Genomic DNA, 144,179 nt, shown 5'->3' on the forward strand with positions numbered 1-144,179 from the left:
AATATACTTCAGTAGATATATACTGCTTACAAAATTAAAAAAAAAATTAACTGTGAAACAGACACAAACCTAAACATATCTATATAAGATTATCTTGTTAAATTGCTATTTATTCTGTAGGAACGAGAATGTAAAGTTAATTTCTTCAGGGAATGCTTAATTAGTATCTAGTTAAAATAAAAAAGAAATAGTTACATGGGGTGCCTGGTTGCCTCAGTCGTTAAACGGCTGCCTTCGGCTCAGGTCATGATCCCAGAGTCCTGGGATTAAGCCCTGCATGGGGCTCCCAGCTTGGCTGGAAGCCCGATTCTCCCCCTCTCACCACTTATGTTCCTGCTCTCACTCTCTCTCTGTCAAATAAATAAATAAAATCTTAAAAAAAAAAGACAAGAAATAGTTACAAAAGAAAAGAGAGAAACAGGATGGTAGGTATGGTGAATTCAGCTCCAGGAAAGTGTTTTTTTTTTTTTTTTTTAAATTTGACCTATTTTTCCATAAATTGGGGTCAATTTCAATATATTTAGTAGTTGTGGTAGGAGATTCAATAAAGAGAGGAATTTAATACATTTATTTAATAAAGTAAAATATTTAGTTAATACATTTTAAAAAGCCTGGTGTCCCAAACACAATGGCTAAGATTATCCTCAGAGAGGAGAGGGACACATCTTCTCTGACACAGAAAGGATGGAAGACAGGATTAGTATAAGTTCTGATCTGCTTGGGTTGGCAGAAAGGAAAGTTCTGGTGCTCTCAAGTGATAAACTCTATTTTTCAGTAAAATATGGGCCAAGGTCATATATTGAGAGTAAGAAAGGAATAGTGGCCAACAAGGTTTGAAAGATGAAATGGGTGTTTGGACTAATTGTTGTGGTCCAAAGAGATAGATATATAGCTAAGAACACAGAGGCCTTCAACATCTACATGGAGTTGAAAGGTATATATATTTTTCTTTTAAAAAATAAAACTGACTTTTTCAGAGTAGTTTTAGATTCACAGCAAAATCAAAAGCCCAGAAAGTTCCTATATACCCTGCTCCCCCAGATTCAGACTCCACAAAGAACATCCTCCGCAGAGTGGTACTGCCTTTGAAAATAATGACCTTCGCTGACACATCATTATCACCCAAAGTCCAGTTTACCTTAGGGCTCATTCTTCCTGTCCTGCATTCTATGGGTTTTGACAAATGTATGATTTCTACATTTATACAATGTAGAAATTATAGTATACAGAATAGGTCCACTGTCATAAAATTCTCTGTGCTCTGCCTACCCACCCAACCTTCTCCCTTAACTAGCAGTTACTGATCTTTTGCTCTCTCCAGTTGCGCCTTCTCCAGAATGTCCTATAGTTGAGAGTCATACGTATGCAGCTTTTTCACATTGGTTCCTTTTACTTAGTAATATACCTTTAAGTTTCCTCCATGTCTTTTCATGGCTTGATAGCTTTTTCTTCTTCGTACTAGATAATATTCTGTTGTCTTGATGTATCACGTTTATTTATCTATTCGCCCACTGAAGGACATCTTGGTTACTTCCAGGTTTGGCAATGATGAATAAAGCTTCTAGAAACATTTGTGTGCAGGTTTTTGTATGGACTTAATTTTCCAACTCATTTGGATAAATCACCAAGCAGTGCAATCATTGGATTGTACAGCAAGAGTAAATTTAGTTTTGTAAGACTCTGTCAAACTGTCTTCCAAAGTAGCTGTATCATTTTGCATGCCCATGAGCAGTAGATGAGAATTTCTTTTACCTATTCTTACCAGCATTTGGTATTTTTCAGTGTTTTGAGTTTGTGTCATTCTAATAGGTGTGTAGCAGTATTTTATTGTTTTAATTTACATTTCTCTAATAACATATGATGTGGAGCATGTTTTCGTATGTTTATTTGCTATCTATATATCTTCTTTGGTGAGGTATAGGTTTGGATTTTGACCATTTTTTAATGAAGTTGTTTGTTTTCTTATTAGTGAGTTTTAAGAGTTTTAAAAAATATTTTGGATAACAATGCTTTATCAGACATGTCTTTTATACATATTTTCTCCCACTCCTTGTCTTGTCTTCTCATTCTATTGACAGCGTCTTTTACAGAGCAGATTTTTAATTTTAATGAAGTCCAGCTTATCAATTGTTTCTTTCATAGATAGTGTCTCCGCTGTGTATCTAAAGTCACCAACCATACCGAAGGTTACCCAGATTTTCTCCTATGTTATCTTCTTTACATGTAGTTTTGTGCTTTACATGTAGGTCTATGATATGCCCTCAGTTAATTTTTGTGGTGAGTATAAATTCTGTGTCTAGATCCTTTCCTTTCTATCCTCCCCTTCTCTTAATCTCCTTCCCTGCCCTCAGACCCAGACCCACCCACCCTTTCTTCATTCCTTCCCTCCTTCCTTCCTTTTTCTTTCTTCTCTTCCCTTCCTTTCTTTCTTCTCCTTCTCCTCCTTCTTTTTCTCCTTCTCCTTCTTCTTCCTTCCTTCCCTTTCTTTTCTTTCCCTCCCTTCCTCCCTTCCTTCTTTCTTCCTTTTCTTTCCTTCTTTCTTCACCATTGGTTGAAAAGGCAATAGTCTTTTCTACCTTTTTTTTTTTTTAAAGATTTCATTTATTTATTTGACAGAGATCACAAGTAGGCAGAGAGGCAGGCAGAGAGAGAGAGGGAGGAGGAAGCAGGCTCCCCGCTGAGCAGAGAGCCCGATGAAGGCTTGATCCCAGGACCTCCGGATCATGACCTTAGCCAAAGGCAGAGGCTTTAACCCACTGAGCCACCCAGGCGCCCCTGCCTTTTCTACTTTATCAAAGATCATGTGGGTCATTTTCTGGGCTCTCTATTCTGTTCCATTGATCTATTTGTCTTTTCTTTCAACAATACCATACTATCTTAATTATAAAGGCTCAAAGTCGGGTAGTGGGTATCCTCCAAATTTTTTCTTTTCCTTAAATATTGTACTGGGTGCTTTGCCTCCTTATATAAACTTTTGAATTAATTTGTTGGTAACCACAAAATAGCTTGCTAGAACTTGATTGGGATTGCATTAAGTGTGTAGGTCAAGTTGGAAAGACTGACAGCTTGACAATATTGAGTCTTACTATTCATGAACATGGAGTATCTCCCCATTTATTTAGTATTTTGATTTCTTTCATCAGAGTTTTATAGTTTTCCTCATCTGGGTTTTATATATATTTTGTTAGATATAAACTTAAGTATTTCACTTTACCGGGGGGTGCTAATATAAATGGTATTATGTTTTTAATTTCAAATTCCACTTCTTCATTGCTGATTATAAGAAAGCAATTGACTTTTTTATATTAACCTTATGTACTGTGACCTTGCTATAATCATTTATTAGTTCTAGGAGGGGTTTTTTTTGGTTGTTGTTGCTGATTCTTTCAGACATCTGCACAAGAAATCATGTTCTCTTTGAACAAAGAAAGTTTTATTTTCTTCTTTCCCACTCCATATAACTTTTATTTCCTTTTTCCCCCTTATTGAATTAGCTAGGACTTTCAGGATGATATTGGGAAGGAGTGGTGAGAGGGGATATCCTTCCCTTTCTTCTGATCTTAGTGGAAAAGCTCAGTGTGATGTTAGCTCTAAGCTTTTAGTAAATATTTTTTTATGAAATTGAGGAAATTCCCCTCCATTCCTAATTTGCTGAGTTTTTAACATGATTGTGTTTTGGATTTTTTCAAATGCTTTTTCTGCATCTATTGATTTGACCATATGACTTTTCTCCTTTAGCCTGTTCATATGATGAATAATTGATTTTCAAATATTGAATTGGCCTTGTGTACCTGGGATTAATCCCATTTGGTCATTGTGTATAATTCTTTCATACAATGTTGAACTTAATTTAGTAATATTTTGTTGAGGATTTTTACACCCATGCTTATGAGACATTATTGATCTGTAGTTTTCCTATAATGTTTTTGTCTTGTTTTGGTATTAAATGAATACTGGCTCATAATGAATTAGGAAGTATTTCTCCTGCTTCTATCTTCTAGAGGAAATTATAGAGAATTAGTATGATTCCTTCCTTAAATATTTGGTAGAATTCACTAGTCAACCTGTCTGGGCCTGGTGGTTTCTGTTTTGGAAGATTAATTATTGATTCAATTTCTTTAATAGATACAGACCTATGCAAATTGTCTGTTTCTTCTTTTGTGAGTTTTTTGTGGAAGTGTCTTTTGAGGAATTGGTTTCATCTGGATTATTAAATTTACAGGCATAGACTTGTCCATAGTATCCTTTATTATCCTTCTGATGTTCATGAGGTCTCTAGTATGTCTCTGTTTTCATTTCTGATATTAGTAATTTGAGTCATCTATTTTTGTTTCTTAATTAGTCTCAAGAGGATTATTAATTTTATTGATCTTTTCAAAGAAGAAGCTTTTGGTTTCATTGGTTTTCTCTATTGATTTCCTCTTTTCAGTTTCACTGATTTCTGCTCTAATTGTTAACTTTTTTTCTAATAATCACTTTGGATTAATTTGTTTTCTTTTTCTAATTTCTTAAGATGGAAGCTTAGGTTATTGATTTTAAGTGTTTCTTTCTTTTTTTAAAATTTTCATTTATTTATTTGACACAGAGAGAGAGATCACAAGTAGGCAGAGAGGCAGGCAGACAGAGAGGAGGAAGCAGGCTCCCTGCTGAGCAGAGAGCCCCAGGTGGGGCTTGATCCCAGGACCCTGAGATCATGACCTGAGCTGAAGGCAGAGGCTTTAACCCACTGAGCCACCCAGGCGCCCTGTTTACTTCTTTCTAATATATGCATTCAATACAATGAATTTCCCTCCAAGCACTGTTTTTGCTGCACCCCAGAAATTTTGATAAGTTGTATTTTTATTAGCATTTCATAATATCAGTTCATCATATTTTAAAATTTTCTTGAGATTTCTTCTTTGACTCATGTGTTATTTAGAAATATGTTCTTAGATCTCCAAGTATTTTATTTCCAAGATATCTTTTTATTACTGATTTCTTGTTTAATTCTATTGTGGTCTTTGAGCAAATATTGAATGACTTCCATTCTTTTAAATTTGTTAAGATGCATTTTATGGCCCAGAATGTGGTCTGTTTTGATGAATATTTCATGTGAGCTTGAGAAGAATGTGTGTTCTGCTGGTTTTGGATCAAGTAGTCTATAGATGTCAGTTATAGCCAGCTGTCAGATGGTGCTGATTTTCTGCCTGCTGTAACTCCATTTCTGATAGAGGATTGTTAACCTTTTCAACTGCTGTAGAGCCTGAATAGCCAAAGCAATCTGGAGCAAGAAGAACAAAGCAGAAGGCATCACACTTTCTGATTTCAAACTGTATTACAGGGCTATAGCAACCAAAGAAGTATAGTACTGGTATAAAAACAGACACTTAGGCCAATGGAACAAAAGAGAAGGCCCAGAAATAAACCCATATGTTTATAGTAAATTTCAACAAGGGGGGGACAAGAATCACAATGGGGAATGAATAGTCTCTTCAATAAATGTTTTTGGGGAAACAGGATAGCTACATACAAAAGAAATTGTGCCCTTATCTTACACCATACATTAAAATCAACTCAACATGCATTAAGACTTAAGCATAAAACTGTAAAACCCCTAGAAGAAAACATAGAGAGCAAATGACTTGGCAATGCTTTCTTGTATAAGACACTAAATGCATAGGCAACAAAAGCAAAAATAGACAAATGGACTATATCAAACTAAAATGCTTTTTCACAGCAAAGGAAATCATTAGCAAAGTGAAAAGGTAACCTACAGAATGAAAGAGAATAATTTCTCAAATCATGTATCTGATAAAAGGTTAATATCCAAAATATATAAGGATCTCACATGACTCAATAGCAACCCCCCCCAAAAACCCTCCCCCACCAAAACCCCCAAACTACACCAAAAATAATGATTAAAAAAAGGACAAAAGACCATTTCTCCAAATAGATATTTCTCTAGAGAAGGTGTACAAATGACCTATTGGTATATGAAATGGTGTTCAACATCAGTAATCATCAGGGAAAGGCAAATAAAGCCATAATGAGATAGCACCTCCCAAGTGTTAGGATAACCATTATCAAAAAGTCAAAAGATAACAAGTATTTAGAAACATGTGGATCAGAGGTACTCCTTGTACATTGTCAGTGGAAATGTAAATTGGTAAAGCCATTATAGGAAACAGTACGGAGGCTCTTCAAACAATTAAAAATAAAAATAGAACTACCTTAGGATACAGCAGTCCCACTTCTGGGTGTTTACCCAAAAGAATTGGAATCAGGATCTCAAAGATATATCTGTACTTTCATGTTTATTGAAATAGTATTTGTAATAACAACGACATGGAAACAACCTAAATATTTATGGATAATATAATAAAGAAAATGTGGTATATACAGGTAATGGATACACTTAGCTTTAAAAAGGAAGGAAATTCCATTATACGTTAATAAAAAAAAAATAGAAATGAAGGAAATTCTGCCATAGCTACTACATGGATGAACTTCGAAGACACTATGCTAAAGGAAATAAATCAGACATAGAAGAACAAAAAATCTATTGTCTTATATCAGAAATCAAAAACAATGGAATTCATAGAGGCAGAGGGTAGAATGGTAATTACCAAGGGCAAGAAGAATCAGGGAGATGTTGGTTAAAGGACATATACATACACCTATACATAGTGACTAAGCTTTAGAAATCTGTATAGCATAGTGTATATAGTTAACAACATTGTATTGTATGCATAAAAGTTTATTTTATTTTCTTTTATTTAAATTCAATAAATTAACACATAGTGTATTATTAGTTTCAGAGGTAGAGTTCAGTGCTTTATCAGTTGCATGTAACACTCAGTGCTCATTACATCATGTGCCCACCTTAATGCCGTTCACTCATTTACCCCATTCCCCCACCAATGTCCTCTTCAGCAACTCTCTGTTTGTTTCCTGTAGTTAAGAGTCTGTTATTGTTTTGTTTCCCTGTCTGATTTCCTCTTATTTTATTTTTCCCTCCCTTCCTCTATGATCCTCTGTTTTGGTTCTTAAATGCCACATATCAGTGAAATCACAAGATAATTGCCTTTCTCTGATTGAATTATTTTTCTTAGCATAATACCCTCTAGTTCCATCCACATCATTGCAAATGCTAAGATTTCATTTTTTTGATGGTTGATTAATATTCCATTGTGTGTGTGTATGTGTGTGTGTGTGTATGTGTGTATGTGTGTGTGTGTGTGTGTGTATCAATCACATCTTCTTGATCCATTCATCTGTTGATGGACATCTGGGCTCTTTCCGTAGTTTGGTTATTGTGGACATTGCTGCTATAAATATTGGTGTGCAGGTACCCTTTGGGATCACTGCATTTGTGTCTTTTGGGTAAATTCCTAGTAGTGCAATTGCTGGGTCATAGAGTAGCTCTATTTTTAATTTTTTGAGGAAACTCCATCTGTCTTCAAGAGTAGCTGCACTAACTTGCATCCCCACCAACAGTGTAGGAGGGTTCCCCTTTCTCTGCATCCTCACCAACACCTGTATTTCCTGACTTGTTAATTGTAGTCATTCTGACTGGTGTGAGATGGTATCTCACTGTGGTTTTGATCTGTATTTCCCTGGTGCCGAGTGATGTTGAGCATTTTTTCATGTGTCTATTGGCCATTTGGATGTCTTCTTTGCAGGAATGTCTGTTCAAGCCTTCTGCCCATTTCTTGATTGGATTATTTGTTCTTCAGTTGTTGAGTTTGATAAATTCTTTATAGATTTTGGATACTTGGCCTTTATCTGATATGTCATTTGCAAATATCTTCTCCCATTCTGTGGGTTGTCTTTTGGTTTTGTCGACTGTTTCTTTTGCTGTGCAAAAGCTTTTTATCTTGACGAAGTCCCAATGATTCATCTTTGCCTTTGTTTCCCTTGCCTTTGGAGACATGTCTAGCAAGAAGTTGTTATGGTGAGGGCCACAAAGGTAGCTGCCTGTGTTCTCTTCTAGGATTTTGATGGACTCCTGTCTCACATTTAGGTCTTTCATCCATTTTGAGTCTATTTTGTGTATGGTGAAAAGAAATGTCCAGTATCATTCTTTTGCATGTGGCTATCCATAAATGTTTCTCAAAAGAGTAGATCTTATGTTAAATGTTCTTATCAAAGAAGAGGGAGGGAAGAAACTGATGATGATTACATTTGTGGCATTGTATATGGTGATGGTTTCATAAGTATATACTTACCTTCAAACTCATCAAGATGTAGACATGATATATGTGTGTCTTTTTTTGTATGTCAATCATACCTCAAGAAAAATAACCACTTAGAAATAAAGGAAGGAAAGAAGTAAGGAAGGAAGATAGGAAGGAAGGAAGGGAGAAAGGGAGGAAGGTAGGAAGAAATTGACTACTTTATGCTACACCCTGAATTAGTCACAGTGGTTTCACAATGATGGTAAAAAGAATAAGAACTTTCAATTTTCAGGTGTAAGGAAATAGAAGCGTTGGCATATTTTTAAGAACATTTATTGCCATAGCAGATATGAATTAGAAACCACAAACTGTGGCATTCAAGAAATATAACATTTCTTTTTTAAAAAAATGCTGAATTAAACCCAATTCTGCTTCCATTTTTCCAAATTGCTGGGTGAGACTTAATCTTAGTTTCTATTAGAGCTTTTTTCACACTGGGATTTGCAAAGGAAAATGAGGAGATTGCTTTAGTGTTTGCTTGAAATGGTACTCCTGATATGACCATGTCATTGTCAAATCCCTGAGACCCCTTTGAAGCCTGGTGTTTCTATGTCAGATTTGGGCGTGAGATTGTTTGCGGAGACTAAGAGCTCTGTAGCTCAGAGTGGGCCTCATTTAACTGAGAGACTCTGTCTTGCCTCTTACGTGCAGTGAGGGAGGGGACCTATCGTGGGTCACACAAAACTCCACCCAACTCCTGGTTTTGGATTCTCCCTGCCAATTGGGTTTCTACTCTTTCCTCCCTGCAAAAAACTTCTTTCTCCTCTTCTTTGGGAGCACCTAGAGTAAGTAATTTGCTCAGTAGGCAGGGCTTTCACAGAGTTATCTTTAAGTAACCTCTGCTTCTAACCTTAAAAATTCTTAAGGCAGGAGAACACAAGGGCCTGGCTACACTTTTGAAATAGGGAAGGGAAAAACAAGGGATTAGGATCAGCACAGATCACATTCTTACCAAATCCTTTTTAGAAGTGAAAACAAAACACCAGTTAATTTTCAGTAAGTTATCCTTCCATGCTATTCAGGGAAGGAAGCTGGGAAACTGAGGAATATTTCACATGTTCTGAAAGAAAAATGAACATGTATAGTTTCAGTTTAGGTATGTGCATAGATATATTTTCTTTTTGGAAAAAGAGAAAGGAAAAGTTAAAGGAAGGGAGAACACTCTAGTTATCATTTTGGTAATTTCCATTTTACATATACAGCTCCATAACCTCACATTATTGGATAAAAACACTTTTTGTTCAAAAGACTTTTTTTTTAATACTATGTTGAACAAGAGGGATGAAAGTGGGCATCCTTGTCTTGTTCCTGATCTCAATGGGAAGGCTGCAAGCTTTTTCCCATTGAGGATGATATTTGCTGTGGGTCTTTCATAGATAGATTTGATGAGGTTCAGGAATGTTCCCTCTATCCCTAGACTTTGAAGCGTTTTAATCAGGAATGGATGTTGGATTGTCAAATGCTTTTTCTTCATCAATTGAGAGGACCATGTGGTTCTTCTCTCTTCTCATATTAATTTGTTGTATCACATTGATTGATTTGCGAATGTTGAACCATCCTTGTAGCCCAGGGATGAATCCTACCTGATCATGGTGGATAATCTTTTTAATGTGCTGTTGGATCCTGTTGGCTAGGATCTTGTTGAGAATCTTAGCATCCATATTCATCAGTGATATTGGTCTGAAATTCTCCTTTTTGGTAGGGTCCTTGCCTGGTTTGGGGATCAGGGTAATGCTGGCTTCATAGAAAGAGTCTGGAAGTTTTCCTTCTGCTTCAATTTTTTGAAACAGCTTCAGGAGAATAGGTGTTATTTCTTCTTTGAAGGTTTGGTAGAATTCCCCAGGGAATCCGTCAGGTCCTGGGCTCTTGTTTTTTGGGAGGTTTTTGATCACTGATTCAATCTCGTTATTAGATATCGGTCTATTCAGGTTGTCGATTTCTTCCTGGTTCAATTTTGGTAGTTTATATTTTTCCAGGAATGCATCCATTTCATCTAGGTTGCTAAGCTTATTGGCATATAACTGTTCGTAATAACTTCTGATGATTGTTTCTACTTCCTTGGCGTTAGTTGTGATCTCTCCCTTCTCATTCATAATTTTATGAATTTGGGATTTCTCTCTTTTCTTTCGGATTAGTGTAGCCAGTGGCTTATCGATCTTATTGATTCTTTCAAAAAACCAGCTTCTAGTTTCATTGATACGTTCTACTGTATCTCTGGTTTCTCCCTCATTGATCTCAGCTCTAATCTTGATGATTTCCCTTCTTATGTGTGGAGTTGGTTTGATTTGTTGTTGATCCTCCGGTTCTTTAAGGTGTAGAGACAGCTGGTGTGTTCTGGATTTTTCATTTTTTTTGAGCAAGGCTTGGATGGCTATATATTTTCCCCTTAGGACCGCCTTTGCTGTATCCCATAGGTTTTGGACTGAAGTGTCTTCATTCTCATTGGTTTCCATGAATTGTTTCAGTTCTTCTTTGATCTCCTGGTTGATCCAAGCATTCTTCAGCAAGGTTGTCTTTAGCTTCCAGGTGTTTGAGTTCCTTCGGAACTTTTCCTTGTGATTGAGCTCCAGTTTCAAAGCATTGTGATCTGAGAATATGCAGGGAATAATCTCAGTCTTTTGGTATCGGTTGAGCCTGATTTGTGACCCAGTATGTGGTCTATTCTGGAGAAGGTTCTGTGTGCACTTGAGAAGAATGAGTATTCTGCTGTTTTAGGGTGGAATGTTCTGTATATATCTATGAGGTCCATCTGGTCCAATGTGTCATTCAATGCTCTTGTTTCTTTATTGATTTTCTGCTTCGATGATCTGTCTAATTCTGAAAGAGGCGTGTTAAGATCTCCTACGATTAGTGTATTCATATCAATATGATTCTTTATCTTGATTAACAGTTTTCTTAAGTAATTGGCTGTTCCCATATTGGGAGCATAGATATTTACAATTGTTAAATCATCTTGGTGGATAGTCCCTTTAAGGGTTATGTAGTGTCCTTCTGTATCTCTGACTACAGTTTTTAGTTTGAAGTCTAATTTATCTGATATGAGAATTGCTACCCCAGCCTTCTTTTGAGTCCCATTGGCATGAAAGATGCTTCTCCACCCCTTCACTTTCAGTCTGCATGTATCTTTAGGTTCAAAATGGGTCTCTTGTAGACAGCATATGGATGGGTCCTGTCGTTTTATCCAATCTGCAACCCTGTGCCGTTTTATGGGTGCATTTAGGCCATTCACATTGAGAGTGATTATTGATAGATACGTTTTTATTGACATCGAGTTACCTTTGAAGTCTTTCTTTCTGTAGACTGTCTCTATATTTCTGTTCAATGCTATTCTTGGGATTTTCCTCTTTTATAGAACCCCCCTTAATATTTCCTGCAGTATCGGCTTGGTGGTTGCATAGTCTTTTAAGCCTTGCCGGTCTTGGAAACTCTTTATCTCTCCATCCATTTTGAATGTCAGTCTTGCTGGATAAAGTATTCTTGGCTGCATGTTCTTCTCATTTAGTGCCCTGAATATATCTTGCCAGCCTCTTCTGGCTTGCCAGGTCTCTGTGGACAGGTCTGACGTTATTCTGATGGGCTTCCCTCTGTAAGTAAGGAGCCTCTTTGCCCTGGCGGCTTTCAAGAGATTATACCTACAATTATAATTTCTCAATTTGACTATCAGGTGTCGTGATGTTTTTTTGGAGTGTATAATCTTGGGTGGAGACCGTTCAGCCTCTAGTACATGAACGCTGGTTTCATCCGCGAGATTCGGAAAATTTTCATGAAGGACTTGTTCCACGATATCTTCTAGATTTCTTTCTTTCTCCTCCCCTTCAGGAATTCCAATAATTCTGACGTTGGAACGCTTCATGGCATCATTTATTTCCCTGATTCTGCTTTCGTGGGATTTAAGCTGTTTGTTCCAGGTTTCCTCCTGATCCTTTCTCTCTATCTGTTTGTCTTCCAGATCACTAATTCTATCTTCTGTCTCAGTTACCCTAGCTTTGAGAGAGTTTAGATTAGATTGGAATTCACTGAGAGCATTGTGGACCTCCTCCCTGGTAGCTTTAAGCTCCGCCCTAACATTGTGAACATCCTGTCTGGTCGCTTTCAGTTCGGCCCTAATCAATTCTGTTTGGTCATCCATGGCTTTCTCCAACATAGCTATTGCCTGAATAATTGTTAGCCTGAATTCTCTTTCCGACATATTGTCTATGTTGATAGCCGTTAGCTCTGTTGCAGAAGGTCCATCCTCTGTATTTTCTTCTGTTGGGCATTCCTCCTCCTAGTCATTTTTGTGGGAGAAGACTGAACAGATGTAGCTGGATGTATCAACTCTGGTGCAGTAAGGTGCACCCTGGAACATTTCCTGATCTCCGTCTCAGAGAGAAGCCTCAGTCTGGGTGCAGAAGCTGAATAAATTCCCCCTTGGACGCTGGCAGCGCAGGTTCCAAGTTGCAGACCCTGGGGGCGCAGGATCTTTTGCTCGTCCCCAAAGCCAAGGCAGTGGCGGCTGTCTGGGAGCTCCTGACCGAGAGGTTCCAAGCAGCGATCGCACACTGAGATTTTGCCGCCAGCCCGGGCTGGGAGTGCCCGGCTTGTGCGCACCTCTTTTCAGAGGCGGCTGTGGGTCGGGCGTGCGTCTGGGGCACTGAGAACGGGGCGCTGGTCCGTAAGCCGCAGGCTGGGCTTTTGCGCGCCTCTGTCCCGGGAAAAGTTTCGCGCGCGCGGCTTAGACTTTGAAACAATGGCGCAGGTCAAGAAGCGCCCCCGGGCCTTAGTAACCCAGGAGAGCTCGATGGACGAGCATGCGCATCTCAAGCTTTGTGGTAGGGCTAGCACGCATTCTGCAGACCAGCACAGCTCCCATCCCCTCACAGGAGCCGGAACCCCCGCGCTCTGGGGTGCGCTGGCGGCTTAGGGACCAGGAGCTGGTTTCTCCCCCGCACTCTCTCTGCCTCCATGCCGGGGAGGCCCTCTGGGACCGGGGACTTAAGCCCCTGTCCCTAGCCGCCCCGATTCCCACAATTTCCCCCCGCAATCCTTTGCTCTTTTGGAGTGCTTTCAACCAGTCTCCAAGTTAATGCTGGTCCCCAGACGCAGGGCACTCTCGGTCGGATTGGGGTATTACTTTCCCACCGGTCGCCTCTGGTGGCTCCCTCCCTCTTTTGTTTATCTTCTGATATCAGTCCGCCGTTCCCACTCCGCTTTACCTGCTCACTGGCGTCTTCTGCCCCTGTAGAGATCCAGACGTGTATAAAATTCTGATCTCAGGCTGATTTCATGGGTGATCGGAGTTCTTTGGTAGGTAATCAGCTCACTTTGGGGTACCAGCTGAAAAGACGCCTCTTCCTAGTACCCCGCCATCTTGTCCCCCCTCAGTATTCGATTTCATTTCTTTTGATGGGCTACAGCTGTTTCTTAATGAAATGATAAATCTCTAATGTAAAGTGTTGTTGTTGTTGTTGCTTTTGGCCATGAAACATTTTTTCAGTAAGAAGATTACAAAATGCCATATGTTTCATCATTAACTATTTTGGAGAATATCACTGTCATTCAACCTTATTATGACTTTGCTGTCTTTCTACCTAGACTATGACACTCTGAGCTACTATATCCTTATTGGTTCATGAGCAGTCCCTGGGCTATGGAGGTAAAGGCAAAATGTGAACTCAGCAAGTCCTAATGTTAATCTTGTCCACACTCCTAGGACATAATAACCCCCTCTCTTGGGCTCAGGGTCCTCTTCTGTAAAGTACATATAAAGAAATACTTATTGCTATGTCAAATTTAAGGGAATATTCTAAAGATAAGGGGGAGATAATATGTATGGATGTGCATTGTAACTTGACATACATATCCCTGGGAAACATTATTCTCACTATGATTATGAAGATGAAGTGCAGGCCATAGAGTTGAAAGTCTATTCTTGTTCAATACCTTCAGGCTCAAGTGAAGAAAAAAAAAAAAAGGATTAAAGGGATAAAAGCCCAGGTTTTGGAAGGATAACTGTAGGTTCATTGCTTTGAAGGGTGGGGTTTACACTAAACAATCTTAACACCCTACTTATCATCAAATTACTATAAATCCATTAAATTCTGGAGAACCTTGGAGACCAGCAGAAGAGAAAATGAGGGATAATAAGGAAAGATAATCAGAGGTAAAAAGTGTAAGAAATAAATGAATCAGAGGGATGGAGAGGTCAGGAAAAGGGACTAGGTCTGAAATAATTCATGAGAAAGAGTATTTATGATAAGTTAGCTAAAAAAGTTTACTGTAATAGTTTTAGGGCAGGAAATTCCATTAGTCTTATCAGGTGGATTGTGTGGGTATGGTGTTAATTATTCTTTGTTAGTCCAAGAATATAGTCATGTTGTTTCTCACTGATTTTATTGTTACAGTCTCAGAAAAGTATTGAAGTGGTTCAGACCGACTTACCTCAACCAACAGGGTTGTGACGACTGTGTCTTTTCTCCCAGTTTCAGGGACCTCAGCAATCTCATTTCCACAGAGCTCTGGGGACTGCACTGCCTCTGCATTCACTGAGAAATTCACATTCCTTGAAACAAAGAATGTAGAAAAAAAATGAGCATCCATCTTGATAGCAGTCCGAGCCATCCCTAACAGCTGAAAATGCCTGTGTTCTGTAATCACCTTGAAGGGCTGCCCTTTAAACTTACTACCAGCTGGAATAGGAAATAAAGCTGAAAAAAACTCAAGGCTAATGGACACTGCGTGTTCCTGTACCCAAGTACAGCGCTCGTGGGGCCCAGGTGCAGTGGGAGTACTAGGAGGAAAACACTGTGGGTAGAAATCAAAAGAAGAAAAGACCTAACCTTATGGAATTATATTTGTGGGGAAAAAAAAAAGTGAATGTGATGTCAGTAGTGTTCAGATATCCACCACCCTTGTCCACTGGAGAACCTTTGGAGGAATGTCACTTACCCAGAGTTTTAGGAGTCATCGTCCAAGACAGGGTTTGCCGCTCATTTGCACAGATGCAATAGAATTCTCCTTGCTTCTCATTTTGGGATTGTAGGAAGGTTGGAGAAGTTTTCAGTTCCACACTGACCTATCATTTGCAAGGGAGGCAGAGGGAGAGAAATTACCAGAATATGCACAGAGAGACAATGAATGTGAAGAATTGGGGCCACAAACGAGATGCTGCACTAAATTGGGATTTGGACAAAATGATGTCATGTAAGCTCATGCATTCTTTGAGAAGTATGACGATGGCAATTATGCAAATCAAGGATGATTACTTACTAGGAGGATCTAGCCTTTGCATTAGAGTAGACTGGAGAACTCTGCAGGTGAAGCAGTGGACAGGAGGGAAAAGCATAAATGGTATATTGCCCTTGGGAGCACCACCTACTGGTTTCTGCTTGTTGGTTCTTACCTCTCGTGTCGATTTTTTCCCTGACTTCTTTCTTACCTTTTCCCACTTCCTACAACAGTTACCCCATGTCTATTATGTGCAAGGCATAGCAAATTATGAAGAGTAAGTAAGAAGTTCCTGACTATGAAGATACTGTTTTATGAAGGGGATAATCTATATACAAAACTGTGACAAAATTTACAGGAAAATATGTGCTGTAAGAGAAGTTACAAGCATATTGTGGGAGTTTAGAGATGGGAGACCTTGAAGAATGACTCTCATGGAATTAAGAAAACTGAGTTTTGTGTCAGCATCAAGGATTTTTCTGGCAAAAAGTCTATCCTACAGTAGAGGATGCTCTAAGATTCAGGAAAATTTTTCAAAAATGCATGTGAGGGGGCACCTGGGTGGCTCAGTTGTTAAGCGACTGCCTTCGGTTCACATCATGGCCCCAGGGTCCTGGGATTGGGCCCCACATTTGGTTCCCTCCTCAGCAGGAAGCTTGCTTCTCCCTCTCCCACTGCCCCTGCTTGTGTTCCCTCTCTCGCTGTGTCTCTCTCTGTTTAATAAATAAATAAATGAAATCTTTAAAAAAAAAAAAAAAAGCATGTGGTTTGGAGATCCATAATTTCAACCAGTAGGTCAAATGTCGTCGTGTTATCTTTCTGATTATGTCCTGCTTGCTTAGCACAGACAGTGTTAGTGCATAATTTCCAGAATCATCTACAGTCTTGGGAACAGAATCAGGAGCTGAGGGAAAGAAGTCTTTGATTCTCTTCACCCTCATTTTTCTTACCCAGATGCATTTGGGAAGGTGGTTGAGGACAGTGGCCTTGAGAGTGAAGGCCTTTCCGTTGCTCACAGAGTAGGGCATTGTGAGCTCCCCAAAGAAAGGCTGGAAGGCTAAGAAGGAGGCAGGAAGAGAGAGACCAAGTCCGGTGTCATTGGACAGACAGAGGGCCCCTGCCTTCCACTCTATGATGGTACCAGGGACTGTTACTCCCACTTCTGCCACCCCTGATGAGCTGGGGGAAGATAGAAATGTGAAGAACAGAAAGCGAACAGGTGAAACATCTCTTCTCAAGTGAGAATCAGTATGTGCACATGTGTCCACTAGGTAATGTACTGGCAAACCGAGTTGGGAAAACAAAAGGTACTGAATGCTGCCTCTTTCCCTTATCAACATGTCTCTGTACTTTAAAGAAAAATATTTGAATGTGATTCAGTTTGGTTCTTAAACTTCCCTCACTGTTGTATGATCTCATAAACCAGCATACGTAAGAATCATGATCCAATAAGCAGACCATTACACTTATATAGCTTAGTGTGTTTATGTGCATATTCTAATATTGTTTATGGAAGTCTTCCCCAATGACATTAGGCAATCTAGCATCTGGATACTTTTAGTACCCAAATCTGTTTCCTGGCAGTCTCAGGAATAATTCTTTCAGAATTGCTCATCTCTGAGATAATTTTACTAATGAACCCAAATAATAAAAGCACTTTTTAAGGCCCATCCTGAAAGGATGAGAGGTTAAGACGATTATTTAGAACTTTTCAGAAAGATTACTCTTAGAGTTGAAAATGTGGAAGGACCCACATTCCCTCACCCACAGCAAATGGAGGAGAATGAAGGTATTTACTCCACCACCACCAAATCCCAGATCCAGGTCTCAGGGAAATAAGTCCGTACTGTTTCAGAGATTGGCTCTGGATTTTGCATATTATTTGTGGACATGATATTACATGAGTGAAACTGAGGAATATATGGACCTGCTGCTAAACCTGCTATAAAAATAAGGGAAAATTACAATCTGATTCAAGAAAAAGCATCCATTCATTTCATGGTGCCAGTGTGAGATTTAGAAAAGCAAAAAAAAAAATTTTTTTTTTAGTCTGTTTATTGAAACTGTAATTCAAATGCAAACTTCCATTTTACATACTCTTGCATTAAAATGAATAAATTACTTGCTGTTAGTGAAAAAATAACCTCACAATGCTGTTTGCTTTGTTTCTATGAATATGTGTGTCAACTAACAGAGGGGAGGAATCAGATCTATTTTTCTCTTCTCTTTTTTAAAAATTATTTTTATTAACATATAATGTATTATTTGTCCGAGGAGTACAGGTCTGTGAATCATCAGGCTTACACATTTCACAGCACTCACCATAGCACGTACTCCCTCCCCCCGACAATGTCCATAACCAACCACCCTCTCCCTAGCCCTCCCACCCCCTAGCAACCCTCATTTTTTTTTTTTAAAGATTTTATTTATTTATTTGACAGATAGAGATCACAAGTAGGCAGAGAGGCAGGCAGAGAGAGAGGAGGAAGCAGGCTCCCTGCCGAGCAGAGAGCCCGATGCGGGACTTGATCCCAGGACCCTGAGATCATGACCTGAGCCGAAGGCAGCGGCTTAACCCACTGAGCCACCCAGGCGCCCAACCCTCATTTTTTTTTTATGAGATTAAGAGTCTTTTATGCTTTGTCTCCCTCCCGATCCCATCTTGTTTCATTTTTTCCTTCCCTACTTCCCACACCCCCCACCTTGGCTCTCAAATTCCTCATATCAGAGAGGTCATATGATAATTGTCTTTCTCTGACTGACTTATTTCAGAAGAGCAAATTTTTAGTATTCCTGCTCAGATTGTCTCCCAAGAGTTGTAGAACTTTGGAAATAACTTGTTGAGCCCTTATTCTTTGAGCAGAGAGGAGTCTTTGTTGAAGGTAGAACAGCCATGAGTCCTGGAGATACCATAATTCTATATTGAGTGGAGACTCAGTGGATAACAGGATAATAGGACAAGATAACTTGGAGATGCATTTATGGTTTGTGGGAGAAATAGTGACTTCTCAAGATCACAGAGTATTGTTTCCTCTATGAAAAGAATTGAGCAGAAAATTCCAAACTCTCTTTAGGTAACATATGTCAGTTGTTTGAATTACCAATGGGGTGAACAGAATTTAATAATATCAACTCTTTGCACTATATTGAAACTTGGAAACTCATTGTTCTCTTGACAGTAAGGCTAGAGCATTAGATTTTATTATCTTTATTCTTGGGACGGAGAAATGAAAAATTCAAGATGCTAAAGAGACATTTCCATTTGGTACAGCTCTATAATAGAGACAGAAATTATTTACTGAGAGGGTAGAGAACTAAACACGAAGACTTTCTGGTTCTTTTTTGTTAGAAATAATGCTCAATCGAATTTAAGTGAGGCTCTCCATCCAAGTACTCCATCTGATATTTCAGAATTGCCTTTGTGAAAGAATATTTATAAGGAAAAACATTACCAGATATTTCTCCTCAATATCTCTCAACTGTAAAAAGCATCAATCATAATTTCTTTAAATAAATATCATACATTTTCTTTCCCTCATGTTCTTCTAAGTGGTAGCCATCTCTGTCTCTGCCTTTGGTTTCTCACTGATGTTGCTCTATTATCTCTGTCTTTACTTTTAGGTTGAATAATGGAAACAGATTATTAGTACTCAAGTTTATCTAAATGGATGGTGCATCTAAATAAACTATTTTCTCTTTCCTGCTCCAGATGTCAAAGACCCTTCAACTTCTCCAGCTATTGCAGTTAATGAAGAATGGCTTAATGTGTTATTTTAACTCCATTTATTGGATAAAGACTGTATTTTCCTTATTGTCTCATTTTCAAGGTCAACTTAACTCTCTACTGATCCTTCCACAGTGTTTACATTAAAATTTTATTCTTCTTTTATGTCACAACTCATAAACTCTACTGAAATGCCTTTAGATTAATTTCCCAAGACAAAATATTATTATTATTATTATTATTTTGCTTCCTTTTCCCATCTGATTTCGTCAAAATGTGTTGATCCCTGGACACATTCTCTTATATTTTATTTCACTGCTGATCACAAAATACTTTCTCCTGGACATTCTGTTCATGGCTTTTAAAAGGTCACTCAGTCTAGCTTTGTAATACTTGTATTCATTTTTGACCTTTGCTACTTCCAAGCAAAAAAGTATAAAAACTCAAAACTTAATTTTCTTCTAAATGTATTATTTAGGTGATCTTATAAGGAACATATTAGATCATTTTACCCATCCCTTCTGAAACATCTTTCCATCTTATGCAGAGTAAAAAAGTTAAGTTCTTACAGTGACCTACAAGGCCCTATACAATTTGGCCTCGGTTTTTCCATTGATCTCACTCTCCTCTGATTCACTTCATTCTGACCACAATGGTTCCCTTACTTTTAGAATGTTCCAGACAAGCTCTCACCTTTGAGTCTTTGAGAAACAGAATAGTGTAGAGTTTAAAAAACATGGATCTTGGAGTCAGTCAGATTTGAATCCATCCCCACTCCATATTTAAACTGGCTGTAGCATCTTAATGGCTTGAGTTAGTCTTTCCAGGTTCAGCTTTTCCATTTGAAAAGTGGTGATAACCATAAAAAAGAAAGGGATTGACTCATTTCACTTAGCACTACACTCTCTAACTCCATCCATGTTGTTGCAAATGGCAAGATTCCATTTTTTAAAAATGGATGAATAAAATTCCCAAGGCAGTCAGAGAAAGATAAATACCAGATGATTTCACTCATATGTGGAATTTAAGGAGCAAAATAAACAAGCAAAGGGAAAAAAAATAAGAGACAGACAGACAAACCAAGAAACGGACTCTTAATTCTAGAGAAAAAAACTAATGGGTTACAAGGAAGGCACTTGTGATGAGCACCAGATGATGTATGGAAGTAAAGAAATCACTAAATTCTACATCTGAAACTAAAAAAAACACTGTATGTTAACTAACTGGAATTAAAATAAAAACTTAAAGAAATGGAAATTACAAGGCCATGGAAATTTTAGTTAATGCTGTGGTGATAATAATTTTGCAATATATGTAAGTGCACCATCTGATGTCTAGGTGGCTCAGTGGTTAAGTGTTTGACTCTTGGCTTTGGCTCAGGCCATGATCTCAGGGTCATGAGATTTAGTCTATGTGGAGCTCTATGTACAATGGGCAGTCTGCTTGAGATTCCCTCTCTTCCTCTTCCTCTGCCCCACCCCTCTAAAAAATAAGAGCATTATATTAAACATATATATATATATTTTTTTTTAAAGATTTTATTTATTTATTTGCCAGACAGAGATCACAAGTTGGCACAGAGGCAGGTGGGGAGTGGGGGAAGCAGGCTGCCTGCCGAGCAGAGAGCCTGTTGTGGGGCTCGATCCCAGGACCCTGGGATCATGACCAGAGCTGAAGGCAGAGGCTTTAACCCGCTAAGCCACCCAGGTGTCCCAAAACTTACATATATATATTAAACTCATATATTACATGTCAGTTATGTCTCAATAAAGCCATCTACTATCTCCCTCTCATTGGTCTTCCAAAACAGAGTAAGCCCTCCACGGGTATTTTCTATTATTCATGTTGCTTTCTATGACTGAAATACTCTTCTTCCAGATAGTCTCTTATTTTCTTGTCTTCCTTCAAGTCTTTGCTCAGATTTCACTCTCTTGGTAGGATTCACTGACCATCTTATTGAAACTTGCAACTCCTTTAGTCTTAATATTCCATTCTTTCTTTTAATTCTTCCCATAGCCTTTATCATCTTTTAATAGATTATATAATATACTTGCTAATTTTGTTTACATTCTTTCTGTGTCCATTAGGACATAACCTTCAAAACAGTGAAGATTCTTGTTCTCAATATTTGTTATATGTCCAGAAAGTAGGTCCCTAAGTGTTCAATGACTATTCATGGAACACATACATAAATAATAACTCTAATTTTTATGAATTCTTAATTTGTGTAATTTCAGGCCCTAATAATTTTTATCATTGTCTAACATGATTTTAATCCCATTTTTGGGTGAACAATTTCTCTCTCTCTCATGTTAGGGACATTATTAAAGTTTTATTTTCCATGTATATTGTTCCATGTCATCAAGAACTTTGAGGTTGTATGATGCCTTCCCAGACAGACATGGGAATGGGCTTTATGTTCTTCAAATTATTTTCAAGAACTTTCACAAAATACTCTAACTTTTGTAGCTCTTTTGTTGCATCATATACTTGATTCATTTATATCTTCCTGTTTATCATTCATTATATCTGCCTATTTCAATTCTCAGCTATTTATATCTATATACTTTATAAATTTCTTTTTTTTTTGAGTTATATTATATGGTTACAATTCTATCCTTATTAAATTCCAGAAAATTTCCTTTTCCCTCAAACTTCCATGGTTTAAATTCAAACTTCTTTGTTACTTTCACAATTATTTTCTTTTTCCTTATTCTCCTTCATTTATATAACATGTTAGTTATATCATATTTACCATCACTGAGAAACTCTTTGGAATTTGTGTTATTATTGAGAAAAATAGTCTATGGTCTTTTAAAAGTAAGCTGATAGCATTGTTCTCTTCATTACAGGGTTGGTTTATGGAGTATAATTAACCTTACATATAGGTTCAATGTCTCAGAACAATTTTTAAGCAGTCAGAATTCTTAATTTGTTCTGGTACATCATATTTTGTTATTTTTATTGGGTATTTTGAAAGGCTTTGAAGAGCCTTTAGTCAAGTTCCTTCAATTTATTGATGAAGGATTTGATGCATAGAGAAGAGGCATCACATAAACACCTAACACATAAAACCTCTGATTCGGGGATGCCTGGGTGGCTCAGTTGGTTAAGCAGCTGACTTCGGCCGGGTCATGATCCCAGCGTCCTGGGATCGAGTCCCACATCGGGCTCCTTGCTCAGCAGGGAGCCTGCTTCTTCCTCTGCCTCTGCCTGCCATTCTGTCTGCCTGTGCTCGCTCACTCTCCCTCTCTCTGACAAATAAATAAAATCTTAAAAACAAAACAAAACCAAATAAAACCTCTGATTCGTAACCAAAACTCAAAAGATTTTAATCTTCAAAACTGGTAGACCTCAAGAATATTTTGGACACATGGATAGTCAGAATCATGGGAGAAAGGGAGGAAAAAGGATTGGTTAATGGCTGCCAAGTATATATGTAGACCTGGGGATTAGAACATAAGTTTTAATGGAAAATTGAGGGGTGTAGTAAGAGGTTGCTTCATTTGATATTTTATTTATTTATTGTTTCTTTGGGGGTTTTTTTGGCCTTGGATTAGGAGATTTTTTGGACATCTTCACACTGTTTCTTTTCACCAGTGAGGCCTTTTCTCCTTTTTTTTTCTTCAAAAAGACTTTATTTACTTATTTGAGATATAGAGAGAGCATGAGCAGGTTAAGGGGCAGAGAAAGAAGGAGAAGCAGGCTCCCCACTGAGCAAGGAACCTGATGTGGGACTCAATCCCACAGCCCTGGGATCATGACGTAAATTGAAGGCAGATGCTTAAAAGACTGAGCTATCCACGTGCTCTTTTCTCCTCCTTTCTGTTCTTTAAGATACATAACAGAATGTTTCTTGATTGCCTAATTAAAATTATTCTCTCCTTACACTGTAAATTTTTCCCCTTTCTTATCTTACGGTAAAATCTTGTGTTTCATCTGATTTTGTGCCCTAATGTGCCCTAAAGTATCGGAATCAGCTTTAAAACACTCTGGTCAATTGTGGCTATGCCATTTACCAGCTAAATGATCTCAGCAAGAAACATCTTATCTGAATCTTGGTTTCTCTATGTATAAAATGGTTATACTATCTACCTCATTTTACCTTGTCTTTTCTTTTTAGTATATGTGCTGCTTTTTTTTTGCTAAGTAATGTTGTTGGATGTAATATAAAATTGAAAGCAACTTGTTATTTTACCAGCCATCAGCGGTTGCCCTTCTCTTCCTACAGGTGGGTAGATCATTGAACATGGCCGTGGTTTTTGGATTTTAGAGATGGTAAACACCTTTAATCCTATACCTGTAAAAATTGTGACTCAGTACATTTATAAACTTGGTAAGAATGTATTAAATATTATCGCTGTCCAGCAGCGATAATAACGACCCTCCGACTGGTTGGGTTTCAAAAAAGAGCTTTATTTCCTATGGCCATTGCTTATATAGGGGAGCTAAGCCAATCAGCATAGACAGCGATATGCATCCACCAATCTTAAGCTTGTTACCAAGTACCCACAGCATAGCAATAGTTCAACAGCCAATAGGTAGTACTTCCTGTTTACGATCAGTCACTCTAGACATACCTTCAGGCAAATCCCCAGGCGCCATTTTGCAAAACTCTGTGGTTGACGGATCTCCGGGCCCCTGGAGCATCCGCCCTCGACAGTTCCCCCTTTTTGTTTTATGGTAGAAGGAAAGACTCAGCAGGGGTCGTGCCTGTCTTAGGTTGTCACAAGGCCAAGAATATCCTTACCCGTCATTGGATCATGATGCTTATAGGATCATGTCCTGTCTTAGGTTGGTATATTCCGCCTATGATCTTACCCGTCTTTGACTACCGATCCAGCATACTGAGCCATACCTGGGGTGACTGTCCGGACTCGATGGATAACAGAGCTTGTTTGATGGCAATGGTGTCTCTTACAAATCCTCATCATGGGGCAAATGCACCATAAGCAACACACCACAGCGAATATCAGCAATCCACCCATGGATATGAACCCAAACCATTGCTTCCCCCATCCTACAACATTTTTCATAAAGGCAACAAATTGAGATACTGAAGCTACTTCTACCTTATTGGCATTAACGTTAACAATATTAGCACGAAGCTGTATTGTCAGATTCTCGAATCTGGCACTCCAGTTGCCTGTAAGCATCTTGGATAGTTCCCTGGAATAATTAGCTGCTCGAGTGAAGTTATCATATGCAACTGGAGTAATGCAGAGTCCAGCATCTGAGCGAAGGCATCCTACAGTCAGTAGTTGTATTACAATGTCCATTTGTTCTTGTAACAAGTCAATCCGCTGATTAGCAAAAAGAATACCCGCAGCGAGATGATCATTAATTTCACTCTGGGTCTGTAGAACTTCTGTGGTATTTGTAGACAGTTGATGATTAATCTCCATGGCTGTAGGAATAGCAACGTCAAGTGCAGTAGCAGTGGCAGCGGCGGCAGCAGCGGCGGCGGCAACAGCTGTCACCACGGCAGCGGTGATATCAAAGTCTCTCTTATGTCTCAGCAAAAGTGGAAGGTCTCCCTCTGGGACAGAGACGGGCATAGGCAAAAACACTGCAATACGCATTATCATAGTAAATGAAAAGCCTGTAGCATTCCAACATTGTGTAAGGAAGCAAATGTTCAACGTACAGTTCAACTTATTAGAAATGGCTGTACTGTTACTGACAAGAAACATAAAAGGGGGGCGAATACAAACAGGAGTAGGCAAAAACGTGATATTTTTAGAACAAGTTTGCACTTCAACACTCGTTTCAAACGTTTGGGAAAAGTTGTGCTTTTAAGAGGAGTAAATTAGTAGCTAAGAGTGCGGGGTAAGTAGCAGAGGAAGACGTTAAAGGGAGTGAATAGGGCCAGGCTTTAATAATGGCCCAAAGGGTCTGTCCTGATGTCATGGTCAGGAGTGCATGGATCATCATCATCTGGGTTATCGTCACCATGGCTGCCGTCCTTTTGGGCTTCTGCCTCTTTTGGTGCGGAGTGTAAGACTGGCTTGACTAGCCGTTCAGGGACCCAAATAGGGGATGGAGCATTCTCTGGAAAGACACAAACAGAGCCTCGGCTCCAGATTAACACTTGGTCTGGACCCTTCCATTGACCCGACAGAAGATCCCTCCAAAGAACCTTAGGTTGAGAATTGCCTAGTGTGCACCAATGTCTTTCGGCGGCAGTACACTGGTTTTTATCAACATTCAAGAAATTTAAAATGTAGAGGATAGTGGATAGTTTGTCTTTTGGGGATCGGAATGTATCTCCTATTCCCCCTTTTTGTTTAAATAAGGTATTTTTAATAGTTAGGTGGGCACGTTCCACTATGCTTTGACCCTGGGGATTGTAGGGGATACCAGTGACATGAGTGATTCCAAATGTTGTCTGTTTTTAATTGTTTTGGTATCCCTAGAACAGAGAATGAATGCAAACAATGTGCAATAACATCTTCAGTTTTTTCTACAGAATGCAAGGAGGCCGTAATAAATCCAGAGATAGTATCAATGGAAACATGAACGTATTTTAAGAGTCCGAATTCGGGCATATGTGTTACGTCCATTTGCCATATGTGATTAGGGAGTAACCCCTTTGGATTGACTCCCAAAGAAGGTTGAGGGAGTAAGAAGACACAGCGTTCACAGGATTTAACTATATCGCAAGCTACAGCTTTAGTAAGTTTGAATTTTAATTTTAAGGTAGAAGCGTTCACATGGAATTTCTCATGAAAGGTTTTTGCTGCTTCTATAGAGTTAAATATATGAGGATCTTTAGTAGCAGAATTGACCAGGAAATTTCCCAACGAGAGGGCCCCAGGTAAGTTAGAATGTGCTCTTAAATGCCCTATAAAAAAAAGGATGCTTTCTGTTCCAAATAAGAACTTGTACAGAAGAGCTAGTAGATATAGTTCCTGCTGTTTCTAACAGAGATAGTGCATATACTACATATTTACTATCAGAAAATAAATTGAAGGGACAAAAGGGGAATGCCTTGAAGACCTCAGTGACTGCTAATAATTCCACACGTTGAGCAGAGGTAGTGGGAAACAAAAATGTATTAATTTTCCCATCTGCCATAAAGGCGCCAGTTCCATTATTGGAACCATCAGAAAACACCACAGGGGCATTATCAATAGGTTTTTGGCTGGTTATCCTTGGGAAAATTATGGGATGTTCTTTCCAGGGTGGGAGGGATAATTATTGTCAAATTTAGCAGTAGTACTAGTCATGACATGGCCCCAAAAATTCAAGATGCCGTTCGGATAAGTCTATCTACAAAATCTGCGTATGGTTCATTATTTCCCTGGATAACTTTTGACAATTGACTCTGTAAATCACCTGGTGCCTTGTATGGTTTTCCATGCCCTAGCGGCAGCAATAGCAATTTGCAAATACACTGCAGGTGAAAAATTGATCTGATTTTGATTTCCCGAAAGCTGTCCTGTACCAGTCAGCATTTCTAAATTCCAAGCTCCATTCCCAGCTCCTGCATTACGGCGAGCAGTTTCCATACTTTATCCTGATTTGCTATTTTCCACATAAGATATTGCCCTCCAGACAAGCAAGCTCGTGCTAGATTACTCCAGTCTAAAGGTGTTAGGTTTTGTTCTGTGAGAGTCTCAAGTAAGGTAATAGTATAAGCAGCCTGAGGGCCATAAGACATGACTGCATCTTTTAGCTGTTTTACTTGTTTAATATCTAATGGCTGATACATGCGATTCCCTTGCTGATCTTGAAAGACTGGTAGGGCTAAGCCCAACTGTTGTCCTATTGAATTCCAATCAGTGACGTCATGTCTATCGTGCGAGCAGGCTCCTGGGCAGCTACAATTTATTTCAGGATTATAAGGTGGGGGAGCTGAAGGCTGCAACGGTTCACAAGATAAGCTGCTTAATTTTTTTGCTAATTCATCCCCTGAAAGTTCTTCTTCCTCTTCTGAAGAGGTCCCTATAGTTGAGGCCTTCCATCATTCCTCTTTTACTTCCTCCAAGACCTGTTCCCCTGCTTGTAGGCTTTCTTTTATAATCTCAGGGGGTTTGGGGCTAAGCAAACAGGATCGTATGAGAGCCCATATAGCGAGTGTGCCAGATGGAAGGGGTTTCTCTTTATCAACCTTGTAAGGAAGGCACATGGAGTTCCAGTAGATCCTAGGCCTTGATTACCTCTCTCTTTATTGCTGGCCGGGAAATGTGAATGATGGCTGGGCAGAATTAGCAATTGTGCTATGTGGTCTCCAGGGGTAACAGAAACAATACCCGTGGGGATGAGGCAAGAATTTTAATCTCACCTGTAAAGTCAGGATCAATGACTCCGGGTGTAATCTGTAATCCTTTCAGTGCGCTAGAACTTCTACCCAGTAGTAATCCTACAGTTCCCTCGGGTAGTGGTCCACAGACAGTAGTAGGTATTGGCTGAACTCCCATATCGGGAGTTAATATTGCTCTGGTGGAGGCACAGAGATCCAGTCCTGCGCTTCCTTTTGTTGCTCTACGGAGCTGGAAAGGGGATAGTAGCTCTGAGGGATTGTCTGTATGGCCCCGTATATTTGTGGGCCCCGGGACTGTGGGCCCTGTTTTTCGTTTTTTGGCAGGGGATTCCCTTGGCCTAAGATCCTCCCCTAAATGTTCCCATTGTGGAATGTTTAATAATCCTTCATCTAGGAACCAAGGGTTGACTCCTTCTATGGTGCACAAGAACGCCCGAGCAGTTCTCATTTTCAAAGGAGTTCCATTTGCTTTTAGCAACTCCCGCAGAGGCCCCTCCATACGTATTCTTGAGACCTCTGAACCCATAGTATATCAGGAATAAGTAGTCAAAAAGCAAAGAAAAGACTAGTCTGCTATCGTCACTAAAACAGTGAGCTTTCTCAAGATCGTCACTAACACCAGTGAGCTTACATTGCAATCGTCACTATAATCAGTGAACTTTCCTAAAACTTCTCTGGCCAGAATTTTCTTCTAAATAAATTCGTCACTTACCTCCGTGCACTGTTAGAAATGGAGAAAGGGGGCTTCCGGGCGAACTTGAGCCGCCCCCTCCAGCCGCGGTACCGGCAGCAGCAGCCCGCCGCCCAGATCTGCACAAAGTACTCCACACCGAACACCACGATGGTTATGATTTCCAAGATGTAGAGTGCTCCCTCTGAGCTCTTCTTGTATTCCTTGATGGTGGAGAAGACCGACAGCACGAGGCAGGAAAAGACCAGCAGGAACATGTAGGCGTGGTAGATGAACGCCCAGCCGCGCGGCCGCTCCAGCACGTTGTACAGGAAATTCTGCAGCTTGGTAGAAGGCGTTGCGCTTCCGGGGCTTCCCGGTACCCGCGCCTCCTGCGCGCGACTTGCTCAAGATGCTGCCCCGCTTGGGAGCCTCGGAGCCGGCGATGAGCAGCGCGCCATCCCGGGTGGAGTCCGGTGTGCCGGGGTCCAAGCCCACGAAGCCCATCTTGAGCTTCTAGGGTCCCGGTACGGGCCACCATTTATCGCCGTCCAGCAGCGATAATAACGACCCTCCGACCGGCTGGGTTTCAAAAAACAGCTTTATTACCTATGGCCATCGCTTATATAGGGGAGCTAAGCCAATCAGCATAGACAGCGATATGCATCCACCAATCTTAAGCTTGTTACCAAGTACCCACGGCATAGCAATAGTTCAACAGCCAATAGGTAGTACTTCCTGTTTACGATCAGTCACTCTAGACACACCTTCTGGCAAATCGACAGGTGCCATTTTGCAAAGCCCTGCAGTTGATGGATCTCCGGGCCCCTGGAGCATCTGCCCTTGACAAAATATATTTTCCTTAGAAATGTCACTATGTGGGCACCTGGGTGGCTCCGTTGGTTGAGCGACTGCCTTGGGCTCAGAGGTCATGATCCCAGACTTCAAGGATCGAGTCCCACATTGGGCTCTCAGCTCCTTGGGGAGTCTGCTTCTCCCTCTGACCTTCTCCTCTCTCATGCTCTCTCTCACTCATTCTCTCTCAAATAAATAAATAAAACCTTTAAAAAAAAAAAAGAAATATCCCTATGTTACCCCAATAACCTTAATTTTATATTAATTTCATGGAGATAAACAAACTCAATAAATATAAATAGAGTGGAAAAATTATCAACTTTATGGCTTATTAAGATTTTTATTACATGTGGCCTTATGAAAATAAACTAAATATAGCAAAAATCTTTCAATGAAATGGCAGAGGTTAGGTCTAGCCCTGGCTCTGACTTACCAACTGTTAGGCTAAACAATTTCTAAACTATATATATAGTTTTATCAACATTAAAACTTTCATAAGCTGATACATTAATAAATAATAAGGACTTTATCTTTAGGAAGCTATACATATCATCTTCATCATAACTTGGTAAGGGAATATAGATGGCTCCTTTATGAAGGATGTAAGGATGGCTACAACTTGTTCTTCTTCCTGCTGGTCCAGATTTTCAGAGATATCAGTAAGATCCTTCACAGTTAGCAGATTATACACCTGTAACAGTGGAGAGATCAAAGACAGTGCTTGTACCTGTTTTTATTTTGAAATATCCAGGGAACAGAGAGAAATATGATCATCATCATCAATCCTTTCTTTCTTTCCTTTTATTTTTTTTTAAAGATTTTTTTATTTGAGAGAGAGTTTGCAGGAGAGGCAGAGGGAGAGGCAGAGAGAGTCCCAAGCAGACTCCATGTTAAGGGTAGAGCCCAACGTGGGGCTGGATCTCACAACCCCGAGATCATGACCTGAGGCAAAATCAAGAGTTGGATGCTTAACTTACTGTGCCCTCAGGTGCCCCGATCACTAATCCTTTCTTGAGTACTTTCAAGTTGTTGGTACATTAGAGAGAAGTTAAAATTTTTGTTTGTTTATTTTTAAGTTTTTTTTTTTTTTGTTGTTGTTCTAATGATATTAAACCTACCTGGGAAAATGTTTCCAAGGAATAATAAAACTAAAATTACCAAGGGTTAATGAAAATATCACTCTATAGGTAAAACTAGACCAAATATAGGAAGGAGATCTAAATTGTCTCTGTGTTTGGTGAATACTTAATACCCTGACAAATTTAGGTAGAATTATTGCAATCTATTAACCTTCCATTTCTATATGGCTTTGTTCTTGGATAGAAGAACCACACAGGTACATAAATGACTAAATATAATCTATATTCAATAGAACAATGTTTACACAATTGCAAATAAGGGCCACTTTTTTTTTTTTTTTGAATAGGGATGACTTAAATGAAAGAAGCAAGAATCCACAGAATGGAGCCAAGAGGCCTGGATATTTATTTCCTAAGCTGGAGTTAAGTCAAGTCCTAATCAAAGGACTTTGAACCTTTGACTGGATCTCAGAATTGCCATGGATCAATTATGCCCATGTGACTTTTCTCCCCCCTTTTGAACAGGAGTGTTAGTATGCCAGTTCCACCATTGTATGCTGGATGCGTGGAGGTAAATAACTTAAGTATACTTTAGTTCAAGGTTTTCATATCTGGAGGAATTGCAGTTGAGGAACTACATCCAAGAAACATCATCTGTACCTGGACCCAATTTAAATGATGAAATTCAAACTTTGAGCTATTGCTATTGGGAAATGGGACTTCTAGGAATTTGGGAGGAAAGTGAGTGTATTTTACCTGTGGGAGGATCATAAATCATTGCAGGTCAAAGGGTAGACCATGAAGACAGCCTCCAAAATTGCCCCCAACATCTCTACTTCCTGGTATTCATGCTCTTATGTAGTTTCTCCCGGAATGAATGGGGTTGACATCTATAACTAATAAGATTTTGTGGAAGTGATGGTGTATAAATTCCAAGGCTGGGTCATAAAATATATTACAGCTTTAGCTGTTCTGGAGGAAATCAACTGCCATGTTGTGGGGACACCCAGACAGCCCTGTGGAGGAGCCAATGTGGTGAGGAATTAAGGTCTCCTGGCAATTATATGAATAACATATCTCAGAAGTAGACTTCCAAACTCAGTCAAGCCTTCAGATGATTGAAGCACTAGCTTACCTGTTGACATGTGGACTGACATGAGGGATCACAAGCCTTCAAATAAGTCACTTTGGGATTCTTAATCCACAGAAAGTGCATACAATAATAACTGTTTATTGTTTTAAACCACTAAGTTTGGGAAAGATTGCTCTGCTTCAGTAGAAAACTAACCATAAACACCCTCCAAACTTCTTCATTTTTTACTTTGTTCTTGAGTAGGAGAACTAAATGGTCACATAAATGAGCATGCATCATCTATACTGAGTGAATGAATATTGGGTGAAAGCAAGTGACTTAAAGATTTTCACAACTTTAAGAACCCAATTATCCAGTTATGCTCATAACCCTTTCTTACCTCTATAATGTACAAAGCTGTGTAATGCAACTGAAGCAACTAATAATTTATATAAAGACATAAAATGGGATATACATAAAAATATTGAAAAGTAGACTGAATTCCATCAACATAAGCTAAAAAAAACCACTTAGAACAGGCTACCATAAATACAGAGTATATATATAAAAAAATAAGCCATTCCTTTGGATGCCTGGGTGGCTCTGTTGGTTAAACATCTGACTCTTGATTTCAGCTCAGGTCATGACCTCAGGGTCATGAGATTGAGCCCTCAGTGAGGCTCTGTGCACAGTGTTAAGTCTACTTGAAATTCTCTCCCTCTGCTCCTCCCCCTGCTCTCTCTGTCTCTCTCTTTAAATAAATAATCTTTTTAAAAAAGTAAGCTATTCCTCCAAAGAAGGCACCAAGGAAGAAAATTCTCTACTTTTCAGGTGAACTTCCTCATGCCAGCTTCTAATTCATATAGAGAACTCTAGTCAGAGAAATATGTCTTTTATGTAAAAATTATTATGCTATAGGAAGATATTTTGACCTGTCAATAAAAGACAAGGTTGAGAAAAATTTTGATTATACTCTCCATTCTGAACAATGTTCATTTTGATAATTAGAAACAGGATAGTGATTCTTGATATATTTATCTTACGATTTTAAAATTTAATACATATGGGGCGCCTGGGTGGTGCGGTTGGTTAATCACTCTTCTCTTGTATTTGACTCAGGTCATGATCTCAGGATTGTGAGATGGAGCCCCGTGTTGGGCTCCATGCTCAGAAGGGAGTCCGCTTGAGATTTTTCTCTCTCCTCCCTTTGCCTTTCCTGTTGTGTGTGAGTGTGCTCTCTCTCTCCCAAAATGAATAAACAAATCTTTAAAGAAAATGTAAGACATATAAATGAATTTTGAGAAGTAGAAGCTAGAACAAAACCAGAAGGAACTTCAATATTACTGAATTATCCTCCAATATTGATAAGTAATAATAACTCCCAAATAGGCAAGTTAGTCAGTTGATCTGCTTAAATACTGATGCATAAGCCTATGAAAGCTATAGAATTTGCCAGTGATAACTTTTTGACAATGATCAAATTCTAATAACATACCATTTTTCCTGCATTGTACTGAATATTTTCAAAATATGAGTAATCTGATTTTAAATAGGTTAGAAAAGTTGTTTCTGAGATTTCCTTTCCTTCTGATAGTTTTTTCTACAAAAACCCCATGTTTGAAAATACTCTTTCCTAATTCTAATATTTCATTTTTTATTTTTCTGAGCTACATGTGATCTCTTATTATAGTCCCTCTAAAATGACAGCTCTCTGAGGACAGGGGCTATGATTGTTTACCACTATGTTCCCAGCTCCTAAAACAGACCAGTACATAGTATGCCTGCAAGATGATGATGATGATGTTGATGAAGAAATTAAAGATCAACACAATACACCAAATATTATCACTATGAATTAATATAATTCTAGAAAAAAAAGAAGAGACTGAAAATTTTAGTTAGCTTGTGACTCATAATTGCTGACAAAGCTGTAGTAGGTCATTTTTTTTAAGTTGAAGATAATTTGTGAATCATTTTCAGTTTCATAGACCACAAGAATTTTAGGGATAGAAATAGTTAGATTGGCTGGAAAGTACAGGAATTTTGCCTGTAAATATCAATTTTATAAAAAGCTTACTTACTCCATTGACCAAAAATGATTTTCTTTTAAATATGATCCATATTATGTAATACCTTGGGAACTTATTAATTCTTTTATCTTTTTTATTTATTTCTTTAAGATTTCATTGATTTATTTGACAGAGAGAGAGCAAGAGAGAGCACAAACAGGGGGAGGGTCAGAGGAAGAGGGAGAAGCAGGCTCCCTGCTGAGCAAGGAGCAGGATTTGAGCTCGATTCCAGGATTCTGGGATCATGGTCTGAGCCAAAGGCAGGAGCTTAACTGACTGAGCCCCCTGGATGCCCCATTTTTAATTCTTTTTTATTTTTTAAAAATTTTTAAGAATTAAAAAAAAATTATTTTTATTAACATTTAATGTATTACTTGCCCCAGGGGAACAGGTCAGTGAATCATCAGTCTTACACATTTCACAGCACTCACCATAGCACATACCCTCCCCAATGTCCATCAGCCAGCCACCCTATCCCTACCCCCTCACCCTACCCCCACCCCATAAGAGATCAAGACTCTCTTATGATTTGTCTCCCTCCCAATTCCATCTTGTTTAAATTCTTTTTAAAATAAGGCCATCACCTAAGTGGTTAATTGTAAAAGACATAGTTTTCATTAATATTATTGTAAAGCATGAATAGTTGAGAGTTAGATTTGATTCTCTAGAAAAAAAAGAAGTTCTGTCAGGGAAGAGATCAGAGCTTCTGGGCAGTTTCAGAAGCTCAGCTATGTCATTTACTTCTGGGTAATCTTGCACAAATCTCTCAAACGTTCTTTTTGTTTCTACATCTTAAAATGTGTCTGTTTCTCCCTGGGATCTAGGGAGGATTGCATGAGAAAATGTACGTGAGAAAGCTCAAGAAATTATAAAAAATTAGACAATGGTGACTATTTTAATACTTTACTCCCAAGAAGGGCTTCTCCTGCCTCCTGTCGCCTGCCGCCCTTCCAACCACCCCTCCTGACCGCAAGGCTGCCAGGAACTTACCGAATCCAGGGACAACTCAGCCTCGGGCCATGCCAACAGCACACTTTTGTCCACACCACGGAGGGTGCACAGGGACTGAGGAGAAGCTGAAACTCTCAGGTGGGCGTGTGAGGCCGGGAGACTTTGTGGTGGGCGGAGGCTCAAGTTCACCTGTGAGAATGGAAGGAAAAGTCAGCCAGACCTCTACCTTTGCAATCCTGCAATCACCCACCTGTCCCAAGTCATCTTTACCTTAGCTTTTTAGTACTGCCGATGTGTCAAGCCGGAACCTCCTTTCTCTTCTGCGCTTCAGTGTTGAAAAGGTTTATTCATTAGCTCAGTCTTATCCTCCAGGCACAACTGATACTTGTACTGGTAAGGGGTAAATAGCTTGTTTGACTTTTAGAGCCTGTCTTTACCTCTGATCTGTTACAAGGCTATTCTAGATATTTGTATTTGTCCTTCATGTTTTTGGAACTTCTGAGTCTTAGCATCATACATACATCAAGCAATTGAATTAGTGGAGTAAGGCACCATGGACACAAGATTGAATTATGTTCGATATGGTAGCAATTTGGCATGATTGAAGAAGTACTCTCCTAGGTGCCTGGAGATTTGGCTCTGCCACTAACTTGCTGAGAACCCTTAGGCAACTCATTTAATTTTCTGGACCTTTTTTTTCTGAGGTAAATGGACAACACATATGATACCATTTATTTGTGTTCGGCCTCACCTTGTTGGCTAGGCAATTTTCAATCTCAAAGCTCTGTGAATCTCCCATAACTTTGTCATCTGGAAAAATGGTAAAGATGAACAGTCAAGGCATGTCCAACTCCACAGGGAAGGGTAAGGAAAAACTGCCTTTTGAGGGGATGTGGAGAAAATGAGACAAGATGGTCATGAGTCAGAACGCTGTTGCTAGATCTTAACCCAGTTTAGAACTGTACCTACATATTCAGTGGCATGATCTCTTTAATGTCATTCTAATTATTTGGTGAAATTAATAGGCTAATGTGTTCCTTTACAACTTCACTTGTAGAAAAAGTAAAAGTTCCTTACACTCAAGTCTGTGTCTGATTTTCCACTTAACTAAGACAGTAACCAACTTATGTAAGAATAGCTCAAAGTTATTCTATATATGTATATATGTACAAAATATTTTATAAAGCCTGCTGGAATTAGTTAAAAATTATAGAATAAGGAACTTCTTATATATGTCATATATATAATGATATATAAATATATAAATTTATATATAAATCTGTATGATGAATGGAAACCATCTTATTTAGACTACAGGCCAGAGGTGATTCTCAATTAAATACAGAGCTATAATTTATAACATATAATCATAGAGCTCACTTTTTTTCCCCCAAATATATGTCTTTTCTATTGTGGTAAAAACACACATAAAATAAAACTCACCATCTTAACCATTTTAAAGTGTACAGTTCATAGTGTTAAGTATATTCACATTGTTGTGAAATGGATCTCCAAAGCTTTCTCATGTTGCAGATCTGAAATTATGCTAATTTAACAACAACTCTCCTGTTTCCCCTCCCCCTGCCCTTGGTTAACGACCAAGGCAGTATCATGGCATTCATATTTTTGTCCCATTGGAGGGATCATGTTTTAACTTAGACCCCTAAAGGAAATAAGTTTTTCCTCTAACAGGAGGGTAATTTAAATCCTTGTATTGCCATGTTTGGTGTTAAAAATAACTTAACAATAGTTAAGAATAGTTAAAAATAGTTAGGAATAGATTGAAACATCACAAAAATAGAGAAGTTATGGCAGAATTTTTTTTTTCAGAGAATATTAGAAGGAAAGTAACCTTTTAGTAATGAAATTTGTGAAGGCTTTGTCATTTAAAATCTGAATTCTGAATTTAAAACAGACTCAGAAATAGTTCTGAAATTAGTAATTTGCAACTTGATGTTAAAACTGCGGAATAGTATAAGAAAAAAATATGAATAAGCAATGGAAAAGGTTGAATTTAGACAGACTGTGAACAGACTTGGTTCTTTTAACTAATAGAGTCAAGGATTTTCCGTACATCTTTACGAAGAACAAACTAGTAATTAATAACATAATTATAATGTGTCATTAAAACAGTTTTATTATAAATACTTGTGAATTCATTGAGTATATAAAGAAATTCCCTTCAATTATTAGCTGAGTTACTTGCATTACTTTTTTGTGATGTCTTCATGAAGGAAATAATAAACTCTTCCTCATATTATTATGTAGAGATCCTTTTCTGAACGATGCACAAATTAAAATATCAGGAAAGAAAAATCAGTTAAACATATAATGTTTTAAGACATTCATCTACTTTTAGAAATGTGTTATATATTCCATTATTATAAGAAAATAGAAAAAACAGGCAACATAATGCACTAAAAAGGCACCCAGTGGGGTCCACTCTCTATATCAAACTCTCCCTACGTAAATATTGGGATAATTGATATTCAAAGCTGGCAGCACTCTTTAATGTTTAATTCAGACAAGTGTTAATTTTTAAAAATATATTATTTATTCATTTGAGATATGCACGAGCAGTGGGGAGAAGCAGAGGGAGAAGCAGTCTCCCCACTGAGCTAGAAGCCAGAAGTGGGGCTCAATCCCAGGGCCCTGAGATCATGACCTGAGCTGAAGGCAGACCCTTAACCAACTGAGCCACCCAGGCACCCCCACAATTGCTAAATGTTGAAAGTACTAATTAGTTCCTTATTTTAAATTAAACCTCTGCTGGTATTATTTCAATATGGAAAATAAAAAATATAATTGACATTTTACTTTTCCAGCTTGATAGAGAAAAGAACTATAAAAACAAAACAAAATAAAACAAAACTGTAGGGCACCTGGGGTGACTCAGTCGGTTAAACACCTGCCTTTGGCTCAGGTCATGATCCCAGAGTTCTGGGATCAAGTTCCACAGGGAGTCTGCTTCTCTCTCTGCCTCTCTTCCCACTTATTCTCTCAATCTCTTTCTCTCTCACATAAATATATAAAATCTTAGAAAACACACACACACAGCTATGGAAAAAAATCCCATTGTTAAGTTTAGCTTTGGGTTGAAGCAGAGTTTGGTGAAATATTTCAGAATATTTCAGGCCTTAATTTCAGTTAATTACAAGAATGCTCATGGGTTCTTTTTCTGGTGATTTAAATCCTGACATGATTTAATTGGGATAGAAAATAATCCTGGTTTCCTTTCCCCCAACTTATTCATGGAGTGCACTCAAATTCACATGTGAGTTTCCCAGTTTAATGCCTGCAGCACACACAGTATACGTCTTCATTAAGCATTGAAGGGAGAGAGCCTTTCCAGAAGGAATAAAGCTACCCCAGAGTCTGGCATAGGAAAAAAACGGTCCATCATTTTTTTCCTCCCCATTATCCATGATACTTAATTCTCTTCTCTGTAATACAAATATTAAAGATGACCAATTCAAGTTTATTGTTAGGGTTAAAAAACAGAAGGAAGCTTAGATTTTCAGAAGTTTCTAATTTAAATGTCAGATAGAAGAAACACATTAAAGTGAAAAAAAAAATTGCCTTCGCAGAGTGCCTGACACACAGGAGGCAATCAAATGTATTTGTTGACTGTGTTGAACAAAAATAATGTTAGAGTCATAAGGAGAATGTTTATTTTCTTTTGTGTCCTTATTATAAAGGGATAATGGGAATAATATCCTCATTTGCAAACTGTCACTGAAGTGTGAGGCTAGATGTGTTGGGAAGGACATGGAGGGACATATTTAGGGATACTCATTGTCTCCTAGTTCTATAGTCACAACATCTGTTCCTGATCTGATGATGTTCCCCTTAGCCATGATCTGAAATGAAAATCAACAAAAAAGCAACCTTTTTGAACCCAACACACTTCTCAACATCTTACCACCAACATGACTGGCTTTTGATTCTTGAATCTCTGCTAGAGAGAATGAACTGCATGAAAATGAAAAAAAAAAAAATCACGGGAAACATGGATGAGAAAGGAAGATGGTGATGCACAGGTTAACCACTTTTCCTGGCCCATTAATTTTTTCTTGAAAGATTTTATTTATTTATTTGACTGAGAGCAACAGCGAGAGAGGGGACACAGGCAGGCAGAGTGGGAGAGGGAGAAGTAGGCTTCCTGCTGAGTAGGGAGCCTGATGCAGGGCTCAATTTCAGGACCCTGAGATCATGACCTGAGCCGAAGGCAAATGTTTAACATCTGAGTCACTCAGGCCCATTTCCCACCCCCACCCCCCTTAACTACTTTTGTCTACTGATAAACTTCAAATATATTTCGTGTCCTTATTCTTACCAGATAATAGAAAATGAGCTCCTTTGGTTCCCCAGTGGCTTCCCCATTGAGTATATAGTATGCCTTGATAATCTGAGTTTGGCCACAGGGCAGGTTACCAGCCACAGGTTCCAGGTGGACATAATTCCCATGTAAGGAGAAAACATGCTTTGCAATGTGCTGAGTTGTGTGCTGTTCCTCTCGGAAGCCATACAAAGTTAAAACACAAGTCAGGTCGCATGTGGTAGGCCTGATAGAACAGAAAAACAAAGAATATCGTCTTGAAATTCTTCACTTTAGCTTCCCACCAAAATGAAAAGTTAAAATTTTGTGTCTTCCCTTCTAACATATACCATGCATCGTCCTCAACCCTGTTGACCACCAAAGAAACAAATGAGCACCTTCTCAAATTTCCATGATTAAAAGGAAATAATCTACAAATAAATCTCTTTTGCTCTAATTCTGCTAAATCGTCACGATATATCTCTTCTTCTGTGGCTCAAGGCCAGAGGAACAATGACGTCTCAGTGAGAATGATAAATAAATGTAGCAAGCAGAAAAGAAGATATTTAGATAATAGAAATCCCTTGTAAGTTGCTTTAATTAAAATTATGTATATTATGTATACATAATGTATAGTGTATATAATATACATATACTATGTATATGTATATTATGTATACATAATGTAATGTATATTACATTACGGGTATATTATATTATAGGTTATGTATATTAATGTAATATTTTATAACTGTAAGGGCTTCAAATTGTTTATCAATAATCCCAACAAATTCTCATCTATGCTTCTAATCACTCTTATGACTTTATTTTCAAGATCTTGCAGTTTCTGGACCTTTAAGCCTTGCAAATATTATTTACCAGATAATTCCATTTATTTTCCTTGCAGTGGTTGCTCCTTAGCTATTTTATGGGTACACTTACTTTCTTTTTCTGAATTTACTAGGTATATTTTGTGGATCTTTCTATTTGTTCTCATGATAAAGTTTCCATTTTTTAATTATTGCTCTTAAATATATTATACTAAAAGTTTACAGCTCTGTTACATCTATCACTATAGAGTTTTAAATATAGGGACACTCTACTCACCTTTTCAATCTTAGGGAAGATCAACTATCTAGTACATAAAAAACTTTAAGCATCATCCCATATTTTAAATTGAATTAACATGTGAACTTTGGAAAATGGAAATAATTTCAATGTTATTTATCTAAGCTGGAATCAATAAATCATTGTCTTTCACCACTCCTTTGTTTGAGATTACAAGCACAAAATCTTTTTGGTTGTAGAAATCTTTTGATTATCATCATTTGGCAATATATATTAAGTGTGTGTGTGTGGATTCTGATGAGTCTTAAAATTATCTGAGTGGACATAGAAAAAAAAACATAAAGCAAATTACATACCTATTGAAGAACTGATACGAATCAGGACCAAATCCTATAAGACTTTTTTTGGCATAATACATAAAAGTTTAAAGATAAGGCTAATGAGATGATCAGTCACTTTGATAGTATCTCTTCTACGTTTTTGTTATTTGTAATTAAATTTTTAATTCCTAAGTTTAGTTCTAAGTTGGGTAGCTTCTTATTTCTCTCTCTCAAATACAGTATGTGTGTGCTTCTTCACTTCTGAATAAATGATTGGTATACTAAGGTTTCTCTTCGTCCTCAGGTTTTTTTTTTTTCTTTCATACTTACCATGACAGAAATTTTGTTACCCAAGATAGTAGTAGTATTGATTGAAAACCGTACAAGTTGCATTATAAAGATAATTTGCTTCATTTGCAGAGATAAAGACAAGTTTATTGGGGATGGGCACATATTTCCCAACCACCAGAAGGACATAAAGAAGAAAATAATTTGATAGATTATGTGGATAATATTCAGAGAAGACAGAACTCATGGGACCAAATTCTTTTGCTACCATAGCTGAAAGCAAAAGCAAAAGCACATTCAGAAAATGAAAATGGAAATATTTTCCATATTTAGTACAAAATTTTATTTTTTTTCCCATTTGTAACCTCACGTCTTTCACCTTTTTCTTCTTCTTCTTCTTCTTTTTAGATCCTCAGGTCTTTTTCATCTCCTGAAACAAACCACATAAGCTGCCCACAAAAGGTGTTTTTTTTGAGAAAAATTATATGTATTTTAAAGAAGTAATTATGGAATGGGTAAATAATTATAAATGCTTAAAAAAGGGGTAAAATTATTAGTTAAAATTAACATGTAAACCTTAAGTTTGAAAGTAATTTAATAATAATGGCCACAAAATTTAAACTATTATAGTTCCTATGCCTAAAATTAAAACTACACATATCCAGTCTAGACATATGGGAAGGAAAAGAAAAAAGAGAGATAGAGGGAAGCAAACCATAAGACAAGTCTTAATGATAGAGAACAAACTGTGGGTTGATGGAAGGTGGTGGGTGGTGGGTGGTGGATGGGCTTGATGGGTGATGGGTTTAAGGAGGGCACTTGTGATGAGCACTGGGAGTTATATGAAAGTGATGAATCATAAAATTCTACTCCTGAAACCAATATTACATTATATGTTAACTAAAATTTAAATAAAAAATTGAAAGAGAAAAAAATAAAAGCAAAACCACTTATCTATTACCAAATAGAACAGCAGGTGTAAAGGAGGATATGGGTAGCCATAAACTGAGACTCATTTGTGAGAAATTCTCTTAAAATTTTGATGCTGTCTGGATATCAGTGGATATACATTTAATGTCAGATGGGTGGTAGAAATGTTTGACATAATAATTAACTCACATCATATTAAGCATCTTAAGCATCTTAAGCATATTAAGCTATATGTTCTGAAAAGAAATAATACCTCTGATTCTCAAAATACTATAGTATGTGCTTGCACATTTTGTCAGTGACATTTAAGAAAGAAAATAGTTTTGCTTGGCTTCATGATTTGGGTCATATTAATTAACTGATAGCATTAACTAGTTGTAGGCTACGTCACTGTGCCCCAAAGATAGGTACAATTGGATATTTCATTACTTGTGAATTACCATATACTCTACCTGTCCAAAGAAGGGGATTCTTCATCTAAAGTGTGACTCCACTTTCACAAACTTGAGTCTGGTTACAATCTTTGTGATTTCACTGGTCCCATTTCTAGTAAATATTAGGTCTAAGAATATGTTGAGACAAGTAAGTTCTCTTGGAAGTTATTTTAGTACTCAAATTCATTTCCTTCCACCTTCCTATGACCCTTATTTTGTCATGGAAAACAAACAAATGTTTATTGTTTCACTCCCTATATTAATTCAGAGTTCAAACCTGTTCCCTCTTTTCTGATCTTGGCTTCCACTTTAAGTTGCATTTCATAACCCATATTTTTAATCTGGAGTATGTTTGATTTTACTTCTTGGGTGATGCAGCTATTGCTGTTGAGCTGAGAGAAATAAAAAAAAAATCAATAAATGTCATACTGATTAAGACCAATAGTCAAGTGGCACATACACCCGAATGTTTATAGCAGCAATGTCCACAATAGCCAAACTATGGAAAGAACCTAGATGTCCATCAACAGATGAAAGGATAAAGAAGATGTGGTGTATATATATACAATGGAATACTATGCAGCCATCAAAAGAAATGAAATCTTGTCATTTGCGACAACGTGGATGGAACTAGAGGGTATTATGCTTAGTGAAATAAGTCAATCAGAGAAAGACAACTGTCATATGATCTCCCTGATATGAGGACATCGAGAAGCAACATGGGGGGGTTTAAGGGGTAGAAAAAGAATAAACAAAATAAGATGGGATCAGGAGGGAGACAAACCATCAGAGACTCTTAATCTCACAAAACAAACTGAGGGCTGTTGGGGGTCGGGGGTATGGAGAGGGTGGTTGGATTATGGACATTGGGGGGTTTGTACTATGGTGACTGTTGTGAAGTATGTAAACCTGGCAATTCACAGACGTGTACCCCTGGGGCTAATAATACATTATATGTTAATTAAAAAAAAAGGCCAATAGTCACTAAATCTATTATTTTCTTTCTGTTGCCAAAACAACTTCTTTGGGTTAAACATGTTAATCAGGGGTGCCTGGGTGGCTCAGTGGGTTAAGCCTCTGTCTTCAGCCTGGGTCATGATCTCAGGGTCCTGGGATTGAGCCCCACATCAGGCTCTCTTCTTGGTGGGGAGCCTGCTTCCCCCCTCTCTCTGCCTGCTTCTCTGCCTACTTGTGATCTCTCTCTCTCTCTGTCAAATAAATAAAATCTTAAAAAAAACCCCACATTAACCAACCTTCAGGAATTTAATATTTACATCTACTTTATAATCTCAAAGGGTTAGTCTTCAAAATGAGAATTTTATTGACCAGGAAGAGTAATTATTTTTCCTTTTTGGTGGAAAATATTTTGGGATAAGCTTACTCCAATGTCCTCTTTTTAGTGAGTGAGATGGGGTAGCTCAGTGATTGTCAACAGTGATAGCCCCTAGAGAGAAAACTGTAAAGTAACCTGTTGACTGAATTTCTCACAGAACTCTTGCTTTTGGCAATAAGCAGGATGAAATAATTTTCTGCCAATGATTACAGTTGCAAGTCCTGGGACAGGTTTCTCGTAGGTATATCTGTCACATAAGAAATACATCAGGAACTGCAAAAAGGTATCTATATTTTTCACCACCAACCTACCCCAGATCAAATAATTACTCTCTATAGTTACTTATACTTTTTTATCATTTTGGGCTCATATCAACTGAAATATGCCTGGAAAATTTCTTTATCAAGAGGTACTCCTCATTAAACAATTTGAAATTTTGCTGCAATGTACAATCAATTTTCCTTCAGGATTTAAAAAATTTCTCCTTTTTGCCTATTTAATTTTATCATTCTTTTTTTTAGTTTAAATTGAAATTTAATTTAATTTAATTTATTTTCCAATTTATTTATTTTCAGAAAAACAGTATTCATTATTTTTTCACCACACCCAGTGCTCCATGCAAGCCATGCCCTCTATAATACCCACCACTTGGTACCCCAACCTCCCACCCCCTTATTCTGTCATTGAAAAATCAAAACTTGTTGTTTATAATAAATAATAAATTATTTATTTAATAATAAATAGAACATAAGTAAACAAATAAATAATAGAAATAACAAACCCAACATCATAATAGCATGCACACACACACACACACACACACACGAAGAAAGAGCCCTGATAAAACCTAACAATCATGAGCTATATTAAAAACAAATTGTGGGGGAGGAGTCAAGATGGCAGAGAAGTAGCAGGCTGAGACTACTTCAGCTAGCAGGAGATCAGCTAGACAGCTTATCTAAAGATTGCAAACACCTACAAATCCATCGGCAGATAAAAGAGCAGAAGAACAGCAATTCTAGAAACAGAAAAACAACCACTTTCTGAAAGGTACGACTGGCGGAGAAGTGAATCCAAAGCGACGGGAAGATAGACCCCGGGAGGAGGGGCTGCTCCCAGCAAGCGGCGGAGCAACGGAGCACAAAATCAGGACTTTTAAAAGTCTGTTCCACTGAGGGACATCGCTCCAGAGGCTAAACCGGGGTGAAGCCCACGCGGGGTCAGCATGGCCTCAGGTACCGTAGGGTCACAGAAGGATCGGGGGTGTCTGAGTGTCACAGAGCTCGCAGGTATTAGAATGGGGAACCTGGCTACAAAGACAGAGCCCACAGTGAGCTCACAGCTCGGTGGTACCTTGAACCTGTCGCAGGCTCGGTGAGCTCAGAGCGCAGCTGGAGGTCAGGCTAATGGGAGTTTACTGGGCGCTGTTCTCTGAGGGCGCACTGAGGAGTGGGGCCCTGGGTTCTTGGCTCCTCCGGGCCGGAGACCAGGAGGCTGCCATTAGTATTCCCGTCCTCCGGAACTCTACGGAAGGCGCTCAGGGAACAAAAGCTCCCGAAAGCAAACCCGAACTGATTACTCCGCCCAGCCCCTGGTAAGGGCGGTGCAATTCCGCCTGGGGCAAAGACACTTGAGAATCACTACAACAGGCCCCTCCCCCAGAAGATCAACAATAAATCCAGCCAAGACCAAGTTCACCTACTAAGGAGTGCGGTTTCAATACCAAGGAGAGCAGCAGAATTCCAGAGGAGGAGAAAGCAAAGCACGGAACTCATGGCTTTCTCCCTATGATCCTTTAGTCTTGCAGTTAATTTAATTCTTTTTTCTTTTTCATTTTTTTGTCTTTTTCTGCTAAAATTTTTAAACTTTTACCCTTTTCTTTTTTAACGTTTTTAAACTAGTTTATCTAATATATATATATTTTTTCTTTTTTATACTATTCTTTATTCGTTTTCTTTTTTAAATTCTATTCCTTCTTTCCTTTTTTTTTCTTCCTTTCTTTCTGAACCTCTTTTTATCCCCTTTCTCCCCCCTCACGATTTGGGATCTCTTCTGACTTTTCTGACTTGGTTAAAGCATATTTTCCTGGGGTTGTTGCCACCATTTTAGTATTTTACTTGCTCCTTCATATACACTTATCTGGACACAATGACAAGGTGGAAAAAATTCACCACAAAAAAAAGAACAAGAGGCAGTACTGAAGGCTAGGGACCTAATCAATACAGACATTGGTAATATGTCAGATCTAGAGTTCAGAATGACAATTCTCAAGGTTCTAGCCCGGCTCGAAAAAGGCATGGAAGATATTAGAGAAACCCTCTCAGGAGATATAAAAGCCCTTTCTGGAGAAATAAAAGAACTAAAATCTAACCAAGTTGAAATCAAAAAAGCTATTAATTAGGTGCAATCAAAAATGGAGGCTCTCACTGCTAGGATTAATGAGGCAGAAGAAAGAATTAGTGATATAGAAGACCAAATGACAGAGAATAAAGAAGCTGAGCAAAAGAGGGACAAACAGCTACTGGACCATGAGGGGAGAATTCAAGAGATAAGTGACACCATAAGACGAAACAACATTAGAATAATTGGGATTCCAGAAGAAGAAGAAAGAGAGAGGGGAGCAGAAGGTATGCTGGAGAGAATTATTGGGGAGAATTTCCCCAATATGGCAAAGGGAACAAGCATCAAAATTCAGGAGGTTCAGAGAACGTCCCTCAAAATCAATAAGAATAGGCCCACACCCCATCACCTAATAGTAAAATTTACAAGTCTTAGTGACAAAGAGAAAATCCTGAAAGCAGCCCGGGAAAAGAAGTCTGTAACATACAATGGTAAAAATATTAGATTGGTAGCAGACTTATCCACAGAGACCTGGCAGGCCAGAAAGAGCTGGCATGATATTTTCAGAGCACTAAATGAGAAAAACATGCAGCCAAGAATACTATATCCAGCTAGGCTATCATTGAAAATAGAAGGAGAGATTAAAAGCTTCCAGGACAAACAAAAACTGAAGGAATTTGCAAATACCAAACCAGCTCTACAGGAAATATTGAAAGGGGTCCTCTAAGCAAAGAGAGAGCCTACAAGTGGTAGAACAGAGACAAATACAGTAGCAGTCACCTTAGAGGCAATATGATGGCACTAAATTCATATCTCTCAATAGTTACCCTGAATGTTAATGGGCTAAATGCCCCAATCAAAAGACACAGGGTATCAGAATGGATAAAAAAACAAAACCCATCTATATGTTGCCTCCAAGAAACTCATTTTAAGCCCGAAGACACCTCCAGATTTAAAGTGAGGGGGTGGAAAAGAATTTACCATGCTAATGGACATCAGAAGAAAGCAGGAGTGGCCATCCTTATATCAGATCAATTAGATTTTAAGCCAAAGACTATAATAAGAGATGAAGAAGGACACTATATCATACTCAAAGGGTCTGTCCAACAAGAAGATCTAACAATTTTAAATGTCTATGCCCCCAATGTGGGAGCAGCCAACGATATAAACCAATTAGTAACAAAATCCAAGAAACACACCAACAATAATACAATAATATTAGGAGACTTTAACACTCCCCTCACTGAAATGGATGATTATCCAAGCAAAAGATCAACAAGGAAATAAAGGCCTTAAATGGCACACTGGACCAGATGGACATCACAGATATATTCAGAACGTTTCATCCCAAAGCAACAGAATACACATTCTTCTCTAGTGCACATGGAACATTCTCCAGAATAGATCACATCCTCGGTCCTAAATCAGGACTTAACCAGTATCAAAAGATTGGGATCATTCCCTGCATATTTTCAGACCACAATGCTCTGAAGCTAGAACTCAACCACAAGAGGAAGTTTGGAAAGAACCCAAATACATGGAGACTAAACAGCATCCTTCTAAAGAATGAATGGGTCAACCAGGAAATTAAAAAAGAATTGAAAAAAATCATGGAAACAAATGATAATGAAAACACAACGGTTCAAAATCTGTGGGACACAACAAAGGCAGTCCTGAGAAGAAAATATATAGCGGTACAAGCCTTTCTCAAGAAACAAGAAAGGTATCGGGGTGCCTGGGTGGCTCAGTGGGTTAAAGCCTCTGCCTTTGGCCCAGGTCATGATCCCAGGACCCTGGGATCGATCCCCACATTAGGCTCTCTGCTCAGTGCAGAGCCTGCTTCTCTCTCTCTCTCTCTCTGCCTGCCTCTCTGCCTACTTGTGTTCTCTGTCAAATAAATAAATAAAATCTTAAAAAAACAAACAAACAAACAAGAAAGGTCTCAGGTACACAACCTAACCCTAAACTTAAAGGAGTTGGAGAATGAACAAGAAAGAAACCCTAAACCCAGCAGGAGAAGAGAAATCATAAATATCAGAGCAAAAATCAATGAAATAGAAATCAAAAAAACAATAGAACAATCAACGAAACTAGGAGCTGGTTCTTTGAAAGAATTAATAAGATTGATAAACCCCTGGCCAGACTTATCAATAAGAAAAGAGAAAGGACCAAAATAAGTAAAATCATGAATGAAAGAGGAGAGATCACAACTAATACCAAAGAAATACAGACAATTATAAGAACATACTATGAGCAACTTTACGCCAACAAATTTGACAATCTGGAAGAAATGGATGCATTCCGAGAAACATACAAATTACTACAACTGAATCAGGAAGAAATAGAAAGCCTGAACAGGCCCATAACTAGTAAGGAGATTGAAATAGTCATCAATAATCTCCAAACGAACAAAAGCCCAGGACCAGATGGCTTCCTGGGGGAATTCTACCAAACACATAAAGAAGAAGTAATTCCTAGTCTCCTCAAACTGTTCCAAAAAATAGAAATGGAAGGAAAACTTCCAAACTCATTTTATGAGGCCAGCATCACCTTGATCCCAAAACCAGACAAGGATGCCAACAAAAAAGAGAACTACAGACCAATATCCTTGATGAACACAGATGCGAAAATTCTCACCAAAATACTAGCCAATAGGGTTCAACAGTACATTAAAAGGATTATTCACCACGACCAAGTGAGATTTATTCCAGGGCTGCAAGGTTGGTTCAACATTCACAAATCAATCAATGTGATACAACACATCAATAAAAGAAAGAACAAAAACCATATGATACTCTCAATAGATGCTGAAAAAGCATTTGACAAAGTACAGCATCCCTTCCTGATCAAAACTCTTCAAAGTGTAAGGATAGAGGGCACATACCTCAATATTATCAAAGCCATCTATGAAAAACCCACTGCAAATATCATTCTCAATGGAGAAAAACTGAAAGCTTTTCCACTGAGGTCAGGAACGCAGCAGGGATGTCCATTATCACCACTGCTATTCAACATAGTACTAGAAGTCCTAGCCTCAGCAATCAGACAACAAAAGGAAATTAAAGGCATCCAAATCGGCAAAGAAGAAGTCAAACTATCACTCTTCGCAGATGATATGATACTATATGTGGAAAATCCAAAAGACTCCATTCCAAAACTGCTAGAACTTGTACAGGAATTTAGTAAAGTGTCAGGATATAAAATCAATGCCCAGAAATCAGTTGCATTTCTCTACACCAACAACAGGACAGAAGAAAGAGAAATTAAAGAGTCAATCCCATTTACAATTGCACCCAAAACCATAAGGTACCTAGGAATAAACCTAACCAAAGAGGCTAAGAATCTATCCTCAGAAAACTATAAAGTACTCATGAAAGAAATTGAGGAAGACACAAAGAAATGGAAAAATGTTCCAAGCTCCTGGGTTGGAAGAATAAATATTGTGAAAATGTCTATGCTACCTAAAGCAATCTACACATTTAATGCAATTCCTATCAAAGTACCATCCATCTTTTTCAAAGAAATGGAACAAATAATCCTAAAATTTATATGGAACCAGAAAAGACCTTGAATAGCCAAAGGAATATTGAAAAAGAAAGCCAAAGTTGGTGGCATCACAATTCCAGACTTCAAGCTCTATTACAAAGCTGTCATCAAGACAGCATGGTATGGAGGTATACCTCAGTGGTAGAGCATTTGACAGCAAGACAGCATGGTACTGGCACAAAAACAGACGCATAGATAAATGGAACAGAATAGAGAGCCCAGAAATAGACCCTCAACTATATGGTCAACTAATCTTTGACAATGCAGGAAAGAATGTCCAATGGAAAAAAGACAGCCTCTTCAATAAATGGTGTTGGGATAATTGGACAGCCACATGCAGAAAAATGAAATTGGACCATTTCCTTATACCACACATGGACTAGACTCAAAATGGATGAAGGACCTCAATGTGAGAAAGGACTCCATCAAAATCCTTGAGGAGAACACAGGTAGCAACCTCTTTGACCTCAACCGCAGCAACATCTTCCTAGGAACATCACCAAAGGCAAGGGAAGCAAGGGCAAAAATGAACTACTGGGATTTTATCAAGATCAAAAGCTTTTGCACAGCAAAGGAAACAGTTAACAAAACCAAAAGACAACTGACAGAATTGGAGAAGATATTTGCAAACGACATATCAGATAAAGGGCTAGTGTCCAGAATCTATAAAGAACTTAGGAAACTCAACAACCAAAGAACAAATAATCCAATCAAGAAATGGGCAGAGGACATGAGCAGATATTTCTGCAAAGAAGACATCCAGATGGCCAACAGACACATGAAAAAGTGCTCCATATCCCTCGGCATCAGGGAAATACAAATCAAAACCACAATGAGATATCACCTCACACCAGTCAGAATGGCTAAAATGAACAAGTCAGGAAATGACAGATGCTGGCGAGGATGCGGAGAAAGGGGAACCCACCTACACTGCTGGTGGGAATGCAAGCTGGTGCAACCAGTCTGGAAAACAGCATGAAGGTTCCTCAAAATGTTGAAAATAGAACTGCCCTAAGACCCAGCAATTGCACTACTGGGTATTTACGCTAAAGATACAAATGTAGTGATTCGAAGGGGCACGTGCACCCGAATGTTTATAGCAGCAATGTCCACAATAGCCCAACTATGGAAAGAACCTAGATGTCTATCAACAGATGAATGGATAAAGAAGATGTGGTATATATACACACAATGGAATACTATGCAGCCATCAAAAGAAATGAAATCTTGCCATTTGTGACAACGTGGATGGAACTAGAGCGTATCATGCTTAGCGAAATAAGTCAAGCAGAGAAAGACAACTATCATATGATCTCCCTGATATGAGGAAGTGGTGATGCAACATGGGGACTTAAGGGGGTAGGAGAAGAATAAATGAAACAAGATGGGATTGGGAGGGAGACAAACCATAAGTGACTCTTAATCTCACAAAACAAACTGAGGGTTGCTGGGGGGAGGGGGGTTGGGAGAATGGGAGTGGGATTATGGACATTGGGGAGGGTATGTGCTTTGGTGAGTGCTGTGAAGTGTGTAAACATGGCGATTCACAGACCTGTACCCCTGGAGATAAAAATATATTATATGTTTATAAAAAAATTTAAAAATGAAAAAAACAAAACCAAATTGTGTGTGTGTACTCCATATTTCTATTATTTTTCTCTTTCTTATTAAAAATGGAATGATTAGTAATTGGATTGCTTTGGGCATTAGTTTTCTTTCCTATTTGTAAAAGCCTCAAATATCACTTCAAATTAAAAATGTAGTCAGAGCAACTTATTCTGAAACCCCTTTCTAAGATAACAGATATCATCCTAGGATGCTGTTAAATTACACAATTAATTCCTTGGTTTTGACTCGAAGACAGAATTGAGGCAGAGTTCCAGATGCTTTGATGTTTCCAGTATATAATATTCAGATGGGTATATGTTTATTTATTTCCTTTATTTTCTAGAAGAACCCTGGCTGGTTCTGTACTGATGATTTGTAGGAAATGAGTTTTAATTCTCAAGCTTGAAATCAAATGTAAGAGTTATCTGTAATTGCAAAAAGTTAAAGAAGAAAGGAATCCTACAAGACAAAAAAAATTTCAAAAATAACATTAGTAAGTTTTTCACTATCAATAATTACTTTAAATGTAAATTATCCAACAAAAAACAAAGGGGATGAATAGATTAAGAATACAAGATCCAACTATATGCTATATACAGGAGATGCACTTCAGATTTAAAGACACGTATAGACCAAAAGCAAAGAGATAGAAAAAAGATATTCCATAAAAGTGGTACCCAAAAAAGATCAGCAGTGGTTATACTAATATCACACAAAATTGAATTTAAGTCAAGAACTGTGATAAGAGACAAAGAGGAAATTATATAATGATAAAAAGATCAATTCACGAAGAAGACATAGCAATTATAAATATATATGCACCTAGCATCAAAGCACTTAAATATATGAACAAACACGGATGGAACAGAAAGAAGAAACAGACAATGAAACAATAAAAACAGGATACTATAATAGATAGACTATCCAGACATAAATTCAATAAGGAAACAGACTGAACAACCTTAGAGACTGCATGGACTTAAGAGACATATTTAGAATATTATACCCCATGTCAGCAAAGATGGTGGAGAAAAAGGAATCCTTGTACACTGTTCATAGAAATGTAGATTGGTACAGTCTCTGTGAAAAATTATGGAGGTTTTCCAAAAAATTGAAAATGTAATCACCATATGACCCAAGAATCCTGCTGCTGGATATTTAGAAAATGAAAATACTAATTTGAAAGAAAATAAAAATACTAATTTGGAAAGATATATGCACCACCATGTTTACTGCAACATTTTTTACAATAGTCAAGGTATGGAAGCAACCCAAGTGTCCATCAATAGATGAATGGAGGGGTGCCTGGGTGGCTCAGTGGGTTAAAGCCTCTGCCTTTGGCTCAGCTCATGATCCCAGGGTCCTGGGATTGAGCCCCGCCTCTGGCTCTCTGCTCAGCCTGCTTCCTCCTCTCTCTCTGCCTGCCTCTCTGCCTACTTGTGATCTCTGTCTGTCATATAAATAAATAAACAAAATCTTAAAAAAATTAGATGAATGGATAAAGATGATACGACTCAACCATAAAAAGGATGAGGTCTTGCCATTTACAACAACATGGTTGAAACTGGAGGGTATTATGTTAAATGAAGTAAACAGAGAAGCAGATACTGTATAATTTCATTTATATATGGAATCTGGAAAGCAAAAAATGAATAAACAAACAAAAGGAAGAATCAGGTTTATACATGCAGAGAACAAATTAATGATTGCTAGAGGGGATGGACAAAATGGGTGAAAGGAAATGGGAGACACAGGCTTCCAGTTATGGAATGAATAAGTCATGGGAGTAAAAGGTACAGCAAAAGGAATATATTCAATGACATTGTAATCATGTTATATGGTGACAGATGGTAGCTACACTTGGACTGAGCTCAGCATAACATATAAAATTGTTTCATTTGTTGTACAAATGAAACTAATGTCACATTAAGTGTCACCTATATTCAAATAAAAAAAAAGAAATCATACCAAAAAAATAAGTCATCCAAATCAGAAAAGAAGTAAAACTATCACTATTTGCAGAGGACATAATACAATATATAGAATCCCCTCTAACGCCATCACACACACACACAAACTGTTAGAACTAATAAACCAATCCCATAAAGTTGAAGGATACAAAATCAACATACAAACCCAGCTGTGTTTCTGTACACTAACAATGGATTATATGAGAAAGAAATTAAGAAAGCAATCCTATTTACAATAGCAACAAAAATAACAAAAGATTTAGTAATACACTTACCCAAGAAGGTGAAAGACTTGTACACTGAAAACTACAGAAGAATGTAGTCACAAATAAATGGAAAGGCATCCTATGTTCATGGATTGGAAGACAATATTAAGATAGCCATACTTCCCAAGGCAATCTCCAGATTCAATGCAGTCCCTATCAAAATCATAATGGCATTCTTTACAGGAATAGAAAAAAAATCTTGAAATTCATATAGAACAACAAAGGACCCTAAATACTCAAAGCAGTCTTGAGAAAAAAGGAAAAGCTTTTTCCTTTTTGAATGGATCAAAGTCCAGAAATTAATTCATTTATATATATTCTGTTAGTCTTTGAAAAGTGCCAAAAATACATAGTGAGGATAGTATCATCAACAAAATTGTCAGGAAAACTGGATATCTACATGCAAAAGAATGAAATTAAACCCTTATGTTACACCATACACAAATATTGACTCAAAATAGATTAAAGACTTAACTATAAGACCTGAAATTATAAAATTTCTGTCAAAAATATCGGGAGAAACTTTATGATACTAGTAATTATGCACATTGTTGATGGAAATGTAAAATGGTGCAGTATAAATGAAAAACAGCATGGAGGTTTCTCAAAAAATTAAAAACAGAGATTATTTCAGGTTTTAAAAATCTGTTCTTACACTGCATCAAGAGGATCTATGACCTATCTATGCAAAATACTCCAGGTATCCTCTTGAAACTGACCAGAGGAGAAATCGAAATTAATCAATTCAACATACCATTAGGAAGCAATCAGGCAAATCCAGCAAGTGGGGCTTTTGCAACCCAAATGACCTATGCTTTTCAATAAATTAACATCATGGGGAGAAAAAGAGGTTAAAGATTTTTGTTTTTACTTATTTATTTTTTGACAGAGAAAGAGAGAGAGAGAGAGAGAAAATACAAGTAGGTAGAGCAGCAGACAGAGGGAGAGGGCGAAGCAGGCTCTTTATGAGCAGGAAACCTGATGCAGGGCTCAGTCCAGGGTCCCTGGAATCATAACCTGAGCTGAAGACAGAAGCTTAACGGAGTGAGTCACATAGGCACCCTGAGGTTAAGGACTTTTTTTTTTTTTTTTTTTAAAGATTTTATTTATTTATTTGACAGAGAGAGATCACAAGTAGGCAGAGAGGCAGGCAGAGAGAGAGAGAGGAGGAAGCAGGCTCCCTGCTGAGCAGAGAGCCTGATGCGGGACTCGATCCCAGGACCCTGAGATCATGACCTGAGCTGAAGGCAGCGGCTTAACCCACTGAGCCACCCAGGTGCCCCAGGTTAAGGACTTTTAAGGCTTTAATATATTTACAGATTACCATGGCTTGTTAAAAAACTACTGGAGAAAAAAATTGAAAGGGGGGAGAATAAATGGAACAAAATTGACAAAATTTCATAATTTTGATCATGGTTGATGGGTACATGGATTTTCATTTTACTATTTTGTTAACTTTTGCATTCAGTTGAAAGTTTCCATTGCAGAGAGCTGGAACAAAAGGGTGCACTTGAGTCATAACAACTGAAAGCAATGAGTAAACAGCATTTTCAGAAAGGTTGAGGGAACTTGACTGTAAAATAAGATTTAGTATTGGAAAAGTACTTTTATTGTTGTAAAGTGTCATAATGGCATCATAACTATGTAGGGAAAAATGTCAGAGTACTGCACCTAGGGCACAATGTCATGATCTTTGTAATTTATACTGAAATATTAAAGCCAAAAAACCAATGTAGCAAATATAAAATGATGTCAATTGTTGAAACCATGATTATGGGGGTCCTCTATTCCTTTGTATATTTGAAAAATTTAGCCATAAGCAGTTGAAATAAGTCATTGAAATAATCTTTTAATTTTTTAATTCTGTGGAAAGTTAACTTATAATTATATATACAATGACTCAAAATTGAGGCAAAATATGAAATTTCAGACAAAAGCAATTTAACTCACATCTTACATACTGATATGTTCACTTTTTCATCCAGGATACTGATTTTCTTTGGCACCTGAACTTTGCCCTCAATCTTGGGAAGCACTGTTGATAGAGATAATGGAAATAGGGAGACTGGTGAACATTTAATGGAAATACAAATATTTCATGTCTATAACTTTTCCCAAAATAATACCCTGAAAAGCTAGATCCATTTTTCAAGGGCCAGATTTAAGATGATAAATTTTAACAATTCATGCAAAATTTAAACGACTTTATGATCACAGCAGATCTCAATGACACTATCAAGGGATGTTGACTCCACTGAAATAAGAATTTTGATACTCGGCAAAGTATAACTTGCCACTGAAAATCAAGCTCTTGAGAGTTTCTGGTGCACAGTATTATGATGGCTTTACAAACCACTCAAGTTGATTCTAATCCAAGTTCAACATACCTATGGGACATTCAGAAAGTCTAAGTGAGTGCACGGTATGAACCAAAAAGTTGTATCTTTTTCATTTTTCAGAATGCATACCAAATTCTTCTACAGTGAAGGGGTGCTTTATCCTTTCACCCAATTCCTTCTGTACCACCACCTTGTAAGAACCCTGAATGGGCTCAGAGGAGAGAGGAAAGGCCAGCTGTTGGAGGCCACTCTCCAATCTGAGACTCTGCTGTTAGAACCAATTCGATTTCTTTTTGGGTCCTAGAGATAAACAAGGAGAAAGGGGAATAATTATGTAGCCATAATAGTCCTTGAACCAAACAAATGACAAATGGGGTTGGTAACTCGCCTTGCCTTCAGAAGAGGTAAACACAGAAGAAAAATAAAATAGAATAAACCTGACATTTAGGAGTAGGAAATTTTAGATCTGAAGGGATTTTTTAAAATAGTAATTTATCTGTAAGAAATATCAGAACTTCTAACTTTAAATATGTTGGTTTCTTTATATGAGATTATTTCTGTTGCTTACTTCAAGGTATACCAGTGGAATCTATTTGAAAAAAGGAAAGAAGCAATGTGATTAGAATTTCACCAAAGACTGTGATTTCAGACTCATGATTCAATAGCTTACTTAGGAAAAATAGTATCTGTAGTAAGATATGATAAAGTTTAAGCTGAAACATTAGAGAACTAGAATTACTTAGGGAAACCAGTAAATAGTTCTAAGAAAAGCATAAGTATTTCCACAACAATAATTGTGTTGCCATTTCCTTAAAAAAGTATTATTGGTGAATAAGTTTTATTAATATTTACTAATTTATTAATATTATTTACTAGTACTTAGGTACTGAGATAAAGAATATGACTATACTGTAGAGTTGTATAAATTAGGAAATGGATGTTAATAGAGTCATATGTTATTATAATTAAGACCAAATAGGAATAGAGTTCTCAGAATGATTTGATTAAGAGTTAACCAAGAAGGTGCCTGGGTGGCTCAGTGGGTTAAAGCCTCTGCTTTCGGCTCAGGTCATGATCCCAGGGTCCTGGGATCGAGGCCTGCATCGGGCTCTCTGCTCAGCAGGGAGCATGTTTCCCTTGCTCTCTCTCTCTGCCTGCCTCTCTGCCTACTTGTGATCTCTGTCTGTCAAATAAATAAATAAAATCTTAAAAAAAAAAAGAGTTAACCAAGAGTATTTTTTCTAATTTTTTTTTTAAGATTTTATTTTTATTTATTTGACAGAGAGAGATCACAAGTAGGCAGAGAGGCAGGCAGAGAGAGAGGAGGAAGCAGGCTCCCCGCTGAGCAGAGAGCCTGATGCGGGACTCGATCCCCGGACCCTGAGATCATGACCTGAGCCGAAGGCAGCGGCTTAACCCACTGAGCCACCCAGGCGCCCCTATTTTTTCTAATTTAAAAACTGTTTATTTTATTTTATTTTTTCAGTGTTTTTAAAGTAGCTTTGTTTCTTTGCCTTGTTAAAAACTAGTTAGAAGAAGGGACACCCAATTAGCAAAAATTAAATCTTTGTATATAATATATATTCTATATGATATCTATGCTACATTATGTATTAATACATATTATATAAAAATATATATAAAATACACATATATGTATTTATTACCATATTACAATATTGTCTACTGCAGATATATGGAGAGATATATTCAGAATCAATGAAACTCTTCACCCTTTAATTAATCATAAACTCCTTGAGAGTATGGCTATGGATAGTGCCTAACTTCTTTATTGTGTCTCTTCATTATGTTTAATGTATTGTGTTCACAGCAATAAATCTAGCTATTGTCAAATGATTAATTACTGTATAAGAGAAATATCTTCCTCATCTCTCACTCTTCAGTTAGGCCCTCCATAAGGCTCTAGATCTGTGGCGTGGCTGGAGCCCAGCTTCCAAAAGGAATGTTTTTTGTCTTCTTGCTTTTCCTGGACCTTCCTGCTCCCACTTGGGTGGCTACTCCCACCCAACCCTCCACCAAAACCATAACACTCGAGATAGTTACCAGTTCATTCAGGGGGTGAAAATTCTCATCCACAGAGACAATATTGAATTTTACTGAAAAAGAAATTCCATGGTAAGACTCAGACATGATAAAGCAGTTTACTCTACAAAACCTGCTGAGGGGAGTCCTCTCCTTCTCAGCACTGCCCCCTGACTGAGAGAAATAGAGGAATTTCCTGACATACCTGTAATGTGCTGGTTTATATATGGGTTTGTCAGTCTGGACAAAGACCAGACTTTAAGCATTCTTTACCAGCACTGTGTTCCTCTTCCTAAAGTCTTGTGTTGGTCCCTTTATCTGGACAGTGAGGAATGCCACCTCTGAAGAGGATGAGATCCTTGGGAGCTACGGAACAAAGAACTCTGTTGAGGAGCCACACAATCTTTTCCCTCCCAATCCTTCATCCATGACTGTTTTCTGTCTCTCTTTTAGCCTCACAAAGTGCTAAGTATAAATATTTCTCTAGAAATGCTTGAAGATAATAATATAAGGTAGAGGGGAAATATATCAGTGAGAGCAAACATCAGTGGGACCCAAATCTCCATATAGCTTACCAGGAACTCTCATTCTTAAATCATTCTCCTATTAACAGAGTATATACATTGTGAAGGGATGGAAAGAAGTCTCTCTGTAAAAATGTGGGAGAACATGATAGCTGAGTATCCCAAGCTGGGCAACTTCAAAGAGGTACTGGATGTTTGCTTTGGCTATCTTGCACCATTTATACATTCAGAGGACAGAGATGTCTAACATCTCACCACAGGGCAAACATTCTGCTACATGCTGTCCTACTTTGAGATTTTTGTATAATCTCTTTCTAGGCACTGTCCTACTCTGGCCTTAAAGAGATGGTTATATATCAAAGCTCAAAAATCTCTCTGACCAAGTCATATGTTTTCTATGGCTAATGGGATTCTTTTTTTAGAACTTAAATTGGATTTTAACACATAAAAAATATTTCTTTCCTAAGTTGGTGGAAGATCCATACTTTGTTCCTTAGTAGCTGAAAACCCACACTGTTTAGTACTTTATGAAGTCCTCACTAACATTAAAGTCATTCTTTGGGATTCAGCACCATTTCTCCATCACCATGACTCAATATGCTGTATCAAACAAGGACAGGCAGATAGTACTCAAGTGAAGGAGATGCAGTGATATAAGTCCTTCTCCACCACCAGGTCAACGAAGAGGCTCTGGTTGCCTCCAGTGGACTCCAAGGAAGCATTTACAGACACTGCCTTGTTCAGGTAATCCTTCTCAGGGGTCCCAGTGTGGAGCAGGGAGGGGCCCAGGACCACATACTGCCTGGGTAGAGAAGAGGGCTGATATCAGAGAAAAATGCAGGATAGCAAGCATTTTCAACCATAAATGTGTTGTTCCTAACAATATATATGTCTTACTACATTTGGTTCTATAGCAAATGTCAATGGACTAAAAGCTTTAAGATGGACATTCTATCACTGTCTGGTGTAAGAAGTATATTTTTTACTCCTGAGTAGTGCTTCACCCACCCAGTCTGCTGGAAGTTGCTTCAAGGATGTTACAGTTTTATAGGCATTCTTTGTGTTATAGAGCATTAATATCTGAATTCCTGAATATATAGCCATAAAAGTACACATATATAATGAATTGCAGGTGATTATTCACTGCATAAAAAGATTTACATTAGGGAAGAGCAATATGGCAGAGGAAAAGGAGACCTAAATTTCATCTGGTTCCAGGAATTCAGCTAGTTATCAAAGCTTGAACACCTACAAACTCAACAGGTGATCAAAGAAAAGAATAGTAACAATTCTATGAACAGAAAAGTGACTAGTCTGGAAGGTAGGACATGCAGAGAAGTGAGTCTGAGGTGATATATGGGAAGAGAGACCGCAGGAGGGGAAGGGAGCCTCCATCAGCTGGGTCCAGCAAGTGAGAGAGCAGTGGAGCACAGGGTCAGAACTTTCAGAAGTCTGGTCCACGGAGGGACATCGCTCCAGTACCTAAGTGGGGTGGGGAGGTAGAGTGGAACCCTGGCTGGGACAGTGTGGTCTCAGGACCCGCGAGGTCACAGAAAGACCAGGCAGAGCTCCCAGGAGTCAGAGTGGGGAAGCCGGTTACAGAGACAGAGCCGAGGAGTGAGCTTTCAGCTCGAGGTTACCTTAAACGATGATCCGAGGCACAGTGGAGAAATGTATATACTCCTTTGAGCTGGGGCCTCACAGGAGGCAGATCTGGGGAGACCCCCTCTTTCCTCCTCTGGAAGGAGTGGTGCAGGAGCATACTACAGGAATCCACTGGGTTTGGAGACTCCAAATGGAGCCATGCGCCAGAGACAGAAACGCTCAGTCACAGGCCTCGTGAGCTCGGGGTGCTGCTGGAGACCAGGGAAATGGGAGGGACTGACTGCTTTTCTCTGAGGGCGTACTGAGGAGTATGGCCCCAATCTCTCGGCTCCTCCAGGCTGGAGACTGGGAGGCTGCCGTCTTCATTCCCATCCTCCAATGCAGTACGGAAGTGTTCAGGGAACAAAAGCTCCTGGGAGCAAACCCAAGCAGATTACTTAGCCTGGCCCCTGGCAAGGTCATTGCAATTCTGCCTTGGGCAAAGACATTTGAGATTCACAGCAACAGGTCCCTCCCCCAGAAGATTAGCAAGAACATAGAGCTGAGACCAAGTTTACCTATCAATGAGAATTGAGGAACTCCAGAGCTAGGGGATACAGCACATAGAATTCATGGCTTTTTTCCCATGATTCTTTAGTCTTCCAAAGTTAAATTTTAAAAATTTTCTTTATTTTTTCTTATCCTAATTTAAAAAAAATTTTTCCTCTTTCCTATTTTAACCAATGTCTTATCAATACTTTTTTAAATTTTCATTTTTATAGTCATATTCTATCTCTTCATTGTGTTTAACCTCATTTCATATATATATATATATATATATATATGTTTTTATTTCTTTAAAATTTTGGGATACAGTTTCTACTAACAGACTAAAATATGCCCTAAATCTAGTGTATTGTGTAAGACTGATGAATCACAGATCTGTACCTCTGAAACAAATAATACTTTATATGTTTAAAAAAGGATTTACATTAAAATTTGCCTAAATAAACATCACTGATACATGAACACCACGACTGAATTTATATAAATTCAACTGAAAAATTTCAGTAAACATATATCCATTACATAAAATAACTCATATCTATACTATAAAATAATTTTCTTTATAACAGCAAAACTGAAAACACAATATAGTTCCTGTTTCTCTATGGTTCCTCAGATATGCCTTAGCCAAAATCTGTAATTTAAAAAAAATATATTTTATTTATTTATTTGACACAGAGAGATCACAAGTAGGCAGAGAGTTAGGCAGGTAATTCATAGTCAGGGAGTTAATAGAAAGCTTTGAGTTGCTGATTATAGCTAGCTCAACTAGTCCCCTAAAATGTAATTAGCTTTTGGCGTGATTCCAAGTGGCTCCTTTATGCTTAGATTTTCAGAAATTTTCCAGTGCTGTTTCAGTATTTCAAATAGTTTTTAAAGAGTTTAGTAGCAACATTGATCTGAATTCATATGCACCACAAGGTAGGTGATGTCTCTTGAGTTTCTGGAAACAATACATATGTCTTAAAAGGGGTAAATTAGGGGAGCCTGGGTGGTCAGTGGGTTAAGCCTCTGCCTTCAGCTTAGGTCATGATCCCTGGGTCCTGGGATGGAGCCCTGCATCGGGGTCTCTGTTCAGCAAGGAGCCTGCTTCCTCCTATTTCTCTCTCTGCCTGATTCTTTGCCTACTTGTGATCTCTCTGTGTCAAATAAATAAATACATATTTATTTATTTTTAAAAGATTTATTTATTTATTTGACAGACAGAGATCACAAGTAGGCAGAGAGGCAGGCAGAGAGAGAGAGAGGGGAAGCAGGCTCCCTGCCGAGTAGAGAGCCCGATTCAGGACTTGATCTCAGGACCCAAAGATTATGACCTGGGCCAAAGGCAGAGGCTTAACCCACTGAGCCACCCAGGTGCCCCCAAATCAGTAATTTTTTTTATCAACAAATTTTTATTTCTGTCAATAGTGTGTAAGCTTACACAAGTACACAGTGCATTAGATTAACATTCTCCTTCATTCTCACCCTCTTGAGATAATCAATATTAATATATTAATATTAATACTTCTAGATTCAAAAATATATGCTTGTGTCAAACCTATATAGGTAGATAAATTATCTTTACTTACCAAAAAAACAAGTTCATATAAAATGTGTTATATTGCAGTCTTTTTAGTTCTAATTATTGAATATAATTACTCAGAGGTATGGGCAATCTTCTGTTTCTTTTTTCTTTCTTTTCTTTAAATTTTTTTTTTAAGTAATCTCTACACCAAATGTGGGACTTGAATTTATAACCCTAAGATCAAGAGTTGCATGCTCTACCAACTGAGCCAGCCAGATGTTCCTGTGAGTTTACTCTCTTGACTTTGTTGATAAGTTTCCTTTATCTGTTATATTCTCCCATATCCTACTTCCCCCCACCCCCTTGTCCCTGCATATTTCCAGGCACAATTCTACCCATTCTTTGGGAATTATCCCAAGTGACCCTTGACACAAGAATGTGTGTTTCCTACATATTCACTACTTACAAGGAATTGTGTTAAGCAGTCTCTGTATAAATCCTCCTAGCAATCTTGTATGATACATATATCATATTCTTCATGTTCATGACAGCTAAAACATGAGGTCCTTGCCAGTCCCCAAATTTGAATATACAGCAGTAAGATAAAATTCCTGCCTACTCACTAAATCAGTAAATCATACACAAAATGTGGCTCCTCAAAACTTCAATGATTCAATAGCTGCAGGTTTAAATCATTTATGTATAGAATTAATTTACAATTAAGCAAAAGAGAGCTATTATTTTCTTATATTGTTTTACTATCCTTTCCCTTCTACTTCCAACATGGACTCTTAACACTTAACAAACAAAACAAAACCAGACAATCTGACACATGGAAACTATTTTATTACTTTTCAAAGTTAATAGGTATGAGACCAGGAGAAGAGAGGAACAGAGACAGTTTACTTGCAGAATCTGGAAGTCAAGTTTGGTTCTTTCTCCAAGTGGTCTGCTCTAGCCCAATCATCATGTTGTATGTATTTTAAGTTTTTCCTTAGCAAAACTATAAGCCATGTAACTTTAGATCCACTCTTCAGAAATTAAAATCTCAGATTTTTAAATTGCATAAATGTTAAGGTTTTGTTCTAAAGCAGAGAAGCTCAGAGCAGTTAAATAGCCTACAGACAGGGGTGTGTGGGTGGCTCAGTGGATTAAAGCCTCTGCCTTCGGCTCCAGTCATGATCCCAGGGTGGTGGGATCAAGTCCCACATCTGGCTCTCTGCTCAGCAGGGAGCCTTCTCCCTCCCTCTCCCCCACCTGCCTCTCTGTCTACATGTGATCTCTGTCTGTCAAATAAATAAATAAAAATCTTAAAAAAAATAACGAATCCATAATCATTCAGATAGTGCCTCTCATTTAATCCCTTTCTGGCATCTGGATATTTTTTATCTGAATCGTCTACTCTTTCAAAAATAAGGTAAGTGATAAAAATTATCATTTTTTAAAAGCTCCCCATCTATACTTTTTTCCCTTCTATTTCTTTGATCTTCATAGGAAAGAAGGCATTAGTGTATTATAATTTTATTTGATAGACTATTTTTATTCTTATTAGTTATAAGCCTAATTGATGTCATTATTTAAAAATTAATTCCACATATATTAGATATATCAAACAACTATTTCGTAAAGGTTTGGTTAGTATCATTTAATAGATATTGGGATTGGAACCCATCAAGTTGAGTAATTTGCCCAAGGTTTCATCTGTGAGTGAGCAATTAAACTACTAAAATATTACTTAACTATGTTAAGTAATATTTTAACAAATATTTGCATTTTAAATATTTGCCTTTGTAGGAGTGACTAAATTTTGCAAATATTAAACTGGTGATCTTTAGTTTTCTCTTTTTCATGTTCCCCTGCCACCTCTATCTCTCTGAAGGCAAAGGAGTACAGTTACTGGGTCTTCTGGGCAATATTTCTCATTAATTGCATTGAGGGCTAATAATGCTGGAGGTATATGGGATGTTTTCTGCATAGTGAGAAAATACCTCTTCTGTTCATGACAACTAGGCTGTGAAGTTTGTTGGTCATTATCAAATGTTGGATGTGATGTAAAGTAATACGTTTTCAGTAGGCAGAATGGCCTTATGTTGTGTTGGACTGAAAATAGACTGCTTAACATTTCTAGTCTCAATAAATGCCACTTGCTTCATCCATTCAGCCTTTACTAAGAAATCTGAGAGCCCCCACATATTTCCAGATGTGCTATGGGTGGAATGTAGTGGGAGGTGTTACCATCCACAGCTGTACATGAGGTAGAGGAATGATGGCAGAAAAATGTACCCCTACTGATTACTGGGAAATTGTGCACTGAAGAAACTTGAAGAAGGGGGAGAGTGAGTGGTTAGAGTTCTGACTTCTGCTTCCTGCAATCTGGCCTGAAGAGGACCAATTGTATTTAAGTGGATTAAGCTAACACAAAGAGGAAAGGATCCTTTGATCCCTCTGCACGTTTAGGACTCTGGAGGCTGCCGGTATCAATATGGAATGTAGCTCCATTCAAGGCAGGAGTGCACAGTGGGTAGGGGTCTGAACTACAAAGGCGAAAGGTGACTCTGTAATACAGGTTGTATTGGAATAGTCACAGGATTGAAGGCAGGATGCAAGTTGGAGGTTCTATAGGATAAAAAAGAGCTGAGGTGAATCAGAGTCAGTCAGAGAGGTCTTCTGGGACTGTGGGTCAAGGGGCCCAGCTGAGACAAACCAGATGGCTGAGATTCAAATGATGAAGGCTGGTGGGTGAGAAGCCAGATTAACAGTGGTCAAGGAAGACCAAGAACTCTCAGACCAAAGATTCTGAGTTTTTTTCTCCACCAGGAGGGAATGGAAATCACGACCTTCTAGATCCTGTCTTGGGGAGGAACTGGGGAGAGGTAGAAGAGAAGTCTTACTATTATTGGATTTCACGAACTTTACAACTGAATAGTTTTTAGTTACTCCCTGCCTCCCTACCGGACTGGCTGGTTACTGGGGTCTCTTGCTAAAGACTCAGTAGTTATCAAAAAACAAAGGAGTTCTACTTCTACATGTATGATCTACAATGTGAATTAAACTGTACTCCACTATGTACTGTAACTGTTTTTATAGTCAATGCTTTCCATCCTAAAGGACGATTCTGTGAAGGTGGGATCTGAGGTTTCAGTGTCTTCTAGTCAAAGCATGCCTTCTAGGGACCACTTATTCTATTTATGATTATGATGACCCAATGGAAAAAAGTATATAGAAAAATGTGAAAGAAAAAACACTTACTATTCATCTCTTATGATTGCAAGGTATCTTAAGAAATGGAAGGGTAGCATTTAATGGGAAAGTCAAGGCAAAGATACGAAGAGGAGACGGAGATAAGATGCAGACAAGGGAGGAGGGGACTTCAAGTGAGACTTAGGTTCTGCAGGGTCTGAAGCACTGGTGGAAAGCAGGGCAAGGAGAAGTGGCATAAAACATGAATGAGGAACTCTGCCGTTCTCCATAGTGAGGAACAGATCTCAGCCACTGTATTGTGCCCAACTCCCCACCTTCAGCTGGGTCCCTGAGACGTCTTAAATTTATCAGAATTTATGTGGCTGTTTTTTGCAATCAAGCTCCATTCCCAAGGCCTCCAAATGGAGCTCAGAGTTGGGCAGGGCTTCCTGGAAAAAGGTCATTGCTCTCAGTGATTGCCTCATTACCCTCAAGTCTAACCCTCTGACAGGCTCTGAGGCATTTGAGGATAAAATTCACATTTTAATTAGAATGAACTTTCTTTTACTTTGTCAGCAAAGCTCCTGGTGGACAGCTCCTTATAAGAGATTCATCCATGTTGTTTTGGGTATATTGAACCAGTTGGATTTTGTTACAGTATCACACTGCTAGGTCATCATCAACCAAATTTTGTGTCCACTCTCCCAGTGATAGAATCAAGATTACCTCCGTCTTCCTGATACCACAAATAATGCCTTGATAAATATATTTTTAAAATTTTTTCAATTTATTTATTTTCAGAAAAACAGTAATCATTATTTTTTCACCACACCCAGTGCTCCATGCAAGCCGTGCCCTCTATAATACCCACCACCTGGTACCCCAACCTCCCACCCCCCCTCCACCTCAAACCCCTCAGATTGTTTTTCAGAGTCCATAGTCTCGTGATTCACTTCCCCTTCAATTTACCCCAACTCCCTTCTCCTCTCTAACACCCCTTGTCCTCCATGCTATTTGTTATGCTCCACAAATAAGTGAAACGATATGATAATTGACTCTCTCTGCTTGACTTATTTCACTCAGCAGAAATATTTTTTAACATGTTTCATTGGACACTTTGACAAAACTCTTTGGAGGGCATATACACAGAGGTGGGCCTGCTGGATCTGAGGCACGTTACTCTCCCAGGATGGCTGTAACACACTATGATTCCACCAAATAGTGCAGGAGGATTTTCATATCCTCACATTTCTAACAGCAGCTGGTCTTTACATTTTGCCAAACAAAAAGGTGTGAAGTGATATTGTATCATTGTTTCAATTTGTATCTATCTCACTATCAATGACTTCAGGACTTTTTTTTTTGTATGCCTTTAGTTTGTAAATTGCTCATTCATTTCCTTTTCTCATTTTTTAAGATTATAGTTGCTATCTTAGTCTTGTTGATTTCCTGAATATTTTTTTGTATAAACCTAGATACAATTCCTTATCAGTTTTAGACATTATAGAGATTTTCTTTCATTTTCTCATCTATTTTCTCATCTTAATGTTGCACTGATAAACTTCAACTTCTTTTCCTTGTGATTTATGCTTTTGCAGTTTGCTTTAAGATATTTTTTTCCAAGCCCAAATTTGACTCTTTTGTTAATTTTATAGTTTGACCTGTTATAAGTGTATCAGCAAACTGTCTGTATTCTAACTTTGCATGTAGTTTTCTTTACCGATTCAGGTTTTTTGGTTTTTTTCTTAACTTTAATTTTCCTAGCCCCTTCTACTAATAATCTGTTTAAATGCCCTTGATTTGTGGTGCTAACTTAGATGGTCTGTTAAAGTCTCATATATACATCGATCCCTATCTGTACTCTTAGTTTCCTACCAGTGGTCTATTTTGTTTATTCTTGCACTAGTATCCTTCTCCCCTGCATACATGTAATTTGAGCATCTTAATTTCACTGTACAAGTGCGTGATATTCTTGTTTTTTTTCCCTCTGCAATCCCTGTCAGTTAATATTTATTTTGCTTTGCAATTTATTTCCACGTCTGTTTTTATATTTTTAATGACTCTATATTGACAATGGACGTATCTTTCTGCTTTGTATTTCTTTTAAAATATATAATGTTGTATTTCTTTTAAAATATATAATGTCCCTCACAGTCCCTTCTGATTTATTTTTCCTTAAATTTAATTTTGGTAGATATAAGATTGCTACCTGGGGGAGCCTTTCTTTGGTTCATATTTATTGCTTTATCTCATCTCAAGCTATATCTCATTTCAAATGTTCTTTTTACAAACTTTTTCTTTAAGTGTAGACAACACATTGCTAGATTTTTCTCTTTTTTTTAATCAGTAGTTTAATAGTTCTTCTCATTTAATTTTTAAGTTTAATGCATTTATGATTATTGTAATTACTGAAATTTTTATTCATCTTATTTAAAATATACACATTCTGTTTTGTCTTATGATTGTTGCTTTAACCTAAGATATACTCATGTTTATTTATTCCTGTGGTAGCTTAGACTTTCCACATCTTCAATGTAATAAGGCAGATGTTTTAGAAATTTCTTAAATATGTTTAGACTCTCCTACATCTATCCTTTTTCCCATATACTTTTTTTTTAAAAGTAATGAGTTATAGAGTTTTATGCCAGTTACCAATTCAATACCTCTCAAATCTATCCTTCATTGCTAACTTTGCCTGTTGGAGCTGGTGTCTTTGTTATCCTTTGCCAGGATGTTAAGCTTCTCTAATAAGGAGTTCTAGAAGAACACCGGAGAAGGAACAAATTTCTCTTCTTGGTTCTAAGGTACTCCTCTATGTAGTCTTCTTCAGCAGATGTGGTTTCCGCAGTCCTGGCCTCCTCTGGTGCCTGATTCCTGCAGTTTGCATGATCTGTTCGGTACCCAATCTTCAGCAGTGTGTGTGTGGCTTCTGCACCACTAGGCTTCGGTGGTGCTCCATAGCTAGCAGCAATTGGTGACTTCCTGTGGATGATTTTCCCCAACACCTTCTGAGGTGTTTTCCAGCAAGAGTACCACCAGCCCAGCACCTTTCCTTATCACCTGGCTTCAAAGCCTTAGAGAACTTCTCTATCTTCCAGTGAACCAGGGTTGCTCCCTCTCCAACAAAGTTCAGTACTCAGCATTCTTTGTTCTTTCTTTGGATGTACTTCTGATCTGCCTTTTCCTTGGTGCAGTATTTCAGCCCGTGGGTAGTGTCTGCTGCATAGTCCTGTTACTCTTACATTTTTTTTAGAGTTCTTTTTATTCTGTATTAACTAATCTCACTTGGGAGCCTGAATGGCTCAGTGGGTTAAGAGTCTGCCTTTGGCTCAGGTCATGATCCCGGGGTCCTGGGGTGGAGCCCTGCATCAGGCTCCTTGCTCAGTGGGGAGCCTGCTTTTCCCTCTGCCACCCCCACTGCTTCTCCCCCTGCTTGTGCATGGTCTCTCTATCTCAAATAAAAAAATAAAAATTAAAAAAAAGTCTAAAATAAATAAATAAACAATATCTCATTATCCCAATCTCCTGTTTTTGTTTATAATACTTTATATTAAGCTTTCCCTCTTCAAATTATAATGTAGTTTTGATCCCCTGAGTGTACCTTGCCTGACAGAAACTTATGCTTTTTCAGTTTTTTTTATTTTGGACATTGTATTCAAAGAAATCCATAATTAACACTAATGCTTTAAAGCATTCTTGCTTTCACATCTTTTATAGCATACCCTAGTTTATGTCTCTTTTTTGTTTGCAAACTTTCTCTTGAATGGTTTTCAGTTTAGGGCTCTTGCCTAGCAAAACTTCTGAGGTTGTATATACATACAAGTATTTTTTATGTTCTCACATTTGAGTCATGATTATCTTGGACATAAAATTCATTATTTTTTATGTTCTGATTTTTTATTTATTTATTTTTTGTATATAAAATTCTTTTTTTTTTTTTAAGCACTAAACTTTTAATAGTTCAAGGACATCTAAGATGAGTTACTGGTGGGGTTACAGAAGCTTCCATTCATGCCACCACAGCAAGAATCAAGAATTCTGAAAGTTGAAGCAATTACCTCTTTGGATACATAACAATATATTAAGGCATGACAGAAAGCGCAATAAAGGAGGCATTTGGCCGAGCAAGAACAAGCAACAGGCTGATTGTCCTAACAGGAGGGTCTTAACAGAAGCTCTTTTTGGAGCTCAGTCCCAGGAATTACAGCCGCCTCTGCCAGAGAGAGGTCCATACATGGGTTCTGATGGGTTCTTATTACAACTAGTCAAAGGCAAGCCGAAAGAAAAAAAAACAAAAACAAAAACAAATCCCGAGGTTCAGATTTTCCATGACTGTTGTTGGTTCCTGCAACAAAGAGAATGTTTGGTTACTTCTCACATGTAGGCTGAGCAAGAACCCTGTGGCCGGATTTAGCCAGTGATTCTGATCCCAGGCTGACATCTCTGGGGCCAAGCTCTGAGCTCCTCGGGCAGGACAGCCTGGAACTGTTCCTGTGTCAGCATGTCCACAATCTGCTCCTTTGTGTGAATATCGGGTCTCAGCCACTGTCCGGCAAGCTTCAGATGTCTGAAGACCTCCCTGGGCCCAACTCCATTTTCATAGTAGAATTTCCGGAACTTCTGCCTGGAGGCTGCCGCATTGGGACGATTCCTTCGTGGCATGGTCTCAAGGTCTTCAAGAGAGTCTTCATCAAGTCTCTCTTGTGGAAGCCCAGATGGCTCTCGGGGAGCCTGTACCTGGGGAGCCAGTATTAGGACAGCTTCTGGCTCCTCAGCCATCATCTCATTTGATGGTGACCTCATTTTACCATTCTGGACTTCTCTATTTCTTTGTGCCTCTAGGTACCCTTCAGTCTCCATTCTGGAACTCTGGAAAAAGAGGTCAAAGACTCCTTCGCAGGTGCCACCTCGGAGGGTAGGGGGATCGGGGGCGGGAGTTCCTAGAGAGCCAACTCGAAGCCTGAAACCATCTCTGAGAAAACTGTATATAAAATTCTTGATTTGAAATGTTTCCTTAGTGCCTCAAATTATTTCTCCATTGTATTCTTGTATCCAGTGTTGTTGTTGAGAACTTGTATTTAATCTTTGTTTCTGGAATCATTTAGAATTTTTCTTTATCTTACACATTTAAAAAAGTTTAGTATGTGTCCAGGTTTGTGTTTCTTTAATTTCTCTTATGTAGTTATTTATATTTTTTTGATTCTGGGAAACTTATTTCCATTATTTCTTCATATTTTTTTCCTTTTCATTTTTACTTTCATCTCACCTGGGAAATCTAAGATGTAGATGCTCATCTTTTACTTCAGTCTTTCATATTACGTAGCTTTCCTTTTATATTTTCTATGTATTTATTTCAACTTTTCTGCTACTTTTTGCAAAGTTCCTCAACTTCATCTTCAAGCTCATTATTTTGTTCTTCAGTTTATACATCAGAATATTTATCTCATAAGTATCAAATATGAATACATTATTCCCACTTTTTGTGTTATGATTTCTAGTTTTTAATTTATATTTTGTATACCTTTTATTATCTATTTTAAAATATTGGGATTGTTTTATATTATGTTTATTCTGATAATTCTTCTTTAGGTAATATATGTTGAACATATACATTGAACAAACATAGTTTACTGTGTTTCTTTTATAGGACTTGAACAGCTGACATTTGTTTAGTTATTTTGGCCTATGAGCCCATTATTAATGGGACACTTTGTCCACTAATATGCAGGGGAAGAGCCAAAGATCAGATCCTTCCCTGTGATCTTGCTAGTGACTTTAAATTATGGGGAAGTAAAGAGTTCAGGGAGGAAATCCCCAGTCACCAAGGGCCACTAGTGATCACTCTTACTTCCTACATTTTTATATCTTTAGGTGACAGCAGTGAAAAGAAATCGAATCCAGAGCTTGGAGGAGTGAAAGGGGGAGAGAAAGGAAAAATGAAAGCCTCAGGCAGCTGGTTATTCCACATTGGATTTGGTCCACTCTTCATACTTGCAGAGCTTTTTGGTTAATAGAATTTTACTCTAGGCTTTTGCTGCTGATTTCTGTGGTGAAGGAATAGATTGTTCCAAACCAGCTTCAAAGGATACCAGCAGCAGAACTTAAATAATTTTCTTTCAATTTACTAAGTCAGTCATTTCCCAAATTCCTTCCTCTTTGACTGCCAACTCCCCTGCCACTTCTTCATCAGCTCCAGATTGCTGTCATTTCCTCCAATTTTTTTCCCTAATATTTTGTTGGTTCCTAAAACTTCTGTTTCTCTCTTGCTTATATTGTTTCTCAAGGGTTTTCTGAAAGAAGGAAGAAACAGTCTGTGCTGATTTTCCATTTTGTCAGAAATAATTGTTGACTCTATTCTGTGCCTCTTTAAAACTTGCTTTTTTATTTTGTATAACTTTTTAGTTCTCTTTTGCATTATGAGTAATTTCCTCAGATCTTACTACAAATTTTTAAATTTTCATTTTATCTCTGTCGGACCGACTGCTTGAAGCATTAGTTGATTTCTTTCTTTCTTTCCTTCCTTCCTTCCTTCCTTCTTTCTTCTTCTTTCTTTCAGTAGGCTCCATGCTCAGCCCAAAGACCAACATGGGGCTTGAACTCAGAACCCTGAGATTAAGACCTGAGCTGAAAAAATGAGTCAGTTGCTTAACCAACTGAGCCAATCAGGTGCCCCTGATTTCTTTGAATCAATTTATTATTTAATTTATTAAATTAATCAATTCAATTAATTAATTAATCAATTTATTTCAATGAATCAATTTTTAATTCCTTGAATTATTTGTAATTTTTAAAATATTAACCACATTTTCCTTGCCGTATGCTTTCTGTTCCTTGTTTTTATAAGGAAAAGTTGTAAAAGGGACATGGGTGGCTGCAGAAAATTATAGTATGTGTATTCTTGAGAGCTGACACTGCTCAATGATCTCTCTTCCAGTTGTTTTTCTGTATATAGGGCTAAAAGTTGTAATTATGAATAAGGTGAGACTATAGTGGAAATAGAAAAACACAATTGTGCAAAGTAATGAGCTGAATGTTTGTTTCTCCAACGGAAAAAAGAGAGTACTCCTGTTTTAAAATGGCTTTATTAAAATAAAAATAAAATATTATTTCATAATGTGAAATAGAACAGTAAAAGTAAACAGTAAAAGAGAAAACCTGAATGAATGTAGAACAAGGTCTGCAGGAAAGGATATCCCCCCCTTCATTTGTAACACTGAATCTGGAAAAAAGCAATACAACTCTTCCCATAGATGGCACATTTTTAAAATAAATTTTTTATTTAGATATAACTCACATAACGCTAGAGTTCATTTTAAAGTGTCCAGTTAAGTGACTTCAGTATATTCATGGTGTTAGGCAATCATTACCATTGTGTAATTGTTGTAATATTTCTTTATTCCCAAAAGAAATGTACATGCTCCCAATTTTTTCCCTCCGTTTCTTTTAATCTATTTTCTGTCTCTATGGATTTGTCTGGTTAGACAATTCATGTAAATAAATGGAAAAATTCCTTATGTGGCCATTTGCATCTGGCTTCTTTCATTTAGTGCCGTATTTTCAAGGTTCATACCTGCTGTTTTGTATCAGTGCTTTACTTTTTTTTGGTAAAGATTTAATTTCTTTATTTGATAGAGAGAGACAAAGAGCACAGGAGAGAGTGAGGACAAGTGGGGTGGAGGAGGGCAGGCATAGGAAGCCTGATGGGGGCGGGGGGGGGTGTTGGTCCTAGGCCCCCGGGATCATTACTTGAGCCAAAGGCAGATGCTTAACCGACTGATCCACCTGGGCCCCTCAGTCCTTTACTTTTTATATGGATGAAAGATATTCCATTGTAAGGATGTACCATATTTTATTTACTGTTCAGTTGATAAGATATTTGGGTTAGAGGAGTAGGGAATTTGGGTAAATTGGAAGGGGAGGTGAACCATGAGAGACTATGGACTCTGAAAAACAGTCTGAGGGGTTTGAAGTGGTGGGGGGGTGGGAGGTTGGGGTACCAGGTGGTGGGTATTATAGAGGGCACAGCTTGCATGGAGCACTGGGTGTGGTGAAAAAATAATGAATAATGTTTTTCTGAAAATAAATAAATTGGAAAAAAAAAGATATTTGGGTTATTGTCACTGTTTGGCTACTATGAATAATACTGCCATGAACAGTTGTGTAAAAGTTTCTGCGTGAATACATGTTTTCAATTCTCTTTGGTGTGTAAGTTGAATTGCTGAGTCACACTGGAACTCTGTTCAGCATTTTGGGGGAACTGCCAGACTGTTTTCCAAACAGCTGCAGCTTCTCACACTCTCCATAAATGAGTCTTCTCTTTTCCCCACATCCTCACCGACACCTGTCATTCTGTTTTGTTGTTGTTGTTGTTGTTGTTGTTTTATTATCGCCATCCTACTGGGTGTGAAGAGGTGTCTCATTGTGATTTTGATTTGCATTTCCCTAAAAACGATTGATGTTGAGCATATTTTCATGAGTTCATTGATTATTTGCATATTTTCTTTAGACACGTTTCTATTCAATTCCTTTACCACATTTTAATTTGATTGCTTTCTTATGGTTGAGTTGTAAGAGGATTTTATGTGTTCTGGATCCTAGATCAAATTCTGAAAATAGTTTTAAAATAGGGAAATGTGAGTCTTCTTTATTGTTTTTCAATATGGTTTTGGCTCATTTGGGTTCCTTGCATCTCCAAACGAATTTCAGGATTAACTTGTTCATTTTTGAAAGAAAAGTACTTGTAATTTTGGTTGAGATTACACTGAATCTATTGCACTGATCACTTTGGGAGTTATTGCCAACTTAATAATATCAATAGATTAGCATAGTAAAATTTATATATATTTCATTACTCTGTGAATATATTTTATATTAATATATGTCTTTCAATCCGTGAATATTTGGTATTTTGAAGTTCCTTACTCTACCATTTTTGTTGATGTTACTTTTGGCTCAATTTTGATGGGTTTATTAATTTTAAATAACTTCTAAAACTTTTACTGCAAAATTTATATTAATGCAAAACTAAAATTAGACTTTCTCTCTTGATGATAGATATGTCTTAGAAATTAAATTGTGGTTATTTACTTGGAATACAGTAGGTATGATTCTAAATATTGTGTTTTTAAAGAATATAAGAGGGGCACGTGGGTGACTCAGTCCTCAAGCATCTGCCTTCAACTCAGTTCATGATCCCAGGGTCCTGGTGTTGAGCCTTGCATTGGGCTCTCTGCTCAGTGGGAAGCCTCCTTCTCCCTCTTTCACTCCCCCTGCTTGTGTTCCCTCTCTTGCTTTGTCACTCTCTGTCAAATAAATAAATAAAAATCTTTTAAAAAAAGAATATGAGAAGTTCTTTTTATTCCTTTTTGTGCTGTATCTAACGCTCAATTTAGTAGGTATGGCTCTCAACAGTGGTTGAGATTTTTACTTATTTTCTTCTGTAATGTTTCCAGATAGCAAGTATTCACTGTTGCACCAGAATATTTTTCTTGGCTTTGTGTTGACTTTACAATCATGTTATCTTTCTTCTTTTATGTTAGCTTTAAAATATTTTCAGTTTGATTAAGTAATAGGTAACAAAGTATCATTTTCCATTTTTAACCTAGTTACCAGGTACAATTGAACTACTTCCTTTTGCTTTCTTTGGGTGGAATTTTAAATTAAAAAAAAGTATAAAGTCAGGATATTTTTCATTGTATTTATTAATTAGCTTATCAGTGTTGTAAGACCTAGTTGGTTAGAATGATCAAATTGGAAGATAAAGTCAGTCTTCCCTGGGTTAAATCTGCACAGGCAAAATATCAATATAAATATTTCAGAAATTATACCGTTTATGTGAAGACACTGGAGATTTGCCAGTGTCTTCACTGTTCATAGCATATTCTCACTTTTTTAAAAAAAGATTTATTTATTCATTTGAGAGAGAGAAGAAGAGAGAGCACAACAGGAGAGGCAGAAGGAATCTCAAGCAGACTCTCAGCTGAGTGCAGAGCCTGATGCAGGGCTCAGTATCATGACCCTGAGATCACAACCTGAGCTGAAACCAGGAATTGAATGCTTAACTGACTGGACCATCCCGATAGGCCTATTGTCACTTCTATGAAAACATTGATCAAACCATTGTAAAATAGCTATGTGCAGTAAGCCTGTAAAGAAATGTTTCCTCCTTTACTGTGATGTTATTGGTTATTGTTATAAATTAATTAATTTCACTATCATGGAAGTGTCTATTTTTTTTCTTTTTCTTTTAGAATTTGGGGGGGGGTGCAGAGGGAAAGAGAGAGAGACTCTCAAGTAGGCTCCGTGCTCAATGCAAGCCACAGGTGTGGCTGGATCTCACAATCCTGAGATCATGACCTGAGCTGAAATCAAGACTGGGATGCCAACTGACTGAGCCACCGAGGTGTCCCAGGTGTTCACTGCTTGATTTTTCCTGAATGCTTCTGGAAAGTTCTGTATTAGAAACTATGAATATCAATATTTCAAAGAACATACTCTTGAATTCAGATTTCTGAACTGTTCTTCCTTAAACAATTTTCAGGCTGTGCTAATGGATCAGTCAAGGTATCCAGGACTCTTTTTAGTTTAAAAGCAAATAGAGCAAGAATGCTTGATTTAAGATCAAACAGAACAAGAATCACCAGGATTGAATAAAACAAGGAGGGAAATTAAAATGTTGTTATCTATTTAGAATATGGTTAAGTAGTATTTTAAATATTGTGTTTTTAGCAAAAATAGGAAAAAGTACTTTTATTTCTTTTACATTATATTTAATCCCTAATTTAGTAGATTCTGTTTCTGTGGATGAAAACAAAACATTTAAAAATTATCTGATTCCCATGGAGTTCAAATACATACTGTCACTGAATTTTTACACTTTGCATGGCAAATATTGCATGGCTTAATAAGAACCTGTTGTTTGCTTTTAACATGGATATGATTGGACAGGTTGATTGTGTAATCAAGGCCTACAATTATTTGGAGATAATTCTCATTTATCATTGAGTATGTTAAGGTCACTATTGAGAAATATCAATGGAGTCAAGGCCTACCAGTTCTCTTATGAAATTGACCTGGTGCCTGACCTATAGGGCCTTAGTCTCACAAGTTTAAATAAGATCACTTTCGTGCAAGCCAAGGACCCTGGAATTTGGAGGACTTTTAGATAAGAGGCACTCATCTATATTTGTGGTACTAGAGGTGAAATGGTGTCATAGAGGGTCTTAAAAGCCTGAACCAGGATTCAGGCTTATGAAAGCTGCTGGACAGAAGTTAATTATGTTGCTTAATACTGAAGGCTCAAGATTTACAGGCAAAATCACGGAGGCCTACATGGTTAATTAACCCTCCTACCACTTATAAAAACAATTCACACAGACCTCACGAGACTGCCATTTCTCTTTTTTAAAATTAAAAATAATATTTGGAGAGGGGGGACCATCAGAAAAATGACAAGAAACTCAGCAATAAGGCAACAATATGGAGTAACACATTCTTTCAGTACAACTAGGGGGCAAGGGCCACTTAAAGATTATCAAGAGGAATATACTTAGTTTATCATAATTTACTACAACTGTAAGGCTCCAGACTCAGTGAATTACTTGTGGATTTTTGTCAGATAAACATGCAAATAATTTCTGTCCAGTGGGAAAGATAACCCCAATGATTTCACGGCATATTTTACATTATTTAATTTTATACACAATCTATACATTTTTTTTAAAAAAAAAAGATTTTATTTATTTATTTGACAGACAGAGATCACAGGTAGGCAGAGAGGCAGGCAGAGAGAGAGGGGAAGCAGGCTCCCTGCTGAGCAGAGAATCCGACACGGGGCTCGATCCCAAGGTCCTGGGACCATGACCTGAGCTGAAGGCAGAGGCCTTAACCCACTGAGCCACCCAGTTGTCCCCATCCTTCTTATATTAACAGTTTTGTTAATTGTCTGTAAATATCCTAGCTTTTTGGATGTTCTTTGAAGTGGTTATAACACCTTACTGGTTACTTAATCAATGGGTTAAATAAAATCTTTGACATTTGTTTATGTTTTCTTGAGAATATAATTTTTATATATGTGAATACATATTTTCTTTTTGAAAATTATACTTTGATGAATAATTAGTTAAAATAAGAAGATCCCATAGTTAATAGTATTCATCTATGAGTCAGTATAAATTATAAAAAATTTTATAGAAAAGGTGTTTTATTTTACATGAATTGGCAAAGGCATTATTTTTTCTTTTTTCCCGTATATATTTATTTATATAAATTTTTTCAGTGTTCCAATATTCATTGTTTATGCACCACATGCAGTGTTCTTTTATTTTTAATCTTTTCTTTTTTTACTCCTGGTATCAAGAAGCAATTTAATTTTATATTCAGCTGCTTAGAGTCTTTGAGAGAGAATTTTTGGACCAAGTGATATCCAAGTGTATTGAGGATGAAAGTCTTTGAGTGGCTTTTATATTAACAGAGTTTGGGTAATCAAAGATCATTTACTGTATATGACAAGTTTCATTTTGTCAAATTAAGTACACTTTGGATCTTGGCACAGATTTTCTCAGGCCAGACTTTTTTTGACAATAATTTGAATCCTTGCAGACATTTTGCAGTTAGTGGCTTGAGTATTCTTTAGTTTAATATTATCTCATTAATTTTGATTCCTAAATTTTATAAGAAGAGTGCTTGAGAATATCAAGCAAAAGGCATAAAGATCATTTTGTGCACTATTGCCATTTAAATAACAGTGACTCCTTTATATTTTTTAAATCTCTAAGAAGAAGGGTCTGTAACTTATACTCTGTTTTAAGTACTAATCAAATATTCCTTGAGGGAGCATATGAGCACAGATTAAAATTTACAAATCAGCATTTTCACCCAAATGTGCCTTGAAGTCCTGCAATCTTAATGGCTCATTGGTTTATTTATTTGTATTATGAATCATTTTATTTTCTTTATTACCCATGAGAGAAATAAACAAGAAAATCATCCTGGAGAACTTTAACAGCAAGAAGGGATTTATCTTTTTTTTTTTTTTTTTTTAGAGATTTTATTTATTTGACAGAAATAACAAGCAGGCAGAGAGGCAGGCAGAGAGAGATGGGGGGAAGCAGGTCCCCACCAAAGAGAGAGCCCGATGCTGGGATCGATCATGTAGGGCTCAATCCCAAGACCCTGAGATCATTACTGGAGCCGAAGGCAGAGGCTTAACCCACTGAGCCATCCAGGCGCCCCTCATCTTTTTTGAAATAAGCTATAAACATGTTAGAAGGCTAGATGTGCGAGACTAGACCCCAAATCTCATTTTAGTTTTTGTTTGTTTTAAGTTACGGAACAAAATATTTTATTATTAAACTGTGCAGGAATATATAAACAAAAAGAAAATTTCTTGGATTTTTCTTCCACCACTCAATCATTTGGAACATTCTCACTTGTTCTGATTTCTTTTCTTTTCTTTTAACGATTTTTACTGTTCATTTATTTGAGGGAGGGAGAGAGAGCATGAGTCAGGGGAGAGGAAGAGGGAGAGAGAGACTCAAGGAGACTCAGCACTGCTGGTGGAACCTGATACATGGCTCCATCCCAGGACCCTGACATCATGACCTGAACCAAAGTCAGATGCTTAACTGACTGAACCACCCAAGCACTCCATTTGCTCTGATTTAAAAGACAGATAAGAAGGAACCAAGTAAACTGGGCCAGTAATGAAAATATATTATCTTAATTGGATAATACAGTAGTTTCGTATAACTGGGTGGCTTAAAACAATGTAAATTTATTCTCTCCTAGTCTTGAAGGCTGGAAGTCACAAATCAAGGTGTGAACAGGGTCACAGAGCCTGCAAGTGCTCTACAGCACAACCTCTTGCTTGCCTTTCTCTTTGCTTCATTTGTTGCCAGCAGCCCTTGGTGTTTCTGTCTCTGCTTCCATCATCACAGGACCTTTTCTCTGTGTGTCTGACACTGTCTCCCCTGTGTGCATGCTTGTCTTCACAAGCAAAGGTGTATATCTTCACCTTTTCTTATGGAAAAACAGTAATATTGGATAAAGGGTCCATCCTATTCTAGGATGATCTCATCTGAACTTACACCTCAAGTACATCTCCAAAGACCCTATTTCCAGATAAGGTCACATTCACAGGTGACGGGGATTGGGACTTCAATATATTTTTGGGGGGGCACAATTCAACCCACAACAGAGATAATATCTATTTACCCTTTTGATGATGGCTGACAGACAGTTTTGCAACACAGAGGCAATAAACATGTTAGAAGGCTAGATGTGCGAGACTAGACCCCAAATCTCATTTTAGTTTTTGTTTGTATTAAGTTATGGAACAAAATATTTTATTATTTTGTTTTCCTCTTAAAGCTCAGTGAATGTATAAAAGTTAATTTAAAAAAAAAGATTTTATTTATTTATTTGACAGAGAGAGAGAGAGAGAGATCACAAGTAGGCAGAGAGAGAGAGAGAGAGAGAAACAGGCTTCCGGCTGAACAGACAGCCTGACGCAGGACTCTATCCCAGGATCCAGGGATCATGACCTGAGCCAAAGGCAGAGGCTTTAACCCACTGAACCACCCAGGCACCCCTATAAAAGGTACTTTTAAACTGAAATGCTGAAAATGACCTACTTTTCTTTTTACATATAGATATTCATAACATTTTATGGACCCAAAGGAAAAATGCACTATCAATAAAGATTCCCTGCAGTCAACATTGGCCAAATTAGATGCATCCATTATCCAAAGAGAACGAGGGTGCTGAAGCCATGGATTTGATGACATTTCTTTTTTATCTAACTTCTGTCTAACTAGCGATTTGTATTACAGGCTCAGTGCCCTTACTTTTAAGACATTAGCGAGAATGAGGGAATATGTTTACATTGATGAACAAGTTCAAAAAGAAACCTTAATCTGGCTTTCAAGCAAACAGAAAATAAATGGCTGCTTTGAAAGTGATGGCAAGATTTTCAACAAAGCCTGGGAGGTGAGAAATGAACAGAACGAGGTTTCCTCGCCCCTTTGCATGACCTCCCTTTCCTATGTCTGATTTATCTAACCTGGAACAAGAATATTTTCCCTGGGACCATTACCCTTTCTGAGTCTGCTGGAGTCATAGGCCCAGGGCATATTGGTCAATAGCATCATTCCACAGCACGCATGCTAACGCTAACTAGACTTACCTGTTCGTGAATATGTGGTTTGCTTCGCTGTGTTAATTCTCCCGTACAACTAGTCTCCTTTGGGGAAGAAACTGAAAACAGGAGCGAAGGAAGAGAAAAGAAACCTAGGAAGGAAACATTCGTAAATTTGGAACCAGACAACATGTCAAGGGTGGGCATCCTGATTAGGGAATTCATTCCTATTTATGGATGGCAAGCAAGTTCGATACTTAGTAATTTTCAACACTTCAGTGAAACACTCTTTTAGTACCTTCTCAAGTCAAATCATAAAGGCCTCGCTTGCTGTGGGTCAAAATTCAACTGAGATGAACTATGTCCTTGAAGGTACCCACAGCTTCCCTTTCCCTGTCCATATTAAGGTAAATCACTAGGCATTTTCTGTTCTGATTTCCCGTCTTTGCAGATAGCTGTCCACCTCCATTGCACCTTCTGTGTTCTTTATTCTCCTAACTTTAGTATTTGCGTCTGAAAACAATCCCTCTGATATGATACTTTAGCATGCCCTCATATCATCTGAAATATTCTGGGCTTTCCCTCTGGATCCTTCTTAATCACCACTCCTCTATGGGATTTTGGAATGTAAAGCTAATCCTCTTCAAAATATGGTCAAATGGCCACTTTGTGTGGTATTTAATTTAATGCAAATTGTTTTCAAATTGTTTCACTGTTTGTGGTGTAGAAAAACGTCTTTAAATTATTCCCAATCTGTTCTTCACTACAGGAGCTCCCTGGTAGAGAAGAGTTCTTGTTCCCACGTAGAAAATGAGAATTTTTGATGTTCTTTTCTAAAGCCTCTCCACATCTTTCTTTTTACTGGATTCATTACTGATCACTGCTTCAGTTTGTCTGATCTTACCCAATCTTTTTTCCATAACTCTGTGTGTGTGTGTGTGTGTTGAGTTAGGAAGAAGAAGCAAAGGAAAACTAAAAACCTACACTGCAAAGGAATAGCGATAGAATTTGTTATAATGTAAATGGATCCCCACATCTTTTGTTTTTTTTTTCCAATTTATTTATTTTCAGAAAAACAGTATTCATTATTTTTTCACTACACCCAGTGCTCCATGCAATCCGTGCCCTCTATAATACTCACCACCTGGTACCCCAACCTCCAACCCCACCGCCACTTCAAACCCCTCAGATTGTATTTCAGAGTCCATAGTCTCTCGTGTTTCACCTCCCCTTCCAATTTACCCCAACTCCCTTCTCCTCTCTAACACCCCTTGTCCTCCATGATATTTGTTATGCTCCACAAATAAGTGAAACCATATGATAATTGACTCTCTCTGCTTGACTTATTTCACTCAGCATAATCTCTTCCAGTCCCGTCCATGTTGCTACAAAAGATGGGTATTCATCCTTTCTGATGGAGGCATAATGCTCCATAGTGTATATGGACCATATCTTCCTTAATGGATCCTCACATCTTGTTTTAGTGTTTCCTTCTACAGTTATGTGCACCTTGAACTGAGCTCCTTGTATATTCATTTTCTAAAGAAGTAAAAGATCACCTTTTGCTTAAATAAAGAAAATGAGAGGTTTTTACCAGATCAGTGGATCTCCAACGCCCTCTGAATGCTGTTTGCATGAGTATCATTAGAGCACCCATTCATGTCCCAGGGTCTTGTTCCTAATGGAATACGAACCTCTTGAGCAGATGCTGGTTTATTTAAGGCTCATGTTCCCCACTGTGTTTTTGTGCACTGTCAGCTTACAAATTGTGGAGCTTAAAAATGCTTTTACACTGTAAGAATCTGCGAGCCTTTATTATTGCCACTTAGGGTACTTTTCCAGGGAAGTTCAGGCAGCTTCACAGAAATTTTCTGTCCCAAGGCAGCAGAAGTTCTTTGTTTGCTTTTCCAAATTAACAACAAATAGAGTAAAATAGAGCCATATGAATTGTTCAGAATTCATGTCCAAGAGTAGGTCACATCAGTAGATGATGTCATATGTCATTAGCATACTTGATGGTACTTTTTTTTTCAATTTATTTATTTTCAGAAAAACATTATTCATTTTTTTTTATTTCATTATTATAATGAATCCTCATGGATTCTTAGATAGCATTGTTATTTGCCATTTAATTTTAAAATTCCATTTTAGGTGTTTGGCTTTTTTTTTTTTTTTTAAGATATTTCTTCCAGTGTTCCCTTCATACTGCATTTCACTTCAGAAAACTAGCTTTTTTTTTTTTTTTTTTTTTTTTTTGGTGGTCTACTGTCCTGTCTGGTTAATTTTCCCTTAGTGCTTAAAGTGGAGAAGAAGAGGACATTTTATTCACTCCATGTGTTGTTGGAGCCTTCCTTGAAGCTGGACTCAATGTCACTGTATGGCTTTCCATCATTCTTGAATTCCAGTCACTTAAATGCATGTTAAATCAATTATGGATTCAGGGTGATCTTAGATTCTCAGACTGAATGAAACATCAAGAGAGCACTTAATACATGACCACCCCTTAAGTGAATGCTGCTCAACATTTTTTTGATTTGTAGAAACTGGTGATGAGCACTCTTGAGTTTTTCTCTAGGGAGAATACACAACTACACACATACACAAGCTTTTCATACCATTTCCGGTATTGAGCTAGTGCCTGAGGTTCAGCCATGAATTCTAGGTTCAGCCATGAATTCTAGGTTAAGAACTCCTATTCTGTGTGTAGACATAACCAATATTCTGTTTGTCAAAATATTGGGTGTTTACACACCCAATTCAGTGTGTAAACATTTTCAAGTTAAGCATGATTCCTATTGGCTACTCCCCAATCCCAAATTCAGATTATCAGACTCAAAAATCTATTCCTGAACTAAGAGATCAGGAATTTTCACTGTCTTTAGTATATCTTGAAAATCGTCTTTAGAAATATAAGCCTCTATTTCAAGCATTAGAGTAAAATACCTTGGTCTAAAAATAAATTCATTCATATGCTTTGCCACATAGAAGAAATTCATATTACTAATTAAAATATAACTGATGAGATATAAAACTACTGTTTTCATATTACTTACATTTTCTTTCCCAAATACTAATATTGCCATTAAAAATGAATTTCAACAGTATTTTTAAATTGTATAAATAATACATGTGTGTATATGAATAGGTTTCTATGTAAACTATAGCTCAAGGATATATTAAATACATTTTAAAGAATGGTTAGTTTAAATATTCAGCAAGCTTATAAAGCATTCAGGTATTATTTTAAAATATATTTTCCTTCTCTTGATTAGTTTCCTGCTCTACGAAATGGGCTCTATGGCCTAGAGGAGGCCCTGGAAGACGGTGTCACTAGTGGCTACATCCATGCGATTCTAGCTTATGCTTTTGCATTAGCGGAAAGAGAGAAGTAAGTGGAATCCTTACTCCAGATCCTGGATCAATCTGCTACCAAAACAAGTAAGTGTTATTATTAACTTTACTACTGATGGGAATGGCCTTGAGAATCAAGTAATGAAACTTACTTAGCAATCATATGGGAACCCTGTCATCACTGGTATGCTTCCATTTCTCTTACAGAATTTCTCAGTGGCCCCTTTGTCATTAAAGAACATTAAAGAATATTTTCTACCTCCCTCTTTCTCCTTTCTGCTAATTTCTTTTCAGACTAGTGAAGTAAAGGAAACCAAGCATGGTGACCATGCCATAGACCAAAAGTACTGTTTGTAGGACCTCATCACACATGACTTTTAACCTTAAGAAGTTTTACTGGACGCTATATTAGTGTGCTAGGGCCACCATAGCAAAATACCACAGACTAGGTAGCTTGAACAAGAGAAATTTATTTTCTCACAGTTCTGGAAGCTAGAAGTCCAAGACTGAGGTGTCAACAGGCGTCGTTTCTTCTAAAGTCTCTCTCCTCGGCATATAGATGGGTGTCTTCTCCCTTTGTCTTCACATGGGCTTCTGTGGGCCTGCCTACCTTGTGTCCCTTCTGTGAATCCAAATTTCCCCTTCTTATTGAAACTCCAGTCATACCAGATTCGGGTGTACCCTAACAGCTTCATTTTAAGGGAATCACCCCCTTTTGAGAGTGATTCCAAATATTGTGATTCCAAATACAGTCACATTCTGAAGTACTGGATATTAGGACTTGAATATGTGAATTTTGAGGGGACATATCTTAGCCCACAGCAGAGGCCAGGAATGGTATTGTACTCTTCTTATGTGTAATTCATGGTGTTTATTCAGTCTGTGTGAAAATTTTTCCTTTTCCTCAGATCATTTAATATATCGGGAAAGAGCAAAGAAACCCAAGACAGAATCATCCCCAACCTTTATTCCTCATGCACCATCTGCTGAGACTGAGAAGACTTGTTATGTGCTGTTGGCTCTTCTTTCCCAGAAAACTCCCGATCTCACCTATGCGAGTAAGATTGTGCAGTGACTTGCCCAACAGATGAATTCCCACGGGGGCTTCTCTTCCACTCAGGTGACTGATGTGGTCCTGATATTAATAACAATATGTGTATTGCAAAAGATGTTTCTCTTCAGTTATCTAGATAGCAAAGGTAATCATAGAAAATGTCTCCTGAGATGAAGAATATTTGATATTATGTATCCTATTATTTAGTCAACAACTATTAATTGGGCAGTTCTTGTGTAACAGACACTAGTAAGAATTCCTTATATACAAATGAATAAATTAAGGTATCTTTTCAAGGAATTTATGATTAACTTATACCTTCACTTACCCAGTAGAATTAGAAGATAGGACTAGAAGATATTGTTGTCATAGAGTCCTGATGATAAGTTAGATATCCAATGATACTATGATACTACATACCAATCAGCAAAGAAAAAAAGATTTCTCTCTATTTCTGTATTGTATACATTGGGAAACACAAACGAAAGGAAAGAGTAACAGAAGAAAGGGGTATAAAAAGAATAGTGGTTTATGTCTTAATAGAAAAAAAAAATCAAAATTCAGAGAAATGCAGTGTCATTCCCACAAAGGAAATATTCACTTCCCTCCTTACTTTCTTTGGTGTAGTCTTAGTTTCTGAATAAAACCATATGCTAGTGAATCTGCCAACATCATTTTCTGATTCTGACTCCTTTCCTTGAAGATCGATGGGCATAAGCATTACCCAAGGCAGCCAAAATACTTCGCAAATTGACATAATGGAAATATTATTATAAGATAATAATGTTATATAAACAATATTACATTATGTCAATTTTTAGAAGTGGTTTGGCACTATTCTCAACAGCAGAGATTACACTTTGTGAAATCCTTTAGACTACTAAAATCTAAGATTTGTTGAGGGAGATGAAATAACAACATTTGCATGAGCAAATGTATTGTCCTGTTGTTTGGGATTTGATTCTTTGTATTCTGGTGGTTTAGGAATATTTTTATGGATTGACTTAAAGTTCATGGTCAAATGATGACTAATATTGCATTGCAATGAGCTTAAATCTTTGCTTCTACAGTTATTTCAGGATACTGCTGTCTGTCTTCTTACCATAACCCACTACATGAAGTTCACCTTCTCTAATGATCAGAACACTGTCACCTTTAGCAATGAAGAATCCAATGAGATTTTCCAGGTTAACAATGACAATCGCTTACTGTTTCAGCGTTCTGAACTAACAAAAGCTCATGGACAATATACAGTAGATGTAGAAGGACAAGGCTGTGCATTTATCCAGGTAATAGAAATCTACTTGAGGGATGCCTAGGTGGCTCAGTCAGTTAAGCGTCTGCCTTTGGCTTGGATCATGATCCTGGGGTCCAGAGATCTAAATATCTTCTAAGAATAAAAGAGTATTAATGAACAGTAGAGCTCTGTTACTTGCGTTTTGCATTGAAACCTTGTTCCAGCTTATGTTGGACAAAAAAACAAAATCATATCCCTGGCGCACAGTTTTATATAAAATGGGGCATATCGGATAGTCCAGTTTAGGAATGTTGAGTGGGAAATGCCAAGTTTTGATGTGATAGTGTATGTCTATAGGTACATGTATGTATTTATGAAGGGATCGTTGATGAACTAGACCGCCATGGAATATTTCATGGAGGATGTATGGCTCTGATCTTGACGTGGCTCACATTATCAAAGTATCACATGACACTTGCCCCTCTTGCCCCTCTAAACAAAAGTACTTGGACAACAGGAATAATTCATTTCCTCTATCATGTTTTGATGTAGTAATCACACTTTTTTTTTGCATTTTGAAATAAGTTATGTATATATTTAACAAATACATGAAATAGTTGACCCTAAAATCCCCTTTACTGTCTTCAAGAAATTTCATCCTCTTAGACTTACTCCTCATTCTATCAATTTTTTTCTTATTTCTCTTTTCTTAGATCTCAGCCTCCTTCCTGTCATTGTTCTGTTTTTCTTCCATCACTACTTAAAAGTTTAATTCCTTCCTCCCCATAATGTACACATTTCCTTCTTACTGTCTGGAAACTAACTGATCTTCTTTTCTTGGCTCCACTTTCTTTTCCCAAACATCAAATTGTGTTTTTCATCATGATTCTAGCAAGTCCTTTTCTCTTCTCATTATACACACTAAAAATCCTGTGAAACAAAAATTCACATCTGTATTTTTAGGATTTCCAAATATATGCCTGCCCATCTACATTTCAGCCCCATGGATCCCACTGTGTACCATACCTTAGCCAAATGTCCCACAGGCACCTCAGTAATATCCAACATCATTCCCCCAACCAGGTTCTTTTACTGAGTTCCCCATCTCAGTGTACGACAATATCATCACTAAACAATTGCCCGACTATCAACCTTAACCACTTCCCTGCCTCATCTCTCACATTCTACTGGATACTACTGATAATGGACCAGTGCTGAACTACCACATGAATGACTCATTGATCCACTTGATATTATCCACACTGCCATGCTGCCCTAGTTCAGACCACCAGTCTTGAGTGCCTAGATGTGCCGAAAACCTCTTCTAGATGGTCAGGCTCTCTCAGTGATTGAGAATAGGAAGAAACGGCAACCCTTGCGGAGTTCACATTTTAATGGGAGAGATATACAATACATGTGATATAATCCAACATCAGACGTAGGTATAAAATCAGCAACATAGATAGGCAAAATATAAGAAATGGGAAGGTGCTGTGTTATGGAAAATAAAAACTGTAGAGATGGGTGGGAGGATCCGGAATGCCCAGGGAGATGGGAAGAGGAGAAGGACTGAAATATTAGGCAGATTTACATTCAACCTCATTGAGGCAGTGACGTTTGAGAAAAAGTTTGAAGGAGGTGAGGAGGTTAGGTACATAGATGTCTGAGAGAAGAATACTCCAGGCAGTGAGAGCAACTAGAAAAACAGGACCTTGTGTTTTGCTCTGGCCTCAGGGTGCTTTGGAATGAATCATAATTGTTAAGCCAATCACAGTATCTCAGTTCCCTCTGGCAGTGAGTGGTGTCGATGGGGTCAGGTTTCCTAGACTATAGACTCTAAGGTGGAGATCTCCGTGTACGGGGTTTGACTGAGGAGGGCTTTAAAGAAGGACACCAATGGAGGATAAAAGAATCTGGATTGCACAGGGAGAGGAGCTGAGCTTTGAGGGATCCCAATAAAAATTTCAGCCCAAAGAAAGCTTTGCTGCTGGGATGGACTTCTAGAATTCTCCCATCTTAAGGCAAGGGAGCTAGGTCTTTATACCACCACAGCACCCATATAGGAAACCAAGCTGCCTTTCAGGAGAAGAGGTAACTTGGATGAAAAGTTTCTCTGATACTCGGGAAAATCTTCAGAGCCAAATTCATCTAAGAGCCAATAGCCACCAGCATTTCTAGAAGCTGGTGTTAACAGAATTGCAGGATTCTTGTCTCACAAAGTGGATGAATAAATTTCAGGGACATAGAAGAGTGAAGTGACGTGGAAGATTATTAAGTGAAGGGGAGAGCGGAAAGGAAAGAAAAAGCTCTTTAGAGTGAGAGGGGGCCTGAATGGGTTACCACTTAGAGATGTTAGTGAAAGTCTGTTATTGACAGCTTGACCTGGAAACTTGTGGCCCTGAGATTCTTAAGCCGCCTTGGTTTTGAGTAGGACTATTGATAACATCCTTAATGACTTACTTCTTGGAGGTCTGGTCAATTTTCTGTGATTACAATGTAGCCGCCAAAGAAAAATACTCCCTAGCATCCCAGACCAGGCGGTCTGGTATATTCTCTTACCTCTTCCTCAGTCTGGCGTCCACTTCTGCCTGCCAGGAACAGTTTCAGAGCCCAGCTAGGAGCCCCTACCTCTCCCTGCCTATACCTTAACCCTTTCCTTACTCATTGGGATTATGAGTATTTCCGCCATAGAGAAGAATATGTAAAGGACACACTACAGATCACTACTTTGGTCTAACAATGAGATATAAGAACCAAATCTGACTAAGGACCTATACAGGGATGTTTCTTGGGACAGCATCTGGATAATTTTGCTCCTTGGTAGAGGGAGAGGGATGCGGAAGATTCAGAAGAGGAAAACTCTTTTTCTGCTGACTCCTTTGTTTAGGATTTGTTTAAGATTGAGATATTACTGGGAATAAATAAATTTTGGTAATGCAGAAGGTAAGCTGTCACTAAAATGGCAAACAATACTGATTCACCATGTGGTGGAGCAGAAAGAATGAAAGAGACCCCTTGGAGGCATTGGTAAACTACCCACCGCCTATACCACCTTCCTGAGAATTTGTGACAGAAGAGAGAAATGCTGATATTTCCAAGTCTCTTATTAGTTAGGCATTCTATTACTTACAGCTGATAAAGATTTTCTCATCATGTTTTCCCCAGTTCTTTGCCCTTTCTTTTCCTATCATATCTTTATATAGAACTTGTGCTATCTCCTTTTTTAACTTCTTTCTAGATTACTAATCCCAGGGAAATCATTCCGGAGAGGGGCCAGTACAGGTGTTAAATGACTGACAGGAGTCACCCATTGTTCACAGTAATGTTCCTCACAATTAGAACTTTGGGTGTGCAGGTATGCATGTGTGTGTGTGTACACACACGTGTGTGTGTGATACTAGGTCTCAACAGGGACTTATCCAAGGTCTTCTATGTGTCAGGTGCTGTACTAACCACTTTTTTTTTTTTTTAAGTGAAAGAAATTAATTAAGTGAAGAGATGGAAAAAGTTCTCAAGAGTGAGAGGGGTTCCAATAGGGTTGCCCAGGAGGGCCTTTAGGGTTAGGCCTTTTGGACTTTTAGGGCCTTTAGGGTTTTAAAAAAGAAGCTAACCAGGGACCTTAAATCCTTCCTAACATGTCTATTGATAACACCTTCAATGGCTTACTTCCTTTTTAGGGTCTGGTTTTCCTTTGTTGGTCACAGGTGATTATCATAAAGACATCCACCCACACACCTAGGGCATCCCACATGCTTATCTCTGGTTTCCCCACACCTCCACGTTTTGGGGGTTTCTGTGTACTAATCACTTTATATTAATTTATTTAATCCTCACAACAAGCTTATGAAGTATTGTTACTGTCATTCTCATTTATGGACAAAGAAACACAGGGAATATAAGTAACTTAGTCAAGGTTGTTCCACTGGTAAGAACTGAGATCCAAGCTTTGAGGCTCTTGAGCCTTTGCACTGTAACTGCTTTGCAAAGAAGGAAGGAAAATTCTACACACAAATCACAACCTTAACATACTAATATTGAAAACACAAGGTGAGTAAAGGCGGTTTCCTGTGGACTACAACAAAAGTAGGACTTCATTTATGCAAAGGGATTGCCTTTACTGCAAACCTTTCCCAGCACGGTGCATTCATTCCCAGTCACGCGCCGCCTGAGAGACTAAGTCTGACTCCACTGGAAAAAGATCCTGGAAATTTTTATAACTTGCTGGAAAAACCTTGAGGCCAAAACCAAAACAAGTTTACAGACACCTTATTATTTTCAGTAACGGTAACTCAGAAGAGAACACTGTGCGTTTGCTCCCCCTGACAGAGCCCCACCACAGGTACATACTCCGTGGTCCGGAGGGGAGAACACAGATAAGCATTGCTTACCCTCGACTGCTTGAAATATCTGTCTACTGAGGTTGTGGATAGAATTCTCAGCCAGGGCAGGTTCCACAGAGGGAAGGACAAGTTCTCATTTGTTACGTGACTCGTAGTACTTCCCAGAAGACTTCTCTTAGCCCTTTAGCCTCTACCCTAACACCAAATGTTCTGCAAAGTAATGACAGTCAGGGTTGCCAAAATGGTGAGGTTTCTTCCCAGAAGTTTCACATTTTATATTAAAAAGTATAACTACCACCTGTACTTTAAAGAAAGTGAGGCAAGGAAGGTGGGGAGGACAAAGCCGAAGTTATACTTGAAAATTAACTTTGGCACTGAAAATGTGTTTTCACTAAGATGGGAAACATAATTTTGTCTTTTTCTTTCTTGTTTTGACTTTTCATGAATATTTATTACCTATTACTTTTTAATAGTATATATTACTTATATTCTTTTCAATAATTTTTCAATGCAGACAAGAGTAACTGGATATAAAATGTCTCTGTATATTAAATACATAAATATATTGAAATAAAAGCACACAGTGTCTATGAATAACATTGCAATATATTCACAAATATACAGACTTGGACTTATGTCTTCTTAATATTTCATTTTCAAGGGTTTTTTTAAAAGATTTTATTTATTTATTTGACAGAGATCACAAGTAGGCAGAGAGGCAGGGGGAAACAGGCTCTCCGCTGAGCAGAGAGCCCAACGCGGGGCTCGATTCCAGCACCCTGGGATCATGACCTGAGCCGAAGACATAGGCCTTAAGCCACTGAGCCACCCAGATGCCCCTTGATATTTCATTTTGATACTTACTGGACTCATTCTCCTGATTTCATAAAGGAAGTCGCTGTTCTTTTGAAGATATTTTCCATAAAGGGAACCCCAAGATGCATTTTAAACTAGAGCAACGATCTTGAAATTAAGAGAGTTAGTTTAGATTTTGTTTGGACCTCTTTATTAGTAACTATGAGGAGGCCTTATCCCAGCTTTAAACTTTTATACTTCATGATGAAACATATCTCTGCCTTACAAGGGGCAATGGAGGGGCACCTGGGTGGCTCGGTCAGTTGAGCATCTGCCTTCAGCTGGGTCTTGATCCCAGGGTCCTGGGGTGGAGTTCCACCTCTGGCTCTCTGCTCAGCGGGGAGTCTGCTTCTCTCTTTACCTTTCATGCTTGTGTGTGCGCACACGTTTTCTCTCTCTCTGAAATAAATAACTAAAATCTTTTTTAAAAAAATGTACCCTGGACCCTATGTGAATAGGAAAAGGGGGATTTACCATATATTGGAATTGTGACACCAGTTTTGTCTGATGAAAAACCCAACCTGGGAATCGGAAGCAACCATTCAGCATTCCCTATAGGAATAACATTCTTATTCGTTGAATTTATCCTAAAAACCTTGTGTGTGTCTGTGTTTGGGGGTACATACACACTTCTGTCGTTGTTACCATTTAAACAGCTAGATAACTGTTATCAAATTTAGAGGATGTGTTTGAGAGATATACACACACGTGTGCACGCACACACATACACATACATCGGATGCTCCAAAAAATTCACTTTGGAGGTTCCAGGGAATCATCACAAAGTGATAAGCAATCATATTCTCAGTCAAATGCAACTGATTTACAACCAGAGGCAAGTATAAATAAGGTTAGGAGACTCATTCTCTGAGTATTGTAATTGGAAAAAGAAAATAAACCATAACTTCAAACATGAGCCCCAGATAGGAAATTATAAGGGTAGACACTACAAATTCTGGTTGCTAATTTGTAATCTAGAGAATTTTCATATGGGGAAGTCAATTTAGTGAGCTTAAAGGTAAATATATGTTTATCAGAAGAATAGCATTTCAAATATTTAATAATTATGATTATCTCTACCAATCAGGTTAGATTAATGTATATGTGTAAATATAAACTCAACTCCTCTTTTTTTTTTTTTTTTTTTTAAGACAGAGAGATCACAAGTAGGCAGAGAAGCAGACAGAGAGAGGAGGGGGAAGCAGACTCCTCACTGAGCAGAGAGCCTGATGCAGGGCTTGATCCCAGGACCCTGAGATCACGACCTGAGCCGAAGGCAGAGGCTTAATCCACTGAGCTACCCAGGCTCCCCTCAATCCTCTTATTAAAAGGAAGTATTATGCAAGTTTTTCCTCATTCAACAAACTTAAACATTTATAGTAATTACCTTGTTTTCAAAATTCCTCATGTTGAATTTCCTCTAACTGATGTTAAATTTAAGGCATCAAATTACAGTATGTTAATAAAGCCCTAAAAAACATTTGACTTCCAGATATGCCCCATTGCTGGTATGGCTTAAATTCTGCATTTAATAATAAAAATGTTCTGAATGTAATTTAGAATTACAGTGACATTGTAGAATTATATCTTGAAGGGAGTGTTATGACAAGGGGCAAAGAAATGCCAGGGCGGGAGCGGGGATGGGGTGGTGCCTGGATGTCTCAGTTGTTACGCTTCTGCCTTTAGCTCAGGTCTTCATCCCAGAGTCCTGGGATCAACCCCTGCATCGAGCTCCCTGCTCAGCAGCAAGCCTGTTTCTCCCCTGCTTGTGTTCCCTCTCTCACTGTGTGTCTCTGTCAAACAAATAAAATCTTAAAAAAAAAAAAAAAAAGCCAAGGGATCAGTAATGGGAAAACATGTTATTACTTTTCATAAGGGATAACGTACATGATCACCAATCTGAAACTCCTTCCTGTCTGTGAGGTAGAGAAGTCTTAGGTTAAAGGCATAAAGACAGTCTTGGTCTACTAAGTGGGACCAATTTTCTTTAGGTTTGGCCAAAATCTTCATGGTCCCAGGGCCCTGGGGTCGAGCCCCACATTCGAGCCCCACATTGAGCCCCACATCGGGCTCTCTGCTCAGCAGGGAGCCTGCTTCTTCCTCTCTCTCTGCCTGCCTCTCCGTCTACTTGTGATTTCTCTGTCAAATAAATAAATAAAATCTTTAAAAAAAAAAAAGTGAACAATGCAGCCAGCAAAATTGAGATTATTCAAGAATAGCAGAGGAGTTACAACTTGACACAAGCAAATTATGGTGAACATAAGCAAGCCCAGAGAACAAAGGAGAATACCGTCTTTTTATGGAGGAACCGGGAAGCTGGAAGGAGTTGTTTGAACCAAAGTTTATTGAAGGAAAATGAGAGTTTGAAGCTGTGGTAGCTTCTCATTGGCTGCAGACAAGGGCAGCGTTCTGTTGCCGCCAAAAAAAAAAATCTATCCTTCTTCCTGTTGAACTATGAAGCTGTGACAAGTGTCACATGTATAAAAGCCCTCTTCTCGTGGCTTGCCAACTGAAGTTGTTTTTTAAGATTTTATTTATTTTTCAGACAGAGAGTGTCCAAGCAGGGGGAGCAGCAGGCAGAGCAGGCAGAAGGAGAACTAAACTCCCCACTGAACAGGAAGTCCAATGTGTTACTCGATCCCAGGACCCCAGGGATCATGACCTGAGCTGAAGGCAGACACTTAACCAACGGAGCCACATAGGCATCCCACCAACTACAATTTTTTTAAAAAGATATATTTATTTATTTGAGAAGAGAGCAGGGCCAGGTTGGGGGAGGGGGGATGGGCAGAAGGAGAAAGAAAATGAAAGCAGGCTCCACACCTAGCGTAAAGCCTGACAGAGGGCTCCATCTCACAACCCTGAGATCATGACCTGAGCAGAAATCAAGAGTCCAATGCCCAGCTGACTGAGCCACCCAGGTGCCCCCATCAACTGCAATTTTGAGTTAGGTTTTCTTAACATATTTTCACATCTGAACACTGGAAGATGACTGGCTTTGGTCCTTTCTTTTTTTTTTTTTTTTTAAATCTGAAACATGCAATAGTGAGAACCCAGCAAAAGAGGCTATTGGTTGGAAAGATGTATCTTTCTCCATCAAAAAACAGTGTTCAATTCTGGGTTACACTATCTCACCACTGTTAAACCACTGTGTAAGTGGGTTTTTGCCTAAAAAATCTGGGGATCAAGAGTGCCTCATTCATTGTGAGGTGATGGATGGATGGATGGATAGATAGATAGATGATAGTTAAATGATAGATAATGAACAATATTTGACTCTTAAAAAAGAAGGGAATCCCACCATGGGTAGACCCTGTGGGCATCATATCATGCTAAATGAAATAAGTTAGGAAAAGACAAATAGTGTGTGATCTCCTATATGTGGAATCTAAAAATAAAAGAAAAAAAAGTAGAAAAAGAGATTAGATTTGTGGATACCAGAGCTGAGGGATGGGGGAGGGGGATTGGAGGAAGGCAGTCAAAAGGTATAAACTTCCAGTTAGAAGATAAATAAGTCCTAGGAATGAAAATAGTTAACACTGCTGTATAGTGCATAGAGCATTTGAAAGTTGTTAAGAAAGTAAATCCTAAGAGCCCTCAGCATGAGAAAATTTTTTTTCTTCTTTTTCTTTTTTTTTTGTATTTATATGAGATGATGAATGTTGACAAAACTTAATGTGGTAGTCATTTCATAGTGGTTGTATCATTATACTGTACACTTTAAACTTATACAGTGCTATAAGTCAATTATATCCTAATAAAAGTTAAAGAAAAAAAGATGCTTACTTCAAATACATCATAAGGTGGGTTCAGTGAATAAGAAGAAGTTGTCTTTCTTGCTAGCATTAAACTGTCCTACTTTATTTCCTAAGAATATGCTTAGTTTGAACAGAGACAAAATCCGATGCAATCTCTGAAACTGACTAAAAGCCGTAAGTAACTCAAAAGGTGTTCGCATTTATTAAATATTTAAAATAGCACTGGCATCTATTAAGGGCTTGTAATAGTCTCACTATTAGAAAGTTAGCCATGAATTAAGCATACCAATGGTGCCTTTGAAATTCTGACAGCCAGATTGGTGATCATGTACGTTATCCCTTATGAAAAGTAATAACAAAAGTAATAAGATGCAACATAAAAGCAAACATTAATACAGGAACATGATAGTCTGTAATAGAGATATGTACCCGAGTTATGGAGTTTAAAACAGTGCCAACTAATTTCATCTGGACTCATGAAAGTTTGAAGTGCACCAAGAAGGAGGAGATACAGAGCTGACAGAAAACAAGTCATGGAGAGACATTCTAGAAAGAAGATTTTAGACAGACACATATATGCATGGAGAGACAGAGTGTGTGGCTGTTAAGAAACTGTTCATGTTTTCATGGAAATTAGCAAAGCATGTCAGTAGGAAAGTGGACAAGGTAATGAAGAACCTTCTTAAGAAGAAATTTGCTAAAGAGTTTGGGATTCATCCCATGTGAAATTATGGACCGTTAAATAGTTTTTAAAGACATATTATTACTAATTTGCATTTTAGGAGCAAAAAAGTTGTCCTATTGCCTGTGTAAAATGATTTCCCACTGTTTTCAATAAAAGGATAACATTAGAGGCAGAGCTCAGCAGAAGAAATCGTTTGTGATACATGATGAGACCATAGCAATCATGAGATTGTCTTCTAAGAGTTTCTTATTTAGTGAAAACCCTAGAGATAAAGTAACACAAAATACTTGACAATCATCTTGGAAAGGGAAAGAAGCAAATACAATGCAAAAAAGGGGGCAATTCTGCAGTGTCCTGCCAGGATTCCTTTATTTCATGGATCACTGGGGCTCAATATGGCTTACCTCACGCCACTCAGACATATCTTTTACACGGTTCCCTAGTGGTCAATGCTACAGTGATCTCTTCACCTCCCAGAAGTCCTCTTAAGTTTCTAAGGCTAACTGCCCCACTACTTTCCTAAACGCGGCCTACCAAGGAATATAGAGAGATGTACCTCAAAAAAGTAATGGAGTGGGGGACAGGAGGCACATCCAGGTTGCCCACACTTCATATGTGACCTAACTGCCTTTTGATATTGATACAGTCCTCTCTCCCTCTTCTTCTGCGAAATTCCAAAAGACCTAACATCAGTCCACACCGAAAATCTTACAGGCAGTTATTGATGGCAAAATTGTTCAAATTTTGAATCTTAAGTTTTAGGTTTTAAATTCTTTTTTTTTTTTTTTTAAGATTCTATTTATTTATTTGTTAGAGAGAGAGAGAGAGACAGCCCAAGCAGGGGGACCAGCAGGCAGAGGGAGGAGCAGGGAGCCTGATTCGGGGCTTGATCCCAAAAGCTGGATCATGAACTGAGCCTAAGGCAGACGCTTAGCCAACTGAGCCAGCCGGGTGCCACCCCTTCATATTTTTTAACTGACAAAAATAGTTCACTTTTCATAGTTTTAAAGCTGGCAAAAATAATTAAATTAAATTAAATTAAATTAAATTAAATAATAAAATAAAGCTGGCAAACTGAGTGTACTTTAAGCTATTTCTGCTATGGCCACAGGGGAATAGACTTTAAGTAGTCCACAAAAAACACATGTCATCTTTTAACAGGATAAGTCCTGAAGTGAATAAGTTTCACATTGAGATTTTCAGAATATATCTCTTACAAGAAGGGTGCCCTGATATTTAAAAAAAAAAAAAAAGTAATAAAATTAACCTTATTGTGATTGAATATTACATAACTGTCTCAAATAGGGTGTTGACACAATTCAAAAATACCTAATTTACTCTGCGTAAGTGTTAAAAGAAAGGGAAAATGCAGTATTGTTAAGGTGAGTCTACACGGAAAATATACACACAGATGTAAGCATCCAAACCACAAACCATTTTCAGATATTGTTTCTGTAATTGGTTTATAAGGAATTTGTGTTTATCTTATATCTTAGGAGTTTTGTCTTAATTTTCTTTAGTGACTATGTGTTAGGAAACATTAAACTTTTCTAATAAAATTTAAATATCACCTAAACTATTTGACATTATAAGAAACATTGATTCATAATTCCATAGAAATCTGTCCTTCAAATCAACAGTGAGTAATGTCATAGTAAATACCTGGTATTTACTATGAATCTTCATATTTTAATATGTTTGAAACAAATCAACGTAATCAACAAATGTATTGAGCTCTTGTTACATGCTGGGTAATCTGATTTGGGATGGCAACAAAAAGGTGAAGAAGCAATGCAAAATTCATAAGCAGGAAACCAATCAGGGAACCTAAATAAAAATATGTATAATGCACTGTGGTAACTGCTCTATAGTTGCATGGACAAAGACTAATGGGGGAAAAAAGCACAACCAAAAGAATATAAAATGACAAATATTTTCAGGTAATAAAGACATATGTCAATGGGAATATATAGGAGTGAATTCAGAGAGATAAAGGATGAGGTCAATTCCAGTTGTGTTTGGGAGAATTAAAGAAGGGGCTGCCGCATGCTTCCAACAGCAAGGTAAGAGAGAAAGCAATCGCCTGTGCGGAATGAAAAAGTGCAGGTAATGCTAATGAGGGAATAACTGTAGGAAAGACATGGCCTGTGGCTTCAGGTTAGGCAGCATCGTAGGGAGTGACTGGATAGCAGCTTTCAGAAGACAGACCAGGACTTTTTTTAAATTATTTTTAAAGAATTTATTTATTTATTTGGCAAAGAGAGAGAGAGAGAGATCACAAGTAAGCAGACGGGCAGGCAGAGAGAGAGGGAGAAGCAGGTTCCCTGCTGAGCAGAGAGTCCAATGCGGACCTCGATCCCAGGACTCTGGGATCATGACCTGAGCCGAAGGCAGAGGCTTAACCCACTGAGCTCAGGACTTGAACAAAAAGCAGTGTATGACCAGCTACCTCCCAAGATATGAGGGCACTGACATTTACACATTCAGCAGAGAACGCTTTCAGCAGAGAAGAGAGATAAGAGTTCTTTTTTGAGAGGTTAACACTGATAACTATGGAAGAATTATCTAGATTACGGCAGCACCAATGGCAGAGATCCAGTTAGAGACTATTGCAAGAGAACAAACAGAAGATCTTATCTTGAACAAAGACAGTGAGTAAACAGTGTTGGGGTAAAGGAGAAATCAATTCTCTGTCTCAGATTGCAATAAGCTAATACTTTCTGATTTATCTAATTAATTTAGTAGGAAAGCTCTGAAGACACAAAAAATAAACCCTTTCCTTACGTTAGCCTTATATCCTTCTCAGGGATGTTTTGAACTGTGTCTCTGGAAGATTACATGAAGCCTGTTGAAGATATTGTAAGTTATAATTGGACATACATAGTTGTTTACACACATTTTTGTTTCTCCTCTCTCAAAAGTAATCCACAAAAATGAGGCAGGTGGATCTTAATTATTAATTGTGTATTCCTAGTAGCCTTATGACCTATTAGTCAGTGGAGCAGGCAACTCTTGATCTTAGGGTCCTGAGTTCAAGCCTCACATTGGGGGTAGAATTTACTTAAAATAAATAAGAAAAATAAATAAGTAAATAAATTCTTGCCTTTCTTCTCCCCCCCCCCCGCTCTCTTTCTCTCCCCCCACCCCGAGGTGAGCAAAGTTAAATATATTTCCCAGTTCCTCACAAGATTTCTAATTAATTGAACCTCACTACAGACAAAACACTGTGTTGGCTAAGATGAGATCAAAAGAGAACATTCTCTTTTTGCCTTCAAAATTATTTCATTAGAAATGGGTGGAGAAGGGGCGACTGGGTGGCTTGGTCAGCTAAGTATCTGACTGTTGACAGTGGCTCCCGTCATGATGTCAGGGTCGAGAGGTGGAGCTCCTCCTTAACAGGCTCCTTGCTCAGCAGGGAGTCTGCTTCGGATTCTCTCTCGCTCTCTCCCTCTGCGACTTCCCCTGTAAGTGCGCGCACATTCTCTCTCTCTCTTTCTGAAATAAGTATTTTTTTTTAAAGTATGTGGAGAAGAACATAAATAGCCATAATCAATGTGACAAAATACATTTCTGTCTCCTTGATATCTGGAAGAAGAGGACTTGGCACACAGTAGGCTCTTAATGTTAAATAACGAATAAATTATGTAACGAGTAAATATGATATAATGAGTGCATTAAGTGACAAGTAAATGAAAACATGATGGATGCTTCATATTTTCATTATCAACCGAGGTATTATCTTGGGTCAGCCTCCCCAGAAACAGATTCTGAGAAATGAACCAGGGAGTTATTAAGAAAGTGGCCCCCAGAGAAACCAAAAAGAGTATGGGGGAAAGCAAGTCAGGGAAGGAAAGAAGCCAATCAAGGGGACAATTAATTTGGGGCAATGGCTTAACTTCTGCCTGAGCTGGCAGCAAGCTGCAGAGCCTAAGTCACACGTCAGTCCCTCCCATGTTTAAGAAAGCAAGCTAAGTTTCTATACCCTAATGCCAGGCAGTTACTAGTGATGGGCAAACCCCAAGGTAGTGGTAAAACCCCCAGCACTTGCCAAGAGGCCCAGGGACAGGCTTCTGAAAAAGTTCCCAGGCACAAGCTGTTAGAAACAAAGCCCAGGGAAACTGGGAGCGGGGCAAGGGGCTAGTAAAAGGAATCTAGGAGCTATGGGTGGGGAACTGGCCGAGATTGCCACAGGTGGGTCTCCTTAGAGAAGAGAGATGGTAGGAGGATACCATATGCAGGGGAACAATGTTAGTGAAGGCCTAGGGCTGAAGAACCCAGAGAATTTTGGGAACAGTAAAAATCCAGCGCTGTTGAAGCATTCAACAAACAGAAAGTCGCGGTGAAAACAATTTGGAAAGGAGGCTTGGTGCCGTGTTGTGAAGACACTTGGGTTAGAGTTAGTCATGAAGTCGCCCTTGGTGTTTAGAGTGGAGGGATAAAAGGATTGGGGGAGGATTCCAGGGCCTCTTCAGAAGCTACTCATTACTTAGGTGAGGATAGAAAAAGTGAGAAGTGTTTTGACCCATTCAGAAAAGTGACCCCACTCACCTCCCCAGAAATTCAGAGCAATTATTTTAGAGAAACCAATCAGCGGTGAAGGGACTAAATAGCAAGAATATGGCAAGGAAGGTCTAAAACAATGTTTTATCAAGGGGGAGTATGATCCACAAGAGGTGATAACAATGAAAATGATCAAAAGGAGGGTGCCTGGGTGGCTCAGTGGGTTAAGCCTCTGCTTTCAGCTCAGGTCATGGTCTCAGGGTCCTGGAATCAAGTCCTGCATCGGGCTCTCTGCTCAGTGGGGAGCCTGCTTCCTCCTCTCTCTGCCTGCCTCCTCTCTGCCTACTTTTGATCTCTCTCTCTCTGTCTGTCAAATAAATAAATAAAATCTTAAAAAAGAAAGAAAGAAAGAAAGATAGAAAAGAAAGAAAATGATCAAAGGAAATGAATCATGACTTACAAGAGAATAAAGTTGCTATCAGGATCCCTGCCCTGTTTTGTTTTGTGTGTTTTAGAATCCTTGTGTTAGATCTAACTGTGGAACTTCCAGCTCCCACAATAATCTGTCCGCTGAGCATGGTTACATAGAAGCTTGCTAACCTCACAGACAGTATGCAAAATATAGACTTGTAAAAGCTGGCATCTTTAAAATCGAAGAGCTACAATATGTAGCCACGTGAACCCAGAGAGCAATCAATTACCCCTGGAGAATCAGAGGACATCCTCGTGTTTTGAATCAGTAGGTTGGAATCTTAATAACTGGGAAGCTCCTTGCTGACATTTTCTGATAAATAAAAAAATTCAGCATGCGACAAAATACATTTTCTTTTTTCTCAGGATCCACACGTTAATCGAATTCAGTGGGTAAATAAGGAGTCTCTCAGACACAGCTGAGGTGGCACAGCTCTCCTTCCAATCAACCTTACAGCCCAACCTTGGCTGGTATGAAATCACCATGGAGAGGCTCTCTGAAAATGCACCATTGCTTTTTTGCAGGAGTGGGGGGAGATATAGTACATAATAGCTATGAAGATATTATCTACTAATGATAAGAAAAATAATAAAATCTGTCCAGTTTTGGAAGGACCTGATTATTAAATAACACTTTTTTTTAAAAAAAGATTTTATTTTTTTATTGAACAGAGAGAGAGAGGGAGAGAGAGAGAGAGAGAGATCACAAGTAGGCAGAGAGGCAGGCAGAGAGAGAGAGGAGGAAGCAGGCTCCCTGCTGAGCAGAGAGCCTGATGCAGGGTTCGATCCCGGGACCCTGGGATCATGACCTGAGCCGAAGGCACTGGCTTAACCCACTGAGCCACCCAGGTGCCCCAACACTTTTTTTTTTAAAGTAGTCTCCATGCCTAGCTCTGAGATCAAGACCTAAGCTGAGATCAAGTGTGTTCAACTGACTGAGCCACACAGGCACCCCTTAAATAACATGTTTATACGTGTATCTCTTCCTTGCCTCCTTCCTTATCTTCTGTTACTGTCTCTGGATCCTCCACCTATCCGTCTACTCTGTCTTTATCTCCTAGTTCAGCCTGTAATATTCACGTAATTTTCTCCTAACCTAAGATCGCGGTCATAATTTCATTTTGGTATTTGGTACTTGGTATTTGGAATCCAGTTTATATGATGGTTTCTGAAGTAGTGAATCTCTTTTTTTTAAGATTTTATTTATTTATATTATATAGAGAGAGTGCAAGTGGGAAGGAGGGACAGAGGGAAAGAGACAATCTCAAGCAGACTCTGAGCTGAGTGTGCAGCCCAACTTGGGACTCAGTCTCACAACCCTGAGATCAGAACCTGAGCTGAAATCAAGAGTCGGGTGCTCAACCAACTGAGCCAACCATTTATGCTCAAAGCACACTGTGTAAAAGGAATTTACATTAGTTGATAAGAATATACTCCCTTTTTGTTACCTTATAAAACCCTCATAAAAGTTCTATTTTGGTATCGTTATTCCCATTCTACCAGGAAAAATATTGAGACACACTTTCTCATGATCAATACCTCAGAAGTTATGGATTTGGAATTCAAATGTTCATTTTCCTATCCAATTCCAAAATCGAGCTCTTACGACCTGCAGTGCCCTTCTAATACTATTTATTAACAGCAAATATAACAAAAGTTCATGATTTGTCAAGAGCACAACACCTGCTTTTTAGGAATGCGTTTGGTTTTTTTTTTCTTTTTACTGACAGTGTCACCCAAATGACTATGGATGCACGAGAAAATGTGTTAGTTGTGAACCCTGAATTCAAAGTTAATATCTGTGCCTTGTCTGTTTAAATTGTGCACCAAAAAATGATGTATCTATAGAAGGATGTGAGAATAAGATGAAGGCAACTAAAAAGAAGTAATATGGAAACACATAGAAGGCAAGGGGGAAAAGTGTGAAGTAATATTGCTAATTTTATGAATTTGTGCTATATGTCTAATTATTTGAACCTGTGTTATGGCACATGGTTTTAGTTAATAATTTAAGGCTACTATTTTCTTACTTAAATTTTAGTTAGTTAACATGCAATGCAATATTGGTTTCTGGAGTAGAATTCAGTGGTTCACCCCTTACGTACAACACCCAGTGCTCATCACAACAAGTGCCTGCCTACCACCCACCTGCCCATCCTCCCACCGCCTCCATCAACCCTCACTTTGTTCTCTATTGTTACGAGTCTCTTATGGTTTGTTTCTATTTTCCTATTTATATCACAAGATAATACAGTTTTGTACTGATACACGTGGCCATTGAAATTTCAATTAATTAAAATTAAATATAATTTAAAATTCAGTCTCTCACTTATCCCAGCCACATTTCAAATGCTCACCAGCCGTATATAGCTCCCAATAAAGAAAAAATTTGTAGCTCAAAATTCCCAGAGAAAACCACTATGAGAGCTGTGGTGATTCCTGGGTAACTCTGCTGCTCTGTGGGGCATCCGGATATCAAAGGCAGGCTGGGACTTTAGACAAATAACATGGCACTTAATTGGTGTATGTGGAGGACTAGCCAGGTAGTTCGAACTAATTTCTTTCCACCACCTAACTAAATGCAGAAGCATTATCCGAGCTTATGGAACCAGCAAGGACAGCTAGTTTGCAAACATAAAGCTTTGTCTCCTCAGACCTGAGGTGAGGATTAATTTTTTCTCTATGAATCAAATCCCATGCATATTACCTTACCTTTCCTTTGGATAATTAGAAATAAAAAGTACCCTGGTGATTTCTAGTTATAAGGAAAGTCTCATTCTAGTCCTCTAAAACTGCATGCTAAACTTCAAGGTTAAATTTCTGCCTCTTCTCCAGCTTGCCTGCTTTAAACTTGAAGTCTGTAACGGTAAAGAAGGTGCATGGTTGACTTTTTTAATATCTCTCTCTTGGGCTTCATTTCCAGAGTTGGAGCAAGAGGAAGCAAAAGAAGTAGGGGACAGGAAAGTCCCAATAATTGAGGAGGCAGGATATTACCTGCTTAGCTGGAAAAACTCCTGGGCAAAGGAAATCCCCCAAGTCCAGATGAACAAGTTACCATCAGTCATGCTTGCCTGTGTGTCAGCATGTGTGTTGTTTTGTTGGAGAGAGATTATGACTAGCAGACCAGTACTCTGAAACAGGCCAGTTGGGAATCCCCAAACACAAACATGAATCACCCAATGGCTAAAGACTAACAGCTAGAAATCAAGATATTAAACTGAAAAATGAGTAGCTTATAACTGAGAAAACAGTTAAAGATCAACCAGAACAAGAATTTATTGATAAGTAAAATGTATATACTCAGAAATGAGTGCATAACATATCTTTTTTAAAATAATCAATGAAAGGTCTTGGAATTCAGCATATTGATTTTTAAAATAAGAATGTGTAGATGGGGGAAGCCTGGGTGGCTCAGTCGGTTAAGCGCCTGCCTCTGGCTCAGGTCAGGATCCCAGGGTCCTGGGATCCAGTCCCAAACCGGGCTCCTTGCTCAGCAGGGAGCCTGCCTCTCCCTCAGCCTGCTCTTCCCTCTACTTGTGCTCTGTCTGACAAATAAATAAATAAAATCTAAAAAATTTAAAAAAAGAATGTGTAGATGGACTGATTAAGAAAATGGAGAACACTGATAAGAGAGTCACTAAATGAGAGATGAAATTCATACATTGTCATAGAACTTAGCCTTGAGGAATCTCCTGATATTCCTTAAAGACAATTTTGTTCTTCGCCTTTTCTACCTAATGCTTTAATTTTTTAACAGTGAAACCATATATATATATATATATATATATATATATATATATACACATACTCTGTGCAATTAAAAATAAAGATAATTTACATTTTAAAAGTAAAAAATAGTGTATGCTCATTATAGCATATTTTGGAAATGCAGAAAAGTTAAAAGATGCAACACAGTATCCCAAGAAATTAAAGCCAACAGTCATTCTTTCTTTTTTTATTAATGTCTTTCTTTGTTTATACTGTCTTAGTGATTTAGGTATATGACTTCTACGTGTTGTTTATTTCCAACTTTTTAATTAAAATCTATCTTTGCGTAAAGCATTTGATGCGATTAAAATCGTGTTGTTATAGATTTCCTCCAGAAACTAAAATTTAAAGTAATTGGCCATTTAAATGTAGGTGCACTACATTTAGTGGTTTTAGCCACTAAAGAAAGGTTTCAAAACAGGCTCACAGATTAATAATGACATTGATCTCTGTAATTTTATTGTTTTCATTTTATTAGGTATGCATATGGCAAACCTATAGAAGGAAACATTCAGCTTACTGTGTGCAAGGAATCTACTTCTTATTGAAAGAAGCTCAGATAATTTAAAATAAGAAATTAACCAAAATTGCGTTATGTCAACATCTCAGAGATAACCATGATTAAATCTGGCTTATTTTCCTCAGATCTCATAATTGAGATTGTGCTCTACTGGGTTTTTAGTCTGCCTTTTTTGAAACCTAACATTACCTATAGTGACTTTGCCATATCATTAGAATAACTGAAAAACATGAAATTAGTAACTTCATGATAGACCATCATATAGATACACCATAACTTTGTACACTTGCTGAACTTTCATTAACGTTAAATGAACTCAGAATAATGTTGTATAAATATTGTCATACATAAATATGTATCCCGAGGTTATTACTGAGTTCGGATAGATATTTGTAGGTGAAATTTTTAAAGTTCTGGTATCATGTCACCGGGTTGATGTTTTTAGTCGAGTTATGCCCCAAAATACTCCCATTACACATACAGTGTCTGTGTGACTAATACCACTATCACTAGCATAGAGTAATGTAAGTATTAAAACAAAAATCTTCACAAATAGAAGAGCAACAAAGATGATGCTTCATGTCCCTTCCGGTTTCCAGTACAATGAGTCCAGAGGAGAAATATTTTGTATATGATTATTTTCAGTGTTTATTTTCACCCTTGTAACTGCCCTTAAAACTTTCTGGTCTACTTTAATTTTACTTATAACTAATGTTATCGACCTAGAATTTATTGCACTATATTGTATGATGTGTATATGATTAATTTCTAAATATGTCATCACTTACCAGAAATGTCTTGTTAATGTTGTCTGTGCCGACTGAATTCTGACACCAACTTTATTGTATTGCTTGCTGTCTTCTCTATTTATTCTGTAGATTGATCTGCCTTTCTATTTTTATACTATACTCTTTTAATCACTGTAATAATATAGCATGCATTTTCCATGCTGCTTTCTATGTTATTTCTAGAATAAGGATGAGGTTTAATGGGAGCTTTGCAGAGCGTTCTGTGCTTCCTTTGATTCTAAATACTTCCTCGGGCATATAATAATTTTACAAATTGTGTCCCTCCTCCTATAAATTCCCAGGACTTTCCTTTCTTTAATAAATAAAAATAAATTTTAAAATATTTTAATAAATAAGTTTTAGCTCCTGATTTTATAAACAGTATCTTTGGAATATATGAAAAACCCCACGCCAAAAGAAATGTGGAAAGAAAGAAACCAATCTGAGTTTTCACTACTTTTCTTTATTAGAAAAAAAATGTGTTCCCTTCTCTGATTCGATGGACCTGATATGTCACCCCTGTGTTTTGTTCAAGGGGAAGAGGATAGTGAAATCTTTCTTACTGCATATCCTATTAATGCACTGCTAAAAACTTGTCACCCAATCTCAGTACATAGCCCACTGGTGATACCCAAAATTTGCTTCTTATGCGCTAAAACATTTTACACCAACAAACAGTAACAGGCACTACAATTACATGTTTGTGGCTACCACAAAAAAATGCTGGATCAATATCCTTCTTAATAGTGAAATCACGTCTTGTACCTGTAACTTCACAAAATTAAAATGTACACATAGCATTTGCCCTTTGAAAATTTCAGTACAGACAAGATCCATTGCTGATTTTCCTGTAGCGATGAACACTCCTACTAGTCTAAGCATCTAGTGATGAACACTCTTCGTACGTGTTTGCACGTTCATGTTTGTGGGCATGGTGGAGGGGGTCGTGGAGACGACTTGACCACTGGTTGACCTCCAGGCTCAACTTCCCCAGTTGGAGGCCCCTCACCTCTTCTCTGTCTTTGGAGCAGACATAGGATGCAGCCTTGAGATGGTCATGTGGTGTTGAGAGCTTCTGGCTGGTGTCAATGACTGAATCCAGGTAAGACCTCCATATAAACTTTTAAGATATGGCAGGTGGGTGCGGGGATTCACTCACCCTGAGGCTGCCCAAGACAAGCCTCATGTGTAAGTTCCCTTGTTTACTAAACCTACCACCTACCATCTGGAGTAGCTTGCCTCTTTCCTTGGTCTCTCCCTGCCCTCCACATATGGGCAGTGCTGGTTTCTGATTTTACCTGTAGTGCCTGAGGGGATTGTGAGCCAACAACGGGTGAGCCAGCCGGAAAACTGAAGAAATGGCCTTGGGAAAGAGACATCTGTGGGGCAAATCCCATACTGGCCATCGTCTTCCATGTGAGAAGGGGTAGCTTGTATGTTAGATGCTTGTGGACTGCAGTGTGAATACAAGGGCCCCTTGAAAATACCGCTTGCTGGCATGGTACACTGATATCCATGCTGAGTCCAGTTGCAGGACAAGACCTTATGATGATGGGTAATCCATTGCTGATTTGGGGGAGACTAAGAAATCCTGGGAAAAGATACCATCTGTGGGAAAGACCCAAGACAGAGAAGGAGCTTGGAAGCCAAGAGGCTATGCTAATTGGCTGTAAAGGGTCAGGTAAATGTAACCCAGAAGCAAATATGGTTTGACCTCTTTGCTGTGGGGACCCCATCTGAACACACAGGCAACCTAACACAGTGTTGAATGCCCTGTGGAAAGCCCTAAAGTCTGAACAACAGTTCAGAGCTGCCACACTTGCCCGTGTCATCCCGGATGCACCATCTGCTCCAGGAGGGGCCTCAGGGACATAGTGCTGTTCAGAATGGGTGCCTCCCGTGCCCTGGGTATAAACTACAGGCCAAGATTGCCTCCAGGTGAGGGCCATTGAGAGTGACCAGAAGCCTCACGTTGAGCACACTATGCACTGATTCTCCAGAAATACACAAAGGGTAGCTCTGGTGGACAGTAGAGCTGATCCTTTCATGCATGGCAACCTTCAGAAGCTTTCTGGCCCCCTTGAGACTCTTGAAAGATATGAAGGGCACACAGTTATAGTCAGGAAGGGCCTCTGGACCCTGCAAATTGCGTACTCCCCACCCCTGCCCCAATCCTTGCGGCTGTGCCCAACATTGCTGTCATCTTAGATATCTTGGCCAGGGTCCTAGGAGTTTATCACACTCTGTTGGACTTAATAAATGTCTTTTTCAGGATACCTCTGGCCACTGAGTCTCAAGATTATTTGCCTTCATGTGGGAGAGGCAACGATGATTGTTTCATGTGCTTCCCCATGTTTACCTGCACAACCCCACCTTATGTCATGGGATGGAACCCCAAGATCTGTCCCTGTTGTCCTTCCCCACATCAGTAAAATGGGCCCATTCCATTGATGTGATAATGCTAACATGGAAAGACTTGCTTCTGTTGCAGGACGCTCTGCAGGTTTTGCTGGAACATCTGTGAAGGAGAAGATGGACAACTAATCCAAAGAAAAGTCAAGAGCCAGGCACCACTGTAAATCTTTGGGGAATTATTTGGTTGGGTAAGACCTGTGTTGTCTAAGAAAATGTGATTGATAAGGTGCAAACCTATCCAACCTCTAAGCCTGTGAACAAGATATAAACCTTTGTAGGGATTTGGAGGCTTTGGAGGACTTTTATTCCCTACCTGGCACCCATCCCTTACACTGCCTGGTAAAGAAAGTGCACCTATGGGACTGAGGATCAGAGCAACAAGCTGCCTTTGGAAAGGCAAAAGTACTGGTAGAACACATTAAAGCTTTGGGCATCTCCCAAGTAGGGCTAGTGTTTGAGTTCTATGTTTCCATGACTCCATAAAGTATGGGATGGACCCTGTGGCAGAAAAAAACAGGAGTGTCTACTCTTGGGTTTTGGCCTCAGCTCCAGAAGAGGATCCCTAAAGTGATCATTCCTAGCAGTGTATACAGCACCCCTCTCCCGCCCCCCACCAAGTAGAGCTGCTCACTGAAGGACAGCACGTTATGGTAACTTTCCTGCCTAGCAAGGAATGGCTTGACAACATGTTCCATGGATTCACCTCTGTCATGGCTCAAAATCCCACTTTGACTAAGTGACATGTCTCTTTTCAGCAGAGGAATACTGTCTCTAGACAAGTGGGTGCTACCAATATGTGGATCCTGGAGATTCCCCCTCTAGTCCTATAAAGAGGGAGCTGGATAAATTTCCTCTGAAGCCTGGTATACAGCGGGATCTAGTTGAGGAAATTCACCCACAGGGATGGTGGACCCTGTTCGGCCCAACACTGACACCATCTGGTTGGAAACAGGAACAAACCACAGCAGCCAGTAGGCTGAGCTCAGCATGATCTGGCTGGTGATCACTCACAAACCCTGGCCATTAGCCTCTTTTACTAGTGGGCTGTTCTAAAGAGATTAACCCAATGTCTTGGACAATGGGAAGCCAAGAAGTGGATGATCACGAATGGGCCCTTATGGGGTCAGGATGTGTGTTCGTTCACCAGCAACAGCCTTCAACTGTCTTCATTGTCTTCCACATCCTGTCTCATAAGTCACTGACACCCCCTGTCATTCAAAAAGCTGATGCCCTCGCTCAGGGGTAAGCCTTAGCAACTGACCCTTCAGTAGGTCATAGAAGAAGTGACCCCTGCAGTGCTGCCCAAGTGAGGTGGCATATTGCCAAGGATGCCAGGTTGTCCTTGAAGTACAGTAACTTGGTTCATGAAATAAGAACATGTCCTGTGTGTTCTAAACAATGCCCAAGGCAACTGCCAAAGAAGTCAGGGACATTCACCAGAGTTCCCAAGCAGTAAGAGATTGGCAAAATGATTATATTGGTTTCCACCTTCCGAGTGAGGGTTCTAAATGTCTTGGATTGTGTGGGCACTGCATCACAACTAATTTCAGTTTATTATTAAATTATTCCACTATCAGAACCATGCAAGCTATAAAGGTTATGACAAATTTCTTTGCATAAAAATGCATTTTTATTGTTAATTTGTTTTCCTAAATAAGGAGCAGATTTTTTTCAATGTTAAATTTTGTACCTTTTTAAAAAAGTTATGAAAGGTGCCACACTTCTAACATGGACCAGTCACTGATGCTTCAGACTTTGTACCCAATAAATCATCTGTTAAGAAGGGAAAGAATTAAATATTTTTTAATTAAAATAACTTCAAACATAGATACAGTGTCTTAGGTCCTGTGCTGTCCATTGGTCCCAAGTTGATTTTTTAAAGGACGTGTTTTCTATTCTTAAGGAATAAAACTTGAATCTCATATGTCTCTAGTAGCACAACATTGAACTTCTCAAATTTATATCCTTATATTGTTGAGACAGTCATGAAAAAAAAACAGGTACATGAGTTGGTGTTCAGTATTATTCTATCCTTTTTTATTATCCTATTAAAAATTAGAAACTAATATTTACCCATCTCTCAAAATGGTATCTCTCAAAAATGTTGGAGTGAGTCTCAAAGATTAATATTTGCTATTGAGGTTTTATGGAAACACTGCATGTATTTATAATGAAGCAGAATAACCACCTACTTGAAACTAAACTTGTTCCCTGAATTTTCAGCACATTTATCCCCTTCATTTTAGCATCAGAAAGATGACAAAGTAGAAATCAAATCCAGCCATGCCTTTTTCTATCTGGAAAAAGTAAGTTTACTGTCATAATCTGGTTTGTGTGTTGGTGTATATACTGAGGCATATTGTGAGTTATTTAATTTTTTAAAAAATTTTCTTAAGGATGTTAAGTGTCAAATAATATTGTGTTTTTTTTTTTTTTTAGATTTTATTTATTTATTTGACAGAGAAAGACACAGCAAGAAAGGGAACACAGCAAGGGGAGTGGAAGAGGGAGAGGAAGAAGCAAGCTTCCAGCCAAACAGGGAGTCCAATGTGGGACTCGACCTCAGGACCCTAGGATCATGACCTGAGCCAAAGACAGACACTTAATGACTGAGCCACCCAGGTGTCCCTCAAAATAACATTGTTAAAATAATTTTAAATGTTTGACAAATCATATTTTGAAAACTTACAACCATGGATCAACCCAGCTAACGGGGCCGGGCTGGCTCACCTGTTCTGAGGTCAGTCTGGCTAAATGATCTAAGGTGACACCATTCAAATGTCCTGCTGGTGGCAGGCTCTTGGCTGGAGAAGAGCTGACTTGGCTGAAGTAACTCCGGCCTCTGATCCTTCAACGAATTAGTCTGGCTGTCTTTCTAAGAGGCTATTATCCACTTATCCAGATACTTCCCAGGACAGTGAGATTTTTCAAGTAAAATAAAATATTTGTATAATCAGAGCTACTTTGCTAAGTAATTTGGGGTTTCCATTTTCTTCTTTAACCAAATTTTTAATCATGTTGTTTGTTTTAGCCAAAACTCAACAACGATGATTTCTTACTTAAATCACAAAACTCATAAATGACAGAACAAGGGCTCTATTCTGATCGGATATTCTGACTTGAAATGGAAATTTCTCTGTACTACAACACCTTGCTTTCCTTAGATAAGAAATTATGTATATTAAATCTCAAAGTTCATATTTAATATTTTTAATTCCTTAAAATGGACTGTGAATACTTTTATTAGTAGTTTTTCTTGATGAGCACTTTTAAAATGAGCATTATGAGCATTCCTTGGAGTATTGTTTTTGGTGTTCTTCCCTGTATATTTTTATATAAAATGTTAGTGATTTTTATTGCATTTTAAATATTTTATAACACCGTTTTGATCATTACTTTCCCGAGGGTTATCCATGAATACATTTCTTAATTTCTATAACAAATGCCAGCTTATTTGTCTGGCTTTTGGTGGTTTACTTGTTTAGTTTTGGATGAGAGAATGAAATCGTTTTGAGTAAGGAACAAGTAGGGGTAGGTAGGAAGAGACAGATAGAAGGCTAAGGGACTAGGATCACTCAGGGGGGCTAGGTGACCAGGCTCACAGAAATCCCAGCTGTGGAGAAATGTTATAGATAAGATATTTACCAGAGAGAAAAGAGTACAACAAATCCACCTTGTTTATTCTAAATATAAATGAGATATTTTCACAAAAGTCACAAACAAGACCTTGTTTGTCTTAAATACTATAGATGAGATATTTACCCAGTTTCCCATAAAAGACCAACCAAAAAAGCCCTCAGTGACAACCCATTCAGGACCCCCTCTCACTCTAGAGAGTTTTTTGATTTTTCTTTCTTTCTCACCTTCACTTCATAAACTTTCACTTCACTTCCCACCTTTGTGTCCACAAGATTCATTTTTTGACTCCATGAGACAAGAACCTTGCAATCCTGCAACATGTTGAACCTTTTTTCTATTATATTATGATCAGAGACTGTGGACAGTAAAATCAATACTTAATAAAATCTGTTAAAATTTTATTTGTGACAACATAAATGACCATTTTTTACTATTATAGACTCTTTAAAGCATATGAGAGTCTTTAAACTTGCTTTAAATAAAATGTGTTGCTCATATTATTGACTTCTCTGTGCTTACTCAATGCTGTTACTATTTTTAGTAACTTCCTGTGTTTCTAATGCTCATCTCATGTTTGTAGATTTATGTTCTCTGATTTAGTATCTTCTTGGTAAATTACCTTTTACTGCTATATATTATGTAATGCTGATCATTAACTAATTTACTATTTTCAACATTAAATAACATTTGCATGCTGATGATATACCAGCTCCCAATTTGGGTACATTTTCCATTTTCCCATTTCTTTACCTTAGGCTTTCTATGACATTCTTGTTTTAAATGTTTTTGTAAATTGTTTTCAGTTGAATGTTCTTTTCTTTAGCCCAGTCTGGTAGTCTGTGTTGTAATGAGAGAATTCAGTCCATTCATGTTGTGTGGTAATTGTATTTGATATGATTTCTGAATTACTTCTTATGAATTATTTAATTATTTATTTGATTATTTAATTGATTGTTGAACTACTAGTTAATTACTTCATTGTTTATTTAATTATTAATTACTTGCTTACTTCATCATTTATTTAATTATTTAATTATTGATTATTTAATCACTTCATTAATTATTTGATTGCATCATTGTATAAGCATTATGGTACAGTAGTAAAAGCAAAGACTCAGGAAGCACACTACCTTGGCTAAAATGTCAAGATTGCAATCTAGGCACATTTTGTAACATCTTTTGCTTCCGTTTTCTCTACTGTGAAATATTTAGTACCACAGGTGGATACTTTGAATTGAGGAAGAAAGGTGGGGACAATCTCTGGTAAGCGAAGTCGGGCTCAGCCTCTTGCAAGAACATATGTAGAAGAAAATTCCAAAGTGAAGTAAACGTGGCTAAAAGAGTCCCTCAGAATAGGGTCAGGAGGATATTGAGGAAGCAGGACTTATGCATGTCTTCTGTTTCAATTTCTGGAACACCATGAACTTCTGGCTTCTGTCAGTTGCACCTGCACCATCTTATGGAATACATCTTACTACTTTGCAGTGAAATAGAGATAATGTAGCATCTGTTAACTGAATAGCAATTGTCTATTAGATAGTCTTTTTAACTCTATCAGCACCCATTCCTTCTAAACAAAGTATATAACCTTGTGGGTTTTTTTGCCTTTACAAGCCAGTACTACTCACTTTTGATTTTGGTCCACTCTGTCCCGGAATTGCAATCCACTGACTCCAAATAAATGTTTCTGGATACTTACTATTTCTTCTCTTGGTCAACCCCTCCTGCCAGATCTGAGTTCTCCAGGTACTGGCCCCTGCCTCTTGGACTTCCAAGGTGTCCTTGGCTGCCCAGATGTCAATCACTGCACTCTCTTTTTTTTTTTTTTTTTTTAAGATTTTATTTATTCATTTTGACAGAGAGAGGGGGAGAGGGGGAATAAAAGCAGAGGGAGTAGGAGAGGGAGAAGCAGGCTTCCTGCTTCTGAGCAAGGAGCCTGATGCGGGGCTCGATCCCAGGACCCTGGGATCATGACCTGAGCCAAAGACAGACACTTAATGATTGAGCCACCTAGGTGTCCCCATCTCAGCGCTATAAATCCCATTTCCCTAGCCCCCCCCCCACATCCTTCCAGCAACTTCCAGGAAAATAGCTTTCACAACACCATTGGGAAGCCCTGGGATTCCCCAAGTTGTACCTCTATCTCCAACATCCTATAACAGAGAGCCCTAGTTGGGTTGCTCATAGAACATTGTTTGGCCTCTGGACTACCTGGACGGAGAAAGGTGTCAGCGTTTCAGTCTTCTGATTGTCCCTGGTGACCTGATGGCTGTTCAAAAAAATTTTTTTCTGCATCCTCTGCCGAGGCCTCTCCCCATCCTGTATTATTCTCTGTGGCACTTCTCTCATTTTGTCATTATGTATACCCTTCTTATTTGTCCAAGATTGTGCAATTTGGTATTTAAACAAGCAAGTGTGAATTTTTAGCAACAACAAAAAAATCTATCCAAGAATAATATGGGACTAACACACCTCTTTGATAGCTTTTATAGTTTTGTGTTAATTGTTCATCTAATAACCTTCTTTCTGGCAAGTAATCTTGGCTGTTCACAGCCCCAGCATAACTGAAAAATGCAAACAGCAGTCTAGAGGTATAATCTAGATACACTCCATTGGCATTCTGGGCCTTTTAATCTGCATGAGGGGAGATCGTCCTACTGTTGTCCTCATTCATTTGCTAGAAATGCTGTAACAAATACAGCACACTGAGGGGCTTAAACAACTAAAATTTATTTTCTCACAGTTCTGGAAACTGGAATTCCAAGATCAAGGTGTCAGCAGGTTTGGTTTCTTCTGAGTCCTTTTTCCTTGCTTTACACGTGGCCATCACCCTTCTTGCTATGTCCTCAAGGTCTTTCTCCTGTGTTCTAAATTCCTTGTGTGTCTTTGCAGTGTCCAAATTTCCTCTTATAAAGACACGAGTCAGATTAGATTAGGCCCACCCTAACAGCCTCCTTTTTAATGTAATCTCCTCTTCAATGGCCGCACCTCTAAATACAGTCACAGACTGAGGTGTTGGGGGTTAGAGCTTCAGCATATAGATTTGAAATGGGGGGGGACACAGTTCAGCCTATAACAACAACCCTATAAATAAGCTTCTATACAGAAATAAACTATCATCACCATTCTCCTTCTTATTATTTATTTCTGAAGAAAGAGGGGGAGGGAGCCTGGGTAGCTCAGTCAGTTAAGCATCTGACTTCAGCTCAGGTCATGATCTCAGGATCCTGGGATCAAGCCCCACATTGGTCTCCAGGCTCAGTGAGGAGTCTGCTTGTCCCTCTCCCACTCCTCCTCCCCACACTCAGGCTCTCTCTCTCTCTCAAATAAATGAATAGTTTCTTTAAAAAAAAAATAAAAACAAAAATTTAAAAAGGGGAACCAGAGAAGATAATGCTAGTCCTTTTCTTTAATATTCCACAAATATTAAGGTAGGGGTCTCCACACACACACATACCCCCATTTGTTTTAAAACCTAACTTTTACTTTGCTAGCCTCTACCAGAGAGGAATTCTCTCCCAAAATGACCAGACAGTAGAATCTTCAGAAAATTTGGTAGTCATTTCCAAGATTTAGATTTGTTTGAAAATAGCTGAACTATTTTGTGAAGACTTAGTTTTCTTAATAAAGAATTTGTGTCTGTACCTTCAACTATGTTTATTTCACCATAAAGTTTTAGTAATCAGACAAGTATGTTGTTTTCAATAATATTATTCTTTTTTGTTTCCAATTTATTTATTTTCAGAAAAACAGTATTCATTATTTTTTCATCAATAATATTATTCTTAATTTTAAAAAATGTTTTTTTGACCTGCTCTTGTCTTTATTTTACTTGTATCTGGTTTTTAGGCATAATAAAACTCTTGGTTGAGGTGTTTTTGCTTTATGTCAGACAATTTTATTGAATCATTTTATTAGGCCTAATATTTCTTTTTCCACTGGCGATTTCAGCTTTATCTTTTTAAGTGTAAGTTTAAAAACATGATCTCTGAAATGTGTTGACTAGGTTCAAGTTCCAGATTGAGCAATTTGCCAATCTATCTGTGCACGAGTTTCCTCGACTATAAAATTGAGATAATAGTATCAACTCTGTCACTGGATTACTGTAAGGATTAAATGCATGAATAAGTGTCACTTTCTTAGGATAGCATCTGTTCTATGGCAAGCACTTAGCAAATTATCCTTGTGGAATGCTATAGCAAAATAATGACAAGTTAATCTCTTCCTTATTATTTTTCTGGTGAAAATCAGATAACATTGTTTCAGAAAAAAATGGATTTTCAACTAATTATCCTTCCTACTGCTCTGAATATACCCGAAGTGGATGAAAGGGCATTTGTAGCAGAAGCTATTTGTTTATCCTATGACCCTCTGCTCTGCAAATCAAGCAAGCTCTGCAAGAGTCTTTTTTTTTTTTTTTTTGCTTGAGTGCTTGTTTGCTTTTCAATTTCATAATAAGTCTAATGTGTTCAGCAGATGCTATTAAGTATAGTAGGGTTAGATCTCAGAATTTAAACTATTTATTTATTTTTTTAAAGATTTTATTTATTTATTTGAAAGGGAGAGATTACAAGTAGGCTGAGAGGCAGGCAGAGAGAGAGGAGGAAGCAGGCTCCCTGCTGAGCAGAGAGCCTGATGCTGGGCTGGATCTCAATCATGACCTGAGTGGAAGGCAGAGGCTTTAACCCACTGAGCCACACAGACGCCCCTAAACTATTTATTTTTAAAATATTTCCCTCCTCTGTGCTTTTTCACTGGCACCTTAGAGCATTCCAAGACCACAGCAAAAAAGAAAACAAACTCAAAAAACCTATTGACATAAGAGCAGGGCAATAAGATCCTCACGCAGAGTCAGATTTTCCTTTCCCAATGTCTCAATAAGAACGGATACCCTACGATGGCCAACCCTCTTGATTCACCAAAGTCTGGCCCACTAACGGCAATGAAAATCCATTTCCTGGTAAGTCATTCCCCAGGATGAAAAAAAATTCGGATTTTTGGAAGTGAGAAGGTGGAGAAAAAGTACAAAACACATATGATGATGAAAAATATAGGGGCTGGAAACAACATTGTTTTGAATGTCTACTGTATATGGCATTATCAGCCTCTTCTAGTTACTGGGTTTTTTTTCCCAACCACTGATACAGACCACCATGATCCTTGGATCATAAAAACGGGCCATCCATTCACTTCATCACCAAAGTGATGCTACTTAAGCAAGCAACTTATGTGTGTTGTGGTCATAGACATTAACAATCCATCTTTAACTTTGTGAACTAGTTGTGCTCAGTGTTAAGAGAGTGCTACTTTAATTTTTGACATCGTGACTATTTTGATTATGTAGTATAAGAGTTCAGATCATTAAAATGAAAACGGTTGCATTGTAGTCTTAGTCAGTTAGGACTGCTATAACAAGACATCATAGACCGGGTAGCTTAGACAACATTTATTTTTCATAGTTCTGGAGGCTGGAAATCTAAGATCAGTGTGCTAGCATGGTCTGGATCTGGTGAGACTCCTCTTCCTAGTATACAGATGGTTGTCTTCCTGTTATATCTTCACAAGTTGTAGAGAGAGATTTTGTGTCTCCTCCTTCCTTCATCAAGGCAGTAATCCCATCATGAGAGCTCCAGCCTCAAGAATTAATATAATGCTAAGTACCTCCCAAAGACCCCACCTCTAAAAACCATCCCAGGAGATTAGGGCCTCAACATGTGAACCTTGGGGTGATACATTCAGCCCAGGGATATACCAAGGCCAGCATCACCCAGACAATACAAAAAAATAAAAAATAAAAAGCTAAATGTGTTGTTTTATTTTATTTTTAAAGATTTTATTTATTTATTTATTTGAGCAAGAGAGAGAGAGACAGAAGGAGCAAGGATAAGGGGGAGGGAGAAGCAGACTCCCTCTGAGCCTGGGACCCAACATGGGGCTTGATCCCAACACTCCAGGATCATGACCTGAGCCGAAAGCAGGCACTTAATTTTATGTGTTATTTTAATGATAGATGAAAGGGTACGTGCAACTGGATCAGGGAGTTAACCGAGAGCGCATCCTGCACAGCATGCAGGAAAGAATTTGGAATTAAGCATGGTGGGGAAAAGGATATAAAAGCACATGAAGACTGAATCTCTCAAAAAATATAATAGTAGTAGTAAAGAGAATGGGAGGAAACTTTTGGAAGTGATGGATATGTGTATGTCACTAGTGATCATTTCACAGATTTATATTCACCTACAAACTCATCATTGAATGCATAAAATATATAGAGTTTTTTGCGTGTTAGTCATACCTCAAAGTGATTTTAAAGAAAAAGACTGTTTTTCACAAGTCTACAGTACGGCAGGTGATTACGCCAAGGTCAGCCAAAAGTTTTTTTCATCTCCCAAATCAATTAGTTGCACACATCATTGCATCCATCCCTGGACTGTTCTATGAAAAACAAAGTAAAATTACATTTTCTGATTTAAAGGTCACAACTAAAATGGCCCATAGGCAAACAAGATGGAAATTTTGATGACAGACGTGTCTGTTGGTCCTTTATAGGTTAAAGCTATTTTTTTCAGATCTTTACCGAAGATCATGACTTCAACAGCGTATCAAGTAACTTTCATCAAATTATATTCACAAAAGTGTCCTCCTTAGATCTTATGTACTCTGATATGAAAAATGAAATTTTAAATCCTCTCCTTGATTTCTAATGAAGATATTAACAAAACCACAGGAAATATAAAACAAAAGATCATTGATACCTTCTCCAAATACAAACTAGATTTTTCACATTGGCAGACCATGAAAATGTAAGTTTTGACAAATTCTATTTAGTCTCTAAATTTTTACACCCCCCCAAAAAAGGAAAAATGTCCTGCATATCATGTACACAGGATAGTTGGAAAGGGTGTAATTTGCTTACCTATAGTATTGAGGCTTTCATAATGAAAGATTTCTCACTTTTTAGCTTCTTCAAAATGTGCAGAAGCATGTCAGTAAGATTTCTGACATTACAGAAATGGAAGAAGATAGTCTAGTTAGACACGTGCCCACAAGATGATTGTCATAGATGTCAGTCGTGTCAAAAATGTGGAAATGTTGGCCTGTCATGAAATCTTATTTTCAAATTACAGGACAAAAAGAATGTCCTTCTCGGATTTGGAAATACATTGAAGATAAGAATACAGAAAGAGATAACAGGAAGACAGAAATGTATATGTGCTTTCTCCAAAACTTTGATGATCTTTGAATAAGTCATACAGAGCCCCCAAAAGGATAAAATGCTTAAACCCAAGTTATTCAATGTTATAGGTGTATCGCAACAAATACTCACACAGCAGAAAAGTTACTTCAATTTGGAATAAGGCTATTTCAGAACAACGGCAAAAAGTCACCATAAAAGAGCAACCAAGTGAAAGAGGTCTTCTTAATTTCTTTAAAACTGTAATTTATTTGGAATCCAGCTTCGGTTTTACAAGTTCAAATTATCTCTCTGCTTTAAAACCATTCCCCTGAGAAAGAGAGGTTTAAGTTTGATGATATCCAGGGTGCTTGGAAGTATTTTAAAATAATGGATATTTAGACACCAGTAGTCTATATGAAAAATTTATACATGCAACAAACCTGATGACAGCCAGTCAGGCTTCAGGAAATTATCAAGGAAAAAAAATTATAGGAAAGCTGATTTGTGACTTGAAAAGATAAAAGAGCTTTAAGAGGAAGGTAATCAAAACTTCTGAAACAAGGATTCTAGAAAGTTCTTTAGGCCCAGGGATCCTTGGAACTGCGTAAGAAAGATATCTTGCCACGTGAATCGAGAGAGAAAAAGCTGAAAAGAATAACTGAACAAAAAGCCTGACTTTCCTCACAAAAATACCAAGAAAGGAATAGAAATCAAAAGCCCGTTATGCAAATAAACTGTAAGGTTGACAGAAGTGATTACAAACTCTTTAAAAAGAAATGAAAATTGAAGCCTCTCCATACCACAACCACCAAAGCAGAAGAAAAGGAGTTTCCTGAGGGAAATGTTTGATTTAAAATAAGCTAATCAAAGAAAGATTATAAATAATGATCTTAATTACTCGCTTTATGTAGTTAAAAATATTACAAAAAGCTAATTTTCAGGAGCTTGAAAGAGTGAATTAATAATGATCAAAATAAAAAGTAAAATAGAAAATCACACTTTAAAAAGCAGTGAACAGGGGCGCCTGGGTGGCTCAGTTGGTTAAGCGGCTGCCTTCAGCTCAGGACTCATGATCCTAGAGTCCTGGGAGCGAGCCCCACATCCGTGCTCGGCAGAGAGCCTGCTTCTCCCCCTCCCTCTGCCTGCATCTCTGCTTACTTCTGCTCTCTCTACCTCTCTGTCAAATAAATAAATAAAATCTTTAAAAAAAAAAGCAGTGAACTCAACCAACGAATTCTTTGAAAATAAATGTAAAAACTAACGTTCTTACAAAAGTGGAGAATAGAGACTCATCAAACCAGCACTGGAATGAGAAAGGATATAGAAGTCTGCCTAAATGGGCAATGAATAATTTATGAGTGAAGAATTTATGTATTAAACTTATGTACTAGTCGGTCTGGGACCTACTGACTTGTGCCTGTTATGCTCAAATTAATTATTACTTGTGGCCATTTAATGTCAGAAGTCCTAAATTGGACAATATATTATATAGTTTCACTAATTATAAGAGATGATTATAATGAGAATCAGTGCAATAATTTGAAAATAAAGAGAAAGTAGACTTTTCCTAGTATGAAGTAAATGACTAAACTTGACACAAATATAATCGAAAGCTAGAACAGAATAAATACCATATTTATTTTACTAATTTTACTAAAAAAGGCAGTTAACTGAGTTATAGTTAACATTTAGTGAGCTGGGGACTTCCAGTAATATTTCAACTACTCCCTCGAATAGGACCTCCACTTCATTTTATAAAGTCAGCTTAATGCCAAAACCCAGCGATATGGCTCCAAAAATGAAAGCTAACCAATATCAATTAGGAGTATAGATAATTCTAATGAAATGCTCTCCAGTACAATCCAGTAACATATCAAAAACAGATTTTATTCACAGAATAAGCAAGAACAATTCATATCTAGACCCCTTTTGATATAATTTCTTATATCAACAATGTATATAGTCTTTGAAGTCTTTATCAGAATTACAGTTTCCCTTAAAAAGTCATTTCTCAGGGTTAGATGTTGCTTTGTCTTTGTATTGGTGACAAGTCATCCCAGGCTGATGTAGAAAGCATTACGAGATATTCACAATGCTTCATTTGAAATCTTGAGTCATTGAAAGGAAGCGCACAAATATTTTCAGTTGGCTGATCTTCTAGAAGCAGTGGTCATTTCAGAAGATGACCTTGAAACTAGTTTCAAGATCCTTGAAACTAGTTCTTCCTGGAAGAAATTTTTAAAAGATGTTCAAATTAATTGTACTGTTTCCATGTATTTGTGGGCAGCTAGAGACTTGGATAAAATATGTAATTCAGAAACAACGTGTGAAAAGAAATAATCTCATATTGGTCTGAAAAGCATGTTCCATGTGCTCTCACAGTATTCCAAAGAAGAACACAATAGACTAAGATTAAAATTTGTAAGATTTTCCATGAATTGTCATGGAGAGAGACAGCGTGTGTGAAAAAGGGAGATGCTCATATACAGAGAAAAAGAGAGAATCATGAGGAAAAGGAGCAAGAAGAAGAGAAACGGAAGGAAAAATCAAAGATAGTGGGAGGATGAACAGCTGGGTTTTGTTCTTTCTTCCAGCCTCAGGGATGCCTAAGGACTTTATCTTTGGTCAAATCCTTCTTGAAATACTATTTCAAATAACTTGTAAGAGTACCTCAGATGGGGTACCCTGGTGCCTCAGTGGGTTAAAGCTTCTGCCTTTGGCTCAGGTCATGATCCCAGGGTCCTGGGATCAAGCCCCACATTGGGCTCTCTGCTCAGGGGGGAACCTGCTTCCCCCTCTCTCTCTCTGCCTGCCTCTCTGCCTACCTGTGTTCTCTGTCTGTCGAATAAATAAACAAACTCTTTAAAAAAATAAGAGTACCTCAGATGTAAGATAATGAGACTCTGGATCAGGTCACTCTGTACTCAACTGTTAAGTTTATTGAGTAAAGGGTAACCTGAATGATAAGGCACAAACACTGAGTAGGGAAAGGTTAAGGCGTAGGCAGGGAAACAGAGGAGGGCCCTGACTGGGCTCCAGAACGATTCCCGGCAGGCAGAGATGCTGAGATAGGGCAAAAAGAGATAAGGGAACAAACCAGACCACCCTACCCTGGATGTTAGGCAATATTTTTTATGGCACTTGTGGCATTTTCTATGGTTACACTGTAACCACAGAAAATGACCAGGCCTCAAAGCAGGAATAAACACTAAGGATGTTACCAATAGTCCTTGCTCAAACCAATACAGCACAAGAATCTCAAGGCCACAAGGAGCTTTCCCGTCAGTTCTCAATAAAAGACTGCCAGTGAAGGGAGTTGAGGGAAATTGGAGGGGGAGGTGAACCATGAGAGACTATGGACTCTGAAACACAATCTGAGGGTTTTGAAGGGGCGGGGGGAGGGTAGGAGGTTGGGGGAACCAGGTGGTGGGTATTAGAGAGGGCACGGATTGCATGGAGCACAGGGTGTGGGGCAAAAACAATGAATACTGTGATGCTGAAAAGAAATGAAAAAAAAAAAAAACAAAAAAGACTGCCAGTGACAGCCCACAGTGGCAACCCACTTGGGACCCCTCTCTCTCTAGAGAGCTTTTTTCTTTCCTTTCTGCTCTCACCTTCACTTATTAAACTTTCACTTCACTTCACCCTTTTGTGTCTGCGAGATTCATTCTTCACTGGAGAGAAGACCCCTGCAGCAACACCTGAGAAGAGGGCTGGTCCCTTATGCCCGGGATGAGCACTGGAAGAGATTACGTGACTAACAGCATAAAAACTGAAAATATCGCTGTCTGATGGCCGCCCTGAGCGGAGGTGGTCTGAGCCGATCCCTCCTCATCTGTCATGACTTTATGACCACAGGGGTCCCTAATACTACATGATTCAGGGATTTCAGAATGTCATTCTGGGAGACCTCCATACACTGTGGTTTTCCCTGCCCTGTATATACTCTTTAAGTTTTAAGTTATTTATTTATTTTAGAGAGAGGAAGAGAGTGCTTGGGAGCAGGGGCAGAGGGAGAGGGAGAGAATCTCAAAATTCCTCACTGAGCATGGAGCCCAACCCAGGGTTCCGTCTCACCAGCCTGAGTTCATGACCTGAGCCAAAACCAAGAGTCAGACACTGGGACTGAACCCCTCAAGCGCCTCTGTCCTGCCTACTTTCATAAAGAAAGTCAACTGGGCAGGACGAAGCCTGTCGTGTCTCTTGGATTTCATTGCTAATGTGAACCTAAGATCACAGCTGCTGGTCAAGCCAATAAACATGGCAAAGAAGTGGATAAATGTATTGGGAAGAGAGAGTGTTCAGTGACTAGGGGCAGACTGAGAAAGAATAGTTAGGCAGCTCTTCACTTCTTCCATTGTTTCATACAACATTTTGAGAAATGTTCTCTTCTTTTTATGGGGCAGGTATGCCTTCATTAAAATAGAAATGAATTGCATTCTTTATTCAATCTTACTTAGTTTTAAAAATTAAAAAACCATATTTACCTCATTGTTCTTTAATCATGGTGAAGTTTTCATGTTCGTGTACTCTCGTGAATGGAACTTTGGGAAACTTTAAGTATTTAAAACCACCATCTCTTACGTTCAAATGTGGCCAAGTTAAAGGCAATTCTTTCAAGGAGGCCTCTGACACAAAGATAAATGTCCATTTTGAGAAATGAATTTTACACACAAATTGCCATAGGCTGTACCTCTTTCCTGGCGCGGTGGTGAGTTTTCCTTAGTATCTTCTCTGGTCTTGATTCACACATTCCACCCTGGTCCCTCTCAGAAACCAGGGATGTCTTTTCTCCCTCCCGATCATCCAGCTTCAAATTTGACCCTTCCAAGAAAACTAGCCCTGAGGGGAAATGACAAATGTCAGTTTCTCCTGACTCGGGGATATTTGAGATTATTTAGAAATATATACATGAAAGAGGGGCTGTATGTATGAGCAATTCAACTGAGAGAGTCTAAGAGCCTGAAGTAGGTCCTAAGCCAATACAAGAAACCAGGAATAAAACCTTGTCTCTTACATCTCATCTCTACGTGTGCCCCACCCACCTGTCCTCAAAACCTCTCATAGAGACAAACCTGGTGAAGTAGCTTGAGACCCATCATTCCTTCCTATGAGTTCTTTTTCTCCATTTGACGGCATCTCCAATAGCATTCGAACATCTTCTTCCATTTCATAGTTTTGTAAAAACTTTACTAGAAATTCATCACCGACGACGGGTTTATCTGACAATATAGGAGGAAAAAAAAACCTGCTGAAAACCGGAGTCTTCTGAGGAAATTATATTTCACAAAAAATATTCTTCTTGTTCAACATGAAGTAACACCCCCACTTCATGAATTAGAGTTACGGCACTAGCGGGCACCATAAATAACGGAAGAAGAAAGCAAACAAACTAACAGATAACAGAGAGAGAGACAGGCACAGCCTGAGAGAGGCGAGAAGTGGGCCTACTTCATTCATTCAGGTATAGAGTGAAACAGGAGGGAAGATTTCAATTCATACAAGACTAAAAGCTCCGACAATTTTAAGATGTAGTCTTCTCTTCGGTCTTGACTTTTTCCTTTCCTCAACCAGGACAGAAAAGAATTGAAAAGTAACAGATCCTAAATGCAGTAGGATTAAGGATCCTAAAGGCAACAGCTAAAGGAATACCACACACCAATTCTGATGAGAGGGTCAATGTCCTGAAAAGGATACCTGCCTGAGAGATAGCCGCTTTTTGGAATATGTTCCAAGGAGTTTCCAGTGAATGATTCTGGAAAATAAAATTTAGATGATTTTCATTTTGGTGAGATGTCTGAACACACTGGAGCAATCAGATTTATTGGACAGAGTGGATAACTAAATTTGACATTGGTGGGTGTCATTTTGCTGAATATTGTCATCCAGAAGATAAAGGGAAACTAAAGCTGTAGTTATCTCACAAACTTAAATTTTATCTGATTGCTTTTAGTCAGAACATTCATAGGCAATTAGGTCACTGAAGTCAACTTGGAGAGAGTTCCATTTTCTATGGCTTTGCCCCAATGCCACTGTGATTCTGTGCCCAACACAGGGCTCAAGAAAAATCCAATACAGCTGCAGTGAATTCATGCTCCACCTTTATACTCACCATAGTCCTCACAGGAACATTTATAATTATATATAATGTTTTAGAGCTCACAGTCATTGAATGGTGAAGTAATATTTTTTGATGCAACATTCCCTTCACGCCCTGGACATGGAGTCACTAGTATTTAAATTCATATGTCCAAGGTCAATATTCCCTTAGCATCCCCAGGATGCTTGGTTGCCCTAAAAGAATTATACAACTTTGATAATAGTTTTCTATTATTCCAATTTTTCTCTAACTCCTGGGGATAAGTGATAACTCACCTTGAATGGCAAGAACTCCATTTCTGAAATCGCTGAAGACAGATTTCCACTGGGAGAGTTCGATTTTTAAAGGAAAATATATTGGATCAGTGAAAATCCAGACAAGCAATTGAAGTGATTAGATCAAGTTATGCTCTCACATACCCTGATAATCTGATTAAGCTTCAGACTCTTTCAACATGAAGATTATGCTCTCCATTTCTTTTAAGTGCGTAAATCTTCTAAGGATATATTTAATCCCTGACGTGCATTTATGGAAGTCATGTTTAAATCCCTGCACAGGCAAATTTTCCCAGAAGAGTCTAGTATCTAAAGAGTCCTATTTATCCTGCATCTTAAACATTAGGAAGATTAGTAGTAGTGCCAAGGAAGAGTGAGTACAACTATACTGAGAGGTTAACCAAAAAAGAACTCTTCTGTTTGAGCTATTTGTTTTTTGATTCTAGAATTTCAGTTTCAGAAAGAAAATACAAATTTGCCATTGTAGTGATGGCCTTAAAATATTTGATAAATTTCCAAAAAAATTATTTACACTCGTCAAGGGACAGGTGACAATGTTTTTTTCTCAGCTCAGTAGAAGTTTTTGTTTGTTTAGCTTAACAACATCTGTCAACAACGGTCCTACAATTAAAGCAACTAAAGATGGTGTCTCCCTCCCATGTTGCTCCTAAAAATGCTGACGTGAGAGACGGAAATTCTACTTTGTGAATAAGAAAATGAAGTTTTCCACCTTTATGCAGAGTTGAAAAACATTCCAATTTCAGTAATACTAAAAGTTATTTTGGTGTTGTGTTTAAAAAGCGAACTAATGATCTGTGAATTTCTCTGATTGATTTTTGTCTCTTATGACCCTTAAATACCTGCCTTATTAGAATGAAAAAAGAAAGAAAGAAACTTCAATTTTTCCCTGAGAAGGAAGTCACTCCTAATTAGGATAAAATACATCCTGAATCTATCCTTAATTCTTTATAAATCTGATCTTTCAGAAGCTTGTGAAGTTCATTAACTTTTTCCTAAAGAATTTACATGCGGGAAATAAGCTGTAATGTGAACAAATTTCATTTGAAAAAGCCACTGAAAACACCAGTCATGTATTAATTTAATTTCATTTACTTGGGAAATAAATAATTTAATTCTTTGTTATCAAAAATAGGTTTCCTTTTAGAATATTGTTTATAAAACCAAGCCTGGGAGACTTTGATTTTCTTTCACAATTAATGTGTTCTCAGTGACTAAAGAAGCTAGTTTTTTAAGAAAACCCTATCTCCACTGCTGCAGCATTAGTGAGAGGTAAAATCAATTTTCGTCAGGGGTTTTCCCCATGGTACTCAGTCATCTTAGAATAGAGGAACTATAATAGAGGAAATATAAGGTCTTCCTTATTTTACTTTCAGTTTCCAAACCAAGATCAAAAGATGCCAAGAATAACTTTTGGCAAGGAATAAAAGCTCACAAAACATTTAATCAATTTCTTTTCCCTATCAAGATTTTTTTTTCTAATATGCATATCCTGGATGTCTCTCCACTCACGCTGTTTGTTGTTGTTGTTTTTTGTTTCTTTGTTTTTTAAACTGGGATTGGCCCCGGGGGGCCGGCCTAGCTGGCAGGAGAAAGGGATCCAGCCCAGGCACCAGGGGTGAATCTGCAGCACTGAGAAGAGTTAACCTCCTCAAGCCCCTCTCACCTGTTGATGGTTAGGGCAGGCGGCAGCCTAAAGGATAGGGTTAAACCAATCTGTACAGTTTTTAATGGATCTATAATTTTGAGAAAGCGTTAACATTTCCTTTTAAATAGTTCATGTCTTTCTCCTTGCATCAAATCAAAATATATGTTGATAAGTTAAAAATCATTGGTAAAGACTCTAGAAAGAGCCGGTAACCACAGGCCGTAATACAATTTTCTTTCGGGAAGTCTTACTTAAATTGCGTATCTGAACTTGTACCCGAGGATGACTTTCAGTGCTCAAACACTTGCAATTTGAAATGTGTATCTCCTTATTTTGGGACCTTCATCTTTATATTCATTCTATTTCATTTTCGTCTGAGACAAATCCCTCCCCCCGTTTGGGGACCTGAACACATCCCTTTTCCCTACTTTGTTCCTTAAGTCTCTCGCGTTTTACATCCAAAAAGATGCCCTTTCGGTGTGAAAGCAAAGTGTGACACCTTTATTCCTATAATACCTTTTCCATTTATTAGGATGCTTTGAGAAGTACAGGTTTTATTTATTTTGGATTATCTTTCCCTGAACATCAAAATAATTTTCTTTTCAAATTCCTTCAACTTAGTTGTTCTCAGTTCATTCTTATTATGTATGTCAGTAATTCTCTTTTGAATTAATGTTTGAGTATTTTAATGATGTTTTATGAGGATATATTTTAGTTCAATATATTTCAATATATTTATTCTGTCATCTTACTTTCTATTGCATTTAAAAAAAAAATGGGGGCACCTGGGTGGCTCAGGTCATGATCTCACGGTCCTGGGATCGAGCCCCGCATGGGGCTCTCTGCTCAGCGGGGAGCCTGCTTCCTTCTCTCTCTCTCTCTGCCTGCTTGTAATCTCTCTGTCAAATAAATAATAAAAATCTTATAAAAAATATACTTGAGTAATATTGTACCTAAACTCTCTACTTATCAAATGTTATGCACTAACTAAATTTTGTGGGTTTTTTTATTCTAAGTTTTCTTTTATCTCTTTCATACTATGATCCTTTTCTTCTATATAATACTAACTTAAAACCAAAACTATGGACAAACCATATTTTTTTTTTTAAAGATTTTATTTATTTATTTGACAGACAGATATCACAAGTAGGCAGAGAGAGAGGAAGGCAGAGAGAGAGGAGGAAGCAGGCTCCCTGAGAAGTGGAGAGCCCGATGCAGGGCTCGATCCCAGGACCCCCAGATCATGACCTGAGCTGAAGGCAGAGGCTTTAACCCACTGAGCCACCCAGGTGCCCCTGGACAAACCATATTGATTAACATAGATTTGTTAGTATTTTATTTTTTTAAAAGATTTTATTTATTTATTTGAGAGAGAGAGAGATCACAAGTAGGCAAAGAGGCAGGCAGAGAGAGGGGGAAGCAGGCCTCTTGCCGAGCAGAGAGTCTGATGTGGGACTGTATCTCAGGACCCTGAGATCATGACCTGAGCCGAAGGCAGAGGCTTAACCCACTGAGCCACCCAGGCACCCAATTTGTTAGTATTTTAAAGGTTTCTTACGAAAGTAATATATTAGGAAGAAGTATGATTTATTGCAGGTATTAAAGAATAAACATCCGTTTATGTTGTAAATTAACAATGTAAACTGAGAAGAAAAATATCAGGTGATAATCTTGATAGATATCAAAATAAAGAATGTGATGCTCTACAATATGTGTCTGATTTTTTAAAATTTTTATTAAATTAGACCCAGTGAAGTATTTTTTACAAAATAAATCAACTTATATACTACAGATATGTTAATGCCAAATTTATTTCTTCTCTAATATATATATATATATATTTATATTTATATCTAATATATAAATATAAATATATATATATATAAAATGAAAAAATATATATATATAAATATATATATATATATTTTAAAGATTTTGTTTATTTATATATATATATTTTAAAGATTTTGTTTATTTATTTGACAGAGATCACAAGCAGGCAGGGAAGCAGGCAGAGAGAGAGAGAGGGAAGCTGGCTCCCTGCCGAGCAGAGAGCCGGATGCGGGACTCGGTCCCAGGACCCTGAGACCATGACCTGAGCCAAAGGTAGCAGCCCAACCCACTGAGCCACCCAGGAGCCCTCTTCTCTAATATTTTTAAGTGTTGCTTCTATCTCATTTGTTATAATTTTTTATAAACATACACTTCATGATTCCTTTTTATTTTGTGTTCTAAATTTTCTTTCCCAACATTTGACTCCCTATATCTCTGTCTTCCTCATCTCAGAAACTACTCAAACTTTAGCCTAAAACAATCATTCATTCTCAAATATCAGTTCATTTTTTAATTAACTTTAATGCACTTTTTAATTGTGTCTTTATAATTTGTACTAAATCTTTTCATATCTTTGTTTCCTTTTTATCTAGTTTTCCTAGAACCGTAGTCTGTTCTTTCCTAAACTTTCTGTCCCTATTCCACAGAGATCATACCTTTCAACAGTTGACGACCAGTTTTAACTTTAAATTTCTATCTAGTTTAATTAGTAAACCATTTAAAAAACTGAGCTCTTCCTCTGAGTCTTAAAGTTTATGATCATTTTACTTAATATTTAAGATTTTCTTCTTTTTTATACTATTTTTAAAAAATATTTTTATGTATCCTCAAATGAGTAGGAATCTTGCCAGACTCCCATGCTAAGAGGCATGTAGATTTTCTTTGGTTCTGTTCACCTGATATACACATACTTGACTTTAATGCCTTTCTAAAACCTATAATTGTAAGGACCAATTTAGAAACTGTCCCTGCTCCCCTTCCCCCAGGGGATTTACAGGTAACAAAGCCCAGATACAAAGGTGGGTTAGGCCAGGTGGAGACATCCAATCAGTGGCGGGCATGCATACTGTCTCCCTGGTTACCAAGGAGTATGGGCCCTGCCCTTTGGGAGCCTTTTGGGCGCCAATCCCAATCAAGGTGTAATAGGCTGGTTCAAATGTCTACTAGGGTAAATTGTAACTCAATTGGTTACCTAGCATCACTGGAGTTTCCTGTGTGTGTTACAATCTCATTGGCCACCTGTGCGTGGTCAGACCTGACCACATGGCCTTTGCCCTTAAAAGCTAGTCTGTGAAACAGAGAAGGGTCGCCCTCTCTTGTAAGAGGTGTGGCCCCCGAACATTCGGTTAGATTCTTGATGCTTGGCGTGAAATAAAGCTTTGCTTGACCTTCGCTTTGTATCAGTCTCGCTCCTTTAATCACGGACCCATTATTGGGGCATAATATATGGGGGCTCGTCCGGGATTAAACGATGAGAACTGAGCCAGCATCAGAATTTCTGGGAAAAGCCTCGAAGTAAGATCTCACAGATTTTACTCTGTGGGATCCGCCGATTTCCAGGTGCTCTGTGAGATCGGTTGGTCTGTCTGGGTGGAGCTCCGGGTATAGCCCATGGGGTGAAGCCGGACATGGCCATGCTCCCCAGGACTGGAGAGGATGCGGAAACGCCCCTTCCCTCCACTGGTAGATCGCCAGGGGGTTCGAGTACCCCTAGACAGTCAGGGTGTTCAAGTCCCCCTAGGCAGTCAAGGGGGTTCGAGTCTTCCTAGGTGGTCACCTAGGCGGTCAGGGGGTTCGAGTCCCCCAGGTGGTCACCTAGGCGGTCAGGGGGTTCGAGTCCCCCAGGTGGTCACCGGGGGTTCGAGTCGCCCTAGGTGGCCAGAGTTTTTGAGTCCCCCTGGACAGCCAGAAGATCAAAAAGTCCCCACTGGTGGCAGTTTCTGGGTAAGATCTGCTGGGCCTGCGGTTGCTTTTGTCGTGTCTTTTTGTTGTCTGCTGTGCTGTTTGTTGTGTTTGAAGGCATGGGGCAAACAGAGTAAGGGAACTCTGACTTTCAAATGGCTATAACTGGAGCCAACTGCGGTTAGTCTAACTTGAGACAGAGACTTTAAGGAATATTCCCAAGCAGCTGCTGAAACAATTTTGTTTCGGGGACATTCCTTGCCCTCTCTGGCACGACGGAGACTGCCTAGTCCCTCCCCCTTGCTGGCGGGAAAGCATGGTGTGTGCTCCTGTCTTGGAGCTGATGAGTCCTAGAACTGGGAACCCTTTCTCTGCCTTCTGGTGGCACTTTGTTCTGTTCTTCACTGTCGGGAAACAAGAAAAGCGCCCCTGGACCTAACACCCCTACTCTGGATCTTCCCACCCCGGTCTCAGGGAAACATTCAAAGTGGAGTGGGCCCAGGTGGAAGGTAAGTCAGTATTAGAAGCTTGTTGGGTTAATTAGGATAAACATGTCTTGTGAGTTAACAGTAGTAAATGTGAAACTTCAGAGTTTTTACTCAAGGTCAAAACAATCTGTGTTGAAATCTGTTAGCAAAGAGAGGACTCAACTATGGTTGTCTGTCTCAGAGTTTCAATGGGTAATTGTTAAAGTAGCTTTCAAAGTCTTTGCTAACCTGAAACTTCAACCAAATGGGATAAAATGCTAGAGCGCTGGTTGCTGGAAGTAGGTTTGTGCTTTTGAAATCTGTTGGTAAACATGTTTTGTTCTTAACTAATTGATAAATTTGCCATCTAAACAATTCTGTTGTAACGGTTCACAATTGGTTTATATTTAATCTTCAGTAGAGGTTAAGGTATTTCTAAGAGTACAAAATTCTGCTAAGTGTAATTAAGACTGATGGAAATAAGGGAAACCACTCTGTAGAAAAGTAGGAAACAGGTAAAAAGGAGAGAAAAACACCAGAGGCGGGATCGTGTTTGAATAAGAAAGAAAAACAGGCCTGGGGCCACTGTTAAGAGCTAGATCCATTCCTACAGAAAGGAAGGGGAGACCTGGTGGGGGGAGGTGTCCAACCTTTTTGAATCTGAAGAGTCCCTGACTGTGTGAATGTGTCTGTGTGGTCCACCGCTTCGGCTACGGAGTCTGAGTGGGCTGCACCCTGAGTCTCGTGGGGCGTCATATGGCATAACGGTCATCTACTCCACGGAGTAGCCTGGTCCGGGGTTTATAGGGACAGACCTTAGCGAAGACGCACCTATGTTCCCGCGAGGGACACGAGGAGCAGGACAGCATCTGAAAGATCTCCCCCTCCCTTTGTCTGCGACATCATTTATGATGGGAGGGAGACCCAGAAAACTCCTATCTTAAGGATGCACACTTAAAAATAAAAAAAAGGAAAGACACTGGTATAGAAAAGCTGGGTTTCTCTCTGTTTAAAAGGGCAAAGTTTTCTTTGGTTAATTGAAATGTAAATGGTTTTCTCTTTGCCTGCCCAGAGTTGTAAATGAGATCTCTTTGGCTCCTAAGGCTTCCTTGATATGCTAAGTTACTGATAAACCTTGGGTTGCATTTGGGTAAATGCTGTAATTATTCTAGAGGTTCTATACATTTCCTAAAATTATAATATTTTGATAAGGGTCATCACTTGATATCTAGCTATATCTGTTCTGAGTTTTTTCATTTGTAATTGTTTTAGTTCTCTTGTAAGATGAATTCCGCCTTAAAGGAAATTCATAAGGGAAGACTTTCAAGACAAATGCAGGTCTTTGATATGTTAAAATCCTGGGAACTGAAATGGGTAAAGATTTACAGAAGTAAGGGCTACATTCAGACTAAACAAGAATTAGATAAACTGAAAGGTTGTAATGTTTTGTCCCTTCATGTTTTAGAAACATTACTAGTTCTGTACTGTTTGCTTTTCTAGACTAGGGAAACTTTTTCTTAAGTTACCTGTAACTTACAGAGATGTAAAGGTGTTCATTTGTAAATGAATCAAGGCATTCAACTTTTCTCTCTCTCTGAACCCTCTGAAACCAAAAGGGCTCAATAACTTCTTCCTTGGCAATCAGTTATTTACATAGGCTCAATAAGAATCTGTTCTTCTTGTAACAGGACAGCATTGGGCACTGGTTATTTTACCAAGGATTTGACTGGAACGTCATATTTGAAAAGACTCAGATATGACCAGCTTGAAGGAACTAAGGTTGACTTTGCAAAACCTGGAGCCATAATGCCCTTTGGAACTGTTGGCCTGATACCTTGCTTACAGAGTTCCCAGCAGCCTCACCAGGTGAGTAAAGAATGTCACTCCCTGGTAGGAGCAGGGACCTCAAGTTACCTTGGGCACCTCAGGAATTTGCCCAAATCAACAGGTATTGCAGACATGTCTGATGGCAAGTATGTGGCTTGGCTTCTGGCCCAGAGAGGCTACCAAAAGTTCAACCTAGAGATTCCTTATAAAAAGTTCCAGCAAAGCAGATTCTAAAAGATCTATATGATCACACTTACTGTTCCTGCTGAGCTTATGTAAACAATTAGGCCAAGTTTGTTAAAACTGGACTTGTTTTTCAAACAAGTTAGTCCTGATTTGGCTATCTCTGGAAATGAGGGTTATTTTAGAGAGAAAAATTATGTTTTAATAACATGGCTTTATGGGTGTTAAATTCTAGATTCGATTGTTATTAAATGTTTGTTTACCTAAGCTAGACAACTTAAGGTAAACTTCAGAGAAGTTGGATGATAACTTGTGTAGACGATCTTGCCTTTGCCAGTCAGTCAGTCCCAGATATAAGGGAGAAACTTCCGAAAATTGAGGAATTTGAAAGGAAGAATCTGACTGAGTTAGTGGGAATAGTAGAAATAGCTGCTGAGGTCCATGGGTCTTGCTTGCAGGGGATGAGAACTCCTTTACAGACTCTGCAGGAAAAAGGTATTGGATGTCAGCAATGGAAACACAGCTTTGTAAGAGTCACACCACTTACTTAGGCTTTGGTCTCCATGAGGGAGCTTCTTGGGACGTTGGGCTACTGCAGACTGTGGATACCACAGTTGGTTGAGATGGCACGACCTCTATGAACTGACTAAGGGGGGACTCATTATGGTAGAGTGGACTAAATTAGACTATAAAGGAAATTGGACTAAGACTAGAAAAAAATTAGTAAGCCAAATACATCAGGGCACTTATTTGGGGACACGCAAGTTTAAAGAGCTTATGGGCAAGCAGTTCTAGGTTTCTAAATTAGGGCATATGGCTCAAGATATGGTTTATAGAGGTGTTCAATGTTAGGCAGTAAATGCGGAAAGAACTAGAATGGGAAGAGGGGAAAGAGAAAGAGGTTGCTATAGCAGAAAGGACTGCTCGGTCTGTACTCCAGTCACTGCAGGCATTACATAAAGGAGCCCATACAGGGATCTGGACTGCTCACGCTGGGGCAGAATCGGAGGTGGAGCCACATCCTCGCCAACCCAGGGACTTAGTTTGGATGCGCTGCTGCCAAGTGGGAGACTTGGAGCCTCGCTGGAAGGGACCATTTACTGTCATCCTGACCACCCCCATGGTAGTAAAAGTAGACTGTGTCAGAACCTGGATTCATGTGGGTCACATCAAAGGAGCCAAGGACGAGAATGCCCCCCAGAGGTGACCCTGCCAATCATGGACCAAAACTAAGACTCAAAAAAAAAACAATGAGTTCATTAAATTCATTGTTGGCTCTGTTGTTAAGATATAGGCTGGAGCTATAAGCAGTTACGAATAAAAAAAAGGAGGGGCTTAACCTACTGTTTCTGATAACAGGAGGAGGGGGCTCTGCATAACCTTAGTAGAGAAATACTGTTTTTGGGTAAATTACACTGGAGTCATTAAAACAGTCTAGCAGCCATTAAAAGGAGGGTATAGAACTGGCTAAAAAGTCAAAGATATGACTTGTCTCCAAAGAAAAGGGAGGGAATGTAAGGACCTATTTAGAAACTGTCCCTGCTCACCTTACCCCAGGGGATTTACAGGTAACAAAACCCAGATACAAAGGTGGGTCAGGCCAGGTGGAGACATCCAATCAGTGGGGGGCATGCATACTGTCTTCCTGGTTACCAAGGAGTATGGGCCCCGCCCTTTGGGAGCCTTTTGGGTGCCAATCCCAATCAAGGTGTGATAGGCTGGTTCAAATGTCTACTAGGGTAAATTGTCACTCAGTTGGTCACCTAGCATCACTGGAGTTTCCTGTGTGTGTTACAATCTCATTGGCCACCTGTGCGTGGTCAGGTCCGACCGCATGGCCTTTGCCCTTAAAAGCTAGTCTGTGAAACAGAGAAGGGTCGCCCTCTCTTGTAAGAGGTGCGGCGCCCGAACGTTCGGTTAGATTCTTGATGCTTGGCGTGAAATAAAGCTTTGCTTGACCTTCGCTTTGTATCAGTCTCGCTCCTTTAATCACGGACCCATTATTGGGGCATAACATACTTCTAGGTCAATATGTTGTCATTAGCACTTTTCTGAATTCCCAGTGCTCTACCCAAAGTCTTTTCTCTAAGGCAGTGTTTTTCAAACTGAAGTTTACCATGTATTAACAGATCCTGAAATCATTTTAGAAAATCACAACTAGCAATGTCACTATGCATTGCACACAACTGTTGAAGTATTACTTGGTGATGGCTTTTTTTCAGTTGTGTGTGCATATACATACATATGTTTGTAGAATGCATTTCTTACCGCTGTCATCGTCAGAACTGTTTGACGAGCACTGCTCCTGGCTTGATCTGCTGTGCTCAAATTGGTTGAAATCCTAGCCCCACGGCCTGTATCTCTAATCCTTTGAAATACAGAAACATAACAAACTTCAAATCTACCTTCAGATGTTCGTATTTGTTACATATCAGGATACAATAAAACTTCCTGTGATACTTGGACACATTCCTCCTTACGACTCTCCCCAACGCCTTCTGGCCCTCGTTTTTTATGCTCTTAAATGCAATGATAAAGCAGAAGATGGTTGGAAGAGTCGCTTTCTTTCTCCCGTGGACAGCATGCACAGTTCAGAGATAACTGTTCGATTTTCTGGTTTAACACCACCCAACGTTTCTAAACAAAGGAGGCAAGACTGAAGTGTCTTTCAGCCTTCTTTCATGTAGATGGAGCTGCTGTCTCTATTTGAAACCGATCTCTACCAGCTGTGTATTCAGTAGAAGGAAATAATGAGTTGCTATTAGTCTTGTACTTATCTGTTTTACTTTTCAAACGTGTCTGTTTCATTCTAGATATTTTATGGAGAAACAGCAGTAACATTTCCAGTCTGATGACATTTGAAAGCACTTATTTCATTTAAAATTATCATCTGCTTTTCTGTATCATATCCATCCTTTTCCCTCTTGGTTTATTTTACTTTGGGAAGAAATTTCAATCTAAAATAGAACTGGGACTTATAAAATGAAAAATCTCATGAATATGCACTCTTCACTTAGGAAAACAAAATGTGACAAAATGATTTTCCGTAAATGCCTGATTTACAGAAAACTGATAAGGTTGAAATTTTCTTAAATGATAGGGAACAGGTCAGGGGTTACTTTATATGGACTTTGGGATATTTTTATTTATAGTTTCTATAGACATAAACAAGAAATGCCCCAGATCAGGTTGATCTCACAAAATAAGTAAAAGTGAACTTTATTTGTATGATTGGACCATTTTTCTCTGCTCAGGGAATTTTCAAAGCTGGTCTCTGCTTTTGATTTTAACAGTCTCTAAAGTGTACTCTCCCTCGTCACATTCCCTGCCCATATATACAACCTACCCCAAATCCTCCTCACATTCCTCTTGCTACAGTCTGTCCATCCCAAACTGCAATTCCTCTGCTATTCCCAAATAAACTCATCCTTTTGTTTTGTTTTGTTTTGTTTTACAATTTTGAGCTTCTTCAGTTTATTCTCTTTAAAGTCAGATTTCCTTGGTATTAGAAGTAGGATCCAGGGACACCTGGGTGGCTCAGTTAGTTATGCATCCCACTCTTAATTTTGGCTCAGGTCATGATCTAGGATTGTGAGATGGAGCCCAGCCAGGGGCTCTGCCCTGGGAGTGGAGCCTGCTTAAGATTGTCTCCCCCAGGGCACCAGGGTGGCTTAGCGGGTTAAGCCTCTGCCTTCAGCTCAGATCATGATCTCAGAGTCCTAGGATGGAGACCCAAATTGGGCTCTCTGTGGGGGGCCTGCTTTCCCCTTTCTCTCTGCCTGCCTCTCTGCCCACTTGAGATCCCTTTCTCTCTGTCAAATAAATAAATAAAATCTTAAAAAAAAAAAAAAGATTATCTCCCCCACACTCTGCCACTCCCCGCTCCCCACTCCATCACTCTCACTCAGAAGAGGAAGAAAAAGAAGGGGGGGGGATCTAAAGGAGATGACCATGAAGGATGCTCCAAATGGAGCGAGATGCCCTCTCTTCTCCAAGCCCCTTGAGCTCCTTGCTTCCAGAAATTGCTGCTTGAGATTGGTTCTTGGATCTCCCACATTCTGAGCTCTTTCCTTTTAGTTGAGTTTTCTAATTTCATGTGAGATCTGTTTAAGAGGTTTGTCCTTTTTGGTGAATACTCATTTGTTTTCTTGATTTCCAGAAGCATGCTAGAATGTGGTATAATTCTTTGGAATTCTTAAGAAAAAAAAAAATGTGGTCAGCACAGGTCAAACAAAAAAATGCTACTAGAGGGCCCACCTCTTCCAAATAAAAGATTCTGATGTCTGAAGTAAAAGACTCTTGTAAGAGGCTAAGTTGATCGCACACAGGCCAAATTGGCATTTAGTCACCTGCCAACTACGAGACAACTTCTGTGCAGTAAGAGACACCTGGTCATTGTCAGACAACTAGGGCAATGGCCATCTGCCAGGAAAAAAAGAAGTATCCTGTGAAAGGAACACTGTAAAACAAAACACAGCTCCCAACCATAAAACCACACCCATCAGGCTATTCAGGAATTGCTTTTCTCTTTGCTTTCAAGAAACCCTCTGAGGGGATATCTGGGTGGCTCAGACCTCAGCCTTCAGCTCAGGTCATGATCGCAGGGTCCTGGGATCAAGCCCCGCGTTGGGCTCCCGCTCAGCAGAGAACCTGCTTCTCCATCTCCCTCTGCCTGCCGCTCTGCCTACTTGTGTTCTTTCTCTCTGTGTCAAATAAATTAAAATCTAACAACAACAACAACAAAAGCTCTGCGATGAGGGATCCCAACCACCTAAATGCTCTAACAGTGGTGTATTTAGGGGCTCCAAGTGTCTCTAAATTAGAACTTCAATGGAACTTGCCATCTTCCCAGACTTGCTTTTCTTCAGACTATATTAGAAGACCACAGTGATAGAACAAACTAACTGAATGGGATAGCTATTTTAATCAATACCTAGAGGATTCTAAATGTATTCAGGATTCTAAATTTGCCTCTTTACAAAATACTAAGTTTACTGAAGTAAATAAGAAACTGAAAGGTGGACCCCCACCCCCACCGCCTGGGTGGCTCAGTGGGTTAAAGCCTCTGTCTTCAGCTCAGGTCATGATCCCAGGGTCCTGGGATCAAGCCCCACATCAGGCTCTCTGCTCCGCAGGGAGCCTGCTTCCTCCTCTCTCTGCCTGCTTCTCTGCCTACTTGTAACCTCTGTCAAATAAATAAATAAAATCTTAAAAAAAAAAAAAATCCTACAGGTGATTTAAAAAGAAATCTGAGGCCCTTTCTTTAGCAATACCAGTAAAGGCTCCCCCAATGCCATTGCCCCACCTCCTTTAAAGCCACTTTGCTTTCTTCTAATGCCTTCCTCTATCTGAACTCCCTGTCTTCTCTAAAGCTGAAACCTTACCAACTGAGCTTGTTAAAACCCTCTCTTTAAAAATGCCGCCTCTGAGGATCCTGCTAAATCATTGAATTCTTAACAATCCATGGACCATACCTGAACTTAAAACTACAGTAAAAAAATTTTCCCAAGGTAACTGAGGATCCTCATAAACTTGCCAAAGAATTTAGTTTTGTAATTTAAATTTACCAACTTGGCTGCTCTGATCTTTATCAATTAGTCCACATGCTTGCTGGAGAAGGTCAAGCCCAACATTGCTGGAGAAGGTCAAGCCCAACATAGGATGAAACCTGTAATTAGAAAAGCCCTGAACAATCTTTAGAGTTCCAGTTAAGTCAGCCACCATTTATGTGATCAAGCTCATGCCAATGGCTAAAAGACTTCATCTGTTCATCATTACTATAGTAGACTTCAAGCTGTTTTAAAAGAAACTTCTGGACTCCCTTGGACATTGAATTCACCAGGGAAGCCTTTAATTCAGTGTTTATAAACGGTTTAGATAGAGATCTACCTCTGTTAGTCAAGAGAACCTGCATAGCATGGGAAATAGTATCCACCCTTGATTTCATCAAATTAACCACACCCTAGAAGATGATTTAAAAAAAATTTTAAAAAAGCAACTAAAATTTCAAAATTCCAAATTCAGTATAGGGAATTTCCCAAGCAAACTCTCCATATTAGATTCTGTCACTATTGTTAAAAAAAACAAAAAAAACAAAACCTGGCCATTAGGAAAATGACTGCTACAAATTAAAAAAGTTTAATGAACAGAGCTTTCCAAGAGCCAAGTGTCAGACTCCTCCCAATTCCAATGTCAATACTATACCAATGATAGGACTCCAGCGAAACCCAGGAACTGTTCTAGGGAGAACTGCTATTCAGATCAGGGACAAATTCTCACAATATTAACACAGGAGCAAGCTACTGTATTGGTGTTCAACACCACAACAATTAAATACTCTCTTCCTCAGAGTAAGCCATTTATTCAAATAATCGGGGAGTCTCATATAAGCCACAGCATGTTTCTATTTCTAAACCTATACCTTTTACTTGGGACTTTTGGAAGATAGATATCCATTTCTCATCAGTGAATTAGTCACTTATTAGGAAAAGATTTCCTAGAAAAATATCATACTGCCATTTCTTTCTCTTGAGTTCAAATTCCCTGAACTGAATATCTATTCTTTGAATGTAATCCCCCAAAATCCAACAACTTTTCCTTTCACATGTACTTTACAAACCAGAGAAGATCAAACATGAGTTTCATTTCCATTATTAATTTTAGTGTCCCTTACTCGATTGGCAAAATTCTTCATAGACATAGGCAGAATTCATACTGACCCTCCTGTTAAGATCCAAATTGATCCCTTAACCCCCCTAAAGTATCAATACCCTATAAACAAGGAAGATTTCCAAGGTATAAGATCATAGAGGACTATAAAGCACACAGACTTATTATTCCTTGCACCAATCCTTGAAATATCCCTGCTTTACCTATAAGAAGACCTAATGGTTGAAGATAGATACTTGTCCAAAATCTCCAAGTAATAAATAATATTGTTATTCTTTACCCTCCCATTGTCTTTAATCTCCATACACTACTTTCTCTGGGAAGGACAACAGGACTAGACAGTAACGTACCTGGATTTTACTGAAAGTTCTTCTTACTATTCACAAATTTTAAAAGGTGATCTAGATGATATAAAATTTTCTGGAGGCCCCACATTACTACGATATGTAGATGATTTACTTCTCTGCTTACCCTCTCAAGATTCCTCACAAAGAGACAATATTCATCTGTTAAAATTTTAACCACTAAGGGACACAGGGTCTCAAAGGAAAAGTTGCAATTTGTTCAAGCTTAAGTACATTACTATCCCAACCCTTATATGTCTTATAAGGAAAAAAAAAAAAAAAAAAGCCTAAACCTGACCACATCATCTAGGAAAATTAAGATGACTTGGCCTTTAAAACCTTGAAGAGAAGCTTAATAAGTCCACCTGCCCTTGGACATTCAAATTATCAGCTACCCTTTTTTGATTTTATATATGAAAAAGAGGAACATGCCCTCAGAGCACTTACCCCGAAACAGGGGGGCTACCACCAATCTGTAGATTACTACAGCTAACAGTGAGATCTCATGGTCTGAGGTTACCCCTATACCTTAGAACTTTACTGCCTTTCTGGTAAAAGTCATTGAGAAAAATAGTTATGGGATCCTTTTTGAACATCTTAGTGCCTCATGCTGTTGAAGGTCTCTTGAGCTCACACAACACCCAGCACCTTCCAGCAAAGCCACCTTGCTTCTTATGAAATACTCTTGCTAACTGTCCCTCACATCACTCTCATTTACTGAAACAGTCTCAACCTTTCTGTCCTCCTTTCCTCCTCACTGCACACCTCTACTGAAAGCCCATGGAGTAGCCCATGGTTCTGGAATGTTGTGGAAACTGATGAGGTTTCCTTGCTTCCAGCTGAGGCAACATTAAAAGTGGTCCTTGGGTCCCAAATGTATTAGTTGCTTTGTTCCTACCAGCAGTTCTAGCTAGATGTTATTACGGTCCCTGGGCATTCTAAGTCTTAGGACTCTGGGAGCCAGCAGGAGCCATGCTGATGATGCCCCCACAAAAAAACCATGGCTCCTTTGGGATTCAAAGACTAGAAAATCACTTTCCCTCGTGCTGACCTAAGAAGATTAATAAGGGATTAAAAAAATTGGCCTCCTTATTAATCTTCCTAGGTCAGCACGAGGGAAAGCGATTTTCTAGTCTTTGAATCCCAAAGGAGCCACGGTTTTTTTGTGGGGGCATCATCAGCATGGCTCCTGCTGGCTCCCAGAGTCCTAAGACTTAGAATGCCCAAATTGGCCTCCTGGGACGCCTGGGTGGCTCAGTTGGTTGGACGACTGCCTTCGGCTCAGGGCGTGGTCCTGGAGTACCGGGATCGAGTCCCACATCGGGCTCCCAGCTCCGTGGGGAGTCTGCTTCGGTCTCTGACCATCTCCTTGCTCATGCTCTCTCTCACTGTCTCTCTCTCTCAAATAAATAAATAAAATTTAAAAAAAAATCTTAATAAAAAAAAAAATTGGCCTCCTAATAGGAAAAACAAAATTCAACGTCTAAGGGATTATGAAGAAAAGAACATTTGATTTGAACCTAAAAACAAATGGATCCTGCTAGAAAGGTCTAAAATTTCCATCATTAACACCATACATGAAATTAAATAATTAATCAGCTAACATTCATGAATCAATATTAGTGGTGAAACATTGGCAAGGCTGCAAAACATGTTTATCTTGCTTGTTCCATTGGTCCTAAACTTAACCCAGGGAAATTTAATTGTAATTCTCCTGGACATTTTAATTTACCCAATGAACTATTCAAGGTTTGGCAAATGGATTTCACACACAGTTGCTCCCATCTTAGGGATATAACGTTCCAGTAATGGTTTGCATGTTTTTACACTAAACTGAAGCTCTCCCATGTAGACAGGTTAACTGTCTTTCCTGTAGCTAACATCTTATTAGAAAACATTATTCTCACTTGAGGATCACCCTGCCCCCCCTCAACTTCATAGTGATCAGGGAACCCACTTCACTATTCAAATACTTCGATGAGTCTGTAGTATCTCGCTAGTTCTGCAACACTGCCACTGTGTTTATCATCCTTAGTCTTCAGGACTGGTCAAATATACAAATGGACTTATTCAGACTCACTTAGCTAAATTAATTGAAACTCTCCAAATACCTTGGCCAAATGTTAATCATTGGTTCTTCTATATCTTAGATCTACTTCAGGATGCATAAACTTTCATATTTTTTAAATATTTTATTTATTACTTAAGAGAGAGAGAGAAAGCACAAGTAGGGGAAGGGACAGAGGGAGAGAATATCTCCCTCAGTGAGTTGGCTCACTGAGCATAGAGCCTGACCCAGAGCTCGATCTCACGACCCATTAGATCAGGACCTGAGCAGAAAGCAAGTGTGGGATGCTTGACCATCTGAGCCACCCTAACTTTTGCCTTTGGAAATAACTACAGAACAGCTAATGCATTTAGATGCCCCCCTCCCCCCACACAAACATACACACTTATTTTAGCCCACAAGTAATAAAGGGGGAAATACTTCAGTTTTTCAGTTTTGCAAAGGCCTGATCAAGTACTTGGAAAATAATCATGTTCTTGTAGGACAGTCTTTCCACAGTGCATTCCCAGAACATGAAGACAAACTCACATCTTAGAGCCTGGAAACTTTGTCTACTGGAAAGACATCTCCAAAAAAATTGTTTAAGCTCTCCGGCAAGAGAGATTCTGGTAGAGGTATTATTAACTAATCTCTGCGTAGCCAGACTTCAAGGAATAGACACCTGGATTCATGTGTCATATCTCAAGAAGGCCCCAAAACCTGAGTGAACTTGTACACCAACAGGTGACCTGAAACTACAAATCTCTGGGAACTGAAACAGACAGCATCTGAGGTAGATAACTTACCCAAGATATCCAAACTAGGCCTGCATAACTTCACATTTTTTTTAATTACCCTATGTTTAGTTGAATCCTGTCATCCAGGCCTTCAAAGGATCTTCTTCTAGTTTTTCTACCATTCTTTACTTTGGCTTTGACACATCATTTTATCCCCACCTTACAGAAGCTCTCTGATTCTGCTACCTTACTGTTCATTGGCTTTCTGCCAGAGCAATTATGCTCATGATGAACCTGAATCATGGCCTGGCTACTGTATTTAGAAGGATGATGACACCTATCTAGTAATCATAAAGGATTTTCCTGCAGTACCTTTGAAACTATACATGTCTTTTACTAGAAGACTGGTGCCAAATATTACGGATTTCCATTGGGTGTGCCTTACTCATAAAGGGTCACTCAGGTCTGGACTTGTATCCAAAATTTTTGTCTTGAAAACTATGATGAAAATGGAAGGACTCTAGGATTTCTCCCACCGAATATTTGTAACTATATTATTTTATACAACCTAGATGAACACAAGAGAAAGAATTCCACTTGCTTTTTCCCTAGATATCTTTTTCCCTAGCTATCCAGACCCCCACCAAAATCCTACTTATACTAGATCAGCTCAGTTGTTACTTCAGGTCTACAGAAATTTACGATGTTCATAAAACCATTTCCATAATGCTAGTAAACCAGATCTCATGTGTTCCATATAAATGGTTATATTTCTGATCCTAATATGCCCTCTTTCATTTCAGGAAAAAGAATCTGGGCCAAGAACCCCACTATGCTTCATCCTTAGAATACACTAGGTATATCTCTCTCTCTTTTTTTGAAGCTTTTACTTATTACTTATTGGAGAGAGAGAAAGCGAGCACAAGCAGAGGAAGGGACAGAGGGAGAGGGACTAGCAGACTCCCCACCAAGCAGGAAGCCCTACTCAGGGCTCGGCCCCAGGACCTGAGATTATGACCTGACCAGAAGGCAGACGCTTAACCCACTGAACTACGCAGCACCCTGGGCATTTATTTTTATGTGAAAAAGAGGGGGGACATATTCTATGTTTTCTCTTAATTGGAATAGACATTGTGGGATCATTGCCCTCAACCCTGATGCCAAAACTAAGAAACATTCTTTCCTCTACTGCTTATATACCTAATCTAGAGTCTTTCTCCTATCTACTTAAAAGGACACTTCAGAACTGGGAATAATATAATAATATAATATAATATAATATAATATAATATAATATAATATATATAATTTTGAAAGGCTGCCTACAAGTAATCCTCCAGTAGATAGAAAGGGTTCAGACATGTTTTCTCCAGAGACTTTTTAGCTTGGATTTCAGTAGCAGACCTTCAAAACACCATCTGCAGTATTTTGACTGTCATATCTACCACTTTGAATGCTGCTGACTGAGCTTTTGAATATCCACAACCCCAAAAAGGTAGCCTTATAGGAATAGTGCTAGAAAACTGCTGAGCCCTAAACTGCTCACTGCTTAGCAAGGGGGCATCTGGGTCCTACTTGGAAAAAAATATGTTGTTTTTATGTGAGTAATTTGAGAAAAATAACACAAGAACTAAAATTAATGAAAGACAGTAGCAAGGAGCTAGCAGAAGTTGACCAAACTCCTGGAACTTGGGACAGTTTTGATCTATTAAAAATGAGTAATTTAGGAAATTAGCTGAGAAGTATGTTTTAACAAAAAGTGACCATTGGGCTTTGGGTCATCACATTGTTTTATTAAATTTCTGTTCTTCTATGGCAGAAAGCAAAAGACTTCTTCCCAAATGTAGGTTCAAAATAAAATTATTTTCCTTTCAAAGGATTTTCCTGAAACTCAACTGACCACGGAAACTAAACCAACCCTCTTAAGAGGATATAACTGATATTCTTGATTTTCAATCCTCTTGAAGGCCAGTCATATTCCATACCATGGCCCTCCTCTGTGGGACAAGACACATGAGATGGTCCCCCAGCTTCATGGAAAAACACACTTGAGGACAACCCTTCTCTGCTCTACACTATACAATACAATCTGTAAAGAACTATGACTTTGACCAGAATTAACAACACCTGAATGCCAGAATTGACCAGCATTGTTTTCTTTG

The 144,179-nt window shown here is 38.4% G+C and overlaps 1 protein-coding gene and 1 pseudogene across 1 annotated transcript; both read right to left on the minus strand.

Annotated features, from left to right (window-relative positions):
* Window positions 1-14,085: 14,085 nt before the first annotated feature.
* Window positions 14,086-59,197, minus strand: LOC122890895 (annotated as a pseudogene).
* A 9,324-nt stretch (window positions 59,198-68,521) lies between these two features.
* Window positions 68,522-69,143, minus strand: LOC122892186 (SCAN domain-containing protein 1-like). Its single transcript, XM_044228376.1, has one exon. The coding sequence runs from the start codon at window positions 69,131-69,133 to the stop codon at window positions 68,684-68,686; it is 450 nt and encodes a 149-aa protein (XP_044084311.1). The 5' UTR covers window positions 69,134-69,143; the 3' UTR covers window positions 68,522-68,683.
* Between the last annotated feature and the right edge of the window lie 75,036 nt (window positions 69,144-144,179).

Source organism: Neovison vison, chromosome 12, assembly GCF_020171115.1.
Source record: "Neovison vison isolate M4711 chromosome 12, ASM_NN_V1, whole genome shotgun sequence".
Classification (NCBI taxonomy): Eukaryota; Metazoa; Chordata; class Mammalia; order Carnivora; family Mustelidae; genus Neogale; species Neogale vison.

Coding starts and splice junctions, on each gene's coding strand:
- LOC122892186 (XM_044228376.1), bottom strand. CDS start 69,133: ATGGAGACTGAAGGGTACCTAGAGGCACAAAGAAATAGAGAAGTCCAG.